This window comes from Artemia franciscana, unplaced genomic scaffold (assembly GCF_032884065.1).
Source record: "Artemia franciscana unplaced genomic scaffold, ASM3288406v1 PGA_scaffold_34, whole genome shotgun sequence".
Classification (NCBI taxonomy): Eukaryota; Metazoa; Arthropoda; class Branchiopoda; order Anostraca; family Artemiidae; genus Artemia; species Artemia franciscana.
Window position 1 is genome coordinate 23,118 of NW_027062670.1, and position 144,179 is coordinate 167,296.

At 34.5% G+C, this 144,179-nt stretch overlaps 2 protein-coding genes across 3 annotated transcripts; both read left to right on the forward strand.

The window, feature by feature from the left end:
• The first annotated feature begins 38,377 nt into the window (after nt 1-38,377).
• LOC136041725 (calcium-transporting ATPase type 2C member 1-like) lies at nt 38,378-112,164 on the forward strand. 2 transcript variants are annotated; one of them, XM_065726469.1, is made up of 18 exons: nt 38,378-38,416; nt 51,137-51,322; nt 60,789-60,992; nt 66,003-66,092; nt 68,447-68,544; nt 70,384-70,492; nt 73,181-73,348; nt 76,896-77,070; nt 79,650-79,811; nt 82,488-83,042; nt 85,937-86,107; nt 89,157-89,326; nt 92,143-92,309; nt 93,625-93,810; nt 96,070-96,217; nt 98,116-98,211; nt 105,574-105,715; nt 111,973-112,164. In XM_065726469.1, the coding sequence occupies exons 2-18, from the start codon at nt 51,167-51,169 to the stop codon at nt 112,092-112,094; spliced, it is 2,919 nt and encodes a 972-aa protein (XP_065582541.1). In that variant the 5' UTR covers nt 38,378-38,416; nt 51,137-51,166; the 3' UTR covers nt 112,095-112,164. The 2 variants fall into 2 exon arrangements, with proteins under 2 accessions (XP_065582541.1, XP_065582542.1); XM_065726470.1 differs by lacking the exon at nt 38,378-38,416 and adding an exon at nt 38,505-38,602.
• A 19,302-nt stretch (nt 112,165-131,466) lies between these two features.
• Nucleotides 131,467-135,413, forward strand: LOC136041731 (mesencephalic astrocyte-derived neurotrophic factor homolog). The gene has a single exon (XM_065726478.1). It carries the CDS (start codon nt 131,467-131,469, stop codon nt 131,956-131,958), a length of 492 nt encoding a protein of 163 aa, XP_065582550.1. The 3' UTR covers nt 131,959-135,413.
• Nucleotides 135,414-144,179: the final 8,766 nt, after the last annotated feature.

Genomic DNA, 144,179 nt, shown 5'->3' on the forward strand with positions numbered 1-144,179 from the left:
ACTAAAAAAAACTAAAAAATTAAAAAAAGAGGAAAAAACTAATAAAGAATACAAATTAAAAAAAGAAGAAACTAAAAAAAAAAATAAAAAAGGAAAACAAAAATAACAGAAAAACTGAGAAAACATCAAAAATCTAAAAAAAGACAAAAACAAAAAAGCAATCATTTAAAAAAACTAAAAAAGGGTTTCAGTTCTTTTTCATTTTCTCTACCACTCTGTCTTAATCAAGTATTCGATAATACTTTTTTTTGAATAATAAGCATTGAAAAAAAGTTGAGGCTCTTTCAATTTTATTAAATTGTTTAAAATATGAAAAACTGGTAATTGCACAAATATTTCAATATATTTTGACAGTGGATTAAAGTAATTCGAAAACCTTAAAACAAAAACCCAAAAGTTAGAGGTTTATTAGAAATTGCTGAGCTTTAGAGTGCTAGGTACACAAAGAAGGTACACATTTGTCCAAGTTTCAATTAGTGTCAAATGTAACCAAATGTCAAATGTCAAATGTTACCAAAAGTTGAACACCAGGACGAAACACTGGAGCAACGCAAAACCAGGCTTGCGGTTAAAAGAGAAAGGGCTAGATTAGGAATGTGCAATTTACGTCAACGAAGGCGTGCCGAGGAACCACGAGAGCAACGCGACACCAGACTTGCAGTTGACAGAGAAAGTAAAAAAAGAAGGCGTGTCGACGAACTACCAGAGCAACGCGAAACCAGGCTTCTCTGATAGAGAAGGTAAAAAAGAAAGCGTGTCGCTGTATTATAAAAGCAATGCGTGCATAATCGCCTGGCATTCAGGTACAGCCCAGTCGATGATTATAGCTTGAGTAGATGTAGTTTGTGTTTGTCCGCATATGACATCATTATAAGTATATAAGGCTTTGTATATGACGTCATTATAAGTACATAAGGAGGCGATTCAAAGAGAAATTTCAGTATAGATCCTACAATGGCAGAAAAAACAGCCGAGAAAGCTGCTCGAAGAGTTAATTGAAAGAGAAATTTTAGTATAAATCCTACAATGGCAGAAGAAACAGCCGAGGAAGCGGCTCAAAGAGTTAATGCCAAAAGGCTTACGGCTAAAAGAGAAAGTAAGTAAAGAAAGCCTGCCGAGGAATCACAAGAACAACGTGAAAACAGGCTTGCGTCTCCAAGAGAAATTACCAAAAAATCGTGCCAAGGCATCACAAGAACAACGTAAAAACAGGCTCGCGGTTCAAAGAGATAATAATAAAAGAAAGCGTGCCGAGGAATCACAAAAACAACGTGAAAACAGGCTTGAGGCTCAAAGAGATAATGCCAAAAGAAATCGTACCGAGGAATCACAAGAACAACGTGAAAACAGGCTTGTGGCTCAAAGAGATAATGCCAAAAGAAAGCGTGACGAGGAGTCACAAGAGCAACGTGAAAATTATCGCCTGGCATTCAGGTACAGCTTAGTCGATGATTATAGCTTGAGTAGATCTGTTCAAATCGGGACTATATCTAAAATTTGTCCCTATTGCAAGGCCTTGGAATTTAATGGAGAAACAATAGGAATGCGTTGAGCCTCAGGAAAAGTTAAACTTCCTCAACTGGATGCACCACCAGAGCCATTGAAGACTTTATGACGTTACAGACTGGGACACCGGGACACAAATGACGACCGCGACACCGGGAAACAAGGAATATAAATGACAACCGGGACACTCAAAGAAAAAATACAGACCGGGACACAGGGACAAAATGACGACCAGGACACAGGGAATATAAATGACGACCGGGACACTCAAAGCGATATTACAGACCGAGACACTAGGGCACAAATGACGACCGGGACACCGGGACACAGGTAATATAACTGACGACCGGGACACAGGGACACAACTACAAAGGGGACGCCGGAGGGGCACAGGGGGGATATATAAATGACGACGGGGACATATATATATATACTAGCTATTGGGGTGGCGCTTCGCGCCACCCCAACACCTAGTTGGTGGGGCGCTTCGCGCCCCCCCAAGCCCCCCCCGCGCGCGTAAGTCGTTAAGCGCCATATTAGTTACGCGCCATTGTAGTTGTGTCCCTGTGTCCCACCTGTGAATATAGATAGATTTATATATGTGTTTCAATTGCGAATATACAACATTTTTGGCTTTCCCACTACTGGGAGCTTTCCGTTTCCAATTGCCAGCAATTGATCTGAAAATGTTTGACCAGAGTCATCGTTTTGCAATCGGACACGCATATTTGTAGTTAATTTTAATATTTTTACGTGTGCCCATAAATTAGAATTTTTCAGGCAAGCATTTATTTCGTCTGCAGGAGTTAAACTACGTAAAAATTGCAAATATACAACATTCTTGGCTTTCCCATTGTCTGTGCATATACAAAGCCGTATGTACTAATAATGACGTCATATGCAAACGCTCTTTTTACAAACAAACAAACATGCATACGCACAACTCGTTTTTATACAGATAGATAGATAGATAGATACAATATAAATTAACTGCGTAAAACTTGCGAATATACAACATTCTTCGCTGTCCAATTGTCGCTGCATATAAATAGATTGACAGGTTTACCGACCCTCGAACATGCAACGTACAATTGTCCATGGGAAAAACAACCAGTATTAAGATCCATACCACATTTTTCTAATGATTGACCTTGAGCTTTGTTAATGGTGATTGCAAATGCTAATCGAATTGGGAATTGCATATATATATATATATATATATATATATATATATATATATATATATATATATATATATATATATACATATATATATATATATATATATATATATATATATATATATATATATATATATATATATATATATCTATATATATAAAAATAAGTTGTCTGTCCGTTACGCTAGATTATATCTTCTATATATATAAAAGAAAACAAACTAGAATGTAAAAACTGGAAATTGCATAAATATTTCGAAATATTTTGACAATAGATAAAAGAAATTCGAAAAAGAAAAATGGTAAAAAACTAAAAAAAAACTAAGAGAAAAAACTAAAAAAAAAATTAAAAATTAAAAAAATTAAAAAAAGAAAAAACCTAAAAAGAAAAAACGTAAAAAAATAAAAAAGATAAAAAACTAAAAAAAAACTAAAAAAGCTAAAAACTAAAAAAAGAAAAAACTAAAAAAAAACTGGGAATTGCACAAATATTTCAATATATTTTGACAATAGATTAAAGTAATTCGAAAACCTTAAAACAGATACCCCAAATTTGAGGTTTAATTTAAATTGTTGGAGCTTTAGCATGCTTGGCACGTAAAGATTTTTCCAAGTGCCAATGTTAGAATGAACATTGAGAAATTGAAGAAAAAAAATCAATAAAAAGAAGAAACTAAAAAAAGAAAAAACTAAAAAAGAAAAAAAACTAAAGAAGAAACTGTATCTATATATATAAAAATCTATCTTCTATATATATAAAAATAAGTTGTCTGTCCGTTACGCCAGATTATATCTTAAATATATATAAAAATGAAACTAAACTGAAAAGCAAACTGAAACTAAAAATGTAGAAACTGGTAATTGCATAAATATTTCTATATATTTTGACAATAGATTAAAATAATTCGAAAACCTTATAACAGATATTTATAATTTTGAGTTTTATTATAAATTGTCGAGTGTTTGCATGCTTGGTACGTAAAATTTTTTTCTAACATCAATGTTAGAATGAACACTGAAAAATTGAAAAACATTGAAAAATGTAGAATGTTACCAAAAAGAAAAAACCAGGCTTGCGGTTCAAAGAGAAATGGCCAGATTAAGAATGTGCAATTTACGTCAACGAAGGCGTGTCGAGGAACTACCAGAGCAACGCGAAACCAGACTTGCTTCTGAAAGAGAAAGTAAAAAAAGAAGGCGTGCCGAGGAATCACAAGAACAGCAGGGAAACAGGCTTGAGGCTGATAGAGAAAGTAAGAAAAGAAAGCGTGCCGAGGAATCAGAGCAATCTGAAAGTTATCGCCTGGCATTCAGGTACAACCCAGTCGATGATTATAGCTTGAGTAGATGTGTTCAAATCGGGACAATGTCTAAAATTTGTCCCTATTGCAAGGCCTTGAAATTCAATGGTGAAACAATGGGAATGTGTTGCGCCTCAGGAAAAGTTAAACTTCCTCTATTGGCTGCACCACCAGAGCCATTGAAGACTTTCCTTACTGGAAATACGTCAGAATCTAAGCGTTTTTTGTCAAAAATCAGACAATACAACTCATGTTTCCAAATGACGTCGTTTGGAGCCCAAATCGAAAATCCAGATCAATTTATGTCTACTTTCAAAGTAAAAGGGCAAATTTATCATAAAGCAGGGTCCCTTCTACCATTCTCAGGCGAGAATCATAAATTTTTACAATTGTACTTCATCAGTGATAGAAATTCTGAATTGAATGCACGTTGCGAAATTTCTCCCAACGTTGAAAGGACAATCGTTTCCCAATTGCAACATCTTTTCCACGAAAATAATAAGTTAGTGCGTCTGTTCAAAACAGCCATCGATTTGATGCCTACTGATACTCATAAAATTGTTATTTCCGCTGACAAAACGCCTCCTGGCCAACATGTGCGTAGATACAATGCTCCGACTATCGACGAAGTGGCAATCGTTATGGTCGGTGATCAGTTTTTACCTCGAGATATTATTCTACATAAGCGAAACGCTCAGTTGTTAAGAATTGCTGAAACTCATCGATGCTACGATGCCCTACAATATCCTATCATTTTTTGGGATGGAGCCGACGGCTATCACTTTAATATTAAATTGATGAATCCAGCCACTAACAAAGAAATGAATAAGAAATGCAGTGCAATGCATTATTATTCCTATAGACTAATGATTCGGCAGGATGAAGAAAATTATATTTTAAAATGCCGTGAATTGTTTCACCAATTTGTCGTGGATATGTATGCTAAAATTGAATCAGAACGTTTGCTATATATCCGCCTGAATCAGACCAAGCTCCGCTCTGAACAATACATTCATTTGCGAGATGCAGTTATAAATGACGGTAATACCACAAACGTTGGAAGATTAACAATTTTACCTTCGTCATATGCTGGCAGTCCCCGTCATATGCATGAATATGCTCAAGATGCTATTGCGTATGTTCGTCTCTATGGTCGTCCAGATTTATTTATTACATTTACATGTAATCAATCTTGGGAAGAGATACTGCAGCTTTTACTTCAAGGACAATCGGCGGTTCATAGGCATGACATTACGGCACGTGTCTTCCGGCAAAAGTTGAAATCACTGATAAACTACCTTGTAAAACATGAAGTGTTTGGGTCAGTGCGATGCTGGATGTACTCAGTGGAATGGCAAAAACGAGGTTTGCCACACGCACATATACTAATCTGGCTACATAAAAAAATTACTTCAAACGAAATTGATGATGTGATTTCCGCTGAAATACCTGATAAAAATGTCGATAAGGGGTTACATGATATTATTTTAAAAAATATGATACATGGACCTTGCGGTGCACTGAACGAAAATTCACCATGCATGGCCAAAGGAAGGTGCACAAAGCAATATCCTCGACTTTTAGTACCCAAAACAATTACTGGCAATGATGGTTACCCACAATATAGAAGAAGATCTACTGAAGATGGCGGTAAAACAGCAATAATAAAGAAGCGTAACGGTACCACCATCGAAGTAGATAACCAGTGGGTTGTTCCATATTCCCCTTTATTATCAAAAACATTTAATGCACACATAAACGTTGAATACTGTAATTCCGTAAAGGCAATCAAATACATATGTAAATACGTCAACAAAGGCAGTGACATGGCAGTTTTTGGCTTGCAGTCCGAAATCAAAGATTTCGATGAAATCGTAGAATATCAGGCTGGAAGATACATAAGCAGTAATGAAGCTGTTTGGCGAATTCTTTCATTTCCGATACATGAACGTAGTCCAGCTGTTGTTCACTTAGCGGTACATTTACAGAATGGTCAACGTGTTTATTTCACGGAAACCAACGTGCAACAAAGAGTCCTGAATCCACCGGATACAACATTAACAGCTTTTTTTTCGCTTTGCAAAAATGATTCTTTTGCAAAAAAACTGCTGTATACTGAAGTGCCTTCGTATTACACGTGGAATACTAAAAATAAAGTATTTGAACGTCGAAAACAGGGTAAGTCAGTCGACGGCCAACCTACCATCTTCAAAGATACCACGATAGGAAGACTCTACACCGTTCACCCCAATCAACATGAATGCTTCTTTCTACGCCTGCTTTTGGTGAATGTACCCGGTCCGACATCCTTTGAGTATTTGAGGACTGTAAATGGTACTATACATGACACTTACCGTAGTGCATGCCAAGCTCTGAATTTATTGGAGAATGACCAACACTGGGATAACTGCATCAATGACGCGTGCGAAACGTCAACCCCAAGTCAAATTCGTGCATTGTTTGGCATCATTTTAACAACTTGCTCTCCATCAGCTCCTAAAGATTTATGGGAAAAATATAAGTCAAAAATGTCCGAAGATATACTTCATCGAAAACAGTTAGAGACGTCAGACATGACTTTTGATTTTACATCAGAAATTTATAACTACACTTTAGTTGTTATAGAAGATTTGTGCATAAGTATGGCAAACAAACCTCTTCAGGGTTTGGGAATGCCTTCACCTAACCGTATCGCTGCTGTTTCGACATGTGTAGAATTGGATCGTGAACAAAGTTACAGTACGAGTGATCTATTGTCGTATGTACAAAATAACATTTCCAAGTTAACGTCGGAACAAAAAGACATTTATGATACGATAATGCATTGTGTCGATAACAACGTTGGAGAAATTTTCTTTTTGGATGCGCCAGGAGGTACTGGTAAAACGTTTGTGATGAAACTGATTCTGGCATCAATTCGATCTAAAAATGATATAGCGTTGGCAATTGCGTCGTCCGGAGTAGCCGCACCATTGCTGCCTGGTGGAAGAACTGCTCATTCCGCTTTGAAATTGCCTCTGAACTTACATTCTACAGAAACTCCCACGTGCAATATTTCCAAATCATCTGGGATGGGTAAAGTATTGCAGCAATGCAAACTTATTATTTGGGATGAGTGCACAATGGCACACAAAAAATCGCTCGAGGCTCTGGATCAATGCTTGAAAGATTTGCGAGGGAAGTCGAAACCCTTTGGCAGCACCTTAATATTGCTTGCGGGAGATTTCAGGCAAACATTACCTATAATACCTAGATCAACTCCTGCAGACGAAATGAATGCTTGCCTGAAAAATTCTAATTTATGGGCACACGTAAAAACATTAAAATTAACTACAAATATGCGTGTCCGATTGCAAAACGATGACTCTGGTCAAACATTTTCAGATCAATTGCTGGCAATGGGAAACGGAAAGCTCCCAGTAGACTCAATTTCAGGACGTATACAACTACCTGCTGATTTCTGTAATTTAGTGACGTCCAAAAATGAATTGATTGAAAAAGTATTTCCGAATATTCTAAAAAATTATAAAAATAATAAATGGCTAAGTGAAAGAGCGATTCTCGCACCCAAAAATATAGACGTCCACGAAATCAACAATATTGTTTTGACCAAGATTCAAGACCAGGCAGTCCTTTACAAGTCAGTCGACACAGTTTTGGAACCAAATGAAGCGGTTAATTATCCAGCTGAATTTTGAAATTCCATAGATCTTTCAGGGTTTCCACCACACGTGCTACAACTAAAAATAGGCGTACCAATAATACTTTTAAGAAATATAAACCCACCAAAGCTTTGCAATGGCACTCGACTTGCCGTAAAAAAAACAATGGAAAACCTAATAGAGGCCACAATCCTGACAGGGCCTTTTGAGGGTGAGGCTGTTCTTATTCCTCGCATTCCCATGATTCCAACAGATCTGCCTTTTCAATTTAAAAGATTGCAATTCCCAATTCGATTAGCATTTGCAATCACCATTAACAAAGCTCAAGGTCAATCATTAGAAAAATGTGGTATTGATCTTAATACTGATTGTTTTTCCCATGGACAATTGTACGTTGCATGTTCGAGGGTCGGTAAACCTGACAATCTATTTATATGCAGCGAGAATTGGACAGCGAAGAATGTTGTATATTCGCAAGTTTTACGCAGTTAATTTGTATTTCGGAACCAAATGAAGCGGTTAATTATCCATCTGAATTTTTAAATTCCATAGATCCTTCAGGGTGTCCACCACACCTGCTACAACTAAAAATAGGCGTACCAATAATACTTTTAAGAAATATCAAGCCACCAAAGCTTTGCAATGGCACGCGACTTGCCGTAAAAAAAAAAACAATGGAAAACCTAATAGATGCCACAATCTTGACAGGGCCTTATGAGGGTGAGGCTGTTCTTATTCCTCGCATTCCCATGATTCCAACGGATCTGCTTTTTCAATTTAAAAGATTGCAATTCCCAATTCGATTAGCATTTGCAACCACCATCAACAAAGCTCAAGGGCAATCACTAGAAAAATGCGGTATAGATCTTAATACAGATTGCTTTACCAATGTACAATTGTATGTTGCATCTTTGAGGGTCGGTAAACCTGACAATCTATTTATACGCACAGACAATGGGACAGCGAAGACTGTTGTATATTCACAAGTTTTACGTAGTTAATTTGTATTGTATCTATCTATCTATCTATCTATATAAAAACGAGTTGTGTGTATGCATGTTTGTTTGTTTGTAAAAAGAGCGTTTGCATATGACGTCATTATTAGTACATACGGCTTTGTATATGGACAGACAATGGGAAAGCCAAGAATGTTGTATATTCGCAATTTTTACGTAGTTTGAAACACATATATAAATCTATCTATATTCACAGGTGGGACACAGGGACACAACTACAATGGCGCGTAACTAATATGGCGCGTAATATATATTCACAGGTGGGACACAGGGACACAACTACAATGGCGCGTAACTAATATGGCGCGTAACGACTTACGCGCGCGGGGGGGCTTGGGGGCGCGCCACCCCAACAGCTAGTATCTATATATATAAAAATAAGTTGTCTCTGTGTGTGTGTCGAGTGACGTCATTTTTGTGTGTCGACTGACGTCATTTTAAGGATTGAGCTGTATGCGTCATAAAGTTGTTTGTCGACTGACGTCATGTTTGTCAAATAATGAAATTACACACCGGGACACAAATGACGACCGGGACACAGGGAAAATAAATGACGACCGGGAACCTCAAAGAGAAATTACAGACTGGGAAACCCGGACACAAATCACGACCGGGACACAGGGAATATAAATGACGACCGGGACAAAGGGACACAACTACAACGGGGACGCCGGGGGCACAGGCGGGATATATAAATGACGACCGGGACACCGGGATTGTTCGAACAGAAATTACAGACCGGGACATCGGGACACAAATGACGACCGGGACACAGGGAATATAAATGACGACCGGGACACTCAAAGAGAAATTACAAACTGGGGCACCGGGACACAAATGACGACCGGGACACAGGGAATATAAATGACGACCGGGACACAGGGACACATCATTAGAATTATGAGGTATAGATCTGAATACGGATTGTTTTTCCCATGGACAATTATATGTTGCATGTTCAAGAGTCAGTAAACCTGACAATCTATTGATATGCATAGACAATGGGACAGCGAAGAATGTTGTATATTCCCATGTTTTACGTAGTTAAAAACATATATATATATATATATATATATATATATATATATATATATATATATACTAGCTGTTGGGGTGGCGCTTCGCGCCACCCCAACACCTAGTTGGTGGGGGCGCTTCGCGCCCCCCCCCAAGCCCCCCGCGCGCGTAAGTCGTTACGCGCCATATTAGTTACGCGCCATTGTAGTTGTGTCCCTGTGTCCCACCTGTGAATATAGATATATATATATATACTAGCTGTTGGGGTGGCGCTTCGCGCCACCCCAACACCTAGTTGGTGGGGGCGCTTCGCGCCCCCCCCAAGCCCCCCCGCGCGCGTAAGTCGTTACGCGCCATAATAGTTACGCGCCATTGTAGTTGTGTCCCTATGTCCCACCTGTGAATATAGATAGATATATATATATGGTTTTAACTACGTAAAACTTGCGAATATACAACATTCTTTGCTGTCCCATTGTCTTTGCATATAAATAGATCCCCGTTGTAGTTGTGTCCCTGTGTCCCGGTCGTCATTTATATTCCCTGTGTCCCGGTCGTCATTTGTATCCCGGTGTCCCGGTCTGTATATACATTCGTTTTTTAGTTTTGTTTTTCTCCTTTATTTTTTTCCTTTTTTTTTCTTTTTTAGCTTATTTAGATTTTTAGATTTTTTAGTTTTTTTATTAGTTTTTAGTTTTTTTTTTCTTTTTAGTTTTTTTGTACCGGTCGTCATTTATATCCCCCTGTTTCCCCCGGTGTCCCCGTTGTAGTTGTGTCCCTGTGTCCCGGTCGTCATTTATATTCCCTGTGTCCCGGTCGTCATTTGTATCCCGGTGTACCGGTCTGTATATACATTCGTTTTTTAGTTTTGTTTTTCTCCTTTATTTTTTTCCTTTTTTTTTCTTTTTTAGTTTATTTAGATTTTTAGATTTTTTAGTTTTTTTCTTAGTTTTTAGTTTTTTTTGCTTTTTAGTTTTTTTGTAGTTTTTACCTTCTTTTTAGTTTTGTTAATTTTTTTTTTTTACTTATGTCCTGGTCGTCATTTATACTCCCTGTGTCCCGGTGCTTTGTTGATTGCTAATCGAACATTCCTTTTGTCCTGGTCGCTTTCTCTTTGAGTGTCGTCATTTATTAGTTTTTTCCTTTTTTTTTTAGTTTTTTATTGGTTTTTACCTTTGTTTTAGCTTATTTTTCAGTTTTTTCCTTTTTTTTAGTTTTTTTTTATTTTTTATTTTTTTAATTTTTTACCTTTTTTTAGTTTTTTTAGTTTTTTTAGTTTTTTAGCTTTTTTACTTTTTTTATTAGTTTTTAGTTTTTTTTTGTAGTTTTTGCCTTTTTTTAGTTTTTTCAGTTTTGACGTCACCTAATCCAGTTTTTTCAGGTGACGTCACCTGACACATCCATCCATCCATCCACAGACAGACAACTTATTTTTATATATATAGATATATATATATATATATATATATATATATATATACTAGCTGTTGGGGTGGCGCTTCGCGCCACCCCAACACCTAGTTGGTGGGGGCGCTTCGCGCCCCCCCCAAGCCCCCCCGCGCGCGTAAGTCGTTACGCGCCATAATAGTTACGCGCCATTGTAGTTGTGTCCCTATGTCCCACCTGTGAATATAGATATATATATATATATATGGTTTTAACTACGTAAAACTTGCGAATATACAACATTCTTTGCTGTCCCATTGTCTTTGCATATAAATAGATTGTCAGGTTATCCCCCTGTTTCCCCCGGTGTCCCCGTTGTAGTTGTGTCCCTGTGTCCCGGTCGTCATTTATATTCCCTGTGTCCCGGGTCCCGGTCATCATTTGTATCCCGGTGTCCCGGTCTGTATATACATTCGTTTTTTAGTTTTGTTTTTCTCCTTTATTTTTTTCCTTTTTTTTTCTTTTTTAGCTTATTTAGATTTTTAGATTTTTTAGTTTTTTTTATTAGTTTTTAGTTTTTATTTCTTTTTAGTTTTTTTGTCCCGGTCGTCATTTATATCCCCCTGTTTCCCCCGGTGTCCCCGTTGTAGTTGTGTCCCTGTGTCCCGGTCGTTATTTATATTCCCTGTGTCCCGGTCGTCATTTGTATCCCGGTGTACCGGTCTGTATATACATTCGTTTTTTAGTTTTGTTTTTCTCCTTTATTTTTTTCCTTTTTTTTTCTTTTTTAGTTTATTTAGATTTTTAGATTTTTTAGTTTTTTTATTAGTTTTTAGTTTTTTTTTCTTTTTAGTTTTTTTGTAGTTTTTACCTTCTTTTTAGTTTTGTTAATTTTTTTTTTTACTTGTGTCCTGGTCGTCATTTATACTCCCTGTGTCCCGGTGCTTTGTTGATTGCTAATCGAACATTCCTTTTGTCCTGGTCGCTTTCTCTTTGAGTGTCGTCATTTATTTTTTTCTTTTTTAGTTCTTTAGTTTTTACCTTTTTTAGTTTTTTTTTAGTTTTTAGTTTTTTTAGTTTTTTACCTTTTTTTAGTTTTTTTAGTTTTTTAGCTTTTTTATTTTTTTATTAGTTTTTAGTTTTTTTGTAGTTTTTGCCTTTTTTTTTAGTTTTTTGTCCTGGTCGCTTTCTCTTTGAGTGTCGTCATTTATTAGTTTTTTCCTTTTTTTTTAGTTTTTTATTGGTTTTTACCTTTATTTTAGCTTATTTTTCAGTTTTTTCCTTTTTTTTAGTTTTTTTTTATTTTTTATTTTTTTTAGTTTTTTACCTTTTTTTAGTTTTTTTAGTTTTTTTAGTTTTTTAGCTTTTTTACTTTTTTTATTAGTTTTTAGTTTTTTTTTTGTAGTTTTTGCCTTTTTTTAGTTTTTTCAGTTTTTTTTTTAGTTTTTTATTGGTTTTTACCTTTATAGTTTTTTTAGTTTTTTAGCTTTTTATTTTTTTTATTACTGGTCGCTTTCTCTTTGAGTGTCGTCATTTATTTTTTTCTTTTTTAGTTCTTTTAGTTTTTACCTTTTTTAGTTTTTTTTTAGTTTTTAGTTTTTTTAGTTTTTTACCTTTTTTTAGTTTTTTTAGTTTTTTAGCTTTTTTATTTTTTTATTAGTTTTTAGTTTTTTTGTAGTTTTTGCCTTTTTTTTAGTTTTTTGTCCTGGTCGCTTTCTCTTTGAGTGTCGTCATTTATTAGTTTTTTCCTTTTTTTTTTAGTTTTTTATTGGTTTTTACCTTTATTTTAGCTTATTTTTCAGTTTTTTCCTTTTTTTTAGTTTTTTTTTATTTTTATTTTTTTTAGTTTTTTACCTTTTTTTAGTTTTTTTAGTTTTTTTAGTTTTTTAGCTTTTTACTTTTTTTATTAGTTTTTAGTTTTTTTTTGTAGTTTTTGCCTTTTTTTAGTTTTTTCAGTTTTTTTTTTAGTTTTTTATTGGTTTTTACCTTTATAGTTTTTTTAGTTTTTTAGCTTTTTTATTTTTTTTATTAGTTTTTAGTTTTTTTTGTAGTTTTTGCCTTTTTTTAGTTTTTTCAGTTTTGACGTCACCTAATCCAGTTTTTTCAGGTGACGTCACCTGACACATCCATCCACACATCCATCCATCCATCCATCCACAGACAACTTATTTTTATATATATAGATATATACATATATTTTTAGCTACGTAAAACTTGCGAATATACAACATTCTTGGCTGTCCCATTGTCTGTGTATATAAATAGATTGTCAGGTTTACCGACTCTTGAACATGAAACATATAATTGTCTATGGGAAAAATAATCTGTATTCAGATCTATACCTCATTATTCTAATGATTGCCCTTGAGCTTTGTTGATGGTGATTGCTAATCGAACATTCCCTGTGTCCCCGTCGTCATTTATATATAACCCTGTATCCCCCGGCGTCCCCGTTGTTGTTGTTTCCCTGCGTCCCGGTGTCCCAGTCTGTAATTTCTCTTTGAGTGTCCCGGTCGTCATTTATATTCCCTGTGTATTGGTGTCCCGGTCGTCAGTTTTGTCCCGGTCGTCATTTGTGTTCCGGTGTCCCGGTCTGTAATTTCTCTTTGAGTGTCCTGGTCGTCATTTATATCCCCTGTGTCCCGGTCGTCATTTGTGTCCCGGTGCTTTGTTAATGGTGATTGCTAATCGAACATTCCCTGTGTCCCGGTCGCTTTCTCTTTGAGTGTCCCGGTCGTCATTTATATTCCCTATGTCCCGGTCGTCATTTGCGTCCCGATGTCCAGGTCTGTAATTTCGTCAGTCGACAAACATGACGTCAGTCGACACACAAACATGACGTCACTCGACACACAGACAACTTATTTTTATATATATAGATATATATATATATTTAACTACGTAAAACTTGCGAATATACAACATTCTTTGCTGTCCTATTGTCTGTCCATACAAATAGATTGTTAGGTTTACCAACTCTTGAACATGCAACATAATAATTGTCCATGGGAAAACAATCCGTATTCATATCTATACCGCATTTTTCTAACGATTGCCCTTGAGCTTTGTTGATGGTGATTGCTAATCGAACATTCCCTCTGTCCCCGTCGTCATTTGTATATCCCTCTGTGCCCCCGGCGTCCCCGTTGTAGTTGTGTCCCTGTGTCCAGGTCGTCATTTATATTCCCTATGTCCCGTTCGTCATTTGTGTCCCGGTATCCCAGTCTGTAATTTCTATTTAAGTGTCCCGGTCGTCATTTATATAGATATATAGATACAGTTTCATTTCAGTTTTTTTTTTTTATTTAGTTTTTTCTTTTCTTTGTTTTTTTCTTTTTTAGTTTATCTTTTTTAAGTTTCTTCTTTTTATTGATTTGTTTTCTTCAATTTGTCAATGTTCATTCTAACATTGACGCTTGGGAAAATCTTTACGTGCCAAGCAAGCTAAAGCTCCAACAATTTATAATAAACCTCAAAATTTCGGGTATCTGTTTTAAGGTTTTTGAATTACCTTAATCTTTTGTCAAAATATATTGAAATATTTGTGCAATTCCCAGTTTTTTTTAGTTTTTTTCTTTTTTAGTTGTTTAGCTTTTTTTAGTTTTTTTTCTTTTTAGTTTTTTACCTTTTGATTTTTTTATTTTTTTTACATTTTTTCCTTTTAAGCTTTTTTTAATTTTTTTTATTTTTTAGTTTTTTTTAGTTTTTTTGTTTTAGTTTTTTTTATTTTTTTACCATTTTTCTTTTTTCAGTTTTCTTTTTCTTCTTTATTTTTCAGACGTCATATGCAAACCCTCAATACAAAAATATATACAACTTATTTTTATATATAGATAAGATATAATCTGGCGTAACAGACATAGTGTAACAGACATAAAAGACAGACAACTTATTTTTATATACATAGATTTTTATATATGTAGATACAGCTTCTTCTTTAGTTTTTTTTCTTTTTTAGCCTTTTTCTTTTTTTTAGTTTCTTCTTTTTCTTGATTTGTTTTCTTCAATTTGTCAATGTTCATTCTAACATTGACGCTTGGAAAAATCTCTACGTGCCAAGCATGCTAAAGCTCCAACAATTTATATTAAACCTCAAACTTTGGGGTATCTGTTTTAAGGTTTTCGAATTACTTTAATCTATTGTCAAAATATATTGAAATATTTGCGCAATGCCTAGTTTTTTTTTAGTTTTTTCTTTTTTTAGTTTTTTAGCTTTTTTTAGTTTTTTTCAGTTTTTTATCTTTTTTATTTTTTTACGTTTTTTTCTTTTTAGGTTTTTTCTTTTTTTAATTTTTTTTAATTTTTAATTTTTTTTAGTTTTTTCTTTTTAGTTTTTTTAGTTTTTTACCATTTTTCTTTTTTCGAATTACTTTAATCTATTGTCTTAAAATATTTCGAAATATTTATGCAATTTCCAGTTTTTACATTCTAGTTTGTTTTCTTTTATATATATAGAAGATATAATCTGGCGTAACGGACAGACAACTTATTTTTATATATATAGATATATATATATATATATATATATATATATATATATATATATATATATATATATATATATATATATATATATATATATATATATACTAGCTGTTGGGGTGGCGCTTCGCGCCACCCCAACACCTAGTTGGTGGGGGCGCTTCGCGCCCCCCCCAAGCCCCCCCGCGCGCGTAAGTCGTTACGCGCCATAATAGTTACGCGCCATTGTAGTTGTGTCCCTATGTCCCACCTGTGAATATAGATATATATATATATATATGGTTTTAACTACGTAAAACTTGCGAATATACAACATTCTTTGCTGTCCCATTGTCTTTGCATATAAATAGATTGTCAGGTTATCCCCCTGTTTCCCCCGGTGTCCCCGTTGTAGTTGTGTCCCTGTGTCCCAGTCTTCATTTATATTCCCTGTGTCCCGCGTCCCGGTCATCATTTGTATCCCGGTGTCCCGGTCTGTATATACATTCGTTTTTTAGTTTTGTTTTTCTCCTTTATTTTTTTCCTTTTTTTTTCTTTTTTAGCTTATTTAGATTTTTAGATTTTTTAGTTTTTTTTATTAGTTTTTAGTTTTTATTTCTTTTTAGTTTTTTTGTCCCGGTCGTCATTTATATCCCCCTGTTTCCCCCGGTGTCCCCGTTGTAGTTGTGTCCCTGTGTCCCGGTCGTTATTTATATTCCCTGTGTCCCGGTCGTCATTTGTATCCCGGTGTACCGGTCTGTATATACATTCGTTTTTTAGTTTTGTTTTTCTCCTTTATTTTTTTCCTTTTTTTTTCTTTTTTAGTTTATTTAGATTTTTAGATTTTTTAGTTTTTTTATTAGTTTTTAGTTTTTTTTTCTTTTTAGTTTTTTTGTAGTTTTTACCTTCTTTTTAGTTTTGTTAATTTTTTTTTTTACTTGTGTCCTGGTCGTCATTTATACTCCCTGTGTCCCGGTGCTTTGTTGATTGCTAATCGAACATTCCTTTTGTCCTGGTCGCTTTCTCTTTGAGTGTCGTCATTTATTTTTTTCTTTTTTAGTCCTTTTAGTTTTTACCTTTTTTAGTTTTTTTTTCGTTTTTAGTTTTTTTAGTTTTTTACCTTTTTTTAGTTTTTTTAGTTTTTTAGCTTTTTTATTTTTTTTATTAGTTTTTAGTTTTTTTGTAGTTTTTGCCTTTTTTTTTAGTTTTTTGTCCTGGTCGCTTTCTCTTTGAGTGTCGTCATTTATTAGTTTTTTCCTTTTTTTTTTAGTTTTTTATTGGTTTTTACCTTTATTTTAGCTTATTTTTCAGTTTTTTCCTTTTTTTTTAGTTTTTTTTTATTTTTTATTTTTTTTAGTTTTTTACCTTTTTTTAGTTTTTTTAGTTTTTTTAGTTTTTTAGCTTTTTTACTTTTTTTATTAGTTTTTAGTTTTTTTTTGCAGTTTTTGCCTTTTTTTAGTTTTTTCAGTTTTTTTTTTAGTTTTTTATTGGTTTTTACCTTTATAGTTTTTTTAGTTTTTTAGCTTTTTTATTTTTTTTATTAGTTTTTAGTTTTTTTTTGTAGTTTTTTCCTTTTTTTAGTTTTTTCAGTTTTGACGTCACCTAATCCAGTTTTTTCAGGTGACGTCACCTGACACATCCATCCACACATCCATCCATCCATCCATCCACAGACAACTTATTTTTATATATATAGATATATATATATATATATATATATATATATAAATATATATATATATACATATATATATATATATATATATATATATATATATATATATATATATATATATATATATATATATATATATATATATATATATATATATATATATATCTATATTCACAGGTGGGACACAGGGACACAACTACAATGGCGCGTAACTAATATGGCGCGTAACGACTTACGCGCGCGAGGGGGCTTTGGGGTGGCGCGAAGCGCCACCCCAACAGCTATTATATATATATATATATATATATATCTATATATATAAAAATAAGTTGTCTCTCTGTGTGTCTGTCTGTCAGGTGACGTCATGTTTCTGTGTCGACTGACGTCATGAAGTTAGTTGTCGTCATTTTTCCTATGACGGTGACGTCATTAAAGATATTTAAGACATATATGTTCACGTAGAAATCTATTAATGTTTAAGTTTAAAATGACTGATGAACTTACAATGGCAAAAGCCGATGAAGATGCTCAAAGAGTCTATGCCAAAAAACTTGCTGCTGATAGAGAAAGTCAGAAAAGAAAGCGTGCCGAGGAATCAAAAGAACAGCAAGGAAACAGGTTTGAGGCTAAAGAACGCAAAACCGCGCAGTTAGATGAAGATCCACCTGGACAGCGAGAGTCAAAACATATCAAAACTGAAAATGATAGCGATGATGATTGGATTTGGGATTTTGACTTGGATAAGGTTATCAATGCCTACCAGATTTTAGTTAAAAAAACAAAGGTTCGGCGATATGTATTTCATAGTGAAGCTGAAAAATAAAGAAGAAACGAAAACTGAAAAAAAGAAAAAATGTAAAAAACCAAAAAATACTAAAAAGAAAAAACACTCAAAGAGAAATTACAGACCGGGACACAAATGACGACCGGGACAGAGGGAATATAAATAACGACCGCGACACTCAAAGAGAAATTACAGACTGGGATACCGGGACACAAATGACGACTGGGACACAGGGAATATAAATGACGACCAGGACACAGGTATTTAAGAATATCGTTCAAAGACAAATTTTTAATTGTAAGAAGACCGTTGAAAGAGAAATTTCTAATTGTAAAATGACTGAAGAACCTACAATGGCAACACCCGAGGAAGCTGCTCAAAACGAATGTATTCAAGCCGAAGTAGCTGAGTTGGTAAAGCGTTATGTTTCAGGTTCTAGGTCCGAGAGGCTCCAGGTTTGAACCTTGGCTTTAGCATTAATACAAAAGAAGAAAAAAACTAAAAAAGGTAAAAACTACAAAAAAACTAAAAAGAATATATATATATATATATATTTATATATCTATAAATATAAAAATAAGTTGTCTGTCTGTGTGTCTGTCTGTCAGGTGACGTCATGTTTCTGTGTCGACTGACGTCATGAAGTTAGTTGTCGTCATTTTTGCTATGACGGTGACGTCATTAAAGATATTTAAGACATATATGTTCACGTAGAAATCTATTAATGTTTAGCTTGAAAATGACTGATGAACTTACAATGGCAAAAGCCGATGAAGATGCTCAAAGAGTCTATGCCAAAACTTGCTGCTGATAGAGAAAGTCAGAAAAGAAAGCGTGCCGAGGAATCAAAAGAACAGCAAGGAAACAGGCTTGAGGCTGATAGAGAAAGAAAGAACAGAAAGAGTGCCAACGAACTACCAGAGCAACGCGAAAGCATACTTGCTGCTAAAAGAGAAAGTGAAAAAAGAAGGCGTGCCGAAGAATCAAAAGAACAGCAAGAAATCAGGCTTGCTGCTGATAGAGAAAGTAAGAAAAGAAAGCGTGCCGAGGAATCACAAGAACAGCAAGAAATCAGGCTTGCTGCTGATGGACAAAGTAAGAAACGAAAGCGTGCCGAGGAATCAGAGCAACCTGAAAGTTATCGCCTGGCATTCAGGTACAGCCCAGTCGATGATTATAGCTTGAGTAGATGTGTTCAAATCGGGACAATGTCTAAAATTTGTCCCTATTGCAAGGCCTTGAAATTCAATGGTGAAACAATGGGAATGTGTTGCGCCTCAGGAAAAGTTAAACTTCCTCTATTGGCTGCACCACCAGAGCCATTGAAGACTTTCCTTACTGGAACTACGTCAGAATCTAAGCGTTTTTTGTCACAAATCAGAAAATACAGATCAATTTATGTCTACTTTCAAAGTAAAAGGGCAAATTTATCATAGAGCAGGGTCCCTTCTACCATTCTCAGGCGAGAATCATAAATTTTTACAATTGTACTTCATCAGTGATAGAAATTCTGAATTGAATGCACGTTGCGAAATTTGTCCCAACGTTGAAAGGACACTCGTTTCTCAATTGCAACATCTTTTCCACGAAAATAATAATTTAGTGCGTCTGTTCAAAACAGCCATTGATTTGATGCCTACTGATACGCATAAAATTGTTATTTCCGCTGACAAAACGCCTCCTGGCCAACATGTGCGTAGATACAATGCTCCAACTATCGACGAAGTGGCAATGGTTATGGTTGGTGATCAGTTTTTACCTCGAGATATTATTCTTCATAAGCGAAACGCTCAGTTGTTAAGAATTGCTGAAACTCATCGATGCTACGATGCCCTACAATATCCTATCATTTTTTGGGATGGAGCCGACGGCTATCACTTTAATATTAAATTGATGAATCCAGCCACTAACAAAGAAATGAATAAGAAATGCAGTGCAATGCATTATTATTCCTATAGACTAATGATTCGGCAGGATGAAGAAAATTATATTTTAAAATGCCGTGAATTGTTTCACCAATTTGTCGTTGATATGTATGCTAAAATTGAATCAGAACGTTTGCTATATATCCGCCGGAATCAGACCAAGCTCCGCTCTGAACAATACATTCATTTGCGAGATTCAGTTATAAATGACGGTAATACCACAAACGTTGGAAGATTAACAATTTTACCTTCGTCATATACTGGCAGTCCCCGTCATATGCATGAATATGCTCAAGATGCTATTGCGCATGTTCGTCTCTATGGTCGTCCAGATTTATTTATTACATTTACATGTAATCAATCTTGGGACGGGATACTGCAGCTTTTACTTCAAGGACAATCGGCGGTTCATAGGCATGACATTACGGCCCGTGTCTTCCGGCAAAAGTTGAAATCACTGATAAACTATATAGTAAAACTTGAAGTGTTTGGGTCAGTGCGATGCTGGATGTACTCAGTGGAATGGCAAAAACGAGGTTTGCCACACGCACATATACTAATCTGGCAACATAAAAAAATTACTTCGAACGAAATTGATGATGTGATTTCCGCTGAAATACCTGATAAAAATGTCGATAAGGGGTTACATGATAAATATGATACATGGACCTTGCGGTGCACTGAACGAAAATTCACCAGGCATGGCCAAAGGAAGGTGCACAAAGCAATATCCTCGACCTTTAGTATCAAACACAATTACTGGCAATGATGGTTACCCACAATATAGAAGAAGATCTACTGAAGATGGCGGTAAAACAGCAATAATAAAGAAGCGTAACGGTACCACCATCGAAGTAGATAACCAGTGGGTTGTTCCATATTCCCCATTATTATCAAAAACATTTAATGCACACATAAACGTTGAATACTGTAACTCCGTAAAGGCAATCAAATACATATGTAAATACGTCAACAAAGGCAGTGACATGGCAGTTTTTGGCTTGCAGCCCGAAATCAAAGATTTCGACGAAATCGTACAATATCAGGCTGGAAGATACATAAGCAGTAATGAAGCTGTTTGGCGAATTCTTTCATTTCCGATACATGAACGTAGTCCAGCTGTTGTTCACTTAGCGGTACATTTACAGAATGGTCAACGTGTTTATTTCACGGAAACCAACGTGCAACTAAGAGCCCTGAATCCACCGGATACAATATTAACAGCTTTTCTTTCGCTTTGTAAAAATGATTCTTTTGCAAAAAAACTGCTGTATACTGAAGTGCCTTCGTATTACACGTGGAATACTAAAAATAAAGTATTTGAACGTCGAAAACAGGATAAGTCAGTCGACGGCCAACCTACCATCTTCAAAGATACCACGATAGGAAGACTCTACACCGTTCACCCCAATCAACATGATTGCTTCTTTCCACGCCTGCTTTTGGTGAATGTACCCGGTCCGACATCCTTTGAGTATTTGAGAACTGTAAACGGTACTATACATGACACTTACCGTAGTGCATGCCAAGCTCTGAATTTATTGGAGAATGACCAACACTGGGATAACTGCATCAATGACGCGTGCGAAACGTCAACCCCAAGTCAAATTCGTGCATTGTTTGGCATCATTTTAACAACTTGCTCTCCATCAGCTCCTACAGAGTTATGGGAAAAATATAAGTCAAAAATGGCCGAAGATATACTCCATCGAAAACAGTTAGAGACGTCAGATATGACTTTTGATTTTACATCAGAAATTTATAACTACACTTTAGTTATTATAGAAGATTTGTGCGTACGTATGGCAAACAAACCTCTTCAGGATTTGGGAATGCCTTCACCTAACCGTATCGCTGCTGTTTCGACATGTGTAGAATTGGATCGTGAACAAAGTTACAGTACGAGTGATCTATTGTCGAATGTACAAAATAACATTTCCAAGTTAACGTCGGAACAAAAAGACATTTATGATACGATAATGCATTGTGTCGATAACAACGTTGGAGAAATTTTCTTTTTGGATGCGCCAGGAGGTACTGGTAAAACGTTTCTGATAAAACTGATTCTGGCATCAATTCGATCAAAAAATGATATAGCGTTGGCAATTGCGTCATCCGGAATAGCCGCAACATTGCTGCCTGGTGGAAGAACTGCTCGTTCCGCTTTGAAATTGCCTCTGAATTTGCATTCTACAGAAACTCCCACGTGCAATATTTCCAAATCATCTGGGATGGGTAAAGTATTGCAGCAATGCAAACTTATTATTTGGGATGAGTGCACAATTGCACACAAAAAATTGCTCGAGGCTCTGGATCAATGCTTGAAAGATTTAAGAGTGAATTCGAAACCCTTTGGCAGAACATTAATATTGCTTACGGGAGATTTCAGGCAAACATTACCTATAATACCTAGATCAACTCCTGCAGACGAAATGAATGCTTGCCTGAAAAATTCTAATTTATGGGCACACGTAAAAATATTAAAATTAACTACAAATATGCGTGTCCGATTGCAAAACGATGACTCTGATCAAACATTCTCAGATCAATTGCTGGCAATTGGAAACGGAAAGCTCCCAGTAGACTCAATTTCAGAACGTATACAACTACCTGCTGATTTCTGTAATTTAGTGATGTCCAAAAATGAATTGATTGAAAAAGTATTTCCGAATATTCTAAAAAATTATAAAAATAATAAATGGCTAAGTGAAAGAGCGATTCTCGCACCAAAAAATATAGACGTCCACGAAATCAACAATATTGTTTTGACCAAGATTCGAGACCAGGCAGTCCTTTACAAGTCAGTCAACACAGTTTTGGAACCAAATGAAGCAGTTAATTATCCATCTGAATTTTTAAATTCCATAGATCTTTCAGGGTTTCCACCACACGTGCTACAACTAAAAATAGGCGTACCAATAATACTTTTAAGAAATATCAACCCACCAAAGCTTTGCAATGGCACGCGACTTGCCGTAAAAAAAAAACAATGGAAAACCTAATAGAGGCCACAATCTTGACAGGGCCTTTTGAGGGTGAGGCTGTTCTTATTCCTCGCATTTCCATGATTCCAACGGATCTGCCTTTTCAATTTAAAAGATTGCAATTCCCAATTCGATTAGCATTTGCAATCACCATTAACAAAGCTCAAGGTCAATCATTAGAAAAATGTGGTATAGATCTTAATACTGATTGTTTTTCCCACGGACAATTGTACGTTGCATGTTCGAGGGTCGGTAAACCTGACAATCTATTTATATGCAGCGACAATTGGACAGCGAAGAATGTTGTATATTCGCAAGTTTTACGCAGTTAATTTGTATTGTATCTATCTATCTATCTATCTATATAAAAACGAGTTGTGTGTATGCATGTTTGTTTGTTTGTAAAAAGAGCGTTTGCATAAGACGTCATTATTAGTATATACGGCTTTGTATATGCACAGACAATGGGAAAGCCATGAATGTTGTATATTCGCAATTTTTACGTAGTTTGAAACACATATATAAATCTATCTATATTCACAGGTGGGACACATGGACACAACTACAATGGCGCGTAACTAATATGGCGCGTAACGACTTACGCACGCGGGGGGGCTTGGGGGGGGGGGCGCGAAGCGCCACCCCAACATCTAGTATATCTATCTATATAAAAATAAGTTGTCTGTCTGTGGATCTGTCAGGTGACGTCATGTTTCTGTGTCGACTGACGTCATGTTTTCGACTGACGCAATTACAGACCGGGACATCGGGACACAAATGACGACCGGGACACCGGCACATAGGGAATATAAATGACGACCGGGACACAAGGAATGTTCGATTATCAATCACCATCAACAAAGAACCAGGACACAAATGACGACCGGGACACAGGGAGTATAAATGACGACCAGGACATAAGTAAAAAAAATTAAAAACTAAAAAAAAGGTAAAAACTACAAAAAAACTAAAAAGAAAAAAAAACTAAAAACTAATAAAAAACTAAAAAAGCTAAAAAAAAAATAAAAAAGGAAAAAAAATGAAAAATAAAGGAGAAAAACAAAACTAAAAAAAAGAAAAAAAACTAAAAAAAGGTAAAAAACTAAAACCTAAAAAAAGACCAATTCAAAAACGAATGTATATACAGACCGGGACACAAATGACGACCGGGACACCGGGACATGACGACCGGGACACAGGGACATAACTACAACAGGGACGCCGGGGGGCTCAGGGGGATATATAAATGACGATGGCGACACAGGGAATCGTCGATTAGCAATCACCATCAACAAAGCTCAAGGGCAATTATTAGAATCATGAGGTATAGATCTGAATACGGATTGTTTTCCCATGGACCATTATATGTTGCATGTTCAAGAGTCGTTAAACCTGACATTCTATTTATATGCACAGACAATGGGACAGCAAAGAATGTTGTATATTCGCAAGTTTTACGTAGTTAAAAACATATATATATATATATATATATATATATATATATATATATATATATATATATATATATATATATATATATATATATATATATATATATATATATATATATATATATATATATATATATATATATATATATATATATATATATATATTCACAGGTGGGACATAGGGACACAACTACAATGGCGCGTAACTAATATGGCGCGTAACGACTTACGCGCGCGGGGGGGCTTGGGGGGCACGAAGCGCCCCCACAAACTAGGTGTTGGGGGTAAGTGGCGCTTTGCGCCACCCCAACAGCTAGTATATATATATATATATATATATATATATATATATATATATATATATATATATATATATATATATATATATACATATATATATATATATATATATATATATATATATATGTGTGTATGTATATATATGTATATATATATATATATTTATATATATATATATATATATATATATATATATATATATATATATATATATATATAGACAAATATTGAAGCTTAGTAGATATTGTTGTTCTCGAGTTTGAAGACTCTTGAGTTCGAAAAGTCTAGTTCGTAGACTCTTATTCTCACTTATTTTTTTAAAGGAAGGAGTGAAGCTTGGCTACCCAAACAATACGGGTCTATACGAGTCTACCCAATACAAAGAACTGCCAAAATGCTGTTTTAAATGTCACTCCCCCAACAACTTTCAACACGCTTGTCCAGTTGATACTCCCAAATGTGCCCGTTGTGCTTGAGCACACATTTATACGAAAGATAAACCATGCATTGCCCCCCCCTCTCTCCCTAGATGTGCTAACTGCGATAAAAATCACCCATCTAACAACTTAGTTTGTCAAATTATGCAAGAGAGACCAAAAAAGGACCCTAATCCATATCAATGACTTTTTAGTTCTCTGTGATATCCTACAATATTAATGGAACTAAGGACAAATAGTTTTTCATTGATGAATTACGCCGCCAGTACAATCTACTTTGTTTGAAAGAGCATTTATTTACTTCAACTAGCCTTAATTTTCTGCGTCGAAGTCTAAACCACATAGCATTTTTGACCTCTGCCAGAGTAACTTCCATCAGGGGGTCTGGAATGCATTTTTAAGCGTAACGCACATTTCCCCACCCCCTATCCTTTATCATCATGATGAATTCTTCTTAGCAGTTCGGGTCAGATCAACTATTCTGATCAACTCATATTTTCCGTATGATAATAGATATAATCGCTCAATTACAATTTTTGCAAAGGTTTGTGCTTCTCTGAGAAAAGTAATCAAACGCTTAGAGTCTCAATCTCTAAATTACATAGTGATCGGTGATCTTAATACAAATTTCAATGCTGACTGTGTTAGAAAGGATTATGTTTTCGATTGTCTCCCGCTATACCGCATCATTGCTAAATCTCTACCCTTCACCTATATCCATCACTCTGGAAGTACTACTGACATTGACTACGTTGTGCGCTCTTCATCTATTTATTCTTCAATTGTAACTGTCCATGATGATGATCATGATATTGACCACCAACCATGATCTGTGATTCTTTTGCTTCCCTCTGTTCCAAGAAATTTGAAATTCAAAAAGAAATCAAAATAGTTTTCGAAGTATAATTGGAAAAAAGCAGATGTCTCGTTATACATATCAATGCTTACACCCCTTCTATCTCTTATACGTGTACCTTATCATTTATTGCAGCTTAAATATGTCGGATCTGACAGAGTTTCTAAGTGAAATTGATATTATAAAGAAATAGTATCTTGTTTGAAAGAAGCTGAATGTAGAGTTGTTCCGTTGTAACAAAACAAAGTAATGTGTTTAATAGTATTTAAAAGTATTTAATAGTATTAAGGTGTATTATAGTATAAATAGTATTTAAGGTGTATTTAAAAGATCTAATAAAACCAAAAAAAGTCACATGGTTAGTATGTATTTATAATTATCAAGATTACTTGGATTTTGTCAAGATATTAATCATGTTTTTAGATGCATTACACATCAAATTATGTTAACAACAAATGATTTTTCCAATATGATTATAAAATCTGGAGCTCTAAATTTTAAAGCAGATGTAATGCATTTATCATGAATGTTGTCAGTATTACATCCCAGTTTACCCATTGCAACTCAATTAGAAGCTGGATTAACAAAGAAGGCGAAACAATTAAAAGCTGGATTAGGAAAGGGCAGCTCATTTGAATTAAGGTGGGAAGCTTGTAATACCTATAAAAGGGATAATAAAACAGATAAAGATTTAAAATAGAGGATAGTCAGTGAACGCTATAATACAACTAAAATTGTTGTTGTGTTACAGTAATCTGAAAAGATAACAGTTATAGGCAAAACAAAATGGTATTTGACCATATGAACACTAATAAAATTGAAGTGAGAGTAAATGGGTATAAATATCCACAAGAAGATTTTAAATGTGATTTCAGTGATGCTAATAAAGATTATTCTAATGCTTATCAACGATTTTTGCAGTTGGATATAAAGATAAAAAAGTTGATGGTGGAACAATTGTAAGTTACAATGATTTTAAAACAGTATATCTTTTATTTTGATTTGATGTTTCAAAGCATGGATCAGATATTTACTGAAGTGGATCAACTGCTGATACAGAAATTAAACTTTTATTACATTTAATGTGCTATATTTTCAGAAAGAAAAGCAATCATGGAAGTCATTGATAGTAAATTATATGTTAATATAAAAATTGTTTTCTATTTGGAAATTTGCTTAATAACATTATTTGCTAATAAATGGAGAAATTTTTAAGCAAAATAAAGACGGAAAATAAACATAATCTAACTATTAGGAAAGAAGATTTAGACATTGGAATGGAATACACAATTAAAGGAATGAAATGTGTTACTACTAAATTTGGAAATAAACTCGTTATTACTATTCATTTTAAAGGTGAAATGGTTGATCTATTTGCACCTACACGTTTTGATTCTATAGCAGCCACGTATTGATTCTATAGCAATTTTTAAGCAAAATAAAGACGGAAAATAAACATAATCTAACTATTAGGAAAGAAGATTTAGACATTGGAATGGAATACACAATTAAAGGAATGAAATGTGTTACTACTAAATTTGGAAATAAACTCGTTATTGCTATTCATTTTAAAGGTGAAATGGTTGATCTATTTGCACCTACACGTTTTGATTCTATAGCAGCCGATTTTCAAAAGAAATTAAAAAAATTAGATAAAGGTATTGTTTTAAAGTCTATTGAAAGAAAAAATAAAGATAAAATAAATTCTTTAGGTATTGAGCTATCCACTAAATATTAAATTATTACATTTTATCAATAGTATAGAAATAATGGAATATAATAAAACCCTTATTTTACAAGACCAGTTACAATCTTAAAGCTCAGGGTGGGAAATTATAAAAACATAGGAAATTTTCAATTGAAAAGAGGGTAAATTGATGGGTGATCTAGAACCCGTATTCACATTAAGAAAAGTGTAAAAATAAGACCAAATTTGATTTCCAATGACCTGTTTTCACGTTCAATGTAGGGATGGAAAATTGTAAAAATGCTGGAAATTTTCATCTAAAATAGTGCAAATTCGATTGAAAAGGGGGTAAATTTAATTGATTTGATGAGTGGTCCAGAATTGGTAATTACTACACTACTACACTACACTACTTTATCCTGAATCTAAATATAACATTCATTTTTGTTGGAAATAAACTTTAACAACAAGCAACCACCCCCCTGATGTTCAAATATATACCCAGAGTTGTACATATGAACTGAATTCTCTGTAAAAAAAATTAGTAGGCTATAGCTTTGATATCTTCTACTATTCTTTAGCAGTTTATGGTTTTGTTAAAAAGTTTAATTAAGCTAGGTTTATTAAAAAGTTCTAGCATCTTTATTCAGTGATATTTCAATTCTATGTCTAAACAGTCCATTATATAAACTTCTATATTCATATCTTTTATAACACCTTCAATAACTTTTTCTCAATTCAACATTATTATTAAGTTTCCTAATTCTGTAATTTTCAATAGTTCCTTGGAACTATCAGGGTTCTAGGTAGATTTTCTGATTAACACACTAATGAGATAGGAAAGAAACAATCAACCCTTTAGGAACTAGAATTTCACCCTTAATCTAAAGATAACATTCATTTAGCCTGTGTCAGAAATGAATTTTATCCCCATCTCCTAATGTACACATACATAACCTGAACTGTATATATTCAATTTATTTTTCTCATTTTCAACATTTACACTTGAGTCCCTGTTTTCAGTAATAATTCCTTGGAACTATTATGTAAAGAAGTAAAGAAAAGAATACAGCATTAGACTTTACAGTCTCTACTGGTGGTGCTGATCTCTGTTTCAGCCAGGAAGTGCAATGGATGGTAGGAGGGTTGCTTTCTGTGTGCAAATATATACCCTGAATAGTATAGATGCAATTATTTTTCCATTAGCCTATTTAGACAAACTGTTAAATCAAACAGAAGAAAAGAGCAAGCCTACTTATGGGGAATTCAGTGAAGTTCATTAGGCTTGGTTTCAGTGTAAAATGTTGATTCTAAGTATATGTCAATTTATAAGCAGCACCTATCTAATTAGTGAGTTATGCCTACTTGGAAAATTTACTGAGTCCTCATAACTTCTGCTCTTTTCCCCTTTGCAAATTTAATCTTTTATGTAGGCTATTGCTAAAAAGTAAAAATGGTAAAATTCTAGTTAATTGACTTCTTGCTATCTTAGAAAGGATTTAGGTTAGGAAAATGAAACTTTCAGGGATGGGCCACAGGCTAAAGTATGGGTCAATGTTCTTATTACCTGAACAATTGTTTGGGGTCATGAAACTATTGTTAATAGATGCATTTTGACTTTTTGAACATCTTTTCTCTCTTGCAAAATTACTGCAAACTCATGGTTATGGAGTTATTATATATTTGCACATTATAGGGGGGGGAGAGGTAAAGCATAATATATTTTAAATACAGCAATGGTTAGTTTACATATTTAATATATGCTATGCTTTACCCCAACCCCCCTGATGTGCAAATATATAGCCCAAATTTGTTTCTAAGCTATTAAATATTTGCAATTTCAAATAGGCCTATATAATCAACAAAAACAGAAATGATTGCAATTCTATATGTGTAAATACAGGATATTTGGGCTGGAATAACTCAGTAATGGTGAGTTTACAGTAGTTTTGCAAGAGAGAAAAGATGTTCCAAAAGTCAAAATTTATCTATTAACAATAGTTTCATGACCCTAAACAATTATTCAGGTAATAGGAACATTGACCAAAGTATGTTCTGGGAAGGTATTTTCAAGTACCTACCTCTGCTCTTTCTCCCTCTAAAGGGCCCTGAAATTTGTCTACATGACAGATCTATACCTATTGAAATTTTGACAAAACAACATTTTACCTTAATTTTTAGTTACTAGTTGCTTTTTCTCTGCCTTTAGTTCTGAAAATGCAATTACTGTTATTTGAGTAGAATTTTGAGCCATATCAATGGTTTTTTTCAAAGTTTAGGAAATGTATTTTCATATCTTTAAAACCTTATAAAATGGAATTGAGCAAAGTTATGAAGCTGAAAACAATTTTGTTGTACTTCAATTAAGCAGAAGATCTATTTTGCAAGATTCTGCTTTTATAACACACATATTTTTAAGGGTCATCAAAGGTCAGGGCCCTCTAGAGAGAGAAGGAGTGGAGGTAGTTGCTTCAAAATATATTCCTGGGACGTACTTTAGTCTATAGATTCATCCCTGAAAGTTTCATTTCCCTAACCTAAACCCTTTCTGAGATAGCAAGAAGTCAATTAACTAGAATTTTACCGTAAAAACTTAAGACAAAGATCTATCATCCCACCGGTCCATCTTTTCTTCCTCGGAATATCTTCTAATTTCAGGTTCCTTTACAACACTTCTTTTTCAGCTTTTTTACTTTTAAAAGGCTTGCGTAAAAAAATCTTTGTCGATGGTTGCAATAAAAAAGTGAGGAAACCGTACGTAGATCCGCCAAAACACTTTTGCATTGTGTGCTCCCACGTCATTTATAATCTGATTAACAAATATTAGATTACTGAGCAGCAAGGTAAATTAACAAAAACTAAAATTTCTTGGCTACCAAAATCGTAAATCTGCAATTCTTTGGGGACGAGTCAAGGGGTCACGTTGAAAATTTTAGAGAACTTTTAGGAGGGGAAGTGGACCTTTATTTTGATGATCTTGATTTTATAAAATTTGTGTGGATACACTATCCATCTATTAACGATGAAAATGACGAGTTTCAATTAACTAGTAATGAGAAAGAAAATTTGATTGAATTATCTTATGATACTTCAGTAAAACAAGAATATTAAGACATATTTCTAATTAAATATTGACTAGATATTAAAAGGGAATACTATAATTTGTTAAATAAAGCTATAAAAATATTTTGGCCGTTCGAAACATCTTATTTATACGAAACAGGATCTTATGCATTAGTTGAATAGAAAGCGAAACATCGTGTTCCTTTGGTTCAAGAAAAAAAATGCTTTGTGAACTTTGCGACGTGAAGCTATTTGATCATTGACTGAGATATTTGATGAATTTCGTGCTAGTAAGTAAGCAGAGCTATCTAAATAAGAGACGATAATAAAAATTGTTTCTAATTTTATTCAGAATCTTGGTCTAGCGGACGGTCCCCAAAGCCCCGAGCTGATCAGAAGAAAAAGACCAAAACTTTTTTTAAGATAAGATGATTATTCATAATGAAATATACATACAATATTATAGTATATTAATCCCTCTAAAAGTTTTTTGGTCTGTAAAAGAGTGGGGGAAACACATCAATCACTTACTCAGAAAATGTATTCAGGTACCTATAGAGAGAAAAAGAAATATAGGACACAAAAAAAAAACAAACAGACTTGATAAAGCAAATATATCAAATAAATTAAATGGTCTCCAATCAATCCTGCACAAAAACTAAAAAAGAAAAAAACTTATAAGAAGCAGAAACGTTTAAATCGTTTCTATAAACAAGATAAAATGTTGGTAACTTCTAGCTGGTATAGGAGTCATATTCTAAACAATAAGTCTCAACATTAAAGTGTTGATGTAGGACTGGAGTAAGAAAAGTTAGAATACGATTTTTTTTTTTTGTATTACGAAGACAATAATTATTATTATTAGAGGTGAAAGACGGTGGAACACATATGAGCTGGATGAGAATGGGAGTGGTGCTAACATGAAGCTGACAAAAAAAAATTAAGTAAACGAAAGACTACTTAGGATGTGGTTTCAAGCAAAGGGGTAAGTGTTGAACAGTTTATTTTCTTATTGAGGTTTCTAGCTTTAGCTTAAACCTTACGAAGTGGTTTTAAAAAAAGGAAAACTTCAAATTCATACAGTTCGACAGAAAAAAAAACCATAAAATTCGATCAATCAATGAAAATGAATTTTTAAAGTCAATCTGAAAACAGTATGTCTAACCTATTTTAAGCACCAAAGGTCTTACTTATCTTCATTTTAATCAAATCATTGTGATCACAAATATAAATATCATAGTCAAACATGCCCGTATTCAGATATATTAATGGTCTCATTTTACAGGTAAATTTCGGGTAGCATGGAAAAAATTTGAGAAAACAAAAGAGAAAATCAAAAAACTTGACTTGAAGAAATTAAGGAGTAAGATTGTTAGCATCAAAACATAAAACTACTCTCTTAAACAAATTGGCTAGATTTGACTAAATTTCCCCCAAAAGTAGAGTGTGCTTTCATCACCGAAATAAATAAGAAAATCAGAAGATTGGGAGCTATAGCTGCCTCTGTGGACAGGGGGAGGACGAAGTGTATAGCAGGAGGTTATTTTACCACACATAAAAATTATTGATGTAAACTGAAAATAGCGCAGACAGTAAAATGGATCCCTTGGGGACCCTACCATTCCCTTTTGAAAGTGAAAGATACTGAGAGTCAACGAAAATTAATTTACCGGTCAAAACAGACCAAAATAAAAAAAAAATCCCTTATGCCAAAATGAAACAGCTTCAGCAAAGAATTTCGCGTGTTAAGGAATCAAATGCTTTTTGAATGTTTAGGAATATAGCAGCAGGAATAAGTTCTAAATCTAACGCACAACATGAAAAATTCAAAATGGTTAGAATTGCACGTTCTTTTCAGTATTTTAATCAGGAACCTAGCGGGAAATTATGCAGGAAATTTCTAGATTTCGGAAAATCATTGAGACAAGAAAGCATAGCCTATTCAAAGATATTATCAAATACATATAACATGGAGATTGGTCAATCGTTTTCTGGTTTTTGTCTTGTTCTGGTTTAAATGAAATATTAATGTAAACATGCTTGAGAGCGTTTGGAAACATCCCCCATTCATATGAAAGAATAGCAAGTTTTTCTCCCTCCTCAATACCTCATTCTTCACGCTAAATCCTAACATTTTATCTCAATTCTTTAAAAACAACTCCTGAAGCACAAGGACCAGTTAATTAGAATAAGAACCTTTTTTAACGTGCTTAACAACTTTTCCATGAAGAGCGAGGTATTGAAGAGTGATATGCGAATTAATTTCTTTTCCTTTTAAGTTTTAATGTTGCACCTCACTTTCAATCAGAAAAAAACTTTTTTTGATTTAATCAGTTTATAGAATCGACTGTAGCTTTTTATTGTATTTGTTGAAATAATCGAAAAAACGTAGGATTTTTCATATTTCTCCTGAATATGAAATGATATTAAATTATCCATGTAACGTCTCCAGTAGACGTATTTCCAAAAGAATGAATTTCATTTTTAGTTCTCAAAGTGATCCACATAAATATTCCCCAGTAAGACTATACAGGCGCTCCCTTGGGCAGGCTTTTTATTTGCAAAAAGAATTACGCAACTGGTAACATATTGAATATTTATTACTTTCTTTAACCAAAATTATTAGGACATCACAAACTGACCCTGGTGTTGATTGTTCGGCTAAATCAGGTGTGGGCTTTATGGAAAAGGGAAATTGTCGTTGGAGTGAATTCGTTTGCGGGCCACATAATTCAATTTTTGCATCTATTGAAAAGGATCTAAAACCAAATTAAATATGTACTTATGCACGGTTAACTTATGTGCCAATTAAGTTATATATAAAAAGCTAGTATAATTATTTTTTACCTGCCAATGGGGACAAACTTTAGTGTTACATCCCATTCTTTGTAGCTCAGAATGAACATTACAAAGTGAGTGAGCAAATGTAAACAGAGGGCTAACTTGAAATGTGCAGCTTGTAACGTCAATCAATTTCCTGGACTCCATAAACCAGACTATAATCACTAGTATATTAAAATAGAAATATGCTTGCACTCACAAAAAGGCGACAATTAGAACACATAACGAAATATCTGGTGCACTTGGTTTTATTAAAAAGCAAACGTTATCGTTGGGTTATAAATTTGCAAAGACTTCAAAGTGAAGCACAATAGTAGGTTCATGAATAAAAATCTTTGACGGGAGTTATTACACGTAAAAGGATAAGCAGGATAAATTTTTGCAAATACGATCTGTCGGAAAGGGAAAAAGTCTTGTTCTTTCATTTTTTCTTATTTAGAAATAAAAATATTTAATAAATAATATTACAATTTCACACGTAACAGCGGGCCGAATGCGATGCGGTAGAGATTATATCACTGCGGTAGAGATAATACCGAATGCGAGATATATTATGTGTATCACATAATATACATTATGTAATGTATACATAATAAGAGCTGCATGCAGTCCGTGTATCGTGGGTTGCCCAAGTCTGGATACAACAATAATTTGTTTCAACTCCTCTTCAAAGTTTGCAACGTCAGTGTTTGGATATTATTGTGTTTCTGGAAGTATTTACATCTTTAATTTTAGTCACTAGATCTAATGAGCTATATATTTAGGATTTTTAGGAATGGAGTAAAGATTTAAATGCTGTACATCACCATTTTCCGATATCTAAGGCCTGTGCCTTTGCAAAAGCTACAGTAAGTTATACTTTACAAACATATTGAATATAGTAGGGAATGATAATCCCTATAATAAATAAGGAATACTTTGTTTGTGTAATTTTTAACGATGTAACATCAAACCAAATCCTCCATAAGGAAAAAATCTATTGTTTGATTGTAAGGTTATTTTGTCGTTCGATTCTAAAGCCTTTACTGCATTTGTTACTTTGTCAGCAAACGGATCGGTCTGATAATGACATTTAAGACTTTAAAAATGCGCCAAATTAAGAACTAGAGTGATTACGATGTAGATTTCTGCGAAGCATATTTCTAAGTTAGGCTATTGACACGTATCTATCTCAACAACATGAATTTAAAATTTATAATTTAGTTTAAGTTTTAGGCCACTTTTACCGCACCTAAATAATTATAATTTGGCTCATCTGAAACGTCTAAGGGGCTAAACTCAGAACAAAAAATGTATGATACAAGTGTGTATGTGCCCTATCCTTGATGCTAAGAAAAAGGGTCGGGTATCCGGATACCTTTAGGCTATAAAATAAATAAAAAAGTTTTTTTGATTTGGAATCAAGGGGCAACATTAAAAATTGAGATGAACAGAAATTATTACATTTATGAAGGGGACTTTCCCCTCCTAAACCCTTTCCTCTTTACGCTAAAGTTTGTTATTACTTTCAAAAAACTTCTTTTTGTTCTAATTGTATTCCGAGGTTAAAAAGCTATTTGGCAGGAGTCTTGACCAGCTTAATTTCAACTTACCAGAGCCCCCTGATGTTACTGCAAATAGTCTAAATAAATTTCTCGCTTCCATTGTCCAGAGCCTTCCAGCATTGCCAATCCAATTATCAACAGGAGCCCCATCCCCTCTTTTCCCGACTGTTTCCCCGTCTGAGATTGAAAGAAGAATTGATAAACTAAGAAAGACAAGTGTTTGTCCTTTGGATATCCCATTTCCTCTTATTAGAGCCTTCGGTGATTTCCTGTCTAAGCCCTTGTCTGTCCTGTTTAACGAAATTACTAAGTCTGGGCAAATTCCAACAATTTGGAAACAGGGTTTTATTACCCCTTTGAAAAAGAAAAACGGAAAGCCTGGCTTTGATGGCGTTCGACCTATTACGCTTACTCCTATTTTTTCAAAATTGTATGAAGGATTCCTTGCAGATTTGCTAAAGGAAAAAATCCTACCTCTTACTGACCTGAAACAATTTGGAAACCTAAAATCAACTTCTACTTCCCACTACCTCGTTTCTCTTATTGACCACATCGGGAAAATCCTCGAAAAACCTAATTCCTGGCTAAACTTAATTTCTATTGACCTTCAGAAAGCCTTTGACCTTGTTAACCACAATATTTTAATTGAGAAACTAGAAAGCGAGTTCAATATCGAACCCTTACTGGTAAAATTGGTTGCCTCCTTTTTAACAAATAGATCACAGGTGGTTAAATACCAGAACCATTACTCAAATCCTCTCCCTATCTACAATGGCATACCCCAAGGAACTCTCCTAGGCCCCCTCCTTTTTTCAGTCATGGTTAACAGCCTTGCGAAGGAAGTTCCAGACCGTTGGAAATTTGTTGATGACCTAACGATTGTTGAAAGTTGCTTCAGAAATTTACTAAGTGACCCTATGAGTATTCTCAATGAAATTGGAAGTGAGGCTTTGGACCTAGATATGACCGTAAACCCCTCTAAGTCCATGATAATGCCGATTTGTTTCCTCAAATCCTCGCCCTGTTTTCTTAATCCTATCCCTCCTGAAATTTATGCATCCTCGGTTAAATTACTTGGAGTCACAATTTCTTCAAATTTAAAGTGGGATATCCACGTTAAAGATATCATCCATAAAGCTAATGCGTCTATCGCCCTCCTTAAGCTCCTAAATAAATATAGCGTCCCCCCTTCTCACTCCTTAAGGTTGTACACGTCTTTTGTCCGTCCGCATCTTGAATATGCTTGTCCAGTTTGGCACCCTGGCATCTCCCGTGAAGAATCAGACAAAATTGAGTCAATCCAAAAAAGAGCCTTGCGAATAATTTTCAAAGAAGGCAAGGTGCCTTACTCTCTGCTCCTAAAAAAAGCTAGTTTGGAAACCCTTGAGCGAAGGAGGTCGTCGTTGTGCCTCCGTTTTTCAAAAAATGCAATAACGAACCCTCGGACGGCAAATATTTTCCCCAAACGTCACTCACCATCCAGATTACGACAGCCTCGAGCTGTTTCTGAGCCTATCCCAGTTTTGTCTCCCATTCGCTGCGTTACTTCCAGATATGAAAAAACCTTTGTCCCCTTCATCACAGAAAAAATAAATAAAATAGCCAACTAGTTTCTCCCCCCCCCTTCTTTTTTTTGTGAGGTGCTTTAGGTCGTTACACTAATTTGCTTGCCTCCCGCTGTTTTGGTTTAGTTTCCCTTTTAATTCATATGTGTTTTTCGTGTGTTTTATGCTTCGTTCTTTTTTTGTGAGTTTTTGGACTTTTTTTTAGTGTCCCTTTTAATTTGTAGATATATATGTTTATTTCTTGTTCATTTCTGTGTTATTATACTTTTTTGTCCCCTTTCCTTTTTTTTCTGACTTATATATTTATTTATTTATTTATTTGACTCATAATTTGATTATTTATTATTATTAGCTTTGTGTTTTTTGCTTTGTTTGATTTATTAGTCGACTCCGAAGTCCGAATTCGGCCCTTTGAGGGCTTGTGATAGTGATTTTTTTGAAATAAATATCTTATCTTATCTTATCTTATCTAATTGAACGACCCTTGTTTTTGCGGAGTCATTCTTAACGAATTAGGACAAAATTCAAGCTTTAGTGTAAATAGTAATGTGATGAGGAGGGGACAATCTCCTTCATGTATGTAATGATTTCTTTTCGTTTTAAGTTCTGAAATTGCTCCTTACTTTCGGTTGAAAAAACTTACTTTCTTATTTAATTTCTAATCTTTTTAAATAATGACGCATCTGGACTCTGGTCCAGGTGCGTCATTATGCACAATCAGATGAAATTTCACGATTCTGAAAACTTTTATGTAGCTCCTCCAAAAGCAATCTTTGATCCAAAAGCAACAATTGCATTTTCTTCTTTTTTTGCTTATCTGAAGTAAAGTTTTGTTTGATAAGGTAAGACTTTATGCACCAAACGACCACTTCTTAAAGAAAGAAAACTTGGGAAAAAAAACTTTTTATCCTGTATTTAATCATTTTTTTTTGGTATTTTTGCTTTTATTTGCTTATATCGTTCTTTTGCGTCCTTAGTGAGTTAGAAATAGATTAATATCATATTATATTCTATTCAGATCCTTTACGAAGGTAATACAGTGTTCATCAGGAAAAAAAATAACAGCACACAACTGACTGACTTCTTCATAAATTAGGTGAAATAAACAAAAAGTATAACATAATTCTGTTCAAATTACATAATTTTGGGTTCAAGAAAGCACAATCGTCTCTTTAACATTGGGCAGCCCTGAATAATTTTTAAAACAGTTAGCACATGCAACTGAATAGGGTATTTTTTAAATTTCAGTTGACGCAATTTTATTCACGCAATCTTTATTTAAAGTCAGCGTCATTTTTAACAGCATTTGATTTAAATTTGACCTTATTTTTTAGACTAAAGCAGTTGGCCGTGTATTTGACCAAGGCTACCCTTTTGGGCAAAGAAAAGGTATAGGCTAGACCACACTTAGGGCTAGAACAGATTATAAAAAAAAACATAAGGTTTCCAGTAAATAACTGGTGCATTGTCACTTGTAAACAGACATCATAATAGAACAAAACTAGAGCTATTATTTTCCATTAGCTATTTCATACTGTTTCCAAATATCAGAAGCCTATGCTTACATTCAGATCCTCAAACTACCATCCCCAACTAATTTTCATAAACCTAGCAGTGTAATAATAAGATCTAAGCTTCTTAATGCTGGAAATACTGTTCTGGGCATTTGCAAACTTGACAACTCAAATGAAACTTGAAGCCTAGTTACTCTCAAAAAGTAACATTGGGCAGCCCTGCCAATTTTTAAAACAGTTAGCACATGCAACTGAATAGGGTATTTTTTAAATTTCAGTTGACGCAATTTTATTCACGCTATCTTTATTTAAAGTCAGCGTCATTTTTAACAGCATTACAATTTTAGGAACTGGAACTGGCATTTGATTTAAATTTGACCTTATTTTTTAGATTAAAGCAGTTGGCCGGGTATTTGACCAAGGCTACCCTTTTGGGCAAAGAAAAGGTATAGGCTAGACCACACTTAGGGCTAGAACAGATTATAAAAAAAAACATAAGGTTTCCAGTAAATAACTGGTGCATTGTCACTTGTAAACAGACATCATAATAGAACAAAACTAGAGCTATTATTTTCCATTAGCTATTTCATACTCTTTCCAAATATCAGAAGCCTATGCTTACATTCAGATCCTCAAACTACCATCCCCAACTAATTTTCATAAACCTAGCAGTGTAATAATAAGATCTAAGCTTCTTAATGCTGGAAATACTGTTCTGGGCATTTGCAAACTTGACAACTCAAATGAAACTTGTAGCCTAGTTACTCTCAAAAGTTTTTCTTAGAATAAGCAAACACCAAGCTGAGGATTAAGGGTAAAATTATATTCAATTGACTTCTTGCTATCTCGGAAATGGTTTAGGTTAGGAAAAGGAAACTTTCAGCGATAAATCTACAGGCTAAAGTATGTCCTGGGAAGGTATTTTAAAGTACCCACCTCCACTCCTTCTCCCTCTAGAGGGCCCTGAAATTTGCCCACATGACAGGTCTATACTTATTGAAATTTTGACAAAACAACATTTTACCTTAATTTTCAGTTACCAGTTGCCTTTTCTCTGCCTTTAGTTCTGAAAATACAATTCCTGACATCTGAGTAGAATTTTGAGCCATATCAATGTTTTTTTCAAAATTTAGGAAATGTATTTGCATATCTTTAAAACCTTATAAAATGAAATTGAGCAAAGTTATGATGCTGAAAACAATTTTGTTGTGCTTCAATTAAGCAGAAGATCTATTTTGCAACTGTTTCACTTTTATAACACACATATTTTTTAAGGTCATCAAAGGTCAAGGCCCTCTAGAGGGAGAAGGAATGGAGGTAGTTGCTTCAAAATGCCTTCCCGGGACATACTTTAGTCTGTAGATTCATCCCTGAAAGTTTCATTTTTCTAGCCTAAACCCTTTCTGAGATAGCAAGAAGTCAATTAACTAGAATTTTACTGGATTAAGTTCTTTTCCATTAGATTTGTCGGCCTATATTTAGGTGAAAGATAAATGACCTCTACCAGTGTAGGCTACATGTGTTAAAGTCACAAGTGGGTAAGGAGTAGCTGAACAATCCATATGATGTATTTCTAAGTTACTTTGATCTAGTCATATGCTATAGTTCTTGTGTTAAACCAGTTTTTTCTCAGCTAATTATATATTTTTCTGTACTATTCAGTAAATCCTTTACCAAAATATTGTTTAGAATTTTAAAGTTATAGAAGGGAATTTATTGATATGGAACATATTTTAAAGTAATGGAAGGGAAAATGATAATATGAGTAATTGAAACATTTTGTATATTATAAGGAAGAATATCATTGTTTTAGTGCTTTTTCTCAGTTTTAGTTATTGCATAGGCTATATATAAGACCCCCAGGGGTAATATATTTGAAAGTATATTAATCAATTAATGTATTTATCTTGTCCCTATGTCATTTATGGAATCTTGTATATATTTACCAAATATTTTATTCATAAAAAAATATTAAATATTTTAATGCCACAGATAGTCAATAATGAAGCCAAATCTTGAATATACATTCAAAGCTTAAGCATGGTCTTGGAAAATGCCATCTAATCTTAGATGTAGGGTATTAAAGTCAGAAAAAGTATCTAAATCACAGACAGGCTCAAGCTTAGACAGAATTAATTAGGTTACCTACATTTGACAATATAAAAATTGTTTTTGTTTATAATTGATAAAATTAGAATATTGTCATTTACCCTTATCGAGAATGTATCAATAAAGTCATGCAGATTATTGTATACTTCATTTTGTTTAGAAGTATTATAAATAAAGCTGTAGAAATGACTTTTTATACCAAATTATACTGTGTAAAGAAAGTATCAATAATGTCATACAGACAGCTTTTTATATCTTCTGTTATATAATACAAATACTGTTGTATAATAATTTCTGTTATATAATTCTGTTATATAAAGAAAGTATGATTTTTAATAGCCCTGGATCTAGCCCTGGGGCATGTATGGTTCTTATGGGAGGGATGCTCATATAAACTTCAGAGAGGACTCATTTCAATGGAAATTGGAATCTCTAGTTCAACTATTAAGAGTTTTTAATAGCACTGCTCCTTTATAGAATAAAGCGTAAAATACATCTCTTTGACTTTATTGACACTGCCCTGGCTCAATTCAAGTTGTTCTATAAGGTATAAAATTCTCCTGTATGACTTTATTCATGCTACTCTGTAATACAATGACAAAGCTAGATCTAGGCTTTTTCTTGGGGGGGGGGGTAAATGTACATTTTGCTACCTTCTGCTGCACCATCAATATTGTAAATGTCTCATTTTCTTAGATTGAAAGTTGAATATATTCCATTGGAAAATAATGGTACCAGTATGTATTTTTTACATATATATTATTTATCAAAAGTGTTGGATTATCAACTACCAATTTACTTTGACTACTTTTGAAAGATTTATAACACCAATGATTTAAAAAGAGCTTCACTTTTTCAAATATAGCCTAAGCTTAGTAAAATGATAGTGGGCTTTGTTATCTGAATGTGCAGCATAACATTCATGGGATATTTGTTTACCTATTACAATTATCAAACAGCTCTTGGTAATGAACTGTAAGTGCAGAGTGACTTAGCCCAATAGTAACCAAAGTCAAAAATGGAATTTGACAACAACAGAATTGACAACAAATTGAATTTGTACATCAACAGAATTGGCCTTTTATGCTACTTCCAAATATATAAAATTCAATAGATTCAATTTTACCTATCAAAAGCTATGGGCCTGAGAAAATTGGTGTGATTTATGTAAATTTGGTTTCCACAAAAGAGGAAAACACCCCCTAAAAGTTGAGAGATGTTGATAAAAATCACACCATCAGATTCACTGTATCAGAGAACCTTATTGTGGAGGTTTCATGTCTCTATCTGCAAAATTTAGAATTTTGTATCTTTTTTCCATAGGAAAGATCAAGGATGTGTATTTATTTGTTTGTTTTTTCCCCTGGGGTAATGATATCAAACCAATGGTCCTAGAATATCAAGAGAGGGCTCATTCAAACAGAAATTAAAAGTATTGGTGCCCTTTTCTAGTGACCAGAAAGATTGGAGGGCAACTAGCTCCCATTCACCACCCCTTTTTTCTCCAAAGACATTCAATCAAATTCTTGAGAAAGACTTAAAATTCAGCATAGTTGGAGTACAATTATTTATGCCTCTGAGGATGAAATGACCTTCACAGCCCTTGGAAAAGGGGAAATGAAATTTAAATATAGTATTTGCTACTGGGAAATATACAGACATTTTTTTTTGGGGGGGGGGGCAACAGGAAGCAATTTTCCATTGGAAAGAAAGCTTCCTTGGGAATTTTATCTAGGGGGAATTTTCAAAAATTCTTACACTGAATTCATTTTAATTGTCTTATCTTCTCTTAGGCAACTCAATTTTACATGTAGAGATGTTTGGGGGAATTGTTCAGGGAAATTTTCTGTATAGTTTGAATTGTATGGTCGAATTTTCCACAATAAAGATTCTTTGTGTGGAAAGCTTTCCATTTAGGGGGGGGGGAATTTTCTGAGGAGCAGGAATTTATTGCATGATTTGAAAAATGATCATAAATTGACAACAAAAATTTCAAATGAAAGTAAAAAGAATCTTCTAGGGATAATTGTCTGCAAGAAATTTTCCTATGAGAATTTTCAACAAGAATGGAGTTTTTTTAAGGGGTGGTTGGCTTGTTTTGTGCTGCAGGAGTTTTACATTTGAGAGGGTTTCTGTGGAGGCAGAAGGCAGATTTCTCTGCATTATTTGAAAAATGGTCTGAAATTTTAACTCAAAGTCTGGGAAATATCAAAAATAGAAAAACATAAATTATTCAGTGCATGGGGCAGGTGCTGTAAGTTAAGCTTTTGAGGCATATATGGTTCCTATGGAAGGGATGCTCGTACAAAGGGCTCTTTGACTAGAAATTAAAAGTTCTAGTTCACTTTAAGAGTCAACAGAGATCAGAGGGCAACTTACCCCCCCCCTCCCTTGCCCTTTTCCCCTAAGCCCATCCGGTACAAATTTTGAGAATATACACTTTTTTTTAATAGTTCGAAAATTAGGTAACAAAACTGTGGTGTCAACACAATCCCCCAGGGCCCAGGGGGTAGCCATTGTAAGTTGTGTGGTGGGGGTGTATATGGTTCTTATGAAAGGGATGCTCGTGTAAGTTTCAGAGAGGACTCATTTGATTCTAAATTGAAAGTTCTAGTACACTTTTTAAGAGTCAAAAGAGATCGTAGGGCCACTAGCCCCCGCCCCTCCACGCCCTATTTTCCTCAAACCCATCCGATAAGAACTTTGCGAGAGCTTTTTTTCAAACGGTTCAAAGATCATATGACGAAAACTCCTGGGTTGATACAATCCCTCAGGGCCCGGGGGCAGGCATTGTAAGCTATGCCCGGAGGCATATGTGGTTATTATAGAAGGGGTGTTCATATAAACTTCAGAAAGGGCTCATTTGATTGGAAACTGAAAGCTCTAGTTCAGTTTTTAAGAGTCAAAAGAGACTGGAGGGCAACTACTCCCCCACGCCCCTTTTCCTCAAATGCCTTTGATGAAATTTTTGAGATAGCCGTTTTGTTAGAAATAGATCAAAGGTCAGATAACAAAAATTCTAGTGTCGACACAACCCCCCTCCCCCTGGGCCTGGGGGCAAGCGTTGTAAGTTATGCTGTGGAGAGAGGGACAAATATGGTTCTTATGGAAGGGCTGCTTGCATAAACTTCAGAGAGGGCTCATTTCAGTGGAAATTGAAACTTCTAGTTCACTTTTTAAGAGTCAAAAGAGATCTGATGCCAACTATCCCCTCTCATGTCCTTTTCCCCCCAAAACCATCCAATAAAAATTTTAAGATATCTGTGTTGTTATAAATTGTTCAAAGGTCAGATAAGAAAAACTCTGGTGTCAATACAGCTCCCCAGTGCCTGGGGGCAGGCGTTGTAAGTTATGCCCTGGGGTATGTATGGTTCTTATGGAAGGGATGCTCATATAAACTTCAGAGAGGGCTCATTTCAATGGAAATTGGAATCTCTAGTTCAACTATTAAGAGTTTTTAATAGCACTGCTCCTTTATAGAATGAAGTGTAAAATACATATCTGCGACTTTATTGATACTGCCATGGCTCAATTCAAGTTGTTCTATAAGGTATAAAATTCTCCTCTATGACTTTATTCATGCTACTCCATAATACAATGACAAAGCTAGATCTAGGCTCTTTCTTTGGAGGGGGGGGGGGTAAATGTACATTTTACCACCTTCTGCTGCACCATCAATATTGTAAATGTCTCATTTTCTTAGATTGAAAGTTGAATATATTCCATTGGAAAATAATGGTACTAGTATGTATTTTTTACATATATATTATTTATCAAAAGTGTCGGATTATCAACTACCAATTTACTTTGACTACTTTTGAAAGATTTATAACACTAATGACTTAAAAAGAGCTTCACCTTTTCAAATATAGCTTAAGCTTAGTAAAATGATAGTGGGCTATGTTATCTGAATGTGCAGCATAACATTCATGGAATATTTTTTTTACCTAATACAATTATCAAATAGCTGTTGGTAATGAACTGTAAGTGCAGAGTGACTTAGCCCAATAGTAACAAAAGTCAAAAATGGAATTTGACAACAACAGAATTGACAACAAATTGAATTTGTACATCAACAGAATTGGCCTTTTATGCTACTTCCAAATATATAAAATTCAACAGATTCGATTTTACCTATCAAAAGCTATGGGCCTGAGACAATTGGTTGAATTTATGAAAATTTGGTTTCCACAAAAGAGGAAAACACCCCCCTAAAAGCTGAGAGATGTTGATAAAAATCACACCATCAGATTCACCATATCAGAGAACCGTATTGTGGAGGTTTCATGTCTCTATCTGCAAAATTTAGAATTTTGTATCTTTTTCCCATAGGAAAGATCAAGGATGTGTATTTATTTGTTTGTTTTTTCCCCTGGGGTAATGATATCAAACCAATGGTCCTAGAATATCAAGAGAGGGCTCATTCAAACAGAAATTAAAAGTATTGGTGCCCTTTTCTAGTGTCCAGAAAGATTGGAGGGCAACTAGCTCCCATTCACCACCCCTTTTTTCTCCAAAGACATTCAATCAAATTCCTGAGAAAGACTTAAAATTCAGCATAGTTGGAGTACAATTATTTATGCCTCTGAGGATGAAATGACCTTCACAGCCCTTGGGAAAGGGGAAATGAAATTTACATGTAGTATTTGCTACCGGGAAGTATACAGACATTTTTTGGGGGCGGGGCAACAGGAAGCAATTTTCCATTGAAAAGAAAGCTTCCTTGGGAATTTTATCCAGGGGGAATTTTCCAAAATTCATACACTGAATTCATTTTAATTGTCTTATGTTCTCTTAGGCAACTCAATTTTACATGTAGAGATGTTTGGGGGAATTGTTCAGGGGAAATTTTCTGTATAGTTTGAATTGTATGGTTGAATTTTCCACAATAAATATTCTTTGTGTGGAAAACTTTCCATTTAGGGGGGGGGGGGGGGATTTTCTGAGGAGCAGGAATTTCTTGCATGATTTGAAAAATAATCATAAATTGACAAAAAAAATTTCAAATGAAAGTAAAGAGAATCTTTTAGGGATAATTGTCTGCAGGGAATTTTCCTATGAGAATTTTCAGCAAGAATGGAGTTTTTTAAGGGGTGGTTGGCATGTTTTGTGCAGCAGGAGTTTTACATTTGAGAGGGTTTCTGTGGAGGCAGGAGGCAGATTTCTCTGCATTATTTGAAAAATGGTCTGAAGTTTTAACTCAAAGTCTGGGAAACATTAAAAATAGAAAAACATAAATTATTCAACATATGAGTAGAGCTGCCCCCTCTCTCAATCCTTTGCTCTTTCTGCTGAAATAACATTTTCTGTTCATTTTAAATTTTAATGTAGCTCCTTACTTTCATTTGAAATAAACTTTTTTTTTATTTAATCAGGTATAAAAAGTAATATATGTGACTTTATTGATACTGCTGTTCAATAGAATGAAGTATAAAACGTCACCTGTATAACCTTATTGATGCTTTCTTTGTAAGACTAAATGACAATATTTGATACTCACTGTATAAAGGATAAACAACTATTAAAGTCAACCACTGTAAAACTGATTTAATCTCAGACAACATTTATGAAGCAAAATAATTATATTGAAACAGCCTAGGCAGTATTGGTAATGTTTGTATACATTTAAATTTTCAAAGACAAAGTTTTCCAAGATTGTAGTCTGCCAGTTCCAACTAGCCCAGCACTGGTTATGAGCTAATCATAACTATCTAAACCTATAAAAACTGCCTCAAGGATTAGTAGCCTATCATCTGTTTAAGATACATTTTCATCTAGATTTCTCTGAGATTAGATTCTGTGAAAGAACTCAGGTGATTACCCTAGCTTTAGCATTTCAGTTTTGATTGAATGCTATAATGGATATAAGTGAGCTTACTATTTCAAATGATTTTGTAAAGTGGATAGCAATGCAAGGAAAATAGTAATCTGAATGATAGGAACATGCTGTATATTATAAAGTAAGAATTTTATTTCTATGAGGCTTTCTTTCATTTCTTCTTATATACTAATTGTTGTATGTGTAGGAAAATCAAGGGGAAAGGATATTGTCAGAAAAGTAACCACGATGCTTGGAAATAAAATAAGATGCTTTTATTTGTTTAGCATGTTTCTTTTGGAATTGGTGAACCACTATTTTTTTTATTGGTCCTCAGTTCAATGCTCTTTCCAAATATAATAGTTTCATCTGTTGCAATTACATCTCTGTCCTACTCATAATGGGCCAGATATTGCCCTATCTGTATGAAAGTTTGCTGATTTTATTCTTTTTTTTTCCAAATTGGATTTTTTTTGCAGTGTGAGGCAACTATTGATATAATTGGTTGAATAGTAAAACTTTAGCTGAGGGACTTTTTGTTGCCTTGTAAAGTAGTTGAGTTAGGTGAATGAACATTTTCAAAAATCAATCCAGATTTTCAATGATTCCTCAGAAAGATCTTTTGCTATAATTGCCTCCACATCATCCTCTTCTGAAGGGTACATACCTTTAATGGACTTGGGTAATATTTGATATAGATATAATATAACTACTATGCAAAGGTCTTCGGCCTCATGCCTTTGCTCAATCTTGATCTGTAAATAAAAATTTTGGATAACATTGCAGAGTTAGAGCTGTTCTGAAAGAAACTTTATAGAACAAAAAGAGTAACACTTTTAAATTCCTCATTTTATTTTCTATTTAAATATCATGGTCCTTTTTCTGACATAGTGCCTACCCCCCCCCCCCTACGTGGTCTTAAATACAGCCTAATAGAAAACTAAAAGAAAACATCAATACTATTGAATTCTCACTTTGCTATGCAGCATTTTTCCATTAATCAGGTTGTCATGTTTCCTTCCATAGTTATTTACATTTTTAAACCATCTCAAATATTTTTTATGGCACTTGACATTAACCAAGTGACATATAGCAATCACAAATTCTGTTGGTCTGTCTGTCTGTCTGTCCTGGTTTTGCTACTTCAGGCACTTCCAGGCAAGCTAGGACAATGAAACTTGGCAGGCGTATCAGGGACAAGACCAGATTAAATTAGAAATAGTCATTCCTGATTTGACCATCTGGGGGGGAGTGGGGGGCAGGTTAATTCAGAAAACATAGAAAAAATGAGGTATTTTTAACTTACGAAGGAGTGATCAGATCTTAATGAAATTTGAAGTCTTGAAGGATATCGTGTCTCAGAGCTCTTATTTCAAATCTCGACTGTATCCGGTGACATTGGGGGGAATTGAGGAGGGGGAACCTAAAATCTTCAAAAATGCTTAGAGTGGAGGGATTGGGATGAAACTTGGTGGGAAAAATAAGCAAAAGTTCTAGATACGTGATTGACATAACCGGGACGGATCCGCTCTCTTTGGGGGAGTTGGGGGGGGGGGGTTAATTCTTAACAAATTAGAAAAGTGAGGTATTTTTAACTTACAAAGGAGTCATTGGATCTTAATGAAATTTGAAGTTTGGAACAATATTGTGTCTCAGAGCTCTTATTTTAAATTCCAACTGGATCCGGTGACATTGGGGGGAATTGAGGGGGGAACCTAAAATCTTGGAAAATGCTTAGAGTGGAGGGATCGGGATGGAACTTGGTGGGAAAAATAATCACAAGTCCTAGATGCGTGATTGACATAACCGGGACGGATCTGCTCTCTGTTGGGGAGTGAGGGGGGAGGGTTAGTTCTGAAAAATTAGAAAAATGAGGTATTTTTAACTTACGAAGGAGTGATTGGATCTTAATGAAATTTGAAGCTTGGAAGGATATCATGTCTCAGAGCTTTTATATTAAATTTTAACCTTATTTGGTAAAGGGGATGTTGGGGGGGGACCTAAACTCTTGGAAAATACTTAGAGTGGAGGGATTGGGATGAAACTTGGTGGGAAAAACAAGCACAAGTCCTAGATACGAGATTTACATAACCGGAACGGATCTGCTCTCTTTGGGGAGTTGGGGGGAGTAGGTTAATTCTAAAAATTAGAAAAAAGAGGTATTTTTAACTTGCGAAAGAGTGTTCATATCTTGATGAAATTTCATATTTAGAAGGACCTCGAAACCTAGATCTCTTATATTTTCATCCCGATCGGGTCCAGTGTCATTAGGGGGGGGGGGGCGAAAATCTTGGAAAATGCTTAAAGCAGAGAGATCAGGATGAAACTTGGCGGAAAGAATAAGCACAAGTCCAAGATAGGTGAATTGCATAACCGGACCGGATCCGCTCTCTTTGGTGGAGTTGTGGGGGGGGGGGTAATTCAGAAAAATGAGGTATTTGTAACTTACAAACGGGCGATCAGATCTTAATGAAATTTGATATTTAGAAGCATCTTTTGCTTTAAAACTCTCATTTTAAATCCCGACCAGATCCGGTGACATTGAAGGGAGTTGGAGGGGGAAGCTGGAATTCTTGGAAAATCTTGAAATCGAGATATCTTATGAATGGGTGATCGGATCTCAGTGAAACTTGATATATAGAAAAATCTTATGTCTCAGATGCTCTATTTTCAATTCGAATCGGATCTAGGGACATGGAGGATTGGAGAGGGGAAACAGAAATCTTTGAAACCAGAAATCTTGGAAAATGCTTAGAATGGAGAAATCAGGATGAAACTTGATGGAAAGAATAAGCACAAGTTATAGGTACGAGATTGACATAATTGGTACGGATCCGTTCTCTTTGGGGGATCTGGGGATTGTTAATTTGGAAAAGTTAGAAAAATTGAGGCATTTTTAACGTAAGAACGGGTGACCGGATCTTAATAAAATTTGATATTTAGAAGGAACTCATGTCTCAGAGCTCTTATTTCAAATCCCGACCAGATCTGTTGACATTGGGGGGAGCTGGAGGGGGAACCAGAAATCTTGGAAAATGCTTATAAATGTCGTAGATACGTGACTGACGTAACCGGACTGGATCTGCTCTCTTTGGGGGAGTTAAATGGTGGGGTTCAGTGCTTTGGCGAGTTTGGTGCTTCTGGACGTCCTAGGACAATGAAAATTGGTAGGTGTGTCAGGGAGCTGTACAAATTGACTTGATAAAGTCGTTTTCCCCGATTCGAACATCTGGGGGGTGGAAGGGAGAGAACAAATTAGAAAAATTGAGGTATTTTTCACTTGCGAGTGGGGGGTTGGATCTTAATGAGTTTTGATATTTAGAAGGACCTCGTGACTCAGAGCTCTTATTTTAAATCCCGACCGGCATTAAACCTCTGATTTTCCTTTTAAAGCAATCTATTGATTCTTAGAATTTTGCTAGAGCTCATGCCATATGAGCTCTTGGCTCTTCCGATTTCGTCACAATTGCCATATGAGCTCTTAGCTCTAGTTTTTTTCTGGTATTGCATTCAATCACTCAGGCAGGACTGGATTTCACTTGGTCAAGAATTTGAGAAAAAAGATTAACAAAGAAGACATGATGTATTGCAAAATGCAAGACAATAGAAAAGCATATCATTAGGGATACATCTGGAACCATCAGGAAGGGGAATGGAGTGCATTGTCACAAAAACTACCATGATATTTGGAAAAAGTAGTCAGTAAACCATCTACCATCTCTGTCCAAAGAAACTGCAAAGACTGTAGAGTTTTGACTAGGAATGCCCAAAAAAACTTTATGTCAAGGGTCTAGGTACCTTGTCAATAAGAGTGCCAGTGAAAATGCAGAATCTCTTTAACAACAGGTATTCTACCCTATTTAATCGAACTTGTATGGAAAAGAATGGGAAAAAGATTGACTTACCCTTCATTATTCAAATCACTAAAATTCAATAAAATGAATAACTTTCCATCTCTTTTCCAACCTTCTTTATAATAAAAGTGATAAGAGGGGGAAGTACTTAAAGAGGCAGTAGATTTATTTTTCTAGGGAGTAAATTTCTATGTGTGATGCTACTGATTAGAATGCGATCAGGTAGATACAATTTAAAATAATTATAATTAGTTTATAATTAATTTCTTACATCACGCTGCCTTTTCCATTCTCAGAATTTCACAAATGAAAATATAGAGACAAAAACGGGTATAAACATATAAACAAAGTAGTGGACAAAAAGAAAACCAAAAAAACTACAAACGTTAAATAATAAAAATCCAAATATTTTGAACAGCAACAATATATAAATAGAACTTGCATATTAATTAGAATTGATGTTGTTTAGTGAATGGGGAAGTTATTACGATGTGAATTTTGTTTTTCTTTCTATATTGTGTTTAATTTAGCTAAATTCATTTTTTTTTTCATTGATAAAGGCTGAAAATCGTGGAGTCAAAATTTTTCGATTTATATTATTCGAAGTTTGTGGGTTTTTCTTTTGTCCATTGCTTTGTTTAAATACTATACCCATTTTTTTTGTTCTCTCTATATTTCAATTTGTTAAATGTTGTCTTGGTTAGTAATAATAAATGATAGCAATTTTACATCCATGGAAAAACTAGCAAAACCATCCACTTTGACTCCAACTGTGAATCATATACAGTTCTCTAAAATGTAACTCATTCACCAATCTGGTCTGATTTTCAAACTTTTCGAAAATGATAGAGGCTATACCTTTACTAGTCTCTTGTACTAAACTAGAAAAATCAATAAGGACAAAACTAAATTGTTGTAACATCATAAAATCTTATTCATAGCCTATAAATAAATCTGAATTAGCATTTTGAGTCAAACAAGGTAAAACAAGACGTAAGATTAGAGCTGATAAAGAGAATCTTGTTGCATCTCCAAAAGGGTATAAATCTGTGAGTAATTTGGGACAGTTTTGAAGGCTAAACAGGGAAAATGGCATGGTTGCCTAGCATGTCAACCATGCTAGGATGTAGCTTGCCATTTAAAAATCAGATCATTTAAATAATTCTTGAGAATTAAGATATGTTTTGATAATTTTTCAGCTGTGAATGGCTCTTCACTTTAATTGAAATATGGCTTTTCCAAGAAGCTGGAAGACAAAGGATAGTGACGAAAGCATAGCAACAGCTCCCAACCAAGCACTTATACCTCCTAGATCTAGATCAAATTCTAGAGGAAAAAAAGACATTCCTGACTACAAAGAAACAGTTGACCTTGTTGTTCCTAAGGTATGAATAATAATATACATCAACATTGAGCATAGATTTTTTTTCAGGACCCATCTTACCAGGCAAATTATAGCCTAATTTTGTTTTCGTTAAGCTTAATTATTTGCTTGTATTTATTTTTCCTGAATTTCTTATTTGATGCACTCCTACATTTATTGTTGTTATTTGCTTAATTCTTGGTTCTACTATATTTACTATTTTTTACTTTAACACATCCTCTCAGGCTATTTTTATAGTATGCTACTCATTACTATTTTACTCATTACTCATTACTAGTACCTACTGTCTTATTTGTGTGACTGTCGCAGTCTTTTACACTTCTCCCCTCTTCATTTTTTAGCGTGTCTATTTATTTTGCCAAGCGCCAAGCATGAGGCATAGTTTTGCTGGTTTATCTTACAAAACAAAGAGGAATGATTGAATTGGAACTTTGGAGCAGGATTTAGGACTGTGAACATGAAAAGAAAGTGAACATGACAAGGATGTTGTTTGGTCCTAAACCTTCAGCTTGTCTAGTATTGTAACTATGAATCTCATTCCAACAAACGAGCATATTAGGAGAGACTATTCCTACATGAATGTAAATAAGAGTGAAATATGGAAGGAGATGATGAAAAAGAAGGGAGGATTGGCTCCAGGAATAGACTGAATTCCAATGAAAGTATAGAAGCAGAGTGGGATGTGGATTATGTCAATTATAAACTTATTATTTTTGCATTTTTTAACCAATCCTTTTGGCCTAAAGGATTGTGACCGCCTATCTTAGTTCCTCTACATGAGATAGAAGATAGGCTAATGCGTGGTAATTATGGGTTTATTTGTATGAGGAATAGTATTGGTAAGCTTTTTTGTAAGATACCAAGTTCTAAGTTAAATAAGTAGTTAGAGTTGTAGGAGATGATAGATATCAAGGCATATTTTAGGAAATAATATAATTCAGAAGATGAGGTGTTCATTTTAAGTTTTTTGGTAAGAAAATATGGTAGAGGAAGAAAACAAAGACTTGGTACAGTTTTTCTAGACATCAAAGGTGCTTTTGATGAAGTACAAAGGGAGCTTTGTATTAAGAACCTACAATTGGGATTGCTCTGGAGATCTAACAAAATTTTAGTAGCTATGTATAGCCTAGTTTGGACAGTAGTCTGAGTAGGAGAACAGTTCTGTAGAGTGATAAAATTTAGCAGAGGAGCTCAGCAAAGATGTAGTTTGTTACCTAGGCTATTTTATGTATTTATTAATGACACTAAGCTTTACTTTAGGGTTAGGAGGGGCAACTATTATAGAATCATTAGGTAAATCTTTGTGTGGCCTTTTTGCGGAAGACATTGTATTTGTAGCGAAAAGTGGTGTTGAGCTGCAAAAACTTTTATATTTGACCCATGAGTACATTGCAATAACGAATTTGATACTAATGACTTATAGGGCAGCTTTTGTTGTATTTGAGGGCAAGGTGGGTATCGGGAATTTTCTTTTTATTAAGATATAGTTTAAGAAATTTAATTGATGAACCCATATTAAGTTGACGAAGAAGATTTTTAATAGTGAAAAATATAATGAGAAAAAGTTAGAGAGGTTAAAGGAATTTGTGTTACATCTTTTAAAGATATTAGGTCTAAGCAATATTTCTCATCGGTTAGTTTTAAGGGGTTATTTGGGCTATTTAGTGTAAGAGCAAACGGACTTGAAGTTAGGCATTGTAAGAGACTGGTATCTGTACAAGATGAAGGCTATTAATGGCAACATACCAAGGGTGGTTGAGCAATAGGAGTAAAGGTTCTTGGGATATGCAAGTGAGACATATTTTTGAAGTTGTTTGAGAAGCTAGGCTGGGGAACCAGAGGCAACGCTATAGCATTGCCTATAGTAAAGGCCGTATGGCTCCAATTTTTTATTATTATAATTATTTGTTTTTTTACTGAGGGACTTCATATGGAAGGGATCGTCGCACAAGCTTCGGAAAGGGCTCATTCGATTGGAAATCGGAAGTTCTAGTGCCTTTTTTAAGAGTCAAAAGTGATAGGAGGGCAACCAGCCCCCCTCCACGCCCTTTTTCACAGATGTATTCCATAAAATTTTTTAGATAGCCATTTTGTTAAAGATAGTTCAAAGCTTATGTAACAAAAACTCTGGTGTTGATACAACCCCCCAGGGACTGAGAGCAGGCGTTGTAAGTTATCCCCTGGGGGCATAAATGGTTCTTATGGAAGAAATGCTCGTATAAACTTCAGAGAGGGCTAATTTGATTGGAAGTTGAAAGTTCTAGTTCACTTTTTAAGAGTCAAAAGAGATCGGGGGGTAATCAGCCCCCCAAGCCCTTTTTTCAAATGTATCGAATAAAAAAGTTGAGATAACCTGTTTTTGAAAATAGTTCAAAGATCATACAACAAAACTCCGTTGTCGGCAACCTCCGCCCCAGGACCTGGGGGTAGGCGTTGTAAGTTATGCCCTGGGGGCATATATGTTTCTTATGGAAGGGATAATCGTATAAACTTCAAAGAGGGCTCATTTAATTGGAAATCGAAACTTCTTGTTCTCTGTTTAAGAGTCGAAAGAGATTGGAGGGCAACTAACCCCCCCCCCCGTCCACGGGTTTTTTCCTTAAACCCTTCCCATAAGAACTTGAGATAGCCATTAAAAAAAAAAAAAATGGTTCAAACATCATATAACGAAAACTCCGGGTTCAACACACCCTCCCAAAGCCTGAGGGCAGGCGTTGTAAGTTATGCCCTGAGGGAATATATGTTTTTTATGGAAGGGATGCTCGTATAATCTTCATAGAGGGCTCATTTGATTGGAAATTGAAGGTTTTAATTCCTTTTTTAAGAGTCAAAAGAAACCGTAAGGCAACTAGACCTCCCACGCCCTTTTTTCTCCAAACCCACCCAATACAAATTTTGAGATGGCCATTTTTTTTAATAGTTCAAAAATTAGATAACAAAACCTCCTGTGTCGACACAACCCCCCAAGGCCAAGGGGGCTGGCGTTTTAAGTCCTGTCCTGGGGGCGTGTATCATTTTTATGATAGAGATGTTTGTACAAACTTCAGAGAGGGCTCATTTGATTGGAAATTGGAAGTTCTAGTTCACTTTTTGAGAGTCAAAAAGGATCTTTGGGCAACTAGCCCCCCAGACCCTCTTTTCCCAAACTCATCCGATAAAAATTTTGATATAGCCATTTTGTTAAAAATAGTTGAATGGTCAGGTAAGAAAACTCCTGTGTCGATGCAAACCCCCAGTGCCTGGGGCAGGCGCTGTAAGTTAAGCTTTTGAGGCATATATGGTTCTTATGGAAGGGATACTCGTACAAAGGGCTCTTTGACTAGAAATTAAAAGTTCTAGTTCACTTTAAGAGTCAACAGAGATCGGAGGGCAACTACCCCCCCTCCCTTGCCCTTTTCCCCTAAACCCATCCGGTACAAATTTTGAGAATATCCATTTTTTTTTAATAGTTTAAAAATTAGGTAACAAAAACTGTGGTGTCAACACAATCCCCCAGGGCCCAGGGGGTAGCCGTTGTAAGTTATGTGCTGGGGGTGTATGTGGTTCTTATGAAAGGGATGCTCGTGTAAGTTTCAGAGAGGACTCATTTGATTGGAAATTGAAAGTTCTAGTTCACTTTTTAAAAGTCAAAAGAGATTGTAGGGCTACTAGCCCCCCTCCATGCCCTATTTTCCTCAAACCCATCCGATAAGACCTTTGCGAGAGCTATTTTTTAAACGGTTCAAAGATCATATGACGACAACTCCTTGGTTGATACAATCCCTCAGGGCCCGGGGGCAGGCGTTGTAAGCTATGCCCGGAGGCATATGTGATTGTTATAGAAGGAGTGCTCGTATAAACTTCAGAAAGGGCTCATTTGATTGGAAATTAAGCCTCTAGTTCAGTTTTTAAGAGTCAAAAGAGACCGGAGGGCAACTACTCCCCCACGCCCCTTTTCCTCAAATGCCTTCGATGAAAATTGTTAGAAATAGATCAAAGGTCAGATAACAAAAATTCCAGTGTCGATACAACCCCCTCCCCCTTGGCCTGGGGGCAAGCGTTGTAAGTTGTGCTGTGGAGAGAGGGACAAACATGGTTCTTATGGAAGGGCTGCTCGCATAAACTTCAGAGAGGGCTCATTTCAGTGGAAATTGAAAGTTCTAGTTCACTTTTTAAGAGTCCAAAGAGATCTGATGCTAACTATCCCCTCTCATGTCCTTTTTTCCCCAAAATCATCCGATAAAAATTTTAAGATATCTATGTTGTTATAAATTATTCAAAAGTAAGATAAGAAAAACTCCGGTGTCGATACAGCCCCCCGGTGCCTGGGGGCAGGCGTTGTAAGTTATGCCTTGGGGGCATGTATGGTTCTTATGGAAGGGATGCTCGTATAAACTTCAGAGAGGGCTCATTTCAATGGAAATTGGAATCTCTAGTTCAACTATTAAGAGTCAAAAGATATTGGTGGGCAACTAACCCCCTCACCTCCCTCGTCCTTTTTCCTCAAAGCCATCCTATACAAATTTTGAGATTACCATTTTTTTTTAAATAGTTCAAAGGTCATCCAACAAAACTTAGGTGTCGACACAACTGCCAGGCCCCGGGGGGGCAGGCGTTGTAAGTTATTTCCTGGGGGTGTATATGTTTCTTACGAAATGGATGCTCGTATAAACTTCAGAGAGGGTTCATTTTATTGGAAATTAATAGTTCTAGTTCTCTTTTTAAGAGTTAAAGAGATCCGAAGGCAACTAGCCCTATCCCTAGCCCTTTTTGCCCGAACCCATCCTATCCAAATTTTGTGATAGCCATTTTATTTTAAATAGTTCAAACATCAGATAATAAAAACTCCGGGGTTGACGCAACCTCTCCAAGACGTGGGGGTAAGTGTTTTCACTTATGCCCTGGAGGCGTATAAGGTTTTATGTAAGGGATGGTCGTATAAACGTCGAAGGTGGCTCATTCGATTGGAAATACGTAGTCCGAGTTACCTTTTTTGATTCAAAAGTTAATGGAGGGCATCTACCCCCCCTTACGCAAACATCCTTTTCCCCAAATGCATCAAATGAAAATTCTTATGCAATCCTACTAATATCGGGGTTAATGCCAAATTTGCCCCTCACTTAATCGGACTATCCGTATTGGCTTTCTCAAAAAGTAGCCATGGCTTGATGCCCACAACGATTCGATTTTAATTGTCAGTTTTATTGAAATATTTCATCGACGAGATAAGAAAAACCTCCTTGTCAACATACCCCCCCCCCCTCGAGTGACAGGAAGGGTTTTAAATTATGCCACGGGGCATATAAGCTTTTTATCGAAGAGGTGATCGTATAAACTTTTGAGGAGACTCTGTTGATTAGAAATTGAAAGTTCTAATTCACCTACTAAGAGTTAAAAGTGATCCTTTGACGACTAACCCCCATCCCCCGCAAGCTTCTTTTCCCCAAATGCATCCAATCGAATTTTTTATATAGCCATTTCGTTCAAAATAGACCAAAGATAATATAAAAGGAACTCCAGGGATAAAACAGCCCCCCAGAATCCGGAGGCAAGTGTTGTAAAATGCGCCCTGGGGGTATATAAGTTTTTTTTTATGGAATGGATGGTCGTATAAACTTCAGAGGGGGCTTATTTGATTCTAAATTAGAATTTCTAATGTCCTTCTCAAGAGTCAAAAGTGATCGGAGGACAACTAGCTCCCACTCCAAGGCCCTTTTTCCCCAAATGCATCCAATCAAAATTTTGAGATAGTGATTTGGTTCAAAATTGTCTAAAGATCAAACAACAATAGCTCCGGAGTTGAAACATTCCCTGAGAGTCCGGGAGCAAGTGTTGTAAGCTATGCCCCGAGGGCATAAAAAGTTTTATTAAGGGGTGGTCTTATAAACTTAAGAGATCGCTCGTTTAATTGGAAAATAAAAGTTCTAGTTGCCTTTTTAAGAGTGACCAAAAGTGGTTTGAGGGTATCTACTCTCCCTCACGCCTTTTTCCCGAATTATAGATTTTGAGATAGAAATTTTTTTCAGAATTGTCGAAGATTCAAATTACTATAAATTTTGGATTGAGAAATCCTTCTTAGCATCCGGGACAAGAATTGTATCTTATGTAAGTTGTAGGTTTTTAAGAATCGAAAGTGATCAAAAAGTAACAAGCCCCCCCCCCCTTGTGCCTTTATTCTCCAAATGCATGTTATCAGAATTTTGAAATAGCCATTTTATTTGAAATAGTTCAAAATTCAAATTACAATAACTGATGGTTTGAGAAATCTTCCCAAGCCCCCGGGGCGTGGATTGTAACTTATGTAAGTTCCCATATGTAGGGGGCTCATTTGATCGGAAATTAAAACTTCTAGCTTTTTCTTGAGAGTCAAACATAAGCACTGGTCAACTAGTCCACGCCCCACTTTGCCAAAAGGCATCCGGTCAGAATTTGGAGATAGCCATTTTATTCAAAATAGTTCAAAGGACAATTAACTATGCTCACACCATCAGATTCAGCGTATCAGAGAACCCTATTGTAGAAGTTTCAAGCTCCTATCTACAAAAATGTGGAATTTTGTATTTTTTGCCAGAAGGCAGATCACGGAGGTGATCGTATCGACCCAGTGGTCCTAGAATGTTGTGAGAGGGCTCATTCTAACGGAAATGAAATTCTGAGGTATCCATTTTATTCAGCGTAGTCGAAAAACCTTATAACTATGTCTTTGGGGACGACTTACTCCCCCACAATCACCATGGGAGGGGCTACAAGTTGCAAACTTTGACCAGTGCTTACATATAGTAATGGTTATTGGGAAGTGTACAGACGTTTTCAGAAGATTTTTCGTTGGGGGGAGGGGTTGAAAAGATGGGGATATGTTGGGGGAACTCTCCATCGAGGAATTTGTCGTGGGAGGAGAAAATTTCTATGAAGGGAGCGCAGGATTTTCTAGCATTATTTAAAAAAAACAAAGAAAAATAAATATGAAAAGTTTTTTCAACTGGAAGTAAGGAGCAGCATTAAAACTTAAAACGAACAGAAATTATTACGCATATGAGGGGCTCACCTCCTCCTAATACCTCGCTCTTTACGCTAAAGTATTTTTAGTGATTTCAACTATTCTACGGCTTTTGTGATTCAGGGGTCATTCTTAATGAATTGGGACAAAATTTAATCTTTAGTGTAAAGAGCGAGGTACTGACGAGAGGGTGAACTCCTCATATATGTAATAAAAACATGAGATTACAAAAGTTCGTTACGTAAGCTAATTTATAAGTTACGTTTATCTTTTACTAATAAAAATATCCGTAAAAAATAAAAGTTCTAGTTGCCTCTTTAAGTAACCAAAAAATCGCAGTGCAACTAGGCTTCCTACCCCGTTCCTTTTTTTCTCAAAATCATTCGATCAAAACTATGAGAAAGCCATTTAGCCAAAAAAAACTTGCAAATTTTGTGTTAATTATTCCTCTGCGGAGAGCCAAAATCAAAACATGCATTGATTCAAAAACGTTCAGAAATTAAATAAAAAAACAAGTTTTTTTTTAACGGAAAGTAATGAGCAACATTAAAAATTAAAACGAACAGAAATTACCTCGCATACGAAAGGGGCTGCTTCCTCATCAACACCCCGCTCTTTACGCTAAAGTTTGACTTTCTCTCAACTCTGATTTTTAAAACAGTGAAAAACTTTAGCTTAAAGAGCGGGGCGTTGATGAGGAAGCAGCCCCTTTCACATACGAAGTAATTTCTGTTCGTTTTAAGTTTTAATGTCGCTCCTTACTTTCAGCTAAAAAAAACTTTTTTTTTTATTTAATTACAAACAAGAGTATGGCTACTGCCCGTTCTCCAAATGGTAAAAGTATCAATCTCTTAGCTAAATAACCAATTCTCTAACTTAGAACTATCATTCTCTTACTTAAGTGGCTTCAAAGTTCTGCGAAATTAATTTACCTTTTTTTATTATAATAATCGGGAGAAGAGAAATCTAACACAAGCGAGAATTGGATTAAGGATTGGTTGTTAGACTGCGGTTGTTTTCAGGGAGTAGCAAATATTTTATTTCGTTCTTATTACAAAATTGAAAATAAAATGAAAATTGCAATGAAACCAGTCCAGGATTTACCAATAGGTCACTAGCCCCTGCGGCTTCTACTATTCCCGAAGTTTTAGGGATTTCCCACGGAGCGGCGAAAACGCTTGGGTCTATAGGCGTCTCAAAGCTTTAAATCTGGCCTGGGTGAAACAAAATCTTGAGCAGGTGAGCTTTGAGTAATTAATATCATTGTATATCCAATATTCAGTTTAATTTATTAGTTCTTACCAAAATTGTTATTTTGGAATAAAAAAATATTTTTAATAGGGGAATTTTGAAAAACTTGAAAATTTGGCAATCAAAAAGGAACAGAAATTAATTAAAAAATTTTTTTCCGAAAAAGAAGTTTTCTAAAGAAAAGTAAAGGCCATATTAAACTTAAGATCAGAAGCAATAGAAACCTACAGCAAATCAAACTCAAAACAACCAGAAATTATTACTAAAGAAGAAATGGAACCCAAAACGAACAGAACTTAAATGAAAAATCATAGCGAAAAAAAAAAACATACAACAGGTACTAATATAAATGAATAAATAAATCTCAGAATAAGTAAAGCATAAGTTGAATATGCGAATCAAGCTTAAGACGAATAAAAATATTTTGCTATTGAGTCATGAATACACCTGAGATCAATTCTGATCTGCATTAAACATTCTAGTAAACATTCCTTCCCACTTCTTATTGTTCCGTGGAGTTTTCGCCTTGTTTTTGATGGGCTACCTTATGATATTTCAAAGTTTGTTTAATGGTAATTCTTCGTTGCATTCAGAAGATTTTGTTTAAATTTCTGGTAGGGTTTCCAGACCTAGTTTTATGTATTTCTGTTCCTTGCACTGTTTAATCGTGTAAAATTTGCCCTTTTTCAATACGTTTAAACATTCAGTTATCTTTCCGAGGTTTAATCGACTATCCACCTTTTTTTTTAAGCTGTAATGTCAGACATCGAGTTGAAATGTTGAACAATATTACCAGTATTCAAACATTTTTTTCTTGACTTTTGACTATCCTGGTATGTATATTTTCCTTTTTTTCTTTCTTATTATAGTGTATGTAAATCATGTCTTATTTATGTATTTTATACCTGATTTACCCAACGTCAACCGTTTCGTTTTGAGTGAATCTTATTGATTTTTGTATGTAGATTGGCTTTGTTGTTAAATAACATATCACCATGAGACTAAAATGAAAGCGAAATAATTAATGTAATACCATTGGTAATACATGAAACATAACAAAGAAAATGTATTTTTGTGTGATAAATTAGGCTGTATCAAATACATCACAAGAAAAAAATAATACAAACAATTAAGTAATCCGACGTCACCTAATGAAAATATTTTCGATAGAATAGTTTCGCTGGTGTTCACTCTTTAAATGTGGACCATAAAATGACTACAACTCAGTTTGTTCTTGTAGCTTCAAGATATCTCTGGAAGACAAATGTGGCTAAACTCAGATGGTGCTAGTATTTTAACAGCTGATGATGTCTTAGACCGTCTTCAGAGCAATGTTAGAACTGGACTCACTAACATTGAAGCCTATGCTCGACTTAAATTCCATGGCTATAATGAATTTTCTGTTTCTGAAGAAGAACCAATTTGGAAAAAGTATTTAGAACAGGTATTTTGTTTCAAATTTCTATCTCGTTCAAGTTTATCATAAAACGACAAGAAATAAAAAGTTTGTGTAGTTACCCTGTTCCACTGTTAGAGACTTCAAGGTCATCTGAATTTAAGCTTTTGGAGTCTTAAGTTAATAAAAAGAAGCCAACCCCGCCTACAGTATCTTTTCATTCGCGGTTAGTATATCATCTCAACCGTTATCCTATCAGAATGACTTATTCATCTAGATAAACGCCATGATGTGCCAGATTCTAAATACACTGAACTTTTTTGTTGAAGTACTAACCATAAAAAATCAATGGAGTGTGAATCGGAAATACTGAACTTTTAGCAGGTGGAGTGGATATTTTGAATTTATTGACGCGATAGAAAATTAACTTTTATGGAACCCAAAAAGAATTGTAACAATCCGTATGGGCAAAACTCAGAAATTGTGTCAGACTTGGTGCAGTATGAATCTTTGTTTAGAAAAATAATAGTTAGGAATTTAATAGCAAAAATAATTGAAGTAAATGGAAGAAAATAATGGTAATTTATCTGGTTTGTCCTCGTTGACACACTGTTGTGGAAAATATATTTAAAAATAATTTTAAAAATAATTTTTACACTTACTGTTGCAATTTAACTGTAACGTAAAAAATTAGGTTGGAGGATTATGTTACATTTGAGGCCTCTAATATATTAGAAAATCAAACAGTAACGAATTGTAGTAAGGAGCGACCCGGCTCAATAGAAACCAAAACACTAAAAAATGGAATTTTGATACCAATAGCTACATCAAAAGAATCGCATTTTAATGCTGATTTTAAATATATAAGTTTCATCAAGTTTAGTCTTACGCACCAAAAGTTACGAGCCTAAGAAAATTTGTGTTATTTTAGAAAATAGGGGGAAACACCCCCTAAAAGTCATAGAATCTTAACGAAAATTACACCATCAGATTCAGCGTATCAGAGAACTCTACTGTAGAAGTTTCAAGCTCCTATCTACAAAAATGTGGAATTTTGTATTTTTTGCCAGAAGGCAGATCACGGATGCGTGTTTATTTGTTTGTTTTTTTTCTTTTTTCTTTTTCCCAGGGGTGATCGTATCGACCCAGTTGTCCTAGAATGTTGCGAGAGGGCTCATTCTAACGGAAATGAAAAGTTCTAGTGCCCTTTTTAAGTGACCAAAAAAATTGGACGGCACCTAGGCCCCCTCCCACGCTAATTATTTTACCAAAGTCAACGGATCAAAATTCTGAGATAGCCCTTTTATTCAGCGTAGTCGAAAAACCTTATAACTATGTCTTTGGGGACGACAACATACTCCTCCATAGTCCCCGTGGGAGGGGCTACAACCCTCTCATATGTTTAATAAAAACATGAGAATAAAAAATTCTTTACGTAAGCTAGATTATAAGTTACGTATATCTTTTACTATTAAAAAGATTCGTAAAAAATTATAAGTTCTAGTTGCCTTTTTTATTAACCAAAAAATTGGAGGGCAACTAGGCTTCCTCCTCCGCTCTTTTTTCTCAAAATCATTCGATCAAAATTATGAGAAAGCCATTTAGCCAAAAAAAAAAAAAAAAAAAAAAATATGCAAATTTCGTTTTAATTATTTCTTGGCGGAGAGCCAAAATCAAAACATGCATTGATTCAAAAATGTTCAGAAATTAAATAAAAAAAACAAGTTTTTTCAACTGAAAGTAAGGAGCGACATTAAAACTTAAAACGAACAGAAATTACTTCGTATATGAAAGGGGCTGCTTCCTCATCAACGCCCCGCTCTTTACGCTAAAGTTTTTTACTGTTTTAAAAAGAAGAGTTGAGAGAAAGAGTCAAACTTTAGCGTCAAGAGCGGTGCGTTGATGAGGAAGCAGCCCCTTTCATATACGAAGTAATTTCTGTTCGTTTTAAGTTTTAATGTCGCTCCTTACTTCAGTTGAAAAAACTTGTTTTTTTTATTTAATCACCATACGTGTCGAGCTTCCAGAGCGTTTCAAAGGAGAAAAAAATTAATGCTCAAAATCTACTGTTTTATTGTGAAGGATTTAAACTTTTCCAAAAACAATAGTGAGAATGTGCATTTTGTTAATGATTCTTTAAAATTTATGCGTGAAACTTCGAGTTTTCATTGCCAAAAGCGCACACCATTTTTTAATTATATTGATAAGGAGTATTGGTGTGGAATATAACCATAAGTAGGGTACAACCGAGATTTGGGTTGAATTTGTGATTAAATTTGGTCGTCTGTAACCGACTGGAATCTTGCAGGGTATATTCTGGTTCAAGGAGACCTCACCAGAAAACACAAAGTTTAGAAGAAACCTAGTGTCAATTTACAATGCCAGAGAATGGGTCGCAATTGTCTTGTATTCTTGTTGTCTTTGTTTGTTTTTTTTTCTCCAATTAGTATTTTGTTTTTGACCCACTAGCATGGTAATAAAGTAGAGTAACAAAAACAAAAGAAAAAAGAAACAAGAAAAACTTTCGTACGACAGTATTAAATATAAAAAACAACCGTGTAAATCAAAATATTCGATCGGGACGATGAATAGGGCCTAACCGCAGGCAAGCCTCTTCTTTTAGCTTGACATTCTTTAGCAATTCTTTAGCATTCTTTAGCTTTCTTTAGCAATTATTATTGTTTATTTTTTAATTTTACGGACGAAAAGCACTGCTAAATTCAAGCTTTTAGATTTGCTGATTTACTGTCATGGTTCTAAGTGGCAACACTGACGAAACACACTGTCCTAAATACTTCATAATCTTCAAAAGTTGTATTGTCAAAGGTTTTTCCCTGAAAAGTTTTTTTTTTAATAGAAAGTTTTTCAAAACAGGATAATTTCTTATAGCAGCCTAGACATCGGACAGAATTAGTAGCAGGTTTTTATGGTCCGCAACTATGGATCCGGCATCTGTTGTTGTATTATGCAGAAGACCAACGTATCATTGTTGTGTAATCATCTAACTTATTATAAGATGTCAATATGTCAGTAGCACTAAACATTCGAATAATCTTTCGATTCCTATACTGAAAGGCAGATATAAAAGGTATTTAGAGTAACGGAAATGCAATCCTTTAATGTCTAGTACTAGTATTAGTGCTATGCATATATAATTGGGTGATGTATTAGATGAATAGGTGGATAGGTGATGTATTAATTGCAATAAAGTCCTATGTATTAGATGGATAGATGGATAGGTGATGTATTAAGCACAATAAAGGCCTTACAAAACAGCACAAAGTAATTAGTATCTTAGTATTAGTACATTAACTATCTAAGAACGTATAATAATAAATTATAAGTGTCATTTGACAAAAAATCAAGATAACTACAAAAACGAAAACGGATTCAAAACATTTAAGAGTAAAGAATAAATTATACAAAGATATGCGCATAGTACACATTATCACTTACTAGACCAAAATTATGCAGATTTTCTTTCCGCATAATAAAAATCCCACTCCCCACCCATGCTGAATATTATAGTTAGATATTTAAAAGAAAAGATAAATTTTGTACTGAACTACGGCCGATAAAACATCTGGAATTTATATTCAAATTTTGCGTGAAAATGTTGGAAATACTTTACAAATTATCAAACAATCAACATATAATAAGACTAAGTCAATTAAAAAGAATCAACTCGTTTTAAAATATTTTCCTAAAAGTTTCGATACTAAAGTAAAAAGTGTTATTTCTTTATTATTACCAATAGCGGTAAAGCCTAAGGGTCATTTTGTAAGCAACAAACAAACATAGACTTGAAGTAAAAAAAATGAAATCAAGAGACGGCTATTCCTTACAACTACTACTACTACCAACCACTCACTTCAGCACCAAGCCGTACTCACGCTCCTCCTCCAACCCAATCTGTTCAAAGTCTTCCTCTTACGCCCTCCCATGAATTTTCAGTTTCTCTTCCTTACGGCCTCCTCACACCCCATTCGGGAACGACCGGCTTTTCGTTTGGTCCTAGATACTTTACAACAATAAATATGATCTGAAGTGCGAACATCTATGCTTAATATTATAAGAATAAACTACCTTTTGTTTGTAATTTATAAATACACCTTTCAGAGATATATTCTGTGAAAAGCTTGTAAAATAAATAGTAAACTAATATTGAGTTAAACTAAATGTCGAAGGAAAGAGGAAAGCTAAAGAGGACAACAATAAAGCGCTATTTACTAATGTAAGCTAAACGACAAATTTCAAAACTGAAATTCATTAAGTTGTACCGAGTATTTACAAGTGTAGTCTAAAAGGCCTTGACCTCTTTCACTCAGAGTACAACTCTACGACCTCCGCCGTTAAACTCTTCCACATTTCTGCAACCCTTCAGAAACGAAGATTGTGACCAACTGCTCTATATTGGTCTAAAGCAGCGTTTTCTAAATTCTTTTGATCGAAGACTCAGCAAAATTTTGAAATTGTTCGTGTCCGAGGTTATGAAAAAAGAAGCATTTATTTGCAAAACAAATTTATTTTTTTAATAGAAATTTATTTCTTCGTTTGCTTACTTCGTCGCAAAGATTTCATGGTAATCATATAAGAAAAATACAAGTAATCAAAAATAACAATTATATTCATCTACAATCTTAGCAAATAGATCTTGGGAAGGGACATTGATATCATTAAATATTTAAGCCGGGAAATGGACAAAAATCACCCTGAGAGAATCACAACACCTAGCAACGTAAGAAGAAAAACCCACCGGGGCGGAAGATCATACATGTGCAAATATGCACTTACTCACTATTCCTACTGTCCAAATGATATAAAAACAATAATATTAAAAAATGTGTTTTACAAGTTCTCGTACAACTCTACAATTTTTTTTCATGACCAGGGGAATGGGTTGTGATCCACATTTTGTAAAGCTGACGTATAGTATGCTTTTTCTCATCTTCATCACTGAATTTGCTGCCACACAAAAATTGTATTTTAGTCTTATGTTACGTCTTGGACCGTATACTTGTAAAGCAAGTGGTTTCATCTGTTTTTGTTTTTTTCTAGTTCAAAAACCCTTTGATTTTGCTTCTCCTTGCCTCGGCTCTGGTTAGTGTTTGTATGCAACAATATGATGATGCAGTTAGTATCACTGTTGTAAGTATATCTTCTTGTTTTAATTAATTGTTTGTTGTCTTCTTTATTTTTGCTTTAAAGAAAATAGCCAACATCAATTTGAGAATTTGGCGTTTTTCTACAAATCTTTTTGATTTGAGTTTCATATTTTAAAGTAGCGTTGAGCCGTAGCATAAAACAGCGTTATGTTGTTGATTTGGGAGTATGTCCTGTTTTGTTTCTAGGTTGGAGGATCGGATTGAATTTTTCTGAAAAAGCTGTTTTTGCTGTTGGGGTATGGAGGGTAAGGGGACTTATAGCTTTGATTGGGAATGGATAGCAAAATGTTTGGCTCTGTGGCTAGTTATTACAGAATATTAAATGAGCATGGAATTTTGAGATAATTAGAAGAAGAAGAAAATGACAAGGAAGCAAAGTGTAGGTTTTACAGCAAAAGTAGCTTAAAAAAGAGAGTATAAGCCTTTTTCCCTGTTATGTACGTTTTTTTTACTATGCACCTTCTTTGTTTTTTAGTTTTGACAAACATGCTCCTCTTGCCCTCCCTGTTCCCAAATTTATTTTTCCGAGCAAAATTTTACAAACGATGATAAAGAAAATGGCCCTTCCCGTGGCATTTTTTGGATTAAACCCTATCAATCAGGAACTTAAAACAGTTTCAAATTTGGTGAGAGTTTTAGTACCACAATCAGAGCTAGTGAAAAAGTAATCCTTAAAATGTTCGATTTAACCTTTTTGAAGTTTCATATAAGTCTATGTGAACAAAAAGGATAACTTAGCATTTATACATTTATTTGTGGGTCACCCTCTGTCAACTGGTATACATATCCAATTTTTTACCACGCTTGGTACAATTTTTCCAGATGCGTCTTCATACCATGCATGGCATACTCCCACCATGTGTAGCTTGCACGACCCGTTGTACACGACTGTTAAAAGTGGTCAAACCCACCACTTAAGGTAAGGTAAATAAAATTGGTTGTCTCTACTTTGGTTCCAACACTGATTGCATGCTAAATTATCTTGACACGCAATCTCATAGCTCGTGCAAATGGGTAAAAACCAAGAAATTCTTGATGTTTGTCACTAATCATCACTAATTTTGACTCAAAACTAGCGGTGTATTTTCTATTTTAATTCTAATCCTGCTTTAAATTTGTGAGCTTGATACAGTTGAATTCGTACTGCCGGCTGTCGAATGCGGCCTCTCTGTGTAGTGGTACACTACGAAGGTATGGACTCCCTGTCATTAATGACTACGATTTTGTGCTTTCGACTCTACTTCTTATTCTTCACAACCTGCATCATTTGCCTCAGATCGTAAATTTGGTGCTGAACCCTTTCCTTCGTTGTACACTAAGTGATATTCCACTTAGGGCTAGGGATAGGCCCTTTTAAGTATAAATATGAATGCGTTATAGCTAAATTCTTTTTGAAATAATTCTAAATGTTTATTAAGTCGTTTATGCATAGTATGTCTTCTTCATACTCATGCTACAATATTAGGCTTTTTGCAAAGAGTAAATGAAATAACTTTTAAAGGCAGATCTGAGAAGCGTATCTAAAATGATTATGCTTTTAGTTAAAAGACGAAGTTGTATCATCCTAGCAACGGCCCAGATATACGATTCATGCTTGTGTATTAAAAAATTTGTGCCAAAAAACACACCCCGATCCTTGTCGAGCGATACATTATAACATTCTGCGCCATAAATAGTGCGTTCAAACATTCCACGATCGCTTATCCGACAAGCGCAATTACTTATCTTTTGTGTTGCATGAGACATAAACAACTTTAGAGGCTAGTAGGATTACTACCTGAAACGGTTTGGGTTTTTTGTTGTTACTCCTGCTAACCCCGGAAAAGTTCAGGCTAACTGAGTATGAGTGACATCATGCACAAACAAAACTTCAATCATTTCAAAAATGGAAAGAATATGTGAAATGATATGCAGAGAACAAAAAGAGACAATAATTGTGAAATGTGCGACACCTTTAGAAGTTTTGTAAATAAGCTATGATTACCCTGGAGTGCATGTGATTAATACTGTTAATTCGACCAGTTGTCCATAGCGTTCCAGTTGACAAGTTGCCGGATAAGTATTTGCTGTTATCTTTTACAGATTACATCCTATGAAGTTAACATTAATTCGAATAAAGGACACTTGAATACAATATAAGATTTAAGACATGTCTTAAATTAGCAATTTATAATACCATCTATTTTGACAGAATCTGTTCTGCAATTCTGGAACTAGTATGCTCAGCTCAAATATTTTTACAATCAAAAATAGACTGTTTCCTTTGAAGTAAGTTTTTATTGTCATGCAGCTCCATAAATTATAGACTTTATGTTTTTCTTTTGTTTTATTTTTTAGGCAATAGTTATTGTAGTCACCGTAGCATTTATTCAAGAATATAGGAGTGAGAAGTCACTTCAAGCTTTGAATAAGCTTGTGCCTCCGTCTTGTACTTGGTAATATGTTTTGTCTTTGTTTCAATTTGTAGTTTTTAACTAAGAATTTGTTTCAATTTCTTTATTACAGTATGAATCCTTCTTTATAATCAATAAAAATAAACGAAAAGTCAGATTGAAGTAAAAAGATGGGGAGAAATTATTTTGAATGAAACGCTGCCCTCCTCCCCCTACCCTCTCCCTTGTAGAAGACCTAGTGAAGGTTTTAAGTTTAATATTTACATAAAAATATTTTTTTTTGTATATTCTATGAGTTTGTTCGAGTATTGCATTTGCATGTATTTCTTTTAAAGCCCAGTGCTTGGATAAATTTATATTTGTTCTTTTGGATTTGTAGAAGATAGTAGGGAGTAGGGAGGATACCCTCCTGATATCTAGCAATTCCTATTAGATTAAGTAAAAAAAAAAAAAATAGTTCCATTTGATTAGTTCCAGTTCCATAGATTGTTTTGTAGTTTAATTTCATTGGCTTTTCATATTTATCTACGTTCTATTCGTATTGGATGGCACCGACTTTCAATAATATGTCGTTAAAGGCTTTAAAAGGCTGCACAAGGAAAATATTCCTGTGCCTCTAATGCAACGACAATAGATGCTGTCCAACGTTTTCTTCCTTTGAGGCTATGGTTAGTTTCCTGGGGTCGAAAACGAAACTCAAGTTGATTTTCAACTCTAAACATGTACTCACTCCTAAGCATACGAATCGAATGAGCCCTTGCCCAATACTTTATAACTACTCCTTTGACTCGATAACAATTCATCTGTTGCTACGACTTTAATGAAAGAGTCTTGAACCAAGTTTTTATTTAGAAATACGTGTTTCCTTACTAAATTCCAATTACAAAAATGTTTCTTCACTGCTACTCGTGGTTCGCTTTGCTGCTATGAAAGTAACTAGATAATTTTGGAACTTTTAACCAGCCGGTGAAGTTTATCTGGCAATCCATAAATTAAAACTTAAAAAGATAAATTTAGAACTTAGTTGATGCATGTGAACAAGAATATTAATTCAGCTGTGGTAGGGCTTTGGGACTTTGACGACGAAAGAAAAAATAAATATTCATCAACTTTATTTCAGGACTCGATAATGATGGCCAAGAATAGTTTCAGAGAAACTTTGATGGCTAAAAAATGCGCTGTTAAGCAACATTATCTAGAACCATTTTAAAAGATTGTTGGGGTGCTCCTCGGATGATTCTAGGGGGAACTTTACCTCCCTATCCCCCTTTGTTTGCAGTAAGTTTTACAATACAGTTACTTAAAGCCAACCAAAACTGTCCGTTTTCTTTTGTAGACTTAAATAATTATTGTCGAAGATAGAACTAGCTTGTACATCAAAATTTGTTGAAACTGCATAGAGTTTATATTAGATTTAAATCTTAAGTTTAAAAAAGCTTTTGTTTTTGCCAAAGGAAATTTTACAAGTAGGATCTTCAACATTTTCATTGTGACATTCAGAATTAAAAAATTTTGTACTGTTATATGATATTTATCATAATTCAAATATTAATTAGCACATCTTCTTTTCATAATACAAACATCAGTTTTGATAAAGTTCAAATTAGTTTGAGTTTTTCTTCGTAAATAAATCTTTTTATTTTAAATGTTTTTTTTTGTTTTCGTTTTTTCAAAAAGAGAAAGAAAAATATCGACAATAATTTAAATGTAGCTCGCAAAATTTGTTTAAACTGTAAATCCTATTTATCTAGAAACATATATCAGAACCTTTACCATATATTATTAATGCTTTAACGATCATATTTGCCCCCCCCCCAATAATGATGTCATTAAAACGTGTTCAAAAGCACTGTAATATATTTGTGTTTTGTTTCTTTTCAGTTTACGTGAAGGTAGGATAGACACAATGTTAGCCCGAGATTTAGTTCCTGGAGATATAATTTATCTCAATGTTGGAGACCGAATCCCAGCTGATGTGCGCTTGTTCGAGGTGAGTTCATTCAGTGTAGAGGTGTACTTTGTACTGTATTTCCCACGCCAAATAGTTGTGGGTACGCGATATACCCCTAATCCTTTATCCAGTTTAACCGTTAGGCGTCATGATATGTGTTGAGTCTTAGCTTGAAGGAGTTAACTGAAGACTTTACCGTGGTAATTTCCTCCCAAACAGGTAAAGCTAAAGATAAGTAAAAGTTTTTAAGTAGACTTTCTTAGGCGATTATTTCTTCAGGAAAATATTGCATGGTGTTTCTGATTTGACGAATGGTGGCACAAGCTTCTCTTATGCTTCTCAGAATGAGGTAAGCGGATGTACCTGCTGATGACAATCATTCACGCCACTTTGTCTTTAAAGATACTTATGACATGCTAGACAACATAAAGAAAAACAAAGACAAAGAAAATACTAGACACGAGAAAAAAAGAAACTAGAAAAATACACGGGAAGATTAAGAAAGAAAAACAAGATGCAAGGAGCTTTCGCCTGTCCATGAACATTACTGCTACTCCTAATTCCTATAAAAATCTTAGCTCTGGCAAAGAATTGTAAATAACAGTAAGACGGAAAAAAAGATGAAAAAAAATAAAAAAAATATTAAATGGTAATGCTGGTTGATAATCAAATGAATATTTTTTTTTTACCTTCTTGCCAATTTTTTTTTTGCTGTTTTATCAGTTTGATTTAGTTACTTTCCCACAGTTTGTTTTGTAAGCAAACGGTCAATCAAGCATGTATTCGATATTTTCTTCACATCGAATTTATTTTCCAACATATAAATTTGCATTAGGTTACGGATATAAAGGCAAAACATTCTTTTGTAAAGATACATCCGGTGAAATATTAATGTAAAATTATATAGGAAATAAACAACATGTCAATTTCTCTACATTGCAGTAATTAAACAATGTATTTGTAAATCGTGCAAAAGGAAAGTCTTATCGTGTAGCTAGGTACACAGGTAAAAGGGTACTTATTTATTAGAGAGTTAGATGATAAAGTAGATGAAATAAAATAAATACAAACTGAACGAAATAAATTTTCGAAAGCAAACTTTTTGAAAGCTTCATCATTGGGTGCTGAGGCTATTGTATCTGAAAGACTATTCCAATGTTTGACTGCACAGCAGGATAAAAATTGTTATCACTGTATATCAGCTAAATTTGAAACCTTCCCCTCCAATCCCCGATATCCGTATACAACCTTATTTTGGATGTAACAATAATGAGACAACATAATTAAAAAAAGGAGTCAGAATAAACACTAAAACACGGAAATATATAATTATGCTGATTGACGTTAAGTTTCTGGCTGCTTGTTCTGTGATGTGAATATCGAAATCTGCAGGGTCTGAACTTCGAGACCTTTGATCAACACTAAAAAAGTAGTTGAGTTTCTGGTGATATCATAACCGATAAATAATCCCTATTTTCCGTTAAGGTACATTTGTCTCTTGAGAAATTTCGAATTTTTTTGTATTTAAGAGGGCTTTTTAGGAAAGACAATATATAAATACTTCAAGTGTGCCGCCAGGAAAATTGAAGGAGGGGGGTGGGTGCTACTAGGAGTTTTTGCTTAGATTTAGATAGGAGTACTAATCATATTCTTTTGTTAGTTTATTTTTTAGATGTTGTATTGTTTTCCAGGGGATGCCATTCCTCTGTCGGACCCGTTCATGGTGGTTGTTATGATAAACTTATATGTAATTATACAAAGTTGGATCTCGGGGTTTCAGGGGATTTTTGTGTGGAATCTGCTTAACTAGTAAGTTATTTTATTACTTGGTGATTATTGAACAATTTAACAATAAAATTAAATGTACCATCATATGTACATCATATTGTACACGGAAATGGAATAGTTTGACAAGTAATATAAGGAGTATTGGAGATCCTGTTATATTTCAAAACAATTAAGGAACTGCTTTTTTTAGATATGAGGTTTGACTCATTCGTTTATTTTATTTATTGTGGGGATTATGATGATATGTAGTTCCCAGAGGAGAAGTGAAGTAATGATGTTTTTTTTTTCATATTTATAGTTGAGTGTGGTGGTATTAGTGGTGTCAGTGGTCTAGTGTTCTTTTATTTTATTTATTTTGTTTTCTCTACCCCCCCGCCTCGGACAAGCCTTGCATTTTAGGGAGGTAGTAACCATTTTTTGTTTATTATCTGTTTAAAATGAATAAATCATTCTCTCTCTATGCCATCCTCCCCATCCTCTTAAGGCTCTGAAACTAGAAGAGGGAGAAAAAACATAAAATTGAAACAACAACAGCAACGAAAAAGACACTAAAAAAGAAAAGAACTAGCAACCGCCCACCCATAGCTACTCACTAAATTGCCATGTCCCTGAGATGTCAACCGTAATGGGTCTATATTCAAAAAGTTGTCAGTAAACAATTAGAAAAGAAGAATAAGTAAATATATAAGTAATAAAAATGAGAAATTATGCAGAGATAAAAAATGTTTTACGATTTTTTTGAAGCCCCCAGACGAGTGACACTTTTATCTAGATTCAGGTATCACGCACCAGGCACCACGAGTACCATTCCAGGCACCACGAAGAGCAGTGAGGGGATTGAAGTCTAATATTATTTTTAGATTAACCTGCAATTTGGAGTAAACAAAAGTCTTTGGTTGAATCAAACTCCGGCTTACTGTTAAATTCTTTGATTTTCAGACAATCGAATTAGCAGTAGATGAATCAAGTTTGACTGGTGAAACCGAGCCTTCTAGAAAGATATCCGATGCAGTTAGCACAGAAATTCCTGGTCGAAACGATATTAATTCTGTTACTAAGGCAAATTTAGCTTTTATGGGAACGTTGGTGCGATGTGGCTCTGGAAAGGTAATATTTTGTCAATGGACCTCTAGGTTGTGTTGTATTTTCTATCAGTGGCTACCAATGGGTGTCACTGGGTATTTTTGTACTACATGTCACTTCTGGGCTGCTGGGTATATATTTTTGATAAAACAAAGAGAGATAGAGAGTTTACCTGTAAAAAGTTGTCTTAAAAACTTTGCTCTTTTAATGGTTCAAAATTTCATACAAAAGAACTTTCAATATTTGAACATAACATTTAGTGGGATAATATGTAAGTATCGGGTATCAAAATAATGTGATTTAGTTACAGGAAGGCGTTTCATAAATAAACCAAAGGATCTAAAGCACATTTTAACACGGAAGTATAGGGCAGTCATATCTTTTATGGTTTTTAATAGGAAGCTCTTGAGAATTTTTTCTTAAATTATTTGGAAAATGGAGGTAATTGTCAATTTGACAAAGTGGTGGTGGAATTTATTCTAGGATAACTGTTTAAATGGAGAGAAAGTGTTTTGGCCAATTTTGTAATTCCTAGGATGTTGTTCTAGGAAGCAACGTGAAGCAAAGCTAGATAAGAAAACTAAGCTAAAAATAAAGTGTTTTTCCCTCACTCACTGCAGTACCAAGCCGAATGAAGCAAACACAGCCACACACGCTCCTCCCCGATCTCAATCTTTTCAATGCATCTATCCCAAGAGGTTCCGATTTCCCTGAAATCTTTCCTTACGACATTTTCCCATCCCATTCTAGGAGCACCTGCTTTTCATTTAGCCCTAGATGTTTAGCCGTTGTGGATCGTCTTTGACAATCGATCATCCTTTATCCGCAGAGCAGGTCCTAGCCATCGCAACCTTTCTCTTATTATAGCCCTAGAAAGCGGGATTGAATCACATTTTCTTTGAGATTACTGTTAGACATACGGTCAGTCAGACAGATACCCAAGACAATCCGTAGGCAAAATCTGTGGAAAATATCTAACAGATCCTCCTCCGTTTTCCGAGTCGCCCACGTTCTAGAACTATACTTGTCCAATATTATCACTGAAGCTTCCAAAATTCTAATCTTGGTTCACAGACATGATCTTCCCATTCTTCCGAACTTTTTCCAACTGTAAAAAATTTGCTGGGCCTTTGCTATTCTACTTCTAATATCTTCACTATATCCACCATGTTTACTAATAATACTATTAAGCTATCTATTTGATCAATCTTCCCGTTGCACAGTATCTTTTCTTCGCCTTCACTTATTCCCAGTCGAAGTGACTAAGCCTTCTTGACACTAATTTTCATTAAACCTATTCCAGCACCCTATACTATCAAAACCTCCAAAAAATAATTCATTTTGAGAATCTAAGACACTCGAATCACCAGTAAAATCTATATTTGGAGAGTTTGACCCTCCCATTTGACTCTATTCTCTCCCATAGCCTTCGCCCTGTTCTTTATGACAAAATCCATCGAAATAATTTATATAAATGGGAATAGAACGGAATCATAATATATGAATCATAAGCTGTTTTTTAATTACAGAAATGGTTGAATATTATTGGTGAAAATTTAATTTTTTGCACATGGACGTTCAACAAAAAGATTTCGTTTTGTCAACATATCAATTTGTATATAAACTGAGATTAAATGAGCTGAAATCTTCACAATAATAATAATATTTATTTATAACCCACTGACATCAAAAGATAAATAATAGAGTAAACACTATAGAAAACAAATAACCAAAAAAGGTAAAGGTAAAGGATACGGCATTAGACTTTACAGTCCCTACCGGCGGTGCTGATCTCCGTTTCTTGGCCCTTCAGCCAGGAAGTGCAATGGGGGGTTGGGGGCCAGCCATCCTGTGCTTTCACACACCCTTCCTGTTTACCTTCCCCAGATTTCTCCAGGTACCCATTTAGAGCTGGGTCGACTCTGGCTAAGCTTACAGAGTCACGCCACTGACCCCCGTCCCAACTGAAGAATTGGGCACACTGGGATTCGAACCCGCGTCCTCTCAGACAAAGGATCCCGAATCCAGCGCACCAGCCAACTCGGCCAGGACCAAACGTGATACAAAAACAAAAATCAACAATAACCTTAATCAGCAATAATATTAATCAACAATAATATTAAATAATAAGATTAATAAGACAAACGGATTAAGCTGTTGTGAGGCGACAGAGCTGATAGAGTATTTCCGAAAGCTTTTCGTGTAAACCAGTCAGCTTCTCAATAATATTCGGAAGGTAGAACTTATTCACTCTCTTTGAATTCCTGTACCAAAGAGGAAGATGAAGAGGAAATTTCCAGAACTGGAAATACGCCACTCGATTACCACCAAAATCCTTTTTCCTAAAAATAGGGTAAAGCCAAGAAAGCTAAAGAACAGAATGATCTGAAAAAGTTGAATAAAGTTTATCAAAGGCAATACGACCATATTTCCCTCGATTGGCTACAGGTTTAGAGCAACCAATCTGGATTTTCGTTCTAGCATCCCGGACAGCAATATCACGAAAAAGTTGTAATATTTTTGGTAACTCTAATACCCAACTCTAACAACTCTAACTCTAACCTAATCTACGTGAAGGATACTCACATTTGTCAACAGTAAGCGAAAGACCGATTTTAGTAAAATAATAAGAAACTATGAACTATCTGCGACAGACTGAGTTTAGAACGGATAATCAGAAGAATATCATCAGTATAAGCAAGGTGCAAGTATCGGTTAACCCAAAAAAAAACACATAGAAGAAATATTCTCAAGAATACTGCAAATACAGAATTGAAAAATTCTTGGAGATCTTAAAGAAGTCAGTGTAAAAAACGGCGAGAGAAACCCTTTTTCAAAAGCTGGCATAAAAGACGGCCATATTGAATAAACACCATCGTTTTGAGCTTGAAAAAACGCTACGTCTGCAGATCATTAAGATCTGGTAGAATATGTTGAATTATTTCAAGAATGTACGACTAAACAGCATCGCTATCTGAATTCTGGCAGACTAGAAGGAGCCGTGCGTTAATACTCTTGGTAAAAATAACTCCTTTAAAGAATTGTCCAAGAAAGAATGATGATATTAAATTTCAACCCCTTTATAAGTTTTTAATCATAAACGCAGCTTCTAAGGGGAGGAAACTGATTTGTACTTGCTTAGGCTGTAATAGGTTACATGAGTCATGTAAGCTCAGTTGCATTGTAGTTCCAGTATTCGAATTTTTGGCCAAGAAAAGCTTTCTAGTGGCTTTTTCCCTTATTACTTAGACATCTGAAAGGCTGAGAAGCGACAAAAATCAAATATTTCTATTTAATTAAATTACGAAGAACTGAAAACGTGATACCTAGCTTATGAATTATGAAAATGTCAGATTACTTGGGGGGGGGGGGTAGTGGTACAAACCTGCAACTTAAGATAATTCAGGAAGTGAATCTTTTTGTTTTGTAGCATAATCTTTGTGGCAAGTAATAATGTAAATTAATGGATTATGTAAGAAGCCCCCTGAATATTTTTAGCTCTAATGCTATGTTCGGACTACTTTCTATAAACTTCAAATCGTTGCTTTATATTTGCTACCTTTTATTATAGGGCATTGTTGTCTGCACCGGGGAAAGATCTCAATTTGGGGAAGTTTTTCGTCTGATGCAGTCTGAGGAAGCACCCAAAACACCACTGCAAAAGAATATGGATGCGTTAGGAAAACAACTTTCATTCTATTCGTTATGCATTATAGCATTGATTATGGTTCTTGGATGGATAGAGGGTAAAGAATTTTTGTGTAGATAAGATAATATGCTCTAGATTGCCAATTGTTACCTTGACACCAAAACAAACTGTGTTTTAGTTTTTAATATGTGTTTTCAGTTCTTCGCTATCGTATCTCTGATTATCCTTTTATGAGCAAATCCTTTATTATAATAAAAAAAAATTGGAAGAAAAAAAATTATTGTAGAAGAATTTGTTTCAATGAAAAGAAATGTGACAAAATTAAAGTTTATAGAAGAGGTGAACTATAGAGACCCCCCCCCCAAAAAAATCTCAGACATGCTTTGGTAAAAATAAAATGGCAGAATGTTATATTTTTAAATTATGTTGAGGTTGTAACTGAAAATGCTAAAATAAATGTTTGAAGAGAAATCACCGCAGAGGTTCTATTGGTTTTTTTTTGTTTTGTTTTTTTCAGAAACAGCTATGGTAAGTTCAGGAACACTGGGAAAATTTTGTTCCGGCCAGTGAATACGGCCATGGAAAAGCGGTGTAGTGTTACTGCTACAATAATAGATTCTTTTTCCTCAATCATAATTTCGTCTGTCATAGAATGGCCAATAAACCATAAAATCGTGGTTTTCACATGTTTTCATAGGCAGCGCAATAGCGCTGCCTTAGTAAAGAGCGATGTGGGCACAAGTTTTTTTTTTACCAGGACACTTCGTATCGAAGGAGTTGTAGAAACTTCGAAAAGGGCTTATTCGATTGTAATTAAGGGTCCCCCTTCTTAATAGTTGAAAGTGACCGGAGGATAACTAACCCCCCTCCCATGCCCACCATTTCCCCAAAAACATCCAATCAAAATTTTAGATAGCCATTTCGTTTAACGTAGTTAAAAGGCCCAGAAATTATGTATTTGTGTAATTATGCAATTATGAAAACCCCTCTCAGCCCTCAGGACAAGAGTTGTAAGTTATGACCTGGTCGCATATAAGGTTTATATGGAAAAGCTAATCGTATAAACGTCGGAGGGGGCTCATTGGATGGCTAATCAGAGCTTAAAATAGTTGGAGTGCTTTTGGAGGAAGATATCAAATAGAACTCGCACGCTGACTATCTGACTAAAAAAGGCGCCTCACTTTTACAATTGTTTTCCAACCTTAAGAGATTTGGTATGCCAACGAAGTTTTTGAAATCTTTATACTGCAGCTATGTGAGACCTATTCTTGAGTATACGTGTCCAGCTTGGCATCCGGGTTTGACGAAAGATCAATCAATAGACTTGAGATGATACAAAAAAGAGCTGTAAAAATTATCCTTGGACATAACTATTCAACATATGATGATGCACTAAAACAACTCAACTTGAATTCACTTGATAGTCGTAGACATGAGTTGACATATCGATTTGGACTAAATTGTTTGAATTCCCCAGCTCACCATGGTCTACTACCTGACCTTGAGAGCCACCCTACTGAAAGACCAGTCACGAGACTCCAACAAATAAAGAATAATTGTCCACGGTTAATGACTTACCAAGCCTCTAGCACCGAGAAATATTGCAAATCATTTGTCCCTTATTTTATTCGGTATTTTAATAACATTACCCTGACAGATATTTAATGTTGGATGGTTGAACCTTTGTAAAAATAAAGAAAACAAAATAATTCAAAATTCTTTTAAAATATCTACTTTCTTTCCTTGTAATTTTTAAATATAGAATTAAAAAAATTTCTAAAGGTTCTATATTTCGTCTAGGTTTCAACACAACAAATTTTATAATTTTGGAAACATTTTCAACTCTTATTCATTGCAAGAGATTCAAGTCAGTTTTATTCCTTTACAGTAAAGCCAAATCTTACTGTATGCAACGAGTAAATCTATCAGCAATTAAGAAATATCTTAAGGGGTTGGGAGATACTAATTCATTAAAATAGCAATTAACAAAAACTCCAGTTTTAATATCTGTGCTTTATCAAATATAAGGCGGAGTTGAGGAGCCAATTGACACAATTTTTCATGTAGGTAATTTTTACCAACCTCAAAAATTATTTAAAACTACTAATTAAGCATTGTATTTGGCACTTAGGCATATTTGGGAATGGCTTATTAAGCAGTCGGGTACTATATAGCTATTTATCCTATTTTGACAGTTCTGTATTTTATGGCTACTCTGTGGCTGTTTTGTTGGTTTAGATATTTTGGCCGTTTGAATGTTTGCAATCCTTATATTGTCAACAAAGGGAACAGTTTCGAACTGAGCGGAAAATTGTATAGAGTAATTCGAAAATTCTTTTACTTGAAACATCTTTTTCTTCTCTGTAGTTTTTATTTTTCTTTTAAGCAGGGTCGTAAAACTTGCTTACTTAAGGAAGCAGATCTTTCCAATTTTCGGATTTTTCTCTTACTGTTGAAATCCCTTGAATCTATATACGTTTGTTTCTCATTTTTGTTATCTGATACATTATCTTCCCTTTTTGTTCTTGCTTAATTTTTATTCAGCTTAATTTACTCACCATAATTCATATATATAATTTTGCCTAATTAAATGTTATATAATCTAATATTGATTAAGTCTTTCTGTCAAGATTAACCTCCTAAAGCAAAAGTCATGAAGTTTTTTTTCTGTTTCAGGTCGTCCGTTAATGGAGATGTTTAATATAAGCGTGTCTTTGGCCGTTGCTGCCATTCCTGAAGGTTTGCCCATTGTTGTTACAGTTACATTAGCATTAGGTGTCATGCGAATGGCGAAAAATAATGCTATAGTCAAGAGACTTCCCACTGTGGAAACACTTGGTAAGATTTGTGGAACATACTTATCAAAATTTTTATGTTCTTACGAGTTGCATAGAACAACGTTGTCAGCGTATGATATGCCTGCATAGGGGCGTAAATGGAAATTCTTTTCAGAGGTGTAATACCAAAAAAAGAAAAAAAGTCCAGTTGGTAGGGCTTTAGTGTGCTTTTTCTTGAGTTCTTATTTACATTTGTAAGTATTTGCAATAATCGGACAAATACGTAGGTAAACCTACTTTTTATTATTTAGAATTTGGATTTTAAACATGAAAATCAAATGTCATAATTCGCAAAATTATTTGCGAATTGTAAGACTTTTTTTAATCATTTTAGAATATTTTCCTAATACGAGCGTTCTCTTAAAGAAGGAGAATCCCATTCCCCTAGACCTCCTTAGATACGTTTGTAAAAGTCACAATAATTGGAAAACACGTATTTAGAGGGTTTTTTTTTGTGTTGTTTTTTTTTTAATGTTGAACCTCAAAATCACATATAGCGTAAAATTATTAGGCGAGTCTAATTATATTTTTGTTCTATCTATTTCGGACGTTTTCGTAGGCGAGACGTCTCTTTGGGAGGAAGAGGGAGATCCATTCCCCTAGTTTTCCGTGGATACACCTCTGTACCTACAATATGAGAGATACGTGTATATTTTGTTTCCCAAAGATGCTCCTTCCATAGAACTGATCCTCATGATAAAATAATTTTTTATTAATATTTTGGTCCAAAGAATTTTCGCCCTGTTTCAAAAAAAAAATTGGATCCCCTAAAAAAAAAATTCCTGTGTATCAACATATCTGTCGAACAGCAAAACAAGTCTTGTACCCTCTTTGAGAACCTATTGAATAGATATTTTATCCCACGAAGATATCCTCTGTATATAAACATATCTATAATGAACAATATTTTGCACACTCTTAAATAACTATTCGAATAACTATTCGGTTGGTTTACAGCATGTTGCCTCTTTCAAAACGATTCTGCTTCAGTTTTGCCTAATTTAACAATCTTATCTGTAATTTTACGACTTTTTACGGGAACAAGCAGTAAGAACGTCCAACCAATTGGTAAGATCGTTTTTCTTATTTATTGGTTTTCAGTTGAGTTTCTACAAAGTTGTCGAAACGAAACAAATGGCCAAAGTAGGACGAATGCGCAACTTAATTTTTAACTTAAATTTTAAGATTATCCAATTAGGTTGGCCAAGTTGCCCACGGGCTTAGGCCCCCTAGAATATTAATTTTTTCGAATTTAAGGTTATATCTTGTTCAATTTGTCAAATATTTTTTTTTTCATTATTACCCTCCCCCTCCACATTATAACTAATCTGGGATTACAAAAGAGCCATGGAGTCCTGATAATTGTGTATTTTCCTTATTTTTTTTTTTTTTTTGTCTGTCGGGCAAAAAAGCTACAGAAAAAGACTGGCACCTTTACTTAGCTGTGCCTTTGGCTGTGAAGCTGTACTGTGAACCAGTGTGATATCACCCAATGTGTTTTAGGTGACAGAGAGATTGCTCCTTGTCCCGGCGCTGAAAATAAATTAAGAGAAAATAGATTGGTCTTCGTGTCAAGCTCCTCCCCCAAAGATAGAAAAATATTTACATTTGCCCTATGATTTCCTGAATTTCCCATGTATTTTCTGTGTTTTTGCCTCTTTTTTTAAGTTGCCCCCCCCCCACAATAAATTCTTACATACGCTCCTTATGTCATTGAATAGAAGGATATAGTATTATACTAGATGAGTTCTAGATAAGAACCTTTGAAATATGGACTTCTGAAATGTAATAACTCAAATAAAATCCCTTAAAATCGGTGATGTGACATCAGAAAATAATTGTGCGAGGATCTCTCCATGGCAAGATGACCACTTTACCGTAAAGAGTGCCAGAGCCCTTGAACAGCTACTAATATTCAATGTACGGACTAGAACTTAGGCGGTGATTGTACCAAAAACTTATAAGCTTGAGCTTATCTGGGCTATTGGCATTTTGGAATGTAAACAGTTGACGTTGTCTTGATTTTACAGCATGCTGCCTATTTCGAAACGATTTTGCTTCAGTGTTGCCTAATTTAACAATCTTATCTGTAATTTTACGACTTTTTACGGGAAAAATCAGTAAGAACGTCCAACCAATTGGTAAGATCGTTTTTCTTACTTTTATTGGTTTTCAGTTGAGTTTCTACAAAGTTGTCGAAACGAAACAAATGGCCGAAGTAAGACGAATACGCAACTTAAAGTAGTTATTTCTATATTGTTGTAACTCTTTTGTCAAAAATCTAAAGGAATTCTCATGTCCTTTGGTGGCGCAGTGGATTTTGACCTTAGCTTGGTAATACGGGACCCAGAGATCGAATCACACTGCAGGAATGCACTGCAGGGCCGACGCAGGGACCTTAGTAGTCAAGAAGCGTCGTTAATTCTTAAATAATAATAAAAAGGAATTCTCACAGCTACTTAAACTCCCAGTTTTGAATAGTTCCATCCCCACTTAACTATGGAGGGTATTCAAGGATGAATTTCTTCATACTATGAATAATATTTTGTTGAATAAGTCGCCCTTATGCTACCATAAGCAGGGAATGCATTTTTGTTTTTATGTTATTAAGATGATTGTAAAAGTGTCCTACTTCTTCTTGATTTTTAAAATTATATTATTATCGTGTTATTTTTAGGCTGTGTAAACGTCATATGCTCTGACAAAACAGGAACCATAACTCAGAACGAAATGACGGTGACTACTATTGTCAGTGCCAATGGATTTAGTGCAGAAGTGACCGGAAGTGGATACAACCCACGTGGAGATGTCATCATTGACCGCTGCGACAACATGAAATTAGCGAAAGAAAGTATATATTCATTGCTTGAAGTAGGATGCGTTTGCAATAATGCTAGCATTACTGACGAAAACCTCCGTGGCCAGCCGACAGAGGGTGCTTTGCTTGCTGCAGCACTCAAATTTGAAATGCATGGTGTTCGGCAACAGTATTTAAGACTTCATGAGTACCCGTTTAGCTCGGAACAGAAGATTATGGCAGTGAAGGTGAAACCAGCTAGCTCATCTTCTGAAGAGGATGATATATTTTTTGTCAAAGGAGCGCCAGAGAAGGTGATATCACATGCTGTATTCTACAAACAACATGGTAAAGCGGACTTAGCGCCTTTGACTCCAGAAGCGGAGATGGAGTTAAATCAGGCAGCGCAGAAGCTATCAAGAAAAGGATTGAGAGGTAAATTGATATTTTTAAGATGATATTTATTTTGAACAATTTCCATCACAAGCCCCAAAGGACCGGATTTGAATTTTGGAGTCATAAGAAACAATACAAGCCAAAAAAAGAAAAACACAAAAACTAAAAAATTGGCCAACAATGCGAAAAATAACACCAAAATGAAAAAACATCTCTTAGTCAAATTAATTAAGGGAAAACTGATAGAGCAAGTTAAAAAGATAAGAAACTAGTAAAACTAACGTTGAAGTAGATAATATTTGTATTTATAAAAAAAAATTCAAAGTTACGTGTAAAAAAAAAGGGGGGAGAAAAAGAAGTGAGCGAGCACAAAAACTAGGGCAACGCCGATTTTTATATGCCCCCTCCCCCTCTAAGTGCAAGACCTGTATGAACCTTTAATAATAAGCATGATTGTCTTTGAAACCAAATGGATTATTTGCTTCAGGCGAAACAAATAATAACGTTCAGGAACAAAAACTCGCTTGTTCACGAATTGATTTTTATTTAGTCTGTATCCCTTCTTCTTTCTACTTCTCTGTCTGAATCAAGATGTTGTAATTATTTTCTTTCATTTAATTGCTATTCGGGTTTTATTCACACCTCCAGTGGGGTATGCTCACAGCTCCGGTGGGGGTTGCTCTGTATAGTCATTCAGCCGTAGTTGAAACAGAGTCCGAAATTCTGTCTTCAAATCGGATTCTTTACTACTAAGTATTCCTTCCTTGGCCCACTTTTTTCGGCTACAAAAATGTGGTTGTTTTCATAAAACTAATTAAAAAAAAACTTTCCATAAAAGCAGTTTTTCAAATAAAAGCGAAGGCCGATTTAAATTTAAGATCAGCATATACAAATTCTTGTTAAAATTCAAACGCAAAACAACAAAAAATTTACTATTAAAGGATATATGAAACCCAAAACGAACAGAAATTACATAAACTATAATAGCAAAAAAACGTAAAAAGTAATAGTACAAATGAATAAATAAATCTTAAAGCGAGTAATGCTTAAATTGAATATGCAAATCAGGCTTAAAACGAAAAAAATATTGTGCTATTGAAGTATAAATGAATCCCATAACGAACAGAAATTAAATAAACAATCAATGCAAACAAACATACAATGGATACTAATATAAATAAATAAATAAATCTTAAAACGGGTGAAACTTCAATTGAATATGCCAAACTAGCATGAAACGAACAAAAATCACTACAAAAAAGAGTTCGGGTATTGCCTCCTTCTCTCACTGTAAAATTCTAATACCTACAGCATCATTGACGCTTTACTGAAAACTATATATGTTTTGAACTGTCTTAGAAAGTATAAATTAAAATCAAACTGAATTTTTGATATATAATGACATTAATTGTTGAAAGATTCATCAGTTCAAGATGTTATTTCAGTATAATTTATTTTTATTTTTAATGCTGTAAGAACTACAAAAGAAAATATTTGTAATACAATACGTTTTCAGTGAAGCGCCATTGACGCAGTAGGCTTTAGGTTTTTACAGTTAAGAAAGTGGGAAGTATCCAAGTTCTTGTTTGTAGTGAAACTATATTTGTCTTGAAAATTTTTTAGAAAGAACTAATAATTGAAACTGAATATTTGATGTATAATGATATTAATTGCTGAAAGCTTATTAGTTCAAAATTTTATTGTTATTTTAATGTTTATTTTCACTATTATATACAAAAGAAAATATTTGCAATATAACTCGTTTTCGAAATAATTCGTTTTGGGAAACTGCTAAACCTATCATCTAGAGAGATTATCTCCCTCTATTTTCTCTATACATATATTACTTCTATCACGAGTGTTGGCCGGTGAAAGGCACCTAAAAACCTCCTATACCTACTGTATATAAATTGTAATAAATTCTCGGAATAACAAAATTTTAGATATTTGGGCCTCAAAACGGGCTATTTTCCAATTCTCTTGGTAAAATTGGAATTAAAGAAAGTTTGTTACTTTATGTTGAAAAGTGGCCACCGTAAGCGGGGACATCCTGTAACGGGAGGACGTCCTCTCTGCGGGAGAGCATTTTTTTATTGTGGAAAAATAAAAGTAAATAAACTAAAAAGTGCTATTTTTAAAGTATTGTAACTCATTCCTAGAATAAGCTCAAACTATATCTGCACTTTAAAGAGAGGGTTCTAAGGGATTGAAGCATAATCAGTGCCTAAATTTATGCCATTTTCTATAAAGCCAACTAGTTGTGGCAAAAGCCTCTTGCCAGCCTTTATTTAAAGTATAAATCTGACGTATATAGGATCTGAGGCCACGCTGTCTATGCATGATGAATGAAAGTGAAGAAGAGAAAAAAACGAAGAACAAATTCATTTGTTAAAAATTACCCTCCTTGCTGTTGTGCTATTCAATACTTAATTACTTCGAGTTTCTTTTCTGTCTTTATTTTCATTCAGAAGTTCATTTTCAGTTCATAAGGACATATGCCCTTCCTAACATTTATATCTCTCGAGCCTCTGGCTTATTCCCCCCACCCCCGAAAAAAGTTCCAATATTTGCCTCATATTTCAGATTGTGTTTATGCCTGAACTTTTCTTTAAGTTTAATGTGCACTCGTAAGTTTTGGTTGATGTTTTTGGCAAGTTCATCTTAGCTTTCCCTCGAGCCTCTGGTTTATCCCCTGCCCCCCCAAAAAAAGTTCCAATATTTGCCTCATATTTCAGATTATGTTTATTCCTGAACTTCTCTTTAAGTTTAATGTGTACTCACATGTTTTGGTTGATGTTTTTTGGCAAGTTCATCTTAGCTTTCTATTATACTATTTTCATTTGGCTCTGTATAATCTCTCTCTAGCTAAAGTTTGAAAGCCATTTTACTAGTAGAATATTATTTAGTTTTATAAAGATTCCATATTATTTCAGTGATTGGTCTTGCAAGAGGCAAAGATTTACAATCTTTGGAATTTGTTGGTTTTGTTGGTATTCAAGATCCCCCGCGACCACGGGTTAAAGATGCGATTGCCACATTACAGGCCTCTGGAGTCAGGGTCATGATGGTTACTGGTGATGGGCGGGAAACTGCGTGCGCTATTGGTAAGTTGTAATTATCTTGGTGATACAGCTCCTGGCTATACCCGGTTTGGATACATTAGTGAAGAACAAGAAGAAAGGATCTAGACTAGAGATTATTAATTTTAAAATGACACTGTCTTTAGACTAGGTACGTTTGAAACAATTGATTCTGTTTTGCTACCAGAAGTGATTAACAACGAAGTTCGCCGCATTTTTTCACAGCGGTTTCGTCATCATGGGGAAGAGGGAGGTCAGGTCTAAAAATATATTTGCAGGCCCAAAATCGTTGAATTTTCACTGGAAGTTCTTCAAACAGATCTCTTTTCTTTTCTTTTTCCATGAGAGTGGGGGGTGTAGCTCTCCCTTCCCTATGCCTCCTCTATGTAGGAATAGCTATGCACTATTTCAAACCAGTCAGGATCTCAAAATTGATCTTCCAAATTATACCCTATGCACCTTCTTTTTGTATTGAATCTAGTTACTTGTTTAGGGTCAAAAAGTGTCACCATACGGCAGAATGTTACTGGAATTGAAAAATCGCAAATGAAAATCTTAGACACCTTTGTGTTAACGGACTAACTGAGAAATTTCGTCCCATTCCCGTGTGAACCTTTATGAGCTCAAATGTTGTTACTCATGCTGTTGTCGCATTGTCGCATTCTTTTTGTCGCAAAAAGGCAGACGGCTGTGGTGCAATCTATTCTTTTGAAAAGAAAGTTTTCTGACCTTGGAATTGCCTTTGCGATTTTATCAAGATTTAGTGACTCCTTTATTTGTTGAGGGGGAGGGTGTGCAGACTTTTTTTGGGGAGAAACCAAATAAAATTTCATGTATAAATTTCTGTTCTGTATTACATTTGGTTAGTTATATTAGCAAAATAATCAGAATATGTTTAAATATATGTTTCCCTCCGATACTTCATTGTTAAAATTTCTTAATATGAGACTTACTTACTTACACTTCGGTCTTACCACGCTGGCTGATGCAAAGGCTGACGACGGTGCCTAACCACAGTGGTCGCAGCTTCTGATTCCAGGAGGAACCCATAACCATATTTTAAGGGAGTCAGTCTTTGCCCATACTAACCATGTGACTCCAGTAGTGCCATCAACTACTTGTAGTTTTATGGGCCACAGTTGGATGTTTTTTTTTTGGGGGGGGGGGGCGTAAAGTGCTCCAATCTATTCTAAGGATGCATTTGAGACAGTTATTCTCAAACCTTTAGATTATTTTTTGAGGTGTTAAGTTAACGCAGAATATTCATATCTGTACATCGTAACTATGAGGGTGTTACTGCTAAGATTCGTATTCGTATTCATATTCGTTTATTTAAATAGCTATCGTAGCACTCAAAAATGAACGCTAAATTACGCTACTTTTACAATCACAAAATTACAATTAACACTTGTTAAATGCTCTTACGAAATATGGTACAAAGGAGTTTGCGAATCTGTTCGTACGGCACTTGACTGGTTCTAGTTTGTTGTAATGCCTAGTATGTCTGAGCTTTAATTTCATGGAGTAGGCCTCTAGTATTCCAAAGGTTTTAACTTAAAACCTTTATTAAAAACGCTTCCTGCGTATGTCAGACACAATGACGCTCCAAAAGAACTTAAGTTATTCAATATTCTCAAGCATATCAGTTCCGGCTGGGCTAGGGGGCGTTGTTGACATTACCTAACATGATTTTTGTTTTCATTTCGACATGAGACAAAGCTCGCCCTTTACTAGGAGTACACTAGTCTCCATAAATGGAGATTTTTACAGATCCATAAATGAATACCTTAGTTATACACTCAATATTAATTCTCAGTCAGCGGTTGCTGCAGTGAATTTTGATGACTTTTTTTGCTTGATTGATTTGTTTAAGTGTCAGTGCGACTGTACTTCAAAGAAACGATGGCAGGGGGATATCTCCCCTGGCTCTGCCATATCCTTTCTAAGACCTAAGAAAAAAAAATATACAATGTCATGCTTCCAAAAATCCCTAGGATAAGATATGAAAGTGCCTTTATGTCAATGTTAAAACAAAGTACTAGCAATTCAATGGCAATTTTCAGAATTATCTTGCCAATGTACACGGGTATTTTTCTAATTATTATTTCTTTGAAACGAAGAATGTATAAAATCTAAAGCTTAGCAGTTGATACAATGCGTTTTATTAAAATGTTGAAAAACTGGAACAAAATTTATGCCTCTGAAAGGGTTTTTCGCTTAGTGTTTCTTACAGACTCGATGTTTAGATTTGAAGCTGGTATCTGACAGCACTGATTATGCAAAATTAATATTTGTTTATTTTTAGTTTAAATCAAATACGAAATAAATGATTGTAATTGCTATTTTTATTAACAGGCATTTTCACTTTACTTGCACCGTTACCCTAATTTATATTCATAGTTTGCTATTCATATTTAGTACTTAAAGATGGCGCTAGATGGCATACTTCGGGTTCACTGTACAATCTTGTAATATTTTCTTTTAATTTCTTGCTACTTTGGATAGCGGGTATTCGAACTTTTTTTGTTTTTATTTAAAAACATAAAAACATCGTGAGTTTTTAGCCAGGGTTCAAAGTCTTTTCTAAACCCAAGTGTGGGTACATAAAACCATCGTATGTTTTTTAACCATGGTTCAAAGTCTTTTCTGAACCAAGTGTGGGTAAATAAAAACATCGTATGTTTTAACCATGGTTAAAAGTCTTTTCTAAACTCAAGTATGGGTATAATAAGGTCGACATTCTCCTTGTTAGTAACTGAAGAAGTAGTAAATGGCTTGGAGGAAAAATGAAAGAATTGAGTCAAAGATATATTTGACTCAATTTGACTCATAATTGAGTCAAAGATAGTGATGATTGTTATTAGTTGCTCAGCAATTAGTTTCACATATATAAGGTTACTATTTAGTCTTTAGTCAATTAGAAAAACATCCTAATGGTGATTGATGGTGAGCTGTGTCGATAAGGAGTTATGTTGGTGGAGTGTTGAGTGGGAGCCGCTCTAGACATGTCTTTGAATTTATGTTTACAAGAGAGAAACACATTTGTACAAAATATTTGTTTTCCCTTTTCCAGCTAGTATTGTTGGAATTCTTCCGTATGCTGGACATCTTGCTTATGCATCTCCACATATCATGCCTGGAAGTCAGATGGACCAGCTGACGGACTTGGAGCTTGAACATGCTGTGAAAACGGTTTGTGTTTTCTACAGAGTGACACCTCGACATAAGCTTAGGATTGTAAAGGTAGTCCTGTGATTGAATACTTATTTTCTGTTTTATAAAAGGCAGCCTTAAAACCAGCAAATTTCTATTCTTATGAACATTCCTGTTTTTACAGGAATTTAAATATTACTATATATTTTAGGAATATTTCTGAAGTATTTATATTTCATTCTATATAAAAAATTTAAAAGTTGGGGTGGATTTTTGTAAGAAAATATTTTTTTATGTTTAAGAAATGAGCCGAAGAAAAACTTCTTCCGCTTTATCCAAACATAACTAAACGGAATCACGACAGGTTAGTTTTTTCATATCCCAATGCATATTGTTTGCGACGATCTTCCCCCCTATCAAATAAATATTTCTGGTTCTTTTACACCTCCTCGATAAATAATCGTTTGATTTACCCCCACTACTCTATTCCCTCTAGTTCCTACAAAACATTGTCAGCTAAAAAAAAAGAAAAGAAAATCTAGATAGAACTTGAGGACAAGCCATCCACTCACATTCTATGGCGTATAATCTTTGTTAATGAAACTTGCACTCGGATACTTTGCACGGAATTTACCTAGTGGCTTCTTACCTTTCACTTCCACTGGAAACTAGTATCAATTTTCTTGACCTATAAAGTTTTTCGAAAAAAAATCCTCATTCAGTGCTCGCAAACGTTTGAAAGTGATAAAAATATGCCTAGGCTGTATAGTTCTAGGCACACTTGCATTGGCCTTGGGGAGGGCTTAAAAACTTAAAATTTCAGTTCCTATAAATCTTTCTATAATTGACTTGAAAATAAATCATGAATCTACATTAAATGGCTAAAATTGACTGAAAAAACAAAACTGAATTATGTTTGCATTTTGATGTTTTCAAAAGTTGTCCAGTAAGAGTAACATGCGTTTAATATTACAAACAGGTTCCATTGAAAAAAAAAATAAATACTTAGCTTTTTTGTAAGCTAAAATTCTTGTAACTTTTGACTTTCGCATTTTGGAAGAAAGCTTTTTAATGAAACCATTTTTTCTTTTACGCTATAGAGAATAAATATAGGATATTACTTTTTTTTTCGCCTGATACCACATCATAGCTGAAAATTCTGAAGATAAATGCTTTGAGTTTTGTGAAGAAGATTTTGAATGGTATTTTATCTCTAGATATAAATCATGTTCATAATACTTTTTTAGATATCTGAACACTTTAGTATATATGTACATGCATCTACGCACAACTTTGCATTTACGTAAAAGATTGAAAAATTGTATCGAAAATACTTCATTGAATTCACAAATTCACAATTTGTGAATTCTTCAATGAATTCACAAGAATTCATTGGGAAAACCATATAGAAATTTGAGGTTTATGGAGATGGGTGAACTGAACCAAATTTCAGTATTTTATTTTTGTTTTTCGCTAAAATAATGAGAAGCATTTCGCTGTGGGGGGAGGGGGGTTGACACTTCCACTCAGGAGAAGTTGAAGTTGGATTAGGGCCTGACTCCCCACCCCTTTCCTCCCATTCCCTCTGAAGTCTCAATAATTTCACAATATGTCTTTTATTTACTTGTACTTCTAATAATGTTTGTCTATTTTCTACATTTTTAAATTTGATCCCTCCTCTCCGAAAGACATTCTTGGGTACTAATCTAGCTAATGAGATAGGATAATTCCAATGGGTTTGTTAAATATGTTTTTTTTATATATATATATATAACGAATTATGGACCTAGTAGTTCGCTCATATGCCAGTTTAATATGGCTCTAAGTGCATATACGTGTTCATGTAAAGGTCATGTTCTCAAATTTACATAGAAATGCTTATCAAAAAAACTAAAAAGTCAAAAAAGTATATTTTTTTTCTTCAAATTACTCTAAATGAAGATAGCTGAGTAAGAAACTTTCATCTTAAAAATGAAACTGTTAATTTTTCGAGATGGAATCCATTTTCTAGGTCAAATTAAATAAAGAAGTAAGAAGAAATACGTACCCAAAACAACCACCAGATAATTTCCAACCCTAGATACAAACCCTAGAAGATAAAACTCTAGAAATAACCTTAAACCTGAAATTATACCCATCATGACTTCATAAAAACTATTAAATATTGAAAAAGAGTAAAGAACAAATAGGACGGTTACAATCAATGCTAAAATATCGACGAGCAAACATGCAACCATATATTATTTCAATAAACTGCCAATGTAAAAGAAAACATCAAATGGAATTGTTAGGTTTTTTCTTTGTGATTCAAATAAAAAATAGAAATAAGGTGTTTAATAGATCAAGGCTTGCCTCAGCCGCAGATTATTCTAGCCCCAGATGTAATCTGGGAATGGAGGATGGCACACATATTCTAGCTAAGTGCCGGCAGTATTATCGTTTAAGAAGTATAAGAAGTAATTTTTAGAGTGAAACCCTGGAGTCCGCCGGTGATCCTGCAAACAACTTTAAAAAGAACAATCGTTTATGTCTGGAAATGTATTAATGAGGTGACAGAAAAAGGAGAGTAATTCATGTTTGTACTTTTGTTTTTATGTTGTTTTTTCCCGTGTTTCGGTTTTTGGGAAGTGGAGAATTGCTTGTTTTTTAAGTTATAGTATTGAAGCCTGCTTTACAGTACTATTTCGTCTGGCCTTATTCGGCTTATAATGAAACTTACTTTTATAATTATATACATATATATGTTATTCTTCCAACTTTATTGCGTTCATGCCTTTTTTCTCTGTATTGGTTTATAACGCAAAAGACAAGTTCGGCGATATTTGCTTGTTGAACCTCTTTCTTTAGAATTAAGTTTTATCGTCCAGTATCATAAAGAAGGGCATGATTGATAATATGTATTTTAGGCTCTACAGGCAAATGGATGTGTTGTGGGAATGACTGGAGATGGTGTTAATGATGGTGTTGCCTTGAAAAAGGCAGATATTGGGATTGCCATGGGCAAAATTGGGACTGACGTTAGCAAAGAAGCTGCTGACATGATTCTGGTCGACGACGACTTCTATACCATTATGTAAGTTTTCATGACTATTTTATTAACCATTTATATAGTCACAAATAGCTTTTGCAGAGACAGAAAAGGGCCACTATAAGGGCTGGATTTCTTGGATGAAGAATGGGTGTCGCTACACCCGTATTGTGCACTGAATTTCGTGTTGGTGTTGATGTAATTAAATCTGAAGGGCCATAGGCATGAGCTATTTAAGGGTACAGATTGAATGGGCGGAAATGTCTAAGGTGCCGACTGTAGGGAGCAATGCGAATGGAATATATTTGGTATACATGTAGTATAATATCAAATATCTATTTGTTTGTTTGTGTATCTGTTTGTTTCTTTGGATTATTCGTTGAAACTGTTACAGGTAAACTTAAAAATTTTTGCAAAATTGTTTTGAAAGTACGCGGCAAAATATTAGCTTTAAAATCCAAAATCCTTTCTTTCATATTTCTCTCTCTTTCTCCCTCCCTCTTCCTCCCCTATGCTGTGAAACTGTTACAGGTAAGAACATGGAAATTTGTTTAAACAATGTTAATGCTGCACAAAAAAATATTTTATTTAAAAATACAAAATTCTCTCTTTCTTTTACTTCTCTCCCTCTCCCTCCATTACGCTTTAAAACTGGTAAAGCTAAAAGCATGAAAATTTTGTGAATTATTTTGAAGCTGCACGAAAAATTATTTGATTCAAAAATCAAAAATTCTCTCTTTCTTTTACTTCTCTCGGTCTCCCTCCATTATACTGTAAAACTATTAAAGCTAAAAGCATGAAAATTTTGTGAATTATTTTGAAGCTGCACGAAAAATTATTTGATTTAAAAATCTTAAATTCTCTCTTCCTTTTACTTCTCTCCCTCTTCTTCCATTATAGTGTAAAACTATTAGAGCTACAAACATGAAAATTTTGTGATTTATTTTGAAGCTGCACGAAAAAATATTTGATTTAAAAATGCAAAATTCTCTCTTTCTTTTACTTCTCTCCCTCTCCCTCCATTATATTGTAAAACTGTCAAAGCTAAAAGTATGAAAATTTTGTGAACTATTTTGAAGCTGCACGAAAAAATATCGACATCACTCTGCTCAACTATGTTTTTTCGCACCTGGTGCCATCTATAAGCCATATGCATTTCCATTTATTTTAAGGCTGCTGAAACCAAATGTTATAATATCTTTTCAGATTGAGAAATCAAAGCTAGAATATTTAGAACAGAGAAAAAAGTAGCTTTATCCTGATTAAAGCAAATTGGCTATATCAGTAATTCATTTTATTGTCTTCATTTATTTGATATTCCGTTTTTTTATCTTTCAGTGGCTTTTATATATTTTTTTAGGGCGGCTGTTGAAGAAGGAAAGGCTATATTTCATAATATTCAAAACTTCGTTCGGTTTCAGCTAAGTACAAGCATTGCAGCGCTGTCACTTATTGCAGCTGCTACGTTTATGGGAACTCCCAATCCACTAAACGCAATGCAAATCCTTTGGATCAATATCCTGATGGACGGGCCGCCTGCGCAAAGGTATTACCTTCGCCTTTGTTTTATGTTTCGCTTACTTATGTTTAAGGATAATTTCTGGCAACAGTGCTTACCAATGAGGCGCCAAACCTTACTCTTCGCCAAGGGATGGATCCTGGCCACACAGTATATGCACCATAAAATATGGGCTTAAAGTGTATTGGATATTAGGAATACAAAAAATAATGAGTGTCACAACCTGTTAGTGTGTCATCAGTTTTGAAAGAAGTTTTTCTGAGTTGGATAACCATGGTCTTTACATGATTGTGCTCTTACAGAGTTCCCACCGGCCCTAAACATATTCTCCAAAAGTCATTAGACGATGGAAAAACTTTTTAGGATCACAAATGAATTCAAGTTAGGGCCTACTGAAAACCTAAGTCAGGTCTTTTCCTTTTTCTTACGTCAGAATTTACTTCAAAAAGCTTCTGTAGGAAGTTTTGGTTACTTTTTTCTTACTTTTGAATCTGGAAAGTTTATAACAACCAACTATCAAGACAACTATCAATTCAAAAATTAATTGAAATAAGGATAAAGAAATTGTTCGAAAAAGTATAAAAACTAGCTATAAATAAATGGGTATGGCAACTCTGGCAAAGTAGTGTTATTACTAAAAAAAAATTATCGTCTTTTTCTGATGTACATGCTTAAAAAAAAAAATAGGTTTCAAGTGACTGACCTTATTTGTTGGTAAAACAAAATTGCCAACCTATTACATTCAATAGGGTTTTCGCCTTTGCAATGTTGTTATAGAATGTTTTATTTAATTTGGGAAACTATATGTTATTGTCTACTCTTTACTATTGCTTTCTATTCTGAACTATGAAAATCTTTGTTTTGACTGGACGTCTGAACAAAAATAGCTGAAATAATTTATTTTTCATCTGTACCGACTCGGTCTTCATTCAATTTTTTACCTTTTGTGAAAACCGTACAGAAACGTAGAACGCGGATGATTTTCAGAGAAAAATTTGCGAGGAAATTGCAAACCTGTATATTCTAAAATATCTCAACATATCATCGATAACCTATTCGAGAAATTCAATTTTGCTTAGAAAATCGGATTTATACAAACTATTCTGATCTTCGGAGTGACAAGAAAGAAACCTGAAGGACTACTACTAACTGTAACTAGGTCTTTTACCAAGTGATTTTAAGTTGCGTTGCAATTTGCTAGAGCTTAAATTTGTTTTTCCCGAAATCCATTTTTTGTAAAGAAATTATGTTTCTTCTAGCGTAGTTATCTTAAACTAGTTATCAGCTGTTTTAAAACGGAAGATCTGGTCGACGGTCGAAATCCAGGAACACGCCAGTGGATAACGTGACTGATATGATATCTTAGTAAAGGTCAAAAACTTCATCTGAATCTCCGTAGTAGCACTTTCTAGTCCTGGTGCTTTGCCTTGCAAAGCACCAGGGGGTGTTGATTTCCGAGTCGATTCTTTGTTTCTGTTTGTTGATTGTTTAATTATTCTTTAGTTAAGTTTCTGCCCTAGTCAAGCACTTTCCTGGCAGATTATATACATGTAATTATGTATTTTTGTTTAAATATATGTGATTGAATTGAATTGAAATTAAGAAAGAGCTTAAGAAGATTGGCGCTGTAGTGATTAGTGGGTTTAGTTTTTCTCAACTATTAGGTGTTTTTGTCCTTTTCTCTCCCTCTTTCTCTCCTTTCTTATGCTCTTCCCGCGTTTTTGAGAAAATTATATGTGACCGAGGTAGAAAGGTGGCTGCTGGATTCAAAAACAGAGTTAAATGTTTTGTGTTATGTGTAATTTTTCCAGATAATTTATCTGAAGAATTTTTGTGACTTTTCGGGAAAAGAATACTTTTGTTTTGAGAGGTCTTTTGTTTTGTCTCTCAGACTTTGGCAGTACTTTCCTGGTGCAACTTTCTATGCTTTCTATTCAAAATGATTTTGGAAACTTTCACGTGGTGTGGTAGGCTTTTTCGCCCAAAAGATGTAGTCAACTAATTTTTTCTGTTTTCTAAATCAGTTAGATTCGGCTAAGCTTGTTCTCTGTCGCGATTTTATATTATTTGCCATTTTAGGAAGGTTTCCTTAATGGAGATTTTTGTGGTTTCTAGTTTCAACCTTTTTCTCTTATTCGTTCATTTTATATTATTGCATGCTACCAGCTGTTAACTGTCATCAAACTATGATTGACTGATTTATTACGACCTATTCAACGGACCATTCTTAAGTCACTATCCTTTTTGAATTTCTTAGCCTTTCTTTTTTATTCATTTATTTTTTAGTTTGGGTGTCGAACCCGTGGATAAAGATGTTATTCGCCAACCACCACGGAATGTGAAAGAGTCAATGGTCAACAAATCTTTGATTACCAGTGTTTTGATCTCAGCTATTATTATCATTACTGGAACTCTTTGGGTTTTTCAGCGAGAGGTAAACATTGCTTCCCTACTATATCGATCCAAAGGAGGGGAAATGTGGAAGGAGTTTAATTTGAAAAGGAGGGGAAATATGAGAATTGAGTAGATATTTTTCTGCAAAGCGTTCTGTCAACAGCTAAAGTACAAGGAATGTGAAAATTAAATCTGATTCTTAGAGTAAGCTAATTTGAAACTGACATGTATGTCTTAAGAAATTAGGAAAAAAATCAGGAATTCAGTTTTTAATGAAAAAAAACTCTATATGATTTGAGGTTGAGGCAGCGGTTGCCAAATCAAGATAAGAAACGCAGCTGAAAACTCAGCAAAGATTAAGCTGAAAATATAAGAGATTAAACGAGTTGTTTCACTTCTGTCAGAACGACTTATACAGCACATTATTTGAAAGCTATCCTTCTTTTAAACATATTTCTGGTGCTATTTTCTACATCACACCTTAAAGAGTCACACAAAACCTCTTTTGCATCTCACCTTCTCTTTCCCCTCAAACCCTCCGTGTCAAAACAAGAAAAATGAGAATTCATAAAAAGATTCGTTTTGGTAAGTTATATCGTCAATGAAGAAGTTTCCCATCCCCGGGAATGTCCTAACTCCATAAAAACTTTTACCTCTGAATGTACCTCCCAAAGAAATACATGGTGAATTCAAATCTGGTCCAAAAACTATTTGATAAAACTTTAACATTTAAGACATTTATGTCAGGGGCTTTCAAATGAGGTGTAACATGACTATATTCAAATTTCTTTTTTACCTTTTTACCAGGAGGTAATCCAGAGGTAGCCCAAACGAGCTGTTTAATTTTTTGTCAAAACCTCTTAAACGGCATATCATTAGAAAGCTATTCTTCTGCTGAACATGTTCGGATCATTATTTTCTACATCACACTTTAAAGAGTCACACAAAACCTCTTTTGCCTCTCATCTTCTCGTTCATTTATAAGAAGGAAAAATTTATCTTGTAAAACTGTTTCCATATATATATAATAAACTCTCCTATAAAATTCTGAAAACGTGGGATACACCCTTTTGTATGGGCTAGAAGGTATGCCACAAAAAAAGAAGGTATGGTTTCGTAGATCTAGAAATATAGATTCGACCACAGGAAGATATGAGCAAAAATGAGCAGAATATTAATATGATTTTTAATTCAGGTCACCGACAATATTATTGCTACAAAAAATATGTGGTTTTCACTTTTTCCATTAGGGCGGAGAAAGAGCAAGTGTTGAGAGAAGGGCAAATGAAACTAGAACAATTTTCTTTGATCCATATAAAAAAAAAATATCTTTTGTGACCCATATTTTTGAATTTCTGCCCCTGGAGTAAGATAACAAAAGTGTAGTAATCAGTAGATTCATAATGTACGAATTTCTACAGATTGAGAGTACTGCCAAATTTAGCCAATCGATTTGGCTTATTTATTTTCACAGTTTGACGTGGTAACACTGACGAAAATTTGGTTCTGCTGTAAAACCTCCTAATTTTGAAACATAAAAATTTCTAAATAATCTACATTACTCCCTTTTGTGAAAACCGTACTAAACAAAATACAATGCAGATCAGCGTTATTCTTAAAGCAAGAACTTGTTTAGGATCCCATAATCATAGTAAAATAACGTTACATTTAATAATGGTTCTAAATCTTCCTACTAAAACAATAAATAAATTGAAGAAAAAGAGTTCTATTAGAAGAAATAAACACATTAATGACAAACCTGAAGTTTGTAAACTTATATGGGTAGACATCACCCTTTGCGAAACCTTACATACACTATATGCATATGTATAGTTATATTTTGTTTTGCGTTTATTATTTTTTGTCTCATTATTTTGTTATTAGTGTTGTTTTTTTAGGTTATCGTTGTTACTTTATGTTATTATTTTCTTACTTTAGCTGAGTGCTGATGGAATCACACCACGTGACACGACAATGACATTCACATGTTTTGTCTTCTTTGATATGTTCAACGCCTTAAGCTGTCGTTCAAGTGTAAGTTTATTTCTGTTGTTTTTCCTTTTTTACGGTAGAATTCGAAAGGCCAAGGACTAAGCACTTTGAATATATAAACAAGAAAAAAGGGAATAATTGCAATCTAATTGCTTCAAAAAAGCAATAAACTACCAAATGAATCTAGAATATAGTGAATAGATAGCTTAAAATAATATTTATTTCCAAAAGTATATCACAAGCTCTAGAGTTGAATTCGCTTCTTTTGTCTAGTAAAGAAAAAAAGCAACAAAGAACAACAAACTAACATTAAAAGCTAATAGAAACAAAATTGCATTCATAATACAATCATTTAAGGATTTAGTATAATATAGATTTCAAAAATAAAACACGCAATGATCGGTAAAAACAACTAGAGGGATGTGGGGAGAATATACATTTTTTTTTTTTTAGTAGTAGTATTAATTTATTAACCAAAGGAAATAACACAGACAAAATCAATCGGTAGCACACCAAAAGCGTTGCTTGCGAGGGTGTGTTACCAACAAAAAGAACAAAAATCGAAGAAAAAAAGAACAAAAACAAAAAAAAACTAGATATACGTTGCATGGGCAACGTGAGGTGTTGCGGCAACCTTTGCTCGGCTTCGCCGAGTAAAGTGTTGCGAGAGCAACACTTTGGTTTTGTTTCCTCGCTGCGACTAAACGCTGAAGTTGATAATCTGTAAGGATGCTAAAATACATACTAGGTACACCAACTCGCAAAAGTTGCAAACTCCTCATTGCTAAAGATGATTGTAGCCTTACAGCCGATTATTACTTACAAGTCCCCTACATGTCTTACCACTGGAACCAAATTGGTCTTACCATCAAATACAACGGAAACAAAAAATAGGTACACCAACTAGAAAGAGTTGCGAACCCCTCATTGCCGAGGATGATTATGAGCTAACAGCCGACTGTTGCTTACAACTCCCCTATGTCTCACAATTGGTATTGGCCTATTTTTGGTTTCAGTGTGTACCCTACTACTGAAGTTGTCAACCCCTTTAAACTGTCAAACTGGTATATCTCATGAAGGAATTTTTGTACAAAAAAATGGATGACATATACTTTGATCAGCTCATCAAAAGCTATCGACTGCCGTCGAAAAAAAATCTATCTGTCTTAGTTCAAAAGTTGACTTTTTTGCCGTAGGCCAACTTTCTAACGTCATCACTTAGAAAGGAGCAAAGGATAAACTCTAATTTCTTTAGCAATGAGAGAACTTTTAAAGTTTAAGAGGCACATCTGATACCATTTCTCTACCGCAATCCCAAGTGCGAAAAACCGAATGATAAACTCAGCCGAAATCACGGCAGCACTTTCGGACCCGTGGGAAAATGCCGCTTTTTTGCTTCTCTAAATTTTTCTATTTATCACTCAAAGAAGATATATTGGCTGTGGGGCAGGGTAACTGTCGCATATATTTAACACTTATAGATTTTAGTCCATCTTCAATTTGAAACTGGTGCCTGCCTGCTTGCCTGCTAGAACGGAGCTTTCCACTCGAAAGCAGAAACATGGTTTAATGAAACGAAAGCTTGACTGCATAACTTCAGATAGTCCTCTCTGACATAGGCTATACAACTCCTCTTCACTTCACACACTATAGGCTCTGGCTCAAGGACAAGCAAAAACCATCCTTTTTGGCCCCAGGCAAGAGTTCTACGAAGCTTTCCAAAATGTAAAGTTATATTCATCAATCCGGCCTAAGGTCTACACTTTCCGTAAAAACCGATGAGGTTAGACCCTTACCACTTTCTAGGAATAAGCTGAAATCGGGGTGCTAGGAACAAAAAAAAGAAAAAAAAAAAAAAACGACAAAACCAAAGTGTTGCTCTCGCAACACAACAATGAGTTAATCTAAAATGAGCAGAAAGGTGAAACCGTGTACCGAGAAAAAAAAATTATATAAATAATTCATACACAATCACACAACATAATATCATGATCCCGAAGCAAAAAAAAAAGAAAACAAAAGAAAAAAACAATAAACAATTATTTTCAATACTAAATCAATCAATCTCAATCTATTTCAAAGGTATACCTACCAAGAAACCCCACACGCAGCACGGCCTTAAATTGATTAATGGGCAATTCTTTAATACTTGGAACAAGCTTATTCCATAGCTTAGCCCCTCTATAAATAATTGAAAAAGCAGTCCTACTTGAAACTAGGCGAGGAACCTCAATATCTCCACTTGTTCGAGTTCTATGATCATGAATATTAGACCTATCCCGAAAACTTCCCGTAAAACATTCTGGAACGCACCCATAATGGTACTTATACATAAAAACCAGTGTATAAAAATCACGCAATCCGGCTGCATGCATTATATTTATCATACTATACATTGACCTGACCGAATCCTGGTTCCCTATTCCACAAAGTGATCCAATGGCATTATTCTGCAGTACGCGGATTGGGCGAAGTATTGAGGGGAATGTCCCAAGCCATACAGATGAGCAATACAGAATATACGGATGAATCAGAGAAAAATATAATAACCGTATAACATTTGAAGGAAATAAATGTTTTAGTTTACGGATAATCCCTAAATTCCGCGATAATATTCTACTTATAGCTTTTACATGGCACTTAAATGATAAAATTTCGTCAATAATAATCCCAAGGTACTTAACGGACTTTGATCGCTTAACAATTCCCTTCGGTGTAGCTATTTCCATAATCCAAGGATGGGGGCCGTGAAAAGATAACAAGATTTGACTTATTTATATTTAGGTCAAGGCGGTTTATCTTCAACCAAAGACATGTCATAGTCATTGCTGCATTAATTGTTGAGGTAAGTTGTTGTTCAGTTGAGGCAACACACATCAATGTCGCATCATCAGCAAATAAGGGTGTAGTGATCCTGGTTCCCGAAGGTGCGGGATTCACTATATCCCCTATTCTAGAAGTAGTTGCAACAGCATTTGGCAGATCATTTATAAAAATCAAAAAAGGGTAGGCCCTAACACAGAACCATGGGGGATACCATATTTAACAAGACTCTTACTTGAAGAAAATCCATTAATGTGAACATAATGCTCTCTGTTTTGGAGATAATCACAAATCAAAGCTAAAGTAGCCCCTCTTAGTCCATAAAATTCACATTTTCGAAGTAGTAATTGGTGGTCAACAGTGTCAAATGCCTTAACCAAATCAAGAAACAGACCCGCTACTCTAAGCTTATTATCAAGAGCGTCATTGATTATCGAAGTTATATATGATAATGCCATCTCTGTGGTTCTCCCTTTCCTGAAGCCAAATTGAATTCGATTTAACAGATTATGCAGTTCCAAATGATCATAAACTCTAGTGTTAATACACTTTTCTAGCAGACGAGAAATAACAGGTAAGACTGAGATAGGCCGATAATTTCCAAGATCATTCTTATTACCGCCTTTAAAAACAGAGGTAATCTTAGCAATTCTCAAGCAATCAGGAAACGTTCCCCGTTTCAAGCACAAATTAATGAGAGAAGTAAGAATATCAGCAACATAAGGAAACGCTATTTTTAACACCAGAAGATTGAGTGAATCACTACCTGCCGATGTATTTTTCATCCCAAAGATAATTTTCTCTGCTTCGTCACGAGAGAAGGGTCTCATATACATAGAAATATCAATTGGAGTCTTCATAAAAAACTCCAAGGGAGGATCATCATCAGAAACTATACGGGAAGATAAATCTATGCCAATATTAGCAAAATGATTGGAAACAGCATTACATATCTCTTCGGGTTCCTTCGTTGGTAGGCCATTCTGCCATACTACTTCATCGGGAATAATAGAGTTCTCTGTCGATATCACACTTTTAATTATTTTCCATGTTTTTGCAGGGTTACCACAAGTCTCAGTGAATTTATTTACGAAATATTTTTTTTTGCATTTCTCAGTAATTTATTCAGGGCATTTCTATAATTTTATAAATTCTTAAGCAGATCGGATCATTTCCATTATTTATGGAATTCTTATAAAGTTTATCTCTTTTATTAATACAGCGCAACAAGCTAGGCGACATCCATGGTTTCTTAGGATTATTTTTCCTTGATGACGAACGAACCATTATAAATGTTTTTGTCACTAACAAAATTAGTTTATCGTAAAATCTTTGAAAACTCGTATTTATATCATCTATTAAATTATTCCAATCAACTTCTGCAATTGCCTGCTTAAATTTTTAAAGGTTACTCTGGCTAAATACGTGCATAGGACTCTTAGGAATTATTGTTGCTGGCTTTTGGGGAATACAGAGATCAAATCTTGTTGAAATCCCAAAATGATCGGATACATCTGTAATAATAACTCTTGGAGCTGAAAAAAACAAATTTGAAAAAATATTGTCAATTAGCTTTGATGATGAGGCGGTTACTCGTGTGCATATATTTATAGTTGGAAATAAACCTTAGGACATACAAAGCTGCAAAAAATCCATAGAAATACTCGCATCAAGCTCACTTAGGTCAATATTAAAATCCCCGAGCATCATAAATGGATGTGAACTAGTTGCTAGTTTCTCCAGCTGTTTATCCAAAAGATCCATAAAGATTGGTATGGAGCCAGATGGCGGCCAATACAATATAATAACAAATGCATCTTTAGGTTTCAGCCTAAGCTGAAGAATAAATGGTTCAAAAACCATTTCCTGGTATACTACTAAGTCATTTCTTACCAAAACCTCAATATCGCTTCGAATATATGCACCGTTTTTTCCATGTTGCCGAAACTGTCGATTCCTATTGTAGAAATTATATCCTGGTATGTTTAAAAGAGCGGAGTTGTGGTCATTCAGCCAGGTTTCAGTAAGACCGATGACCTGGAAAACCGAAAGATCACATACTTCATTTAAAAAATTAAACGAAGAATTTAGTCCTTGGCAATTAAGATGGAAAACATTGAGGCCTCTCGCATCTCCATACTCAGATTAAATTCCATCTTTAAACAAATATTTGGAACTAATAGATTTATAATGCCCTGCTATCCCAATGTCATAACTCCGATGTAGCTGCTCCTTAAATATACCCCCAAAATCTACATTAGAAGCTTCCAAAGTATTAAGACGAAATTGATTTAATCATTGATTTAATCATATTGATTATGTAGAGGAGTTTTTCAGCATCTTTCTGTGGAGCAATTTATTTAGTTAAAATGATAATGTGGATGTAGTTGCAGCAATATGGAGAAATTACAGGGGGATGTATGACTGAGGAAAAGCAAATTTGTCCCGGGGTTACGGTGAGCATTATTAGTAAAACGTAAGAAAAATCTGTTATCCTTTCCTCAATCACAGTTCAATTTATCCTTATTTAAGTTTTTTTTTTGCTGTCTCTCTTCCGTCAAATAATTTTCTTAGAGATGCCAGGATGCCAAAGAGGACAGTTGTGTCAGGTATTGGGAGCACAAACAAGGAAGCAGAAACAAACACGAGCGTATTCGCACAGAGCACAAACAAGGACGTATTATGTCCGTATTATTGGACGCTGACAAGGAAGTAATTCCAAAACATTTTGTTCAGGACATTTCAGCTTTTTAAGGAGGAAATATATGGCATTTCCTCGTTGTTAGAAATCATTGATAAATCCTGTTTTAAATCACTTGAGATGTAAAAATTAATAATTTTGTTGCACCAACCCACATTTCAGGAGGGATAGGGCGAGTAAAATATTTGAGAGTCTTAAGTAAGTTTGTTAATAAAATTATTGACTTTAGAGAACTTATGATATTTGTTTCGGTATATCCACTGGCCTACTTTTGGTATTTTTGTAGCCCATGTCTATTTCCATCATTTGAATAACATCATTTAACAAATTCACATCTATTTGAAAAAAACAACATCATGGCTGTTTGTCACTGCAAGGAATGTAATTGAGCGTAACAGGGCTCCCGTGGGCACATTATTGTAAATTGGACGAGGATTGGAATGTCCTGTCAATATATTGCTGCTAACTAAATCTAAAGTTTTTTTAAGTCCACTATTATAAGATTGAGTCACACGTTCAAGTTTCAAGTTTGTTACGTCCATAAAATGAAATAAGTATCCGACTTGCCTAAGATTGACGTTTGGGATTTAACTAATATTGAGTAATATATTGCTCAATATTACTGATATTTGATATACTCAATATTTGACTGAGCAAACTTCGCTCAGTCAACTGCACCCGTAGAGACGAATTCATATTTTGCGGCTCTTCGGACGATCGAACTCTCATTATGTTCATCCTGAGAAAAATGGACTTTTTATTATATCTCAAGATATACCTGTGAATTTTGAGCTATTGCTAAATGTTAAATCATCTAAAATGAATAAAATGTTTGGAAATATTTAGTATCTAAAACCATTTTCTGTATTTTGCTGCTGATAAATGCTCTTGAGAAGCAAAACAAATTAGCTTTGAAGTTGTAAAACTTCAGCCTGAAGTTATCTTACTTGTCTTTGAGGAGTTTTTAGAAGTTGCGATATGAATTTTGTGCAATGTGAAGGTTTATTGAAGTTGCTGTTTGTATAATAGTTGTCGAAATGTTAATCGGGATTTTAATGAATGATTTTAACGCCGTTATAACTTTTTATAATTTTTATAATTTTATCCCTACTACCTAATGGTTTTTCCTGTCTGATTTAGTTACAAGCTTGAATGGATGAATTGCCATTTTCCATGGCAATTTCAATGGAAAAAGCCGCTCAGCTGAACGGAAAATTTTTGTCAAACCAAATTCTTCACAAAAATAGTTTCCCATTCAAATCGTGTAGTGTCTAGATTTAATACCTGGTTATTATTTTTGTAAACTTAACAGTTTTTAGCTTATTTTAATTTTAATAGCCAAATTGTAAATTGCAAGGATTGCCATGTACATTCGTAGAAAAAGTATGTTAAATCCTCCCTTGGAATTGTCTTACCCCACACTGTATGAATCAGTATATTATATTCTTTATTTTATGTTTTGTTTAATTTTGAATAATGAGAGCAGTTTTTTATTTGGCTCAATGGACACTTGACTTTAAGGACTGCATAGGGCGATGGGATGAGAGGTCTGCGTAGAGTAAGCTAAAAAGGTTTTATTATGTGAATATGGTGTGCTTTTAACCTAAATTGTCCCTAGGATTGACATTCGTTTAACTCACTTTTTTAAAATTTCAAAAACGGGATTTAGTTTAGATTGCTTTTTTTAATTTTTATTAACCCTTCATTTTAGGGTGGATTTTAATGATCGTTTAATGTTAAGAGTCAATCAAGTGCTACACCGTTAAAGCCTCTACAAATATAGATATGGGAACTGGCCATAATGGTCTCTGAAAGGGTGGTCCTAGGCTATTCCATAGACTTTGTTATATTTCTATATTATCTGTATATTCTATTTTCAGACGAAGTCGATATTCCGTTTGGGGTTTTTTAGGAACAAATTTTTCATAGTGGCTGTGGGTCTTTCCATTGTTGGTCAGATGTTAGTCATTTATGCCCCACCCCTTCAGTGGGTTTTCCAAACCGAAGCTTTATACTATACTGGTAAGTTGAATTATGTATTAAAAATAAATCTTGATAACAAAATTTAGCTTTTCAAACAGTTCGTGGTAACGAACTGTAGTAAGGAGCGACCCGGCTCAATAGTAAACGAAACTCTAAAAAACGGAATTTCGATGCTAAAAGATATATCAAAAGAATCGGATTTTTATGCTGATTTCAAATATATAAGTTTCATCAAGTTTAGTCTTTGTCATCAAAAGTTACGAGCCTGAGAAAATTTACCTTATTTTGGAAAATAGGGGGTAATACCCCCTAAAAGTCATAGGATCTTAACGAAAATTACACCATCGCATTCAGCGTATCAGAGAACCATATAGAAAAAATTTCAAGGTCCAATCTACAAAAATGTGGAATTTCGTATTTTTTGCCAGAAGACAAATCACGGGTGCGTGTTTATTTGTTTGTTTGTTTTTTTTTGTTTTTTTTCCCAGGGGTCATCGTATCGACCAAGTGGTCCTAGAGTGTTGCAAGAGGGCTCATTCTAACGGAAATGAAAAGTTCTAGTGCCCTTTTTAAGTGACCAAAAAAATTGGAGGGCACCTAGGCCCCCTCCCACGCTCATTTTTTTCCCAAAGTCAACGGATCAAAATTTTGAGATAGCCATTTTGTTCCGCATAGTCGAAAACCATAATAACTATGTCTTTGGGGATGACTTACCCCCCACAGTTCCTGGGGGAGGGGCTGCAAGTTACAAACTTTGATCAATGTTTACATACAGTAATGGTTACTGGGAAGTGTATTGACGTTATCAGGGGGATTTTTTTGGTTTGGGTGTGGGGTTCAGGGGAGGGGGCTATATGGGAGGATCTTTCCTTGGAGGAATATTTCATGGGGGAAGAGAAATTCAATGAAAAGGGCGCAGGACTTTCTAGCATTACTATAAAAAAAAAACAATGAAAATATAAACATGAAAAAGTTTTTTCAATTGAAAGTAAGGAGAAGCACTAAAACATAAAAAGGAACAGAAATTATTACGCATATGAGGGGTTCTAAAAATACTTTAGCATAAAGAGCGAGGTATTTAGGAGGACATAAACACTTCACTCTTTATGCTAAAATTTTTTTTAAATAATTTCAACTATTTATTCTACGGCCTTTCTGATTCAGGGGTCATTCTTAAAGAATTGGGATAAATCAAGATTTAGTGTGAAGAGTGAGGTATTAACGAGGGGACCAACCCCCTATTATATATAATCAAAAATATAAGAATATAAAAGTTTGTTACGTAAGTTAATTCTTAAGTTACGTATTTTTTTTTACTAATAAAAACGTTCGTTAAAAATAAAAGATCTAGTTGCCTTTTTAAGCAACCGAAAAATTGGAGGGCAACAAGACCTCCTTCCCCACCCCTTATTTCTCAAAATCGTCTGATCAAAACTTATAGAAAGCCATTTAGCCAAAAAAAGAATTAATATGCAAATTTCATTTTAATAATTTATGTACGGAGAGCCAAAATCAGACATGCATTAATTAAAAAACTTTCAGAAATTAAATAAAAAAAGCAAGTTTTTTTAAATAAAAGTTAGGAGCGACATTAAAACTTAAAACGAACAGAAATTACTCCGTATATGAAAGGGGCTTTTCCTCCTCGACACCCCGCTCCTTGCGCTAAAGTTTGATTCTTTCTCGCAACTCCACTTTTTAAAACAATAAAAAACTTTAGCGTAAGGAGCGGGGTGTCGAGGAGGAAAAGCCCCTTTCATATACGGAGTAATTTCTGTTCGTTTTAAGTTTTAATGTCGCTCCTTACTTTCATTTAAAAAAACTTGTTTTTTTATTTAATTTCTGGTCAAAAATGACAAGAGGCTGATACTTATTGATGTTATTTTTGTGTTTTTTTTTTCTGCTGGTTCCAAATTGATTTTCCTATTTGGTAATGGACCATAGTTTTGCGTGAAATTTTGTTAAATTTATAATTTATTTTAAATTCATAAGTCAAGTTTATAATATTTACAATATAAATACAGTTTGTATAAATAAATATTATATAAATACATATTATCATTAATTCCAATTTTTGCTAAACCTAATTTTTTACCAGATGTAACCGCGTGCCGTATACTTTTGTTTAATAATTTTCATGTTTTTGTTTGAAATATCGAAAATTCCACAGAAGATCCTAAAAGACTAATGTTTAAAAATTGTGGGTGCTTGGGAAAACCTGGTTATAAGTTTTGATTTGTGTAAAAAGCTTTATTCGAAAAACTGTCCAATCTTTTCTTTAGGACAAAATGCCAGAGATTCTAAAAACTGCAAAATTTCAAATCATTTGGGAACCAATGGACGTAGAAGAATTCTGTAATTAGAAGATGATCCTTATAGATTAAAAAATCATTATTGATGATTTTTGAATAATGAATGGTTTGCTTCATACCGGCTGATCATAACCTTAAATGGTCAAATGTGCGTTTTTTAAAATAATTGTTGTAAATAATACGGTCAAAACTACTACTAGCAACTCACAACAGTCCCAAGCCGCCAAAGGCCGACACAGCCGTACATACTCCTCTTCATCCCAATCTATTCAAAGCTTCCCTTTTTATCCCCTCCCAAGATGTTCCAATTTCCTTCAAATCCTTTCTAATGACGTCTACCTGTCTTATTTGGGACGACCTGCTTTGGTTTTAAATAGTTGGCCTAAAAGGACTATCTTTGGTGATTTTTCACCCTTCATCCGCAAAACTTGTCCTAGCCATTTCAGTCTTTCTCTCATTCTAGCCCTAGAATGTGAAATACAACCACATTTTTGGGCACCTTATAAGACGGCCAGTAAGACGGATACCCGAACTATCAGTAGAAAACTCCCCAGGAAACCATCTAACAAATCCTCCTCCGTCTTCTGAAGTGCCCACGTTTTAGAACCCTACTTGATTGCTGCCATCACTGTAGCTTCCAATGGTTTGTAAATTTAACTTCCAGTTCTTCCAAACTTATCCCACCCTTGGAAAAAAACACCTTGGGTCCTGGCTTTTCTACTTTTTGTATCTTCACAGCGTCCACCATCCTTACTACCAATGCTACCCAGGTAAATGAAGTTATCCATTTGACCGATCTCCTTTTTACACTACATCACCACATCCCTTCATCTATCCCTAGTATTAGTGACATAGTCTTCTTAAAGTTAATTTTCAAACATATTCTTGCACTCTTTAATGTCACAACATCCAAAAACATTGTTTTTGCTGGCATTTTTATCTAAGACAGTCTTTACACATTTTTATCTACATTAATTTTTATATTTACACATTTTTATGTGCATAATTTAAGTTTAGAATTTGAAGCCTAAACGTCCATCAAAAAGTATCTCACCTCCCAGCCAGATTTCTGAATGGCTGAGTAATGTATCAATAGTAAAACTTCATACTTATATCCAAAGCCCTAAAATTTCCTAGACTCCAACAATATGGTATGTGGGAATATGAAAGGGAAGTAAATGCTAAAAAGCCAAGGATCAGAAAGAGCCTCAAACCTCGGCTGGGTAATGTATCTGTAGTTACACTTCACACTTGTATCCGAAACCCTTGATCAGTTAGAATCACGCCTTTTTTTTAGGATTGACCTTCCACAGAAAAAACTTTCTGGCACAGGGGAGATGCACAAAAACATCTGAAAGATCAGTTGTAAACGTTTGATGAGAGCAGGGCAATTAGCTTTTAATTGCATAATACTTGTACCATCACAATCGGTAGACAGAGGCATTATCCTCTTTATAACTTCTTCTAGGGAAGACAAATGGACTGGTAGGACGTGGTTCTGTTGCGGTAACACAGCAAGTACAGAATTAAGAAGCTTCATAAAAGTAGCATGGATATAAGGGTTAATCGATTTAAAAATCAGATCATAACATTTATACCAGTCAACACGGCTAATTGGGTTTTATATAATCAAAATCAACTTTGTAGTCCACCGAAGGACACAAATAAAAAAAAAACAAAAAAAACATGGCAACTTAGCGGAAAGGCTCGAAATGAATAGGGAACCTATTTAAATAAATAACAGGAAAGAATTTCAATAATAGAGAAAGGTAAAGCATATTTTATTCGAAGCAAAAAACCTAAGTTTTGGCGCTAGTTTTATAAGCAAATGCTCAGTATAACTACGCCTATATAGAAACAGTAGTATGTTTGTGTGTTTTTTTTTTTTTTTTTTTTTTTTTTGTTTTTTTTTTTTTTTTTGCTTGTGTTCTACATTGGGTAGATATAGGATCACTTTTTGCTTAGGCATACAATACGTATAATTATCCAGGTATTTATGGGTTTGCGTACTGACGCAAATAACGCATTTTTATAATCAATAAAATTTGGTTATAGGCCAACAATTCTGCATACTATCAGAAATTTTAAGTTAGAGCCAAAAAAATTGAAATGTTAATTCTAATACTTTAATATTAAGCTTATTTTGAATTTTTGTTTCTGTGCTTGATAACGCCGTACCTCATGTGTAGATAGTAGTTTTATTTTCTATTTATAAACTAAACTAAATGTATTGTGTATTTGTAAAAACTAAGCTATAAACTAAATTCAATAAGGGCCTTAATTTTGAAAAACATTTTTCACAATAAAGTTGTCATAAATATAGTAAAGCTATAATAAATTCTGCTGAAAATGACCGTCTGTTCTGTATATTTTTTATTTGATTGTCCAAGGTACGCAATATTTTTTTGGCATAAATATATAAAATGGTTTGCCGAATAAAATTAAATTAAAGTTGCTTTGGGATAGAGATTAAAGAAAAACTATTTTTCTTTTTACTGAATGAAGTTCGGTCTCCTGGTACTTTCTATTAAACTCGTTTTTTAAGATTGGAACTCGTTTGTATTTATGATGAAGGACGTTGTTAACCTAATTCAAGTTGCCATGAAAAATAAGGTGTTATAGGCAAGTGATGTATTTCCTGTAGGCTGTTAAGTAAAAAACCAAGATTGTTTATACGTTTCGATAAGAAGTGAGCCTGATCAAAGATGTTAGAACTAAAATAATAAATGTTATTCAACTATTCAGTAATATATTCAATATAGAAAGCAAATATTCTTTTTATTTTTATTTTTACTAAGTCGGAGAAGGAATTTCCTGCTTCTATTTTATATGATCTATAAAAGTGACAATTTCTTTTTTTATGTGTGTGTCGTTGACCACAAATCATATTACATTTTGTAGCCGAAATTAATAATTGTATTTATTATGCTAAAAGGATTTTGTTGTGCTTCACTTGATGGAAAATAGACATTATGAATTTTAAAGTCTTTTTTGGTCGGAGTGTCATTTTCGAGTTTAAAATTGGCAAGGTGTCTAAATTGGTGAATAATGGTCTGGTATAAGTATTATCATCAACATGTTGAATATAAAAATATAAAAAGGTGCGGAGTTTTGGGTATTTTCGAACACTAAATTTTCATATGCGAACATCTTCAAAAGCAAAAGCTTTCTTTTATCTACAATAATTGTTAATTCCTTTGCAATAATAAATAATTCCTTTTATTTTCGTCATGCGAAAGCGGCAGCATTGTCAGCTTACGAAAGGAATTCTTCATTTAAATAAGCTAAAACTTCTGAAATGTGCTTACTCAAAATCAAAATGTTTTTTTAGGCTTGCTAGCTTTTGTGATTAACTTATACTAGAGGTAACTTTAGGGCGAGAGTGGACAGTAGAGGCAAAATTAAAATAAATAATCCAACGTTTATAATCCTTTTGTAATTTTGAAATTTCATTTTTACAAAAATAAAGAAAAGGGTGCTGTTGACCTTATGTGTAAGAAAACTAAACAAATTGAATCCGAAATTTTTTATTTTTCCCATATAAAGTGAGAAAATTCAGAAATAATAAATGATTTTTTTTTTTTTTAATGAAAATTATGTTAGAATTTGCACTGAAATTTTGTAGGAGAATTTTTTTTTTTTGGGGGGGGGGGCTAATTAATATTTTACCCCGGGCGCAAGTGAGGTCAGAACTGCCTCTGCCTTATACCCTATGATGTCTGACGCTTTTCAATTTCCATAGTTCCTTGTGGACTCATAAATAACTGCAATTGTTCGCAGTATGCTGACTAGAGGAGGAATCATTGGCAATGAAGGGAGTGGTTTTGAGGGAGCTGGGTTTTATTGCTACTTCTTATCATATGTATTTAAAATTCTTTTTTGTTTTATTTTAATATAATGGTTTAATATATTTTTTGTTTTAATATAATGGACTTGTTCTATTGTGGTGTTTAATGCATACTAAATGACTAATTTTTTTTTCAGACATATTATTTCTGCTGGGCCTTACCTCCAGTGTTTTTATAGTATCAGAAGTCAAGAAACTATTGGAAAGTAAAGTGCTCAAATTGAAGAATCAAGTTAGAATTCCAAGTTCGCTTGTTTAATGCCAAAAAGTTTGCTTCTCAATTCTATTTTTAGTTTGCAGTATTCATTAAAGTTCATTTAAACTAATAAGATTAGCGACTCCAGCAATTATCTTGCCAGGACAAACTTACGTTGCCATCTAACTTTCCTGGAAAGCATTATTTATTTAACAGCGGTAATGGTCATTCTAGAATGCTGTAATATTAACGTTTTGGATGTAAATTCAAGAAATCTTAAATATTTGACACATAGAATTTTAATAATTTGTTTAATATCTATTATGATAGATAACCCAATAAATTTGAATAGTCAGTAATGTTTCCACACAGGATTTCTAGATGGCAGCACATTTTTTCATGTCTATGGAGCCTATTAAAGCTGGCTATCTAATTAGTTTGAATGATGAGTGACTCTGACAGCAATTAGTGTTAGATATAGTGTAATTATATGCAATTATTTTTCTCTCATTTTTTTCTAATATTATTTATATTCCAGGAAACTTATCCTATTATTCACAAAACTGAATTTATATATAGATAGGTGATATTCCTTGTTTTATATCTGTGATTTCGCATTTTAATAATGATATTTCCTACTTCTAGTAATCAGTTCATTTCTAAGGGACATGTCATTTGATGATTAAATTTGTGCAAGTATGTGAAATATGCTTCGGTAGATTGTTTACGAACTCGGACAAACCGGCCTTTTTAAACATTATTTGGATTCTGAATGACATAAGCAAGGCTCTCATACAGGTCTAGCAAGACTTCCATGCCTAGACAAGTATGTTTGCTTATGCACTTGATGAGGTATAGAAGTCCAGTCAGGTATACATGTGATTTCCAGTCCTAAGTATAGATAATAAATACAGTAATAAAAGGAGCTTCCCGATTGGTGGAATCTGAAATCCTAAATAAGAAGCTCTGAACTCAAAAATGGGACGCTTAGCAGTGATATGCTGCAGCCAAACACCAACTTTTATGCGTAAACGGAAATTGCACGTTCATCGATGTCTAGACAGACGTGCTTCTAAGCCAAGCCTGTATCTAGGATTTTGTTGGGGTGGGGAGGGGGGTATTTTTTGGGATGAGGGGCAGGTTAAAAAAATAGAAAACGAATTCAAAATGGGTTTTTATGCATTTTATTGTGTTTTACGAGTCGGACAAACATTTGGGTGGGGGGTGGGGGTGCATAACACCCCCCCCCCCACCTTTCTGAATACTCCCTTGGTCTAGGGGCACAAGTCTAACTAGGAGTGCATTGGATCCCTATTTTATTCTTTGAACGCACAAAATCAAAAGTCGATCAAGTGTATTAACGCAAAAATTTCAAAATATAAAAATCAGTTGGTTAATTTGTTACGTGAAAGTCTTACTTACGATAACCATCTTGCAACAAGCTGCACTTCCAAGATCAAAATAAGGAGACTTTGTATAGAACAGACTGTTTGAATTCCTGGTTTTACAGGAGTTAATTTCCTGTTTCGAGAGAGTTACCGTAAATACATTTTTATTTATAGTTATTGATTTCGACAGATTTGTTTTGAGGCAACAATTTCAAAAATAGCTAATTTAACATGCTAATCAGTAGTGTCAATTTCAACTTTACGAGTTCAATAAAAGTCAGTGCACTTACCCAGACATGAAGAATGTTTACACTTGTTGTATAAATAATGGCTAATATGAAGCACCCGGGTGAAAAAAAATTTCTTATCTTGCTTGTGGAATTTTATCTGTTTTTGCATGTTGGAAACGTTGAAGTTGATCTTGCGTATTCCTTTTTACAATGTAAACAAAAAGAACTAATATCTCACTTAGAAATGACAACTCTCATTTATGTGACGTTAAATAAGTGCCCCTCGTGCTTGACATCATCACCACAGTGGCAGTTTTTGCTTGATGAAATAGACATGTTATATTAGCTGTTACAAATGTTTATCATTTATCATACGCACGCACCTTAAAACAAACTTCCTGGCTCCGAAGTTCGTAATCTTTATGATATTATAGAATATTTATTAAAGTTAAAAGTGCCAAAATCTGTCATTGTTTGCGCAAAAAACTCATTTTAAAAAATTAATGTAATTGTATACTCCCGAAAAGTCAAGACATCGTTGTTTTTAAATTGAACAACTTATCTAAGGGAAATTGTCTCTCTGTCTTATGACCAAACCAACCAACCTTCTCATATTCATCACTATAGAAGTTACTATCTATAGAATTGACCTATTCTTCCGTTTCAACCCCTTTAAAAATTTCCTCCCTCAGTCCCTCCAACACCAATGAAAATAATAATAGTTTAAATGTTTATTATCTTTTCCAAGAGTGAAACAGAAATGGAGACCTTTCTTTTTTTAACAAGGAAAGACTCATATGAACAATGTAAAATAAAATAAAAAAATAACCAATTGCACGTAAATAAGTTGGCAAGAAGAAGGATGAGGGCTTTAACCGAAATTTAATTTTTATTGACTTACGCCTTTTATATTAAGCACGGCTGATTTTTTACACTACAATGGTTGCTAATTAAAAATTAATCATGGTGGGTAATCTTGTAATCTCTGGATCCTGAATGAAAAACTTAGGAATTTGACATGTCAAGCACCTTTTGACGCCCCAATCCACGAACCGAAGTTCATACTATTTCGTTCGCCTGTATAATCCTGGACCATGTCATATATTATCTGCATTTGCATTTCTGGTCCTAGTTCTCTGCTTTTTTTGTTTTCATTCCTCTGGTCCACTAGCCTTTTCTTCCGTTTCAACTGGATGTAATTCTCTGGCTACCAGGGAACTGTGTGATGAAAACGAACAAAATTACAACATACTTATATATTACATAAACAAACGACAGTAAAGTACAAGATAAAACATTTCATGACAATGATAATACTTTTTAATTAAGCCTTTTTTATATTTAATGTCCCTTCTTTTTCAGTGTTGAAGTGGTCACTTCCTTTAATGCTTTTTCTTTCAAATAAGAGCATGAATAACGTATGCCCAAAAGAGAGTGAACAAATAAAAAATTCAGGGTTGACATAAGTTAGTGGATGAAGATCATCGGGTAGACATTCCTTAACCTGTATCATAATTGTTTCCGAAACAGATTATTAAATTGTATAATACATTATGATGTCTTACACACACACACCCCCCCCCCCTAAAAAAAGAAAGATCCATACAGAATTTTAGGGGTCTCCTTTCAATTTAATATGTCCTATAATAATACGCCTTTTTTTCAGTTTTATCTAAATGAAGACATGGTGCAATTGATAATTATGATTAGTTAGTGCGATGTTTGAACGATCCTTGGTTGTACCATTTTTGTTTTATTGCAAAATTTGGCCAAACGATTTTTTTTTTATAGTTACAGCGGCAGTATTTGAAGAAGCACCAAAGCATCATTGTTGGCCTGATAGAACTGTTAGCTATGATAGCTAAGCTATCATAGTTTTGATAAGGTAGTGTCAGGCTTGAACAATCTTTAACTAGGTGATTGGACTGAATTATCTTAGAACAAAAATTTATGTATAATATTAAGCCAAATAATTTTTTATATCAATTCTTGTTAATTGTAGTATACATTACAATAAAAACATATTTTTTTTTATATGAATACCTCAACTTTTTATTTGAATGTAGTTTGAAGTTGCTCCCTATCTCTTTTTTCTGATTGACACTTTTCACTGGACTATTGATAACTGTTTGACGTGTTACTAACCGCTCGGTTAGGATTGATGAAAACGTAAAAAGTTTGGAAAGGGAATCGAAAGCTGAGATAAAAAAAAAACAACATCGGGCGTGTTCACTTTTAATAAAAGGCATGACAAATTTATTGGGGAATGTCTTTCCCCCTTTTCTAAAATTTTGTATATCTTCGTATACTAATAGCTTTTCATGGGTAACCTTAAACACAATTGATTTTTCACGTTTGGAATCGCTATAAAAACCAAAATCTTTTGATGCATATATTGTTATCAAAACGCTTTTTTTACAGTTTCGGTTACTATTGACACGAATTGCTCTGTGCTTAAAGTTCGTTACCACGAAGGGCCTGAAATTGTAGAAATCAGACTAACTCTTTTCTTTTTCAATGTTAGTTATTATTTCTCTGAATTTAAGTCAATGTATGCATTTTTTTAATATAACTAAAAGTAATAACAGGAGGCTGTAACATGGAAGTGTGAAACGTTTCGATAATTTGCTCCTGAATAAGAAACCTGTTAAGCTTGAAGCAGGCTGTAGTCTAAAGAGATATGCGGCCCAAAAAATGGATGGGATTGGGCTATTCTTTTTTCAATATCCTGCTTTCAAGAGTGTCTATTTTAAATTCTAAACTTTTGAGGTGTCTAAAAAGGAATTGCTGGAAAAGGTGTCTGGAAAAGGTTGAGCTGTCTGGATTGCTGAGAAAAGCTTAGCAAAGTAGTCATGGTGTCTATTTTTATTTACTCTAACTCCGGAGCATTAGTTTTTAACAATTTTATTTCCAAGGCCAAACATCCAGGTCTGTTAATTAGGGATAGGGAAAAGGTGTATGTTTTTGTTCCCTCTATTTTTTTCGCCTCCCTCCTCTATCCCCTCCTCTCATTTTGAAAATACTTGTTTTTACTTTCATTGAAATATTTATTGTATTTTCATTAAGAAATTTTAAAAAAATGTCCCTACCCCCTTTGATTTTGAAAAATGAATTTTGCCCCTGCCCCTATCCTCCCTAGATTTTCGCGATTTGACACCAATGTAAACGTTTAATGACCCCGACTTCATTAGTAGTTGATTAGGAGCTACACTGACGTTACAATTCTGCTAATATTTAGAACCCTCATATGAGCGTTCTAAGTGTGAGGCCCTCATATTTAGAGCTAAGTCAAGGTCAAGGATTGTGTTTGCAAGGTCAAGGAAGGGCTGAGTCAAGGATTATGTCTGCTTCACGTGCTTTTTTGTTGTTAAAGAGATTTTAAATTTCGTTTAGAGCTATATAATTTAAAATCATTAATGATTCGTTTTTTTAAAGGGACAGAATTACATGTTCCTATGTAGTCAATCTCTTCCACCATCAGGAGTGATTTATTTTCCACATGATGACAAGAAGGATCAAAGCAATACTGACTTGTATTGGAAAATGATGCCCCTTAAAGAAATATCAGTGATGAGATATTTGATTCGTGTAAAGCCCCCTTTCGGGACTATTGAAGCAATTTTCAGCTTCAAAATGCATAAAACATACCCAAAAATTGTTCATTATCCGTGTAAAACTCCAGAATGGAGTTTTACACAGAATTGGGTTAAAGTATTTTTCAGCTTCAAATGCCTGAAATATGCCCAAAAATCATTCAATAAATGGCTTGTTAAGAAAAAGGAGACCATTCAACGAAAATTGAAGGTAACTCTTTGACATGTAGCAACCTACTTTGATATTTTCATTAATATACTTTTATATGTAATTTATTATAATAATGTATTATTAGTTATAAATATTAAATTAGAACTATGTGTTCTATCACCAATGGTTTTGTATGAAGTTTTGGGGAGATATTAGTCGCACTCTCAGTAACAAATGCACTACAATGCACTACTAATGCACTAAATGCTATTCTTCCAGTAGTTATTAGTTTAAAAGCAGCAGTTCTTTCTCATGTTAAAGGAAGTTTCATTTCTTATCCAAAATTAAATTTTCTTTCTGGAATAGAACTGGTTTTTCAATTCAGCCTTCAATTGTATATAAATTAAATGACAACTTTCAAGTTAGGTTATAGCCAATATCATATTCTTGTCTCGTTCAAATTATGTACTGTTCAGACCCTGTTTGCCCCATGAATAGTTTTTAACCGTATTAATTTTGGTATAAGAAAAGCTTGTACACTAAGATTTTACATTTTTTTTTAGTTTTATAACCAACAAACTGAAAAAAGTTCAAACCGTGAATATGAATAAATGGATGATTTTATTAAAAACCCTTCAAGTTCCAGAAAACACAGCAAGAGGAACAAAACAATAAGAGGTAAAAAAAAAAAATGCAAAACAACGTAAGCTACACACAAAAGTATTAACAAAATAGAATAGTGCACAAACAACTCTGAAAAAAGAAAAATTCCTATTATTTCCTTTTACTATTTTTGTATAGTTTAAATTAATTTTAGTCTAAAACATTTAATTGTAATAATTTACATCTCCAAAAAATTTATTACAGTTGATTTGCCGGTCCAGTTTTGTTAGCTGATGAGCCAAGCTAATAAGTACATTTTCAGAAGATGTGTTTGAAATTCCCCGTTATATTTTCCTATCCTACAGTCCTCGAATAACAACTCTTATTCTTCTTATTCGACTTTATTATTATTAATGCTCTTTTTCTTTTCTTTGTTTAATTTTTAGCTGAAGTCCTTAAGCTCAAATTTGAAAGAGTTTAAAGACTGATTAATTTATCAGCATTTTTTGAGGGGGAGTTTATAGTTTGGTTTTTAAAAAGAATGATCATTGTTAGGGTTCACAGCTCTTAAGGCCAAGAGAGACGTAGCGTATTAAGTGGTGTTTTAGAAGACATTTCAAGTAAAAAGTTACTTTCATAGAGATAGAGAAAAGAAAAGGGGACACATTTGTGTTAGTTCTCGCTATTTATACCAATCTAAAAAACGCCAGTTAGCACGCTAGACTTAATATCCTTTGTCCTTGAGGACAAGGGTTCAAATCCTGGTGTCACTGAATATTGGCGTGACTCTATAAACTGGGCCCGAGCCGACCCTACTCCAAATGGGTACCTGAAGATATCTAGGGAAAGTAAACAGGAAGGGTGTGCGAAGGTACAGAATAGCTGGCCCCCAACCCCTGTTGTACTTCATGGCTGAAGGGCTATGAAATGGATATCAGCACCACCAGTAGGACTGTAACGTCCAATACCATATTCCTTTTTCTTTCTTTTTTTGTTAAACGTTGCCTGACTCCAGCTTAATGACGTAATCCGCCCGTTAAATTCAGCAAAATCTGGCCTCTTCTAATTTCTATTTCTGTGGTTATATTACGTTGATCGTAGAATTTTTAGTAAAAATTCTACTTCATGCAAGAGCGCTATGTAAAAATGCTACGTCTGTATTGGCCTTTAAGATAACTTTTTTTTGTGCTATAGAACGTTGGTGGATTTAAAGTTTGGCGCGCATGATTCAAAGTTGATATTGATCTATTTAATTATCCATGTGTTGAGTTAATCAGTGAAAAATATAAAATTATTTAAAAAAATTTATTGTCCCTATTCATTCAGCAAAAATTAAACAAATGTATACAATTGCGAAGTATTTACTTTTTGTGGGTGATAGCTTATTTATATATTCGTTGATCTTACTTTAGACTGAATATGTATGTGCTATCAATATTGACTTTTTTTATTCTGCAGATAATTTGCTTTTAATTACTTTTTCCCCTTTTTGGAATTAGGAAAAGCGAAGGTATTTTGAATCAGACTATTCGCTCCTTCGTTATGTGTTTCTGTCTTTCTGGCCTTACTTATTTAATAAAAGAAGTTTAAAATACCACTTTATTGTGGAATCGCCTAAAAAGTGAAAATAATTCCAGTGAAGGATGATGCTAGTTAGTATCTTTTTTTTTATTATTTGGCTTTTTGGTCTGTTTGTCCATGGATTTATCGAATGAAAACGACAAAGAAAATCATAAATAAATGTCTAGGTTTAAACGGCCTGATTTTTTAACATTTAGATATTTGAGCTGATATTATATTGTATAGAAGTACACCAAAAATTATAATGTCTTTATTCATGGTTGGAATGGTTTTGGCGTTTGAGATTTGTTTCAAAGTGTTTGGCAGTAGCTTTTGATTCATGTTGTTTATACTGATAGTTTCTCTGAAGTACCCATTGCTAAAAAAATAATAGAATCTAGCTGTTGATGCGAGCCCTTTTTTCCAGTTCTTTTTTTCTGTTTTATTTGTCCTGTCTTCGTTCGAATAAGGTTTAGAATTCAAAGACTCTGGTTAAAATTATATATTTTTCTTCTTTTTTTTTACGAAAATGCTGTTTATGACGCTTACCATCGTAAAATCTCCAAAATTGAAAGTTAGTAATTGTCGGAAAAAATAATGTCGCTTTGTTTTGGACTTGACCGTCATTATTTTTGTGTTTTGGGATGAAAGTATCATAGTCTACAACTTGTTGTCAGTGTCACTGTTTATTTATCTGTACCAATTTCTGTTTACAACTCAGTGTTTTCTAAGTAGTAGAAGGTTTATTATTAAGCGGTGAACTATGTGTAGATATAAGCAAAAGATAGCTGTTAAATTTATTGTAAGAACCCAAAGTATGGTACCCCAGAGGCACTCAGGTGAAAATCTGTTATAATAATCGTTTTTTGGGAATATCAACGGACATAAAAATTTAATATTAGAAATATTGTAACAATATGTTGAGAATTTACTCATAATAAAATACGTTAATAGGGATTTTATATTCAGAAGTGGTAGATTGAACAGTTTTATTCAATTTTAAAGAATATATACTTTAACATAAATAGAACTCAATATTTGTCAGTAATTTTAACTAAATTTTAATTTATATACTGTGGGATAGATTTCTGCAGGTTCTATAGTCTCCTGCATTTATATTGTTTCCTTGCAGTTCAACAATGAACCAAGTCTACTTGGCTTTTAATTTTCGCACATTGATTTTAGTTTTTCCCAGATATTGTCAGGTTCCCCGTAATTGTTCCCTTATCTTAAAAAATGTGAATTTGTTGTGCAATAGACCAAATGTATTAAATTTTAAAACCTAATCGAAAAAGTACAAGACAAAATGAAGCGCATATTTCCCCCCCCCCCCACAAAAAATCATCAAATTTTATGTTATCCGTCAAAAGTTACGAACCTGAGAAAATTTGCCCAATTTTCAAAAAAGGGGGAAACACTCCCAAAACATGAAGTGATCTTTATGAAAATTACACCGTCAGATTGAGCATACCAAATAACCCTACTGTAGAGGTTTCAAGCTCTAATGAACAAAAAAATGGAATGTTGCATTTTTTTTTGTCACAAGAAAGATCGTGGATCTATGTTTATTTGTTTCTTTGTTTGTTTTTTTTTTTTTTTCCAGGGGTGATTAAATCAAACCAAGATCGGGAGAAGGCTGATTTAATCGGTAATTAAAAGTTCTAGTGCCCTTATTAAGTAACCAAAATTTTTGGAGGGTAGCTAGTCCCTCTCCCATGCTCATTTTCCCATCGCCGCCCGATAAAAATTTTAAGATAGTCATTTTTTCAGCATAGTCGAAAAATCTAATAACTATGTCCCCTGGAGAAGGGCTGCAAGCTATGAACTTGCCCATTGTTGACATATACCATTGGTTACGTACTATTGGTGTACTATTTTTTACATATTCTATAGGAAGTATACCAACGTTTTTCAAACAGTTCGTGGTAACGAACTTGTAGTGAGGATCGACCCGGCTCAATAGTAAACGAAACTCTAAAAAACGGAATTTGATGCTAAAAAATACATCAAAAGAATCGAATTTTTATGCTGATTCTAAATATATAAGTTTCATCAAATTTAGTCTTTGTCATCAAAAGTTACGAGCCTGAGAAAATTTGCCTTATTTTGGAAAATTGGGAAAAACACCCCCTAAAAGTCATAGAATCTTAACGATCACACCATCGCATTTGGCATATCAGAGAACCCTATATCGAAAATTTCAAGCTCCTATCTACAAAAATGTGGAATTTCGCATTTTTTGCCAGAAGACAAATCACGGGTGCGTGTTTTTTTTTTTTTTTTTTTTTTTTTCAAGGCTCATCGTATCCACCAAGTGGTCCTAGAATGTTGCAAGAGGGCTTATTATAATGGAAATGAAAAGTTCTAGTGCCTTTTTTAAGTGACTAAAAAACTGGAGGGAACCTAGGCCCCCTCCCACGCTCATTTTTTTTCCCCAAAGTCAACGGATCAAAATTTTGAGACAGCCATTTTGTTCCAGTAGTCGAAAACCATAATAACTATGTCTTTGGGAATGACTTGCTCCCCCACAATCCCTGGGGGAGGGGCTGCAAGTTACAAACTTTGACCAGTGTTTACATATAGTAATGGTTATTGGGGAGTGTACAGACGTTTCAGGGGGATTTTTTGGTTTGGGGGTGGGGTTGAGGGGAGGGGGCTATGTAGGAGGATCTTTCCTTGGAGGAAAATGTCATGGGGGAAGAAAATTCAATGAAAAGGGCGCAGGATTTTCTAGCATTACTATAAAAAAAAAACAATGAAAAATAAACATGAAAAGTTTTTTTCAATTGAAAGTAAGGAGTAGCATTGAAACTTAAAACGAACAGAGATTATTACGCACATGAGGGGTTCTAAAAATACTTTAGCATAAAGAGCGAGGTATTTAGGAGGAGATAAATACCTCGCTCTTTATGCTTAAGCATTTTTAGTAATTTCAACTATTTATTCTACGGCCTTTCTGATTCAGGGGTCATTCTTAAAGAATTGGGACAAAACTTACGATTTAGTGTAAAGAGCGAGGTATTAACGAGGGTACAAACCCCCTCCTATACGTAATAAAAATATAAGAATATAAAAGTTTGTTACGTAAGTTAATTCTTAAGTTACGTATATTTTTTACTAATAAAAACTTTTGTTAAAAATTAAAAGTTCTAGTTGCCTTTTTAAGTAACCGAATAATTGGAGGGCAACTAGGCCTCCTTCCCCACCCCTTATTTCTCAAAATCGTCTGATCAAAACTAAGAGAAAGCCATTTAGCCAAAAAAAAGATTTAATATACAAATTTCATTTTAATAATTTATGTGCGGAGAGCCAAACATTCAAAAACGTTCAGAAATTAAATTTAAAAAAAACTATTTTTTTAACCGAAAGTAAGGAGCGACATTAAAACTTAAAACGAACAGAAATTACTCCGTATATGAAATGGGCTATCCCCTCCGCAATCCCTCGCTCTTTACGCTAAAGTTTGAGTCTTTGCCAGAACTCTGCTTTTTAAAACAATGAAAAGCTTTAGCGTAAAGAGCGAGGGATTGCGGAGGGGACAGCCCATTTCATATACGGAGTAATTTCTGTTCGTTTTAAGTTTTAATGTCGCTCCTTACTTTCAGTTAAAAAAAAACTAGTTTTTTTTAGGTTATTGTTCAAGGAGTCTTTTGGAATAATGGCTTGCAGTATTTAGGAATAAAATGCATTTTTCATTCAGACTATATTGTTGACTCATTTTGAAAGGTTAATACTTTACACGTGACCACAGGTAGTCAGTAGGGGAAAGGAACAAAACAGGAAATTGTCGCTGAACTATCAGCAGTCTGGCAACCATGACTGAGTTGTCGATGACGATAAATACAGAAGTTAATGCAAACTAAGAGTTTGTAAAGCCAGACCAAATATTATGTGAGCATGATACGAAAGATTCTTTTACACTGTAACATGAGTGTAAAAGGAATAAAAAAATTGGAACTATTCCAATTGAAAGTGCAGCATTGCTTAGGAGAACTGGGACTTTATTGAAGGTTAAGTTAGCTTATAAGAAATTGAATTTCAAATTAAGACGACTTTATTTGGACTTGGGCAGTTTGAAAAGCACTTTTTCTCGTCTTCATTAGCACTAAGAAACTAAAATCCTTTAATATTGTTAGGAACTTGAGATACTGTGGTCTTTTTAAGCTGTTTTAACACTTGCTCTGGAAATTTGACGTCTATGAAATGTTTCAATGCTACTGTAGAAATCTGACGGTTTAAAGATAGTTTCAGCATAAAAGATCAGTCGTTCAGAATAGTTTTATTATGTTAACGTCATTTGAGCTAATAGCGCTCAATGAGGCTTTCAGCATTGGATCTGATATATCCAAATTTCTATAAGAAAAAGTATGCATAAGAAATTACTGCTTAAAATTATCATTTTTGTAGTAGAACAGAACGGTTTGGAATTATAGAAATCGATTTAGTATATGAACATTTCAAAATACAATGTCAGGAGCTTGTCTCTTTCATTTTGGAGCTTTAGGTGTCAGACACATAGTTGCCATCATCACTTCTTAGGGAGGGGGTAAAGAAGGAGGCTTGGCATAAATTGGGATGGAGGAGGAGCGTGCGTAGTAGTGTTGGCTTCTGGTGGTTTGATGCTGCGGTGAGTTGTTAGTAGTAGTGGTAGCTCGAATATTCGCAACTTTTTTCCTAGAATGATAGCTGAAACTTTTAATACTTTTGCTCTCATAATTTAAATAAATCAGAAGAGAGTAAGTGTAACCAGGTTGTCAAAGAGCATGGATATAATGTTTAAGCAATAATATTCAGTTTTATAAAGTCACCAGGATATTCCCTAAAAATAGGACTGGCAAAAAAGAAACACCGTAGCACTCCGGATAAATTTTTAGAAGCCAGTTTGGGTCCGTTCGAAAATAATCATAAAAACATTCTTGGAACTGAAGCTAAAAATAGGACTGGCAAAAAAGAAACACCATCACACTCCAAATAATTTTTTAGAAGCCAATTTGGCTAAGTTCATTCGAAAATTATCAAAAGAACATTCTTGGAACTAAAGCTAAAAATAGGACTGGCAAAAAAGAAACACCATCACACTCCAAATAATTTTTTAGAAGCCAATTTGGCTAAGTTCATTCGAAAATTATCAAAAGAACATTCTTGGAACTAAAGCTAAAAATAGGACTGGCAAAAAAACACCATCACACTCCAAATAATTTTTTAGAAGCCAATTTGGCTAAGTTCATTCGAAAATTAGCAAAAGAACATTCTTGGAACTAAAGCTAAAAATAGGACTGGCAAAAAAGAAACACCATCACACTCCAAATAATTTTTTAGAAGCCAATTTGGCTAAGTTCATTTGAAAATTATCAAAAGAACATTCTTGGAACTAAAGCTTAAAAATAGGACTGGCAAAAAATAAACACCGTAGCACTCCGGATAAATTTTTAGAAGCCAGTTTGGCTTAGTCCGATCGAAAATAATCATAAAAACATTCTTGGAACTGAAGCTAAAAATAAGACTGGCAAAAAAGAAACACCATCACACTCCGAATAATTTTTAGAAGCCAATTTAGCTTAGTCCGCTCGAAAATAATCTTAAGAACATTCTTAGAACTGAAGCTTGTAATCAAATACCGAAATTTGATGTTTTTCCCTGTTGACGGTTGGTGCATTATAATAGAAATAGTAGCTTATTCATTTTAATATAATTTTCTTATAGATTCGATCATATCTACCTCTAATCTGTCAAGAAAAGTTTTATTTGTATTGCTACTGTCATTACACATACTTTTTTCTGAGCAAGGTCACATCATTTAAGTTAATGGTCAATGTATCAAGTTATGTATATCCAGTTTTTACATCCTTTTGGGGTGCCTCATTTTGTTTTCTTGCAAGTACTATTTCAAAGTTTTGGTCATCAAAGTTCGTGATTGCGAAGTATTAAAGGCAGGTTTAACAAAATTTATTTGTGTAACTGCCGTATGGGTGAAGTAGATACTGTTCTTCTTGGAGTTTGGAGATACCGCTCTTCTTGAAGTTTGAAGACACTGCTCTTCTTGGAGTTTGGAGATACTGCTCTTCTTGGAGTTTGGAGATATTGCTCTTCTTGGAGTTTGGAGATATTGCTCTTCTTGGAGTTTGGAGATACTGCTCTTCTTGGAGTTCGGAAATATTGCTCTACTTTGGAATTTGGAGATACTGCTCTTCCTGGAGTTTGGAGATACCGCTCTTCTTGGAGTTTGGAGATACTGCTCTTCTTGGAGTTTTAAAACAGCTGTATGCATTACGCAAATTGGTGCAAGCTAGGCAAGGTCCGTTGAAGAGGATAAAACAATCAGAGAACTCAAACAAGTCGTTTGCCATTAAAAAAAATATATATATACATTTTTTTATCATGGCTTCATCAATAGCTGCAAGCCACTAAAACGTGTACCACAGCCCATAGTAAACAAAAGCTTAGGGAAGTGTTCGAAAATATTGTCTATCGAAAAAGAAAATCTTTTTGAGGTAATTCGGGATAAGAGGATAACTAGAATAACTCGTTTGAATGATAACTATTATGTAAGTTTACCTTAATAGTAAAAATTTATTGTGAAAAAAGGTCTTCGGGGATTTGAAAAAAAAAGAGCTAAAACACCATGAAATGGCGACGGATCGACAATAAAAAGCATCGAACCAACAAGGTGAAACCTCCTCATTCACAAAATTAATTTCATAAAAACAAAGTTTTTCTTGCGAAAATAAAGGGCAGACTTAAAACATAAGAAGCACAAAAATTACTGCTTTTGCAGATTATGTAAGATGTATCAAAATCTAGCTTAAATAACCTGTGATATGTCCCGATACCTGTAGAATTGAAATAAAACTATTGGTTTACTGAAAACACAAAACAGAAAAACAATAATATGTTTTTTAGGATAACTGAATATACAATTATAATTCTTAAAAAAAAAATCCATATATAGCTCTCCCAGTCATTGGCTAGAAAATCATATACCAGCGGTTTTGAGCATCTAAAATTTGATGTTGTAATTTTCATTTAGACCAAATCACTTATGATGTTTCTCCCATTCTTCTGAGATTTTGAAATTTTACTTATGTGTATATATGATATATATATATATATATATATATATATATATATATATATATATATATATATATATATATATATATATATATATATATATATATATATATCATGAAAAGAGAAATCACCAATGCTACAGCACAAACACAGAAGGAGACAGAAGGAGAAAAGGAAGACTGTTTTCCTAAATTAGTGATTAATATAGACCAGCACTTGAATGAGGCCTTAACCCTACTCATCCATACAATCACATAGGTCAAACAGCATAGCCACACACAATCAACCATAAAGAATAATCCATGGACAGGCAGTCATGTCGTCAATAAGTATAAGTCGTCATTTACCAAACAATAGAAAAAATAATATAGACAAATAATTCAGAGGCAACACCCAACATAAGGGCTCATCAGGAGAATACACTGGCCTATATAGGGTTTCGCCACTCTAAATTCTCTACCCTGCACAGTGTTGTGGCTACCACAGAATATCCATGGCATCCCCGCGTCAGGTATCACCCCCAAAATACATGCCTATGAAAAAAAAAAAAAAAAAAAAGCAAATGTAAAACAACCAAGTAAAACCAAAACAAGCTTATCCTGTTAATATATCCCTCCCTTTAGCAACAATAGGTAAACTAAATATTATAAATTTTACCAAATCACAAATACTAACACATTGCAAAAAACCTGAATGAACTAAACAATTATATAATTCATCTTTACCATGTGGCTAATTTTTTAAAAATTCCGCTCAAATAGAAACACAATTCAAAATAAATGGTGCTGTGACAACATTTCTCGAACCTCCGAAATTAGTTAAAAATTTCTTTAAGTATTTCTAGATAATTCTTTTGATATTTATTTAAAAGTTCGTTATAATGAAAACTAAATTTTTTAAATTGCCAAGTTAATTTATTTGCAGAAAAACCTCTTGATATCAGTTTTTGGCTTAAGATTTTACATCTATTTTTAAAATCAATATAATTACTACAAATCCTTGCATAACGAAGTAACTGTGAGAAAAACGCTGAATATGTGATATTTGAGTGTATATTACTTTCAGGGAATGGGAAACTAATCACTTTAAAATCAAAATCATCCGTTTTATTATACATTTTAAAACTTAATTTATTATTATCACAAATATTAATATTTAAATCTAAGAAATGATCTTCATGACCAGCGCCATGACTAGGCTCAAGAATAAGCTCTGATGGATATATATTTTTAGAAATATCAATGAAATCCTTACAATTTAAGACCAAAATATCATCTAAATATCTTTTATTATTTGACAAAGAGTGTTTTAAAGTAATTGGATTATTCTTATCCATCATATATTCATATTCTAGTTGACTTAAAAACAAGTCAGCTATAAATGGGCTGGCATTCCCCCCCATGGGAATTCCCATAATTTGCTTGTACAAATCACCCCCAAATCATATATAAGTATTGTATAAAACAAATTCCAATAACTCAAAAATCATATCCAAGCTGTAACATCTCAAGTTAACTGTAGTATTAAAGCAGTTTGTCCATATGGCTTTTTTATTATAACTGTCTATTTTTAAGAACCTTTTACTAGATAAGAGGAAAGATTTCTTTATAACAGTTTTTAAATTATCAAACACTAAATTGAGTGATAAATTAGTATACATTGTCGCAAAATCGAAAGACTCAATTCTTTTAACTGAAACCATTGTTAAAGAATCTATCACCTGCAGTGAATTATTAACACTCCAATATGGATTAAAATTCGAAAATTTTTTAATACCAGAACAACAGGTTTTAAGTTTATTTACAATTTCCTTTAAAATTAAAGAGAGGTCAGTAGCAGCAATGCGGGTTGGACGATTTGAGACAATTTGCTGTGTTTTCATATTGCAGTCTTCTCAAAGATGTTTGATTATTAAAGCAAGTCTGATTTCTATACACGATGTCTACTAAGCTTTAAAGTCTTGCTTAACAAGTCTTTTGGAACCACGAAATTCAACATTGGTTATAAAAATTTTTGAAGTATAAACTTACTTTCTGATGTTGGAGACGAAAGCTGGAGTTCTCTGATACGCTGAATCTGATGATGTGGTTTTCCTTAAGATTCTATGACTTTTAGCGTGTGTTTTTTCCCTTTTTGGAAATTCAGGCAAATTTTTTCAGGATCGTAGCCTTTGATGGGTAAGACTATTGGTCTTATGAAACTTAATGAAACTTAAGACGTGAGACCAAACTTAAGACTATATATTTGGAATCAAACAGTTCGTGGTAACGAACCGTAGTAAGGAGCGACCCGGCTCAATAGGAACCAAAACTTTAAAAAACGGAATTTTGATACCAATAGTTATATCAAAAGAATCGCATTTTAATGCGGATTTAAAAAATATAAGTTTCATCAAGTTTAATCTTACCTATCAAAAGTTACGAACCTGAGAAAACTTGCCGCATTTTAGAAAATAGGGGAAAACACCCCTTAAAAGTGATAAAATCTTAACGAAAATCAGATTCAGCGTGTCAGAGAACCCTACGCTAGAAGTTTCAAGCTCCTTTCTACAAAAATGTGGAATTTTGTTTTTTTTTTGCCACAAGACAGATCACGGATGCGTGTTTACTTTTTTATTTTTTTTTGTTTTTCTGTTTTTGTTGTTTTTTTTTCCCAGGGGTGATTGTATCGACCCATTGGCCCTAGAATGTCTCAAGAGGGCTCATTATGACGTAAATTAAAAGTTTTAGTCACCAAAAATTTCGAGGGCACCTAGTCCCCCTCCTTCGCTCATTTTCCCAAAAGTCACCGGATCAAAATTCTGAGATGGCCATTTTATTCAGCATAGTCGAAAAAACGTAATAACTATGTCTTTGGGGACGACTTACTTCCCCACAGTTCTTGTGGAAGGGGCTGCAAGTTACTAACTTTGACCAGTGTTTACATATAATGAAAAGAGAATGGTTATATATAGTTATATATAGTAATGGTTATTGGGAAGTGTAAAGACGTTTTCAATGGGATTTTCAGGTTGAGGGAGGGGTTATGTGGGGGGAACTTTCCATGGAGGAATTTGTCATGGGGGAAGAGAATGTCAGGAGCAGTATTAAAACTTAAAACGAACAGAAATTATTACGCATGTGAGGTGTTCACCTCCTCCTAATACCTCGCTCTTTACGCTAATATATTTTTAGTAATTTCAACTATTTATTCTACGGCTTTTGTGATTCAGGGGTCATTCTTAAGGAATTAGAACAAAATTTAAGCTTTAGTGTAAAGAGTGAGTTGTTGACGAGGGGGCAAACCCCCTCATATACGTCCAAAAAATATACGAATATAGAAGTTCATTGCATAAGTTAATTCGTAAGTTACATATATTTTTACTAATAAAAACGTTCATAAAAAATTGAAAGTTCTAGTTGCCTTTATAAGTAACCAAAAATGGGAGGGTAACTAGGCCTCCTCCCCCACTCATTTCTTCTCAAAATTGTCCGATCAAAACTATGAGAAAGCCACTTAGCCAAAAAAATAAATTAATATTCAAATTTCCAAATATGCAATAGCAAAAATCAAAACATGCATTAATTAAAAAACATTCAGAAACTAAACAAAAAAAAGTTTTTTTAACTGAAAGTAAGGAGCGACTTAAAACGAACAGAAATTATTCCGTATATGAAAGGGGCTGTTCCCTCTTCAAAACCCCGCTATTTACGCTAAAGTTTTTTTTTGCTGTTTTAAAAAGTAGAGTTGAGAGAAAGAGTCAAACTTTAGCGTAAAGAGTGTGGTGTTGTGGAGGGAACAGCCCCTTTTATATACGGAGTAGTTTCTGTTCGTTTTAAGTCGCTCCTGACTTTCAGTTAAAGAAACTTGTTTTGTTTTTGTTTAATCATCATAATAAGCTGATTCTTTTGATACATCTGTTAGTATTGAAATACCGATCTGTTGGGTTTCGGTTACTATTTAGCCACGTCGTTCCATACTTGCAGTTCGTTACTACGAACTGTTTGAAATTAAAAAAAGATGAACATCATACCCTTTCTGTAAATCGTGGCAAATCTTAGGGGTTTAGGTACCTCCCCCTCCCCTTCCTCGAGTACAAAATGAGAAGGCACACATCCCTGTATATAACTTTATGAAAGATGAAGCTAATCAGTTTAGTTTAAAAAAAAACTTTAAAATATGTAGCATCAATATTTTCTGAAATAAGAAGGAATGTATAACCCCGCAGCACCGTTTACACGCTTATTTTAGATAAAAATAGATGAGAGGTTAAATCCTACCTGATCCTCATATACACCTTTCTATATTCATTTGAAGGTTCAAAAAATTAGAACAATTTAGGCATTGAAATGCTCTCTTTTAGGCATCTCTTTCCGCTGCCTATTTCACAACGACCAACCTCCTTTATCACGCCTCATAAGTAAATGGACAGATCAAGGACTAAGATTAATATCCATTCTTACTGTTTGTTTTGCAAGTATATAGCATTTTACTCTGCAACTGGGAAGGTCTACGTATAATGTTTATTTATATTTAAATACTTCTGGTTCTTACAAAACCTAGGACCGAATGCAAAATGTGTACCAAAATATTCTCTCCTCCCCCCGAATTCAATAAAAGTAGAAATATGACGTGCTAAAAATGACCAACGTACAAATGGTATTGGCATTTTTATTTTCATTCTTTTAAACTATTTTCAGTAAATAGTAATTCCATAAATATTTTTCATGAATTTTGATGAAGGAATAAAAAATTTCAACAAATTTAGATAGTACAAGAGCAATCTAATAGTCTCTTAACACATAAATTTATTGGTCTTCTTCATATATTGATGTTAAGACAATGCTCTTTTTAGACAAAATGAAAATATATTTTCTGTTGTTTTGTGTTGTAGCAGTTTCTGCATTAAAGAGAGAAGATTGTGATGTATGTTTCAACGTGTTGGACACTTTCAGAGCTACGCTGACGAAGGACCAGTTGAAGTCAACTGCCAAAATTGAACACGTCTTTAGGCAATATTGCAACGGAACCAAAGGAAAAGATAACCGATTTTGTTATTTCGTTGGTGGTCTAAAGGAATCTGCTACGAGTGTCCTCGGTGAATTGTCCAAACCACTGTCTTGGTCATTGCCGACTCATAAGATATGTGAAAAATTGAAAAAGAAAGATTCTCAACTCTGTGACCTTCGTTATGAAAAGATCATTGACTTGAAATCAGTATATTTGAAGAATTTGAAGGTTCGCGATTTAAAGAAAATCCTTAGCGATTGGGACGAGGATTGTGAGGACTGCTTAGAAAAAGGGGATTTCATCCGGAAGATTGAAGACGTGAAACCCAAACATTTGAAGTGAGAGCTCTAAGAATTTTTTGCCTTGGGCTTCTTCTATTTCGAAACTAAGGAATGTTTTGATTTATTTTCTACTGTTAAAGTCTCAATGATTGGGAAGAAAAGAGTAAACATTTCACTTATTTCCCACAATCATCACCTGTGTGGATACATTATGATAGCTATTTTCTAGACGATAATGATGACGTTCAGCAGAACACACTGATTAAAACACAAGTTATGACAGCATAAATGCTTTCAAAGCAGTTTTTTTTTTATTTACCCAGCAGAACTTGAAGACCTTGAATGTATTTTTTGTGGAAATTGAACAAACGTATAGCTTATTCTCTTCCAACGTCGATTTCATTCTTCTCTGATCTATAGGACGGGGGAAAATGTCTTCATGTATCTACGTGACAATTTTAAATTGTAATGCAACATTACAAAACCACTAGGTAATAGAACATAAGGACAAGAATCCTCTAGAGCCACCGGTGGCTCTGGCTCATCAACCTAAAATCAACATTTCAGTTGATGCGTCTGTTTCTACAGGAATCGGTAGCAACCCTGTTTCCCAAGCCTTGTGGCACCTCTAATCAAACCTTGGGCCCCGTATTAGCAAGCAGGGAATTAGTCCACTGTGCCAGCGCTGGTTTCTAGGTGATGAAAATTAAATCAAGTTTTTGTACCATCAAATTCATTGGAAACAATTATAGTTAGGTTTTGAGGCAAAGTACAAAGAAAAGAATAATTACAAAAAAAAAAGTTTAAAGTTTCATTACTCCTGGATATCCTTGTGTACTCGGGCAATGTTAGCAAGCGAATGCTATCAAGCACATTTTTGTGAAAAAAACGTCAAATCATTTCCGGAATACGTGTCTTTCTTAGAAGAACAATGTTTTTGGGTAATTCTTTCGCTATAATAATCCCATTTTGGTGTAAGCCAAGGATTACCTCACAAAATTTTCCAGAGGGTTCAAGCTTGCAAAAATATTACTTAACACAGGAGGTTTTGAAACTGAAATTCGATAGAAAATTGTAAGGTTTTCCGAAGCTCTGCAAGGCGTATTTTTGGTATATTATTGGTTTTCTATAAGGGCAGGGACTGAAACTCTTCTGATTTTTTTTGCTTAAGCCTTAAAACTGCATGCTTACAACATATGGTCACTCAAGGGAGAAGAGCTAAGAGTTTATGACAGTTTCCATCACGCTTGTCTACGTTATATGTTCCGAATGAGGAGGGTATCTAGAATTCTCAATAGCGAAGTAAAACTTTGCTGCGATCAGTCTGAAGAGCTGTCACTCGGCATCGAATGACGTCGACCCAAACTCTTTGCGTCGCACCGGAGGCACAATTTTTCAAAACTTTCTCTCGAAGCAGCACCCATTTTGAGGCAACAATTGGGAAAAAAAATTAATATTTAGCGGAAATCCAAAAGAAAATAAGAGCCACGGGGAGACTCTAGGAGGCATGGTCGGAGATGAAACAAAAACTAACTGAAAGTCACCATGGAAGCTGTAGCTTACAGATGGAAGTGGTCGACAGATTATTCCCAAGCACAGCATTGGTGATGAGATTGGTGATCATCAGCATAGGTGATGATACAATGAGCGTTCCTAGCTTCTCCATTAAAGAGTTTTGGGACACAGCATGTCTCACACATTTCTTCTTAGCTCCTCCTTCGCGTGTGCACGATAACGAACTTTTAGCAATGGCTGGTATATACGCAATGGATAATTAATATTCCAACGCTAGTTCCCTGGCAAATCACTATCCGCCAGTGGCGCTGTGGTTTATCCCATTTCTGAAACAAACGTTCATGACTGTAAATATATATAACTAGGCTGTAGTTTGAAAGATCCGTTGATACCGGGCCTGACAGTTCGTCATCTGGTTTCTGCCGAAAGTAATAAAAGTAAGTAATTAAGTAAAAAGTAAGTAATCTTGGTTAGCACTATTCTAAGATTTAACAAGCTAAGTAATCCAATACTCGCCTTATTTATTGCCATATTTAGACCAACTAGCTTTATTTCTGTATTGTGTGTCACATCAAAAAGCCTAAGCTACAAACTTGTAATTCTGGGAAGCTGTATGCTGAATGCCAAAGTTGCCCGTAGATATTTTTATAGGAACCAAGCTTGCGAGGATTTTTGAAAGGATCAGGAAAAGCCCTTTAAAAAATTTTCGTAAGAGAAGCTTACGCTAGGGTGATAATACTAGTTTTTTCACAGAGTACACATATGTAGGTATACACATAGATATATGTACTGTTTTTGCATGTTTTTCGTATGGCTATGAGGTGTTTAGGTGCCCTGTCTAATGAGTGCCTTACCTGGCAAAGATCCAAAAAACTTAATGTTACTGTAGTTGTAGAAACAACACAGAACCTTCTAAGAAATCTTTCTAAGAAAAATAGATACAAAAATAAATTTATTGTGAAAAAATAAAATTTACATCAACAGGCAGGACAGTAAAAAATGACGTAATAAATTATAAAATTAATTCGTCTGTTGGGTGATAGAATTTTTCACCCTCGTTGTACTTGATTAAACCCTAATGGGACTACCAGGTGTGGATGGACTCCATGAGAGTAAGAATTAACAAGTTTGTTTGCATAGAAACCGTATTGTTTTTGGAAATAAGGAGCTAATCTTTGGCCTTCGTGTGGGTCGAAAGGTAAAGCTACTTCAGTTTTGACGTACTCTGAACCTTCAACTAAATTCCTAACTATCTCTGGCGGTAAAGCACTGATTGTGACGGTAGTGACAGCAATCTGAAATTAAAAATGAACTGTATGTAGTATAATCAAGGACGGATTGGAACCTTTTGAGACTGATAGGCCTAAAACTAAAAATGAGCTAAGACATATTGCCAAAAAAATTGAAAAAAGTATAGCTTTCCTTTGAATGTTTAGTTGTCTTTGGGAGACAACAGAGTGTTAATGTTTGGGTTTTAACGGATAAAAAGTGTTGCTAAATTTAACCAATTATTGTCACTTATTTATTTCTACGGTCCAAGTTGGCAACATTGATAACAATTTGACATTGTCCCAGAAACTACCTAGTTTTCGAAACGAGGAAAGAACAATTATAGGCAATTGGGTAAGATGATATAATAGACGTAAGAATAGTCTCGAGGGAAAAATATTTTCATTTTCATGTCTTCTATACTTCTCTTTGCATTCTTCAGAAAAAAAATAAGAAAAAATTTTAGAAGAAATTCAGGAAAAAAAATTAAGAAAAAATGTTCTAAAACGAAGCTTCATCATGACTATTGAAAGAAGATTTAAAGACTATACAGACAGTCGGACGTAGGCTACATGGTGTCCCCAGATAATCAAAAGAAAACACGATACATCAATATAACTGAAATAAATTATTGAGTCATTTTCCTCAAAAAAAATTTTTTGTTATGCGTTAAGGCCGTGAAGTTGCGACGGTTGTCCTCCAATCACTTTTGATTCTTGAAAAGGACGCTATATTTTCAATTGGATGGCCCCTTCCAAAATGTATACAGGATTTCCCACAAAGCAAAAAAAAAAAAAAATGAGCTCTACACTTTCGGTAACACAATGGGAAACACATTTTGCAAATACTCCAGTCGAAACTATTGTATACATAAAATTGAATGCTATATCAAAGTTGAAACATAAGCTCTCTCGGAGGTCAATTTGATTAAGTCTTTATGAAAAGAAAGTCACTTGTGTAACTCTTGTGTAACTCGCACGAGTAACTCTTTACTTAAACTTCCTTACCACGAACTCTTTGAAACGTATAACTTGCATGACGAGTAGTTTAAAAAAGGAGGGAATCCATGTCCTTTCATGACTGATACGTTAAAAAAAGGCTTCTGTAAAATTTCAATTTTCAGGTTGTGATAATTGCGAAATTCAGATGAAAGGAAAAACAGAACTAGTTCTACTGGTTCGCTTATAAATCAAAGTTAGTTTTCAATAAGCTCAGAGAGAAACCAAGATTGTTATTACGGTTCATTTTACGGTTCATTTTTTTGTACATAATTGTCGTAGCTATAAAAAACAAGAGCTCTAGCAAAGTTCTAAGAATCAATAGATCGATTTAAAAGGAAAATCAGAGGTTTAATGTCGTTCGGGATTTTAAATCAGAGCTCTGAGACACGAGGTCCTTCTAAATATAAAAATACATTAAGATCCGATCACCCACTCGTAACTTAAAAAACCTCATTTTTTCTAATTTTTCCTCTCCCTTCAGCCGTCCAGATGGTCGAATCGGGGAAAACGACCTTATCAAGTCAGTTTGTGCAGGTCCCTGACACGCCTACCAATTTTCATCGCCCTAGCACGCCCAGAAGCACCGAACTCGCCAAAGCAGTGGACCCCCCGAACTCCCCCAAAGAGAGAGGATCCAGTCTGGTTACGTCAATCACGTATCTACGACATTTGGTTATTCTACTGACCAATTTCATCCCGATCCCTCCACTCCAAGCCTTTTCCAAGATTTTCGGTTTCCCCCTCCAACTCCCCCCAATACCACCAGATCTTGTCAAGATTTGAAATAAGAGCTCTGAGACATAAGTTCCTTCTAGATATCAAATTTCATTAAGATCTGGCCACCCATTCTAAGTTAAAAATACCTCAATTTTTCTAATGTTTCCGAATCAACACCCCCTCCAACTCCCCCAATAAGCGCGGACCCGTTCCAATTATGTCACTCACGTATCTAGAACTTGTGCCTATTCTTCCCTTCAAGTTTCATCCCGAAGCCTCCTTTCTAAGTGTTTTCCAAGACTTCCGGTTTCCAAGATTTCTGTTTCCCCCTCCAACCCCCTATGTCCCCGGATCCAGTTCGAAATGAAAATGGAGCATCTGAGACATAAGATATATATCAAGTTTCATTAAGATCCGATCACCCATTCGTAAGGTAATGATACCCCAATTTTTACGTCTTCCAAGATTTCTGGTTTCCCACACCAAATCCCCCCACTGTCACCGGATTTGGTCAGGATTTAAAAAAGAGCTTTGAAGCAGAAGATCCTTCTAAATATCAAATTTCATTAATATCTGATCACCCGTTCGTAAGATACAAATACTTCATTTTTTTCTAGTTTTTTCCAAATCACCCTCCCCCCAACTCCCCCAAAGAGATCAGATCCGGTGTGGTTATGTCAGTCACGTATCTTTGACTTGTGCTTATTCTTCCCACCAAGTTTCATCCTGATCTCTCCACTCTAAGCGCTTTCCATGATTTCCGTCCCCCTCAATTCCTCCCAATGACACTGGATCTGGTCAGGAAATAAGATATATGAGTTACGAGTTCCTTCTAGATATGAAATTTCATTAATATCCGATTGCTCCTTCATAAGTTAAAAATACATAACTTTTTCTAATTTTCAGAATTATACCCCCCAATATCCCCCAAAGAGAGCGAATCCGTTCCGAGTATGTCAATAGCGTATCTAGGACTTGTGCTTATTAATCCCAGCAAGTTTCATCCCGATCCCTCCACTCTAAGGGTTTGCAAAGATTTTAGGTTTCCCCCTCCAACTACCCCCATGTGACCGGATCCCGTCGGGATTTAAAATATGAGCTTTGAGACCCGATATCCTTCTAAATATCAAATTTCATTAAGGTCTAATCACCCGTTCGTAAGTTAAAAATACCTCAGTTTTTCTAATTTTTCCGAATTAACTGTCCAAAGAGCCCCCCCCCTTCAGACGGTCAAATTGGGAAAATGACTATTTCTAATTGAATCTGGTCTGGTCCCTGATACGCCTGCTAAATTTCATCGGAATAGCTTATCTGAAAGTGCCTAAACTAGCAAAACCGGGACAGACAGACCGACAGACAGAATTTGCGATCGCTATGTCACTTGGTAAATGCCAAGTGCCATAAAAAGCTGTCAAAAACGTTTGGTCCTGAACTGTCAAAAAGAGTAAAAGAGAGATGCCTCTTGTGTCTTTTCAGAAAACTGGCGGCCTGGCTTGAACTTAAATTTTCAAAACCTACAGCTTTAGATACTTACTTATGGATATATTTTTTCTAATTGCCCATTCGCGAGTTCCTTCAATTTTTAAGTTTACTCTTATTTTTACCCTTAACAAATTTTAAGGGTTTCATAAGACCCTTAATCAATAAGAAAATAGTGAGTCAGAAAAGCGCAAGCAAAGTTTTTAGTAATAAAAGAGGGAAAACCATAGTGAGGGTTTGATTTGAAACAAGATACAAAAAGTGTTTTTTTCCGAAAAAATGGTGTTTCCAGGCCCTTGAGTCTACCAATGGTATCCAAGCTGATAAATTCTACAGAAAAAACTAAGTATCCATTCGGCAATCCTAACTATATTTCCTCTTTCATTTTTTCTCACATCACACGGAATACCAAGTTGAAGATTAACGCACCGGGAAATTGATCATTTCTATGATATCTTTATTAGGATTTTTTTTTCTGTACTATCCGAGCACAAGAAACCGCCCAACCAGATTTGGATTATGTATAGGCTTGATTCTCCTATTTCTTTTTTAATAATACCATGGACCCAAATACGATAAATTTGATACTGTTAATACAGAAAGACTTGGACTTAAATCCTCCTTCTTCAGGGGAGAGTTCCATAGCCACTGTACTGTAGTATATGATAATGATAGACGTATTATCATGTTTAACGTTATAATCTGTCTGATACGACCCATGCGATTTGTTTTTTTTTTTCTTTTGTATCTTATAGTAAAACAATATCATCCTAAGACTAATCGAAAAATATTTAACATTCCAGGATCAATTTAAACGGTGGCTTTAAGTTGGCGGTTTTCACTTGATGTTTTTGTTTCAAAAACGTTAGTGAATTTTCGGTTACTATGAGCTAGAGTTTGCTCTTTACTAAGTTGAATCGGATGCTGTTACTATGATAATTGCCTATTGCTTTTCGTTAATCAGAACCAAAATAAATCCTTAATAAAAATTTTAAATTCCCATAAAATGATTTTCCAATAATTTTACTATCAAGACTAATTGAGATATTAGTTACCATTCCAGAATCAACTCTAAAATGGGAAGCCGTGGTTCGTTCTTTACCAGGTTACAGATACTGCTGCAACCATGATCACTGTAACAATTCGTTCGACTTTGCAATTGGTAAGCTATATTTTCCCTGTTCCGTGAAAGATATTCAGAAGTGAAAAGAATAAGGAAATGTAGAAGTCAAATTGAAAGTCAACTAACAGGTGCAAAAGGTTTACGGCGAAAACCAGATATACTAGTGTATGTCCAAGCAAGGTTGCGCAAGAACGGGCCGATTCAGCATTGTGAGAAGATATTAACAACAGATCTCGAACTAGAATAGAAAAATGACACGATGTGTCTGAAATATGGGCATCAAACATCCGGAATAGACAGACTAGGTGGTAAACCTGCTACCAACGCAACATCAGTCAATCAGAGATCTCCAAAATTAAAATTCTTTAAATTAAAGATGGTTTTGGGTGGATGTCTTTAAAGGCGATGAGCTTCACATGTTTGAAATAAGCATTGGTGCTGCAATTGTAATCGAACTTCCGTTACTTGGAGTTTTTGTTTCTTTTGACGAAGATTGCCCCTTCCTTGCTCAGATAATTCAAAATAGGTAATGACGTCATCTTAGACGTAATAATTTTTTCCAACAGATAACGTATGTGTTAGCGAGCTCCTTATACTTCATCTTCCATACCACGAGCAAAGGCCACCAAAAACAAGGGCGCCAATTGGGGTTATGAATGCAGAGAAATCTTTTTCCTCTTTCTTAGATTTCTCATGCCCCCCCCTCTGTACTTTGAAAAATACTTTTTCGTATTTTCATTGAAACATACCTTTTTGTGGGTATTTTTTGGGGAAACAAAACTAAACTAATACTAATCCTCTGTATTTTGAAAAATGTATTTACCACCCCCCTGACGTTCTCTTGAATTTGGGCAACCGTTCCTAGAGTGTTTGAAGAAGGTGAAACCAGTTATTAAGGTCTGCTCCTCTATTAGTGGGTTTGATTGTTCGACGCCTGGTGTTTGCGTTCACGTTTTCAGAGTCAATGTCACTATTTTGGTCCAGAAGTAGGCCAAAATGGCACCAGAGCCGTCAAAAAACTGGACCAGAAGTGTCAAATTTGAACCACAAAGACCATACAAGTTTGATTATTTTGGTAAATAGCCATTGTTTTTATTTTACTTTTCTTTTCAATTTTTCTTTATTTTTACGATACATTAGTTTTGGATAAAATGAAAGTGTGGCTTTTCATATCTATCTATAAATATATAAATAAGTTGTCTGTGTGTGTGTGTCGAGTGACGTCATGTTTGTGTGTCGACTGACGTCATGTTTGTCGACTGACGAAATTACAGACCGGGACATCGGGACACAAATGACGACCGGGACAGCGGGACATCTATCTATATATATAAAAATAAGTTGACTGTGTGTGTGTAGAGTGACGTCATGTTTGTGTGCCGACTGACGTCATATTTGTCGACTGACGAAATTACAGACTGGGACATCGGGACACAAATGACGACCGGGATACCGAGACGTAGGGAATATAAATGACGACCGGGACACTCAAAGAGAAAGCGACCGGAAAACAAGGAATGTTCGATTAGCAATCACCATCAACAAAGAACCGGGACACAAATGACGACCGGGACACAGGGAATATAAATGACGACCAGGACACTCAAAAGAAATTACAGACCAGGACACCGGAACACAAATGATGACCAGGACAAAAATGACGACCGGGACACAGGGAATATAAATAACGACTGCGACACTCAAAGAGAAATTACAGACTGGGACACCGGGACACAAAAGACGACCGGAACACAGGGAAACAACAACAACAGGGACGCCGGGGGCACAGGGGGATATATAAATGACGACGGGGACACAGGGAATGTTCGATTAGCAATCACCATCAACAAAGCTCAAGGGCAATCATTAGAATAATCAGGTATAGATCTGAATACAGATTGTTTTTCCCATGGACAAATTATATGTTGCATGTTCAAGAGTCGGTAAACCTGACAATCTATTTATATGCACAGACAATGGGACAGCCAAGAATGTTGTATATTCGCAAGTTTTACTTAGTTAAAAATATATATATATCTATCTATATTTACAGGTGGGACACAAGGACACAACTACAATGGCGCGTAACTAGTATGGCGCGTAACGACTTACGCGCGCGGGGGGCTTGGGGGGCGCGAAGCGCCCCCACTAACTAGGTGTTGGGGTGGCGCGAAGCGCCACCCCCAACAGCTAGTGTATTCTAATTTTGGCTAGAGGTTTAGTCATTTGTGTCCGTGAAACCTCCGAATAAGGAGGCATGGGCAAATGAAAGCAGAAAATGGAATATATAGTTGGAATTGCTTGATTGAATAGACTGATCTGCTCCAAAGGTTTTATGCCTCATTAGACATAAGGTTGCCCAAAATGCAGGCAATTATACAGGGGACGATAGTAAGCTAGATGTTCCCAATTAATTTTGTTATGGGACAGAACTCAAATAGAAAAAATGAAATATATCATTTGGTTCCCCGTTTCAGACTTTTCCTAAATGTAATAGCACCCACCATTGTGACTATCCTTTAGCCCCTCCCCTTGACAGGTCTAGATATAGACTAGGGGTCTACAAAAACAAAAACATTTTTGTTGTCTATTTCTCATGAACAGTTTTTGTTTTGTTTTTTAATTCGAAATGAAGTTAATTTAAAGACAAAAAACAGAAAAACAGGATTTTTTGTCTATACCCTAGATTTGTACCTGGTATTTTTTTTTTTCATACAAAAAACTATATCAAGCAATTTTTTTACATAGTTCAGAGTTATGTTTGACCCGCTAGAGAGGGCTGGGATGCAATTAGAATTGCACTAATTTGTGGCATACTCCTTTTTTCAATCTGGTTTCTGTCCTATGCCAAAGATTAACCCAATATGGTTAAAGCTTTTCCATAATGTCTTCCAGTTCAACGAAGACCTGAAGCTATGTACGAAATGTTGCTGGTCTTTGGCCTTGCATTTTGTTTTTAGGTTTATTTCTTTCCAAATTTAGTAGAAAATTTAAAGCAATTTCTAAAACAAAACAAAAACATAAGCAAACCTTTTATACACAGCCTACGATTAAATCTGGAGTTATATTTCCAGGAAAAAATAACAATTTTAATCAAGCTCTTAATTTAGCTTAAGCGCATACTTTGCACCATTAGGTGGTAGGAGGGGGGGGGTCTGTAAGATACAAATTAGAATGGGAGTGGTAAATGGTTTGTGGTGTGCATGGAATTTGACGTCTTCGGTCAAGCCTCTAATTTTGACAGCTTCAGTACCATTTTTAGGGTACTTCTAAAACAAAATAGCGATACCTGTGCGTTCCATTTTGGAACTGGTCGTATGGTGCTTACCTGGTTCTCTATCTTGGTACTGCAAGAGTTTTTCTACAATATATTATTTCTATTCATGTAACAAATTTAAAACTAATACTTACTAGAAATAGCAAGACTAACAGTTTCATTCTGACCCAGACCTGGAATAAAAAGGAGATTCAAATATTAATAATTTACATATGCAACACTAGTTTTATTCATAAACTAGGAAAGATTAAAAGGATCGTCGTACGGATGGGAAGAAATTGTTCACGGTCAGAAGCAGGCATGTACATAGGGGGGCGGGGAATAGTTTTCCATAGGGAGGTGGGAAATAAAAATGGAAAAAAAATTAATGATATTTGAATAGGAAGTGCCAAGACATTAATATATTTAGGATTCCAAGGTAGGGAGGCTTCTACCCCTCCCTACGTGTGTATCCGCTTTGCAGTTTCATCAGATCCGACAGATAGTGGGTAGTATCTGGAGGGGAAGGGTCAGGAATAATTTATCTTTAGTACGAGGTAGAAAAAGTGAGGAAAACTTAATTGGAATATACAGCTACAGTTTAGAAATACGTACCGTAGTTGGTATATATTCCTAGATTACAGGCATGGAAAAGGAGTTATTTTGGATTCTATACGGAACAAATATTGGAGTCTTTCAAGTTTTTTTTCTTTTTTTTTCATTTTTAGAAATCCAAGAATAGTTAAGTAAGCTATGATATCAGGGAGGCATTATGGGGGGGCGCAATGTAAAGATATTTTGTTCCCTTAGTTTTCGGAAAAATAGTGTTGTTTATTATTTTCATTGGAAAATACCATTTTCTGATATTTTAACTGGAAAAAATCCCAAATCCCCCCCCCCCTGATTTTTACAAATATTTTTTCTCCGACAAAATTTTCTTGAATTGGCACTATTGGGAAGGGATAAAGAGTGAAGCTATGAATAGACTGATATGGAGGAGTGTGTGCCGCTGTGTCGGTCTCAGTTGGTCTTGTTTAAAGTCTATTGCATAACATATATCTTACATATATGTCTTGCATAACATATGTCAATTAATGCTGAATATTATACAACCAGTGACGACGTTGAGGAAAACGATAAACGATAGGATTTGATTCCTTATGGTGCCAGAATGCCGTATGGTCTTATCAAACAGTTCGTGGTAATAAACTGTAGTAAGGAGCGACCCGGCTCAATAGTAAACGAAACTCTAAAAAACGGAGTTTCGATGCTAAAAGATATATCAAAAGAATCGGATTTTTATGCTGATTTTAAATATATAAGTTTCATCAAGTTTAGTCTTTTTCATCAAAAGTTACGAGCCTGAGAAAATTTGCCTTATTTTGGAAAATAGGGGGTAACACCCCCTAAAAGTCATAGGATCTTAACGAAAATTACACCATCGCATTCAGCGTATCAGAGAACCCTATAGAAAAAATTTCAAGGTCCAATCTACAGAAATGTGGAATTTCGTATTTTTTGCCAGAAGACAAATCACGGGTGCGTGTTTATTTGTTTTTTTTTTTGTTTTTTTTTTTTTTTCCCAGGGGTCATCGTATCGACCAAGTGGTCCTAGAGTGTTGCAAAAGGGCTCATTCTAACCGAAATGAAAAGTTCTAGTGCCCTTTTTAAGTGACTAAAAAAATTGGAGGGCACCTAGGCCCCCTCCCACGCTCATTTTTTCCCCAAAGTCAACGGATCAAAATTTTGAGATAGCCATATTGTTCCGCATTGTCGAAAACCATAATAACTATGTCTTTGGGGGTGACTTACCCCCCACAGTCCCTGGGGGAGGGGCTGCAAGTTACAAACTTTGACCAATGTTTACATACAGTAATGGTTACTGGGAAGTGTACCGACGTTATCAGGGGGATTTTTTTGGT

Bases quoted from the DNA above. Each gene is read 5' to 3' on its own strand.
- LOC136041731 (XM_065726478.1), top strand. From the start codon at position 131,467: ATGAAAATATATTTTCTGTTGTTTTGTGTTGTAGCAGTTTCTGCATTA.
- LOC136041725 (XM_065726469.1), top strand. From the start codon at position 51,167: ATGGCTTTTCCAAGAAGCTGGAAGACAAAGGATAGTGACGAAAGCATA. The intron at 51,323-60,788 runs GTATGAATAATA...TTGTTCTTGTAG, and splicing joins TTGACCTTGTTGTTCCTAAG to CTTCAAGATATCTCTGGAAG. The intron at 77,071-79,649 runs GTAAAGAATTTT...TTTCTGTTTCAG, and splicing joins GGTTCTTGGATGGATAGAGG to GTCGTCCGTTAATGGAGATG.